This window comes from Haliotis cracherodii, unplaced genomic scaffold, assembly GCF_022045235.1.
Source record: "Haliotis cracherodii isolate W230 unplaced genomic scaffold, xgHalCrac1.p SCAF_16, whole genome shotgun sequence".
Classification (NCBI taxonomy): domain Eukaryota; kingdom Metazoa; phylum Mollusca; class Gastropoda; order Lepetellida; family Haliotidae; genus Haliotis; species Haliotis cracherodii.
In genome coordinates this window covers 8,746,259-8,882,500 of record NW_027266271.1, presented here as the reverse complement: position 1 = coordinate 8,882,500, position 136,242 = coordinate 8,746,259, and the positions used below count along the sequence as shown (strand labels likewise).

The 136,242-nt window shown below is 39.2% G+C and overlaps 2 protein-coding genes across 8 annotated transcripts in view; both read left to right on the top strand.

Annotated features, from left to right (window-relative positions):
• Positions 1-30,667: 30,667 nt before the first annotated feature.
• LOC139463793 (trafficking kinesin-binding protein 1-like) lies at positions 30,668-122,670 on the top strand. Of its 7 annotated transcripts, none has more exons than XM_071245102.1 (17): positions 30,668-30,847; positions 51,301-51,499; positions 53,856-54,059; positions 106,512-106,588; positions 110,763-110,879; positions 111,665-111,765; positions 112,392-112,488; positions 112,903-112,981; positions 114,008-114,138; positions 114,682-114,756; positions 115,429-115,649; positions 116,149-116,361; positions 116,821-116,967; positions 117,520-117,650; positions 118,055-118,201; positions 118,692-118,806; positions 119,478-122,670. In XM_071245102.1, exons 1-17 carry the CDS (start codon positions 30,764-30,766, stop codon positions 120,094-120,096), a joined length of 2,757 nt encoding a protein of 918 aa, XP_071101203.1. In that variant the 5' UTR covers positions 30,668-30,763; the 3' UTR covers positions 120,097-122,670. The 7 variants fall into 7 exon arrangements, with proteins under 7 accessions (XP_071101203.1, XP_071101204.1, XP_071101205.1 ...); XM_071245103.1 differs by lacking the exon at positions 30,668-30,847 and adding an exon at positions 42,011-42,251; XM_071245104.1 differs by lacking the exon at positions 30,668-30,847 and adding an exon at positions 44,121-44,508.
• A 7,725-nt stretch (positions 122,671-130,395) lies between these two features.
• Positions 130,396-136,242, top strand: part of LOC139463792 (probable Bax inhibitor 1) — a 15,049-nt gene continuing 9,202 nt past the window's right edge. Inside the window, exon 1 of the mRNA XM_071245101.1 lies at positions 130,396-130,481. Coding sequence (XP_071101202.1) covers positions 130,429-130,481 — 53 coding nt within the window. The 5' untranslated portion in view covers positions 130,396-130,428. The remainder of the gene's footprint in view (positions 130,482-136,242) is intronic.

Below are 136,242 nucleotides of genomic sequence, written 5' to 3'. Positions count from 1 at the left end.
TATGAGCGTTTAGCCCCACATTGCGTACGTGAGCTCGACAATTTTGATGGCGGTGGTGTCATGGTGTGGGGGCCATATCCTACATCACGAGATCTGACTTGGTTGTGGTTCGGGGAAATTTGACACCAAATCGCTACATGAATCAAATTCTTCAACCTCACCTTATTCAAATCATTGACCGCCAGAGGGAGCTGTTTCAACAGGACAACGCCTAACCGCACATAGCTCGTGTCACGGTAGACTACCTTACAGAATGCCAACATCAACGACTTCCCATGGCCGTCGAGATCTCAATCGAACACCTCTGGGATGAACTCGATCGACGTGTAACGTCAACGTCAGAACACGCCGCAGACACTCCCACAACTGGTCAACGCGTTACAAGCAGAATGGTGCAGAAATACGCAGGACAGAATTCGTACACTTATCGAGTCAGTGCCGAGGAGATGCAGAGCCGTGATTGCAGTTCAGGGCAACCTTGTGGCCTCGTGTGACATGACAACGAACAGTTGTCAACGCCTTTGTACAACGACAACATGTGACTATCGAGCTCCAAAATTTCATATTTGTATCTATGATATTAAATTAAATATATCGACATTATTAGGTACAATAAATTTTCTCAAAGTCTACCTGTGCGTTTATTTTGTTTGAAGAGTGACGTTTATTCAATTAGTGTCTTAAATTCACGATAATACTGGGGACACGGGTGACCCGGTCGTCTAAGGAGCCGCGATTCGCTGTGCAGAGTTGCGTCCCATGGACACGCAAGAAACCTATGATTGTGGGTTCGAATCCCGGTTCGCCCCAATTATGTTTCTAGGTTTGTCAGCACCATACCCGTGCTCGTGGGTTTCACAAAAGTGGTTAACGTCTGAGACCTGCATCACTTCGGGCTTTTCTCCCACATTAAGCTGACACGCAATGATATAACTGGAATACTGTTATAAGCGGCGTTAATCCCAACTCACTCACTCACTCACGATGATACAAACCTGGCGTATTTTCTAATCAGCTAATAGGCATGTAAACAGCAGAAGAAAAACAAGGGAATAGGGTTGGGGTTATAAGATCGAAAACAGACTAGTCACAAATAACCTATCAAGGTAAAACAGAAGAAAACCCTTGTCGATCAAACTGTTTGCAGATCCAGTAATAAGCTAATAAGCTAATACCTCAATGGACCACTTACAGCCACAATCCACAGAACATGGCATAACGTGATTATGTTGAAAGGGTATACTGGAAGAGTAGGTCTATATTGAGATAGGTTTCTATTTCCATTGGGAATATACTTCTTTGGTGCCTGCTAGAAGTCTTTTAATGACAGCACCATCCAAACAACACGTGTGTGTTGTCTTCACAATCCTCAGACGCTTCAAGATGTGCTTTCGGGTCTTTCGGGTTTTCTACATTGTCTCTACATGCTTACGCTTAATCGACGCCATCAATGTATGTGTGGACGTGAACAAAATTCCGCACCTTGCAGTGAATAGTAACCTTTTGGTGGCACACACGTTATACAAACAGGTGACAGCCTCTACTCTTTTAAAATGTGTACGACGTTGTCACGGATGGACACTGTGTAAATCTTTTGATTTTAACTTCGGAAATTCGGAATGTTCTCTCAATACAGTCAACAGTTCTGATCTGTTCTTAGGGGCCCTCGTGCTGCATGAAGGAATGGTTCACAGGTAACGACTTCTTTCATCTTTTATGTTATATTGAGTTTTCATCCACCAATTGTCTCAGCGTTAATGACGGGGTAGATTAGTTGTTTAATCGTAAACTAGTCACCCCAGTCACCCCAGCTCACTCGACGCACTCGCTCAAGTTTCGTTCTGACTACGATCCTTCTTTTATCAAGCACAATACCAGGTTTTTTATGTAAACGTCTACGAATTACGTCAGTTTGGACCTCCTTTCCAAATAAAGCTTACATACCTCGACGAATCACTGGCATTGTTGACGACCCTAAGAGGCAGGTTGTTCTACGAGAACCTTCAGCAATGGAGTGAGTGAGATGGGTTTTACGCTGCTTTTTGTAAAATTTCAGTTGTAGCACAGGGGTCGTTGGAAATTGGCTTCACACATTGTACCCATGTAGGGAATCGAACCGGGATTTAACCACTAGACTACCCCAGCAGTGGAGTACTGATATTGCATGATCTGATTGTCAACCATGTACCGACTGATTCCGTCGCATATAGTTCTTACAATACGACGGCTGGCACAAAAAGTGGCAAGGTTGATAAAAATTACGTACACAATTTGAAATCGAGCAGCAATAATATATGGGACATGACTTCTGTCAGTATCATATTGTGTCATATTATCCAATAATTCCTGTCGGTACTGGCAGAGATGACCTGGGACAACATATACCTCACGGGTACACACATCGTCTCAGTTCATCGCAGGTGATGTTTGGGACTAATTTAAGACTTGAAGACCAGCCTGGTCAAGGAAACACACTGACATTGTTAGGTGTAAGGAAGTCGACCCAACTTGTGTTTGTCTGTTTGTTTGTTGTTTAACCCCAGACCAGATAATCCAGTGATGGCATCATGAGCATCGATTTAAGCAACTGGGATACGATGGCATGCATCAACCAATACAGAGAGCCTGACCACCCGATCCCATTAGTTGCCTTATTCCCAGCTCACTCACTCACTCACTTTTACTGGACTTTCCTCAAGACTTAAGTTTTTATGTTAGATATGTGTCTGCTGTTAAAAACCTGGAGTAACTTTAATCGAGTGAGCGAGTGAGTGAGTTTGGGTTGACGTCAATTTGATCAGTATTCCAGCACAATTTGTATAAAAGATCGGGTCGAACCGGGATTCGAACCTTTGAACATAAATTTCTTGCGTGTCCAAGGGACGCAACTCTACACAGCTAATTGCAGTGCCTTATGTATTTATATACAACTGTTTAGTTAACAGTGTTGTCTTGATTTTTTTATACATACATTTCGGTGTGGTTGTTTTTCAGTTCAATTACACCATGGCCTCCGAGTTTTGCTGGCCTGTGTCAAGACCACACGTGCCCTGATGACCACTACTGTGACGTTGATGGCGGCGTTGCAGCCTGTCTTCCCTTCGTGTGACTGAGTACATTTCATTCCTCCATCCATTTATTTGTCCAGATGACGATACCATGACGTAAGAGTGAGTGGGTGTGTGTCTTGGGTTTAACGCCCCCTCCTGTTATATCACGGCGTGACAGCTTAATATGGGCGAAAAGTCCGAAGTCTTTACCACTTTGGCGAAACCCACGCCCACGGGTATTGTGCTGGCAAACCTTTAGGAGAAAAACCTACTGTGTTTTGAAATTGTATTTAGTTCCGTTGTATACAGACTGGTTTACAATGACACTTCTTCGTTAGGTAGAACCTCGTTATTCCGAACACCCCGTAATCAAAACGAATGTGGTTGGAGACGTTTCTTAATACAATGTAATAAAGGGTGTTCTCTGACCTTTATTTGGAGTATTTCGGACATAGGACTTTTTTTAATCTTAATGATTTAATCCAATTTCCAATTGAATAAAGGAGGTTAATGTGCCTACTGACCTATTATTAACTACGGGGCAAATTCCTCTTTTGATGGTCTTACAGTTTTCCACAAAAGTACACCTTACATTAGTTCAATCACTTATAGATAAAACTTTCATCAATACGTCATAGTGTTAGTGTGCAAATTCGTTTATGTTTAATATATATAACCCCCTGTCTTTTACGATTTAAAAATTGGGTCTTTATTTCTCGCCTGCATGCTTTATTTGGCGACAGATTGTCTTAAAATATGTCTGTAAAGGGCTCCCGATACACCACAGTTCGAATTGCGCGGCGAGCACAAATAAATACCCACACACATCTAACGGTACCTAAATGGTTTCCCTTCATGTTCTGAGTTAATAAAAAATATAGTAATCATAATTGCTGTGTTTCATTAAAGTTGGTAACCACGGATAGCTCAGTCGAATAAGGCACTGCAATTAGCTGTGTAGAGTTGCGTCCTTTGGACACGCAAGAAATCTATGTTCGAAGGTTCGAATCCCTGTTCGCCCCGATTACGTTTCTAGGTTTGTCAGCACCATGCACAGGTTCGTGGATTTCACCATAGTGGTAAACGTGGAAAATTCTTTTATACAAATTTTGCTGGAATACTGTTCAAAGTGACGTCAACCCAAACTCACTCACTCGATTAAAGTTACTCCAGGTTTTTAACAGCAGACACATATCTAACATAAAAACTTAAGTCTTGAGGAAAGTCCAGTAAAAGTGAGTGAGTGAGTGAGCTGGGAATAAGGCAACTAGCGGGATCGGGTGGTCAGGCTCTCTGTATTGGTTGATGCATGCCATCGTATCCCAGTTGCTTAAATCGATGCTCATGATGCCATCACTGGATTATCTAGTCTGGGGTTAAACAACAAACAAACAGACAAACACAAGTTGGGTCGACTTCCTTACACCTAACAATGTCAGTGTGTTTCCTTGACCAGGCTGGTCTTCAAGTCTTAAATTAGTCCCAAACATCACCTGCGATGAACTGAGACGATGTGTGTACCCGTGAGGTATATGTTGTCCCAGGTCATCTCTGCCAGTACCGACAGGGATTATTGGATAATATGACACAATATGATACTGACAGAAGTCATGTCCCATATATTATTGCTGCTCGATTTCAAATTGCGTGCGTAATTTTTATCAACCTTGCCACTTTTTGTGCCAGCCGTCGTATTGTAAGAACTATATGCGACGGAATCAGTCGGTACATGGTTGACAATCAGATCATGCAATATCAGTACTCCATTGCTGGGGTAGTCCGGTGGTTAAAGCGTTCGCTCGTCACGCTGAAAATCACGGTTCGACTCCCCACATGGGTACAATGTGTGAAGCCAATTTCCAACGACCCCTGTGCTACAACTGAAATTTTACAAAAAGCAGCGTAAAACCCATCTCACTCACTCCATTGCTGAAGGTTCTCGTAAAACAACCTGCCTCTTAGGGTTGTCAACAATGCCAGTGATTCGTCGAGGTATGTAAGCTTTATTTGGAAAGGAGGTCCAAACTGACGTAATTCGTAGACGTTTACATACAAACCCTGATATTGTGCTTGATAAAAGAAGGATCGTAGTCAGAACGAAACTTGAGCGAGTGCGCGAGTGAGCTGGGGTGACTGGGGTGACTAGTTTACGATTAAACAACTAATCTACCCCGTCATTAACGCTGTCACGAAGTATTAATTCGCGGGTGTATGTTCCAGCCAAGTTCCCAAATTACGTCCTGGAGTTCTGTGACCTATTTGCAAGCTCTGTCCCTGCACAAGATGACGTCGTTTCTTTCACTAGTGGACGATGAACATGTTTTCAGTGAGGCAACATGCAATTTGAGTTTGAGTTCGTTTGAAATTCAATCAGAAAATTTATTTCCAGTCAGACTACTATTCGCGAATTCAATGTTTGACCAATTAAAATCTGTTTAGGAACATGAACTTCCTGTAATCATGTAACCATACATACCGCGTGACCGGAAACCAAAGTTTTTCAGTTCGATATTGGTCCTATTTACATATGTATATGCGGGTTACCTGAAGAGCTCACTTCAGTGTGGCGGGAGGGGCGGTCGGGTAGCCTAGTGGTTAAAGCGTTCGCTCGTCACGCCGAAGACCCGGGTTCGATTCCCGACATGGGTACAATGTGTGAAGCCCATTTCTGGTGTCCCCCGCCGTGATATTGCTGGAATATTGCTAAAAACGGCGTAAAACAATACTCACTCACTCAGTGTGGCGGGGAGTCGCTGTTTATGGCTGAGATATGTAGGGCTATGGGTAAATGGCAGACACAATAAGGTTTATGTCCATATCTTGGGTGGTCGGTTTATCTCTGTGCTATGTGGTGAATTAGGAGAAACACAATCACTAATATCCATTCATTTAAGACAGCAATTATTGTCTTCTGCTCACAAACCACTAACTGGTATTGTACGATGTTCTCATATATGTTGTACTCTCTTCATAAAGACACACTTGTACACAGTGTCCAGGCGAGTGGGCATCACATACAAGCGACAGAACACTTTCCATATTCAGTAGTTATCTCTGCTAAAAGCAGAGTTCAATGTAAGATTCCGACTGTATCATGAGCATGTGAATCACTAACAAAATAGACATGATACAAGGTGTTCGCGAAAAGGTTAGCGTATCCTGTGCCACAGGTGGCACTCGCCACAAACACATGCAAAGTCAAGTCAAATGTTCAGCTGAAACAACATGGAACATATGGGAATTGCATCGGACATCATTTTTGTCACTGATGCGTCAAATTTGGAAATGTCCTCCACATGTCTACCATACAACTCTCTTTACTGGGGACTCGAATGTTGTAATCTGTATCAAACAACTTCTGAGCAAGAGTCGCTCTTTGAAATCTTGGTAGAAAGAGCATGCACGATTGTATGTCAAAAGTTGTGAAATGTAGACACCGAGGGCTGGAATATTGCTCGACATGAAGTGAAAGGTGACTATTGGAAAGTTGAGGTCATCCCTCATGTCATACACTCTTGTGGAGAGTGTTTTGTCATTCTGAAGTTTTATATATATAAATCTAATTATGAAACAGATGAGGCGGTCTCACTGGTCTCATTTATTTCCTGTTCGTGTGAGTAAATCAGTGGAAGGGAATTGGCTAGTATTTGTTTGTTACTGAACGATATCAGATCATGGATATACCTGAAGCTTAAGTTTTGACATTGCCAATCCGAACAGAAATTCCGATTCATGTGTATAAAGAAACAGATCCAAAAGAAGGCAAGCAACATTGGTGTCCATGGGGATGCCTACTTCTTGCCTAAATGTTATATAACGGCGGTCTGTAAACAGACAGTACAGTGATTGATATCATGAGCATCGATCCACCCAATTGGGATAAGATGACATCCATCAACCAAGGCTGCGAGCCTGACCACCCGATCTCACCAGTCGCATCTTACGACAGGCAGAGTTGCCTTTTACGACAAGCAATGGTTGTTGAAGACTAATTCTAGCCCGGATCTTCAAGGGTGACCGATCCATGTTGTCGGTTCTCACAACAAGCATAGGGTTCTGGTGATCTATTCTTACCCGCGGAATGATCCCGACGAGGATAAGACATACAATTTCTTACTGAATCAATAAGTATTTAAACTGACGCAGAACACTGAGAGTCCCACGTGATTGAGGACGTGCACTGTGTGACGGATAACTGCACCATCGCGTATTCCCTTTGAACATTAAGCATAACCTTACTTTATTACGTCAACTTAATAACTCGATTTTGTAAAAGAAATCCGGTTGTCATAACAATGACTTGTCTTAAAATGACACAGTCGACTGGCCGGCTTGTATGGGCATGAAGACGTAACATATTTCATGTTGTGTACAAGTAACTGTGCTTCATATAGAGAGGTCTAAATGTTTCTGGGAAATAACAACATAATGATTGGTTGGACAAAATCCATAGCCGGTAACAGGAGAGAAGTGAGACATGCCCTAAAGAGCAGTGGTGTAACAACATCAATTGACAATGTCAATATCGGCTGTGGCCACCATTTGCGTTGATGCAGGGAGCACCGGGGGTGCATCGAAGACGCCAGATGTTTGAAAACATCATGGGCGATGTTGTAAATGTCAACCAAATAATGAGCAAGCGTTACCGACTGTTTCTGGTCCTGTCGTTGGCGTCGATCCATCTCATCCCAGACATGTTTCTACCTATGGCAGCACAGCAATCTTATGCTACCTCAAAAAGTAGGTTACAACTAGTGCAACCTGTACAGGTTTAACCGACTGAAGTGAGACGTGCATTCTCAGCTCCCTGGGGAGAATATGTCAGACATCCCTTAAGCTGTAGCTCATTGGCATAAACAGGACGTGTGTAGGTACACCTAGGTTGCTGTAGGTAGTCTCCAGAATACTTTCACAAGATGTGTATTCATCGGCTCCTGTTTTTCTTCATAGTAAGCTCGTGTTCACATAGAGCCAAGACGATCAGTGTGTGCACTGAAATCCGAAAGATACCAGAGTTGAAGATAGACCATAACCTGTATCTACCTCAAAGCCAATTCAAAATGCTAAGGTCTTTATCACTTCTTAGGTATGCACGACGATGTCAAGGATGGACACAGTGCAAGTCGATTGATTATTTCATAGACACTTCCACTTGCCAACTTAACAAGGTCAACAGTTCTGGGGTAAAGACATCGAGACTCAGAGCCAGGCGGGGTTCAGTTCACAGGTAACACCTGTTTCATCTTTTGTTATATATTTTGTTCCATTTGAACGCATTGGCAAACGGATCGGACAAACGTATCAGTAACATGGCCACTTTCGTCTCTTTCGAAACCTTATCCATTATCAGTGTCCATCACGTAAATTCTGCAGTTAAGTGTTTTCTTGCTTGAATGGTTATTCCATATTCTTCTCGTATTAGTAAAATCTTTATTTACCAAAATAGACAAGTGTTCATCATTGATTTCATCTTTCCTGTCAAAGACTTCTTGATGTTAACTGAAATGGCTTGCTGTTTGAATGTCCTAGGTGACAAGAACTATCTACGAGTGTAAAGAATCAAAACATAGTCTCAGAAAATGGTAAAATGTTGATTTTTCTTTCCCTAATGTGAATGCAATACTCTACCATGAAGCCTTACGTTGAAGATACGTCGCTATATAACCTCAATAATCTGGAACGAGACGTTGAACCCCAATTCACCTCACCTGACGTCTTAACCTGTAACTAGTGATCACATTGGTTGGCATGTTGCATGACAGCTTACTCTCAATAGCATACCACGATTGAGGAAGAAAATTCATTAATTTTACAAATAGTGAATGAGTGAGTTGGGCTTAACGCCACATTTAACAGTATTCCAGTTATATCACAGCGTGTCAGCTTCATGTGGGATGCAGGTGAAACCCACGAGCACGGGTATGGTGCTGACAAACCTAGAAACATAATTGGGGCGAACCGGGATTCGAACCCTAGATCATAGGTGTCTTGCGTGCCCATGGGACGCAATTCTACACAGCGAATCGCGGCTCCTTAGACGACTGGGTCACTCGAGCCCCCATTTTACAAATAAGTGTGCAACAATCGATATATGGTATCAGCAAGTATTGGTGAACTTATGTTACTATTAGAAAGACCAGCTGTTCCCTCGATCCCGATACTGAACAGAATGACGGAAGTCAAAGTCTAGACACGGGATCGTCCGGCCGAATCGCTGAGTGCATGTTTCTGATGATTTAAATAACACTCCTCAAAATATATGTAAATACATTAGTAATTGGATTATCAACACAAACAACATGGTTAACAGCATGTATAGAATTGTTATTGTGCCTGATGTCATGTGGCAGTGCATTTTATTGTTAAACGATGACTGTAACTGTATTACGTTGTTTCTGTTGAGATTCGGAAGAAGCTCATTGCAATGTATTTGGACAATGACTAGTTGTCAGGAATGTACTACTATGTAATGTAACTAGTGGTAAGGAAGTTACTATATTTAGATGCTAGTGCGATGTGTAAACATCCGGAACATCGTGGACTGCTGTGGAGCATGGAGCAAGGAGCATTGGTCACCACTCGCCCCTTTCCGTAACCTGCAGGAGGACTCGTCCCCCTAACGATGAATGTTATGTGCGAAAATACTCCAAACCAATCAGACTGCGCGTATGATTTCAAGTTCCTCGTCAAAGAATCCCTCAGAAATAATTTTTGATTTTATATATGTCTTGCATCTAAAAACATATCCAAGACACAGTTAAATGTGTTCAATCATACTGTATAATTCCGCATTTCCCGATATGCTTTAACTTGCATCTGATATATATGTAATATATGGGGAAATGTCAACCATTACGCAAAGAGTTGACAATTGTTTTAGGTATGCCCGTTTGCGCTAAGACGGAACCCGGTCGCAAAAATGGCCATGAGGGGACACGAGTCGCTATTTGGCTTGTCCAGGAATAACACCAGTTGGTCACGAATGTTCTGTGGAGCGCTAGGGAATATTCGGGAAGGTTTGTGGGGCTATATAAGAGGACGAAGGCGCGACTTCATCATCTCTCTCACATTTTATCTGACATTTTCAAGACCATTATCACTCCGAATTCCCAGCCTAGGTCTATCTTTGAAGTTTGACCACTGTCGCTACTGGATGAATATATTATTATCACTGACTTTTTTGTACTACAATTATAATTCTTTTGCAGTAATATGTATTGATTTGTGAACCTAATGGAGGGAGAAAAGAAATGAAGCTATCTCCTTACTCACTCAAGAACCATTACGTCCTTCCTTAAATTTTGGTCAATTTGCTTAGTGTTCACCAAGTGTTTGTATCCGAGGAGTGAGTGAGTGTCAAAATTAGTTTATTTGAGTGTAGACCTTTGGCCCATATACAAGAAATGTAATGCCAATAATAAAATGTGAAGCACATTACATTGATTTTACGACTTTATGTATTTATTTGTCTGCATAATATACATAATATTGCAGACGTTTCAATAACTCATCCTGAGTTGTGCGCAATAAACTTTTAAATTTATATATAGTTGGAAATTACATATCTGGTACTACTGTTGAGTGTTGACATCCAGTTTTGACGAAATTCATCTATAAGACACGTTTTGAATACCCCAGTGAAAGCAATATTGTCCCCAACAGACTGGTTTAACCATACAAATCCCAAACCGTGCAAAAATAAAATGTTACGAACAGATGACACCCAAGTATCATGACCAATGTTGTCGAAATACATCAACAAGTTATATACTTTTCTTGGGATACACTCTTCATGCATTCTGCTTAATTCTAACCAACTTTATATTGCGGGCCTGCGCATTGACATAAAGCGAGTAGCGACAACATTCACCATAGACAATTGCATTTGGCGAGTGAGTTGGGTTTCAGGCCACTTTTAACAGTATTACAGTTATATCGCGGGGTGTCAGCTGAGGAAAGCCCAAAGTGATGCAGGTCTCAGGCGTTTACCTCTTCGGTGAAACCCACGAGCAAGGGTATGGTGCTGACAAACCTTGTTGGGGCGAACCGGGATTCAAACCCACAATCATAGGTTTCAGGCGTGCCCAAGGGACGTAACTCTGCACAGTGAATCACGGCGCCTTAGACGACTGGGCCAACCGTGCCCCATATCCGAGGAAAAAATGTGATTGATGTTAATGAGGTTGGCGTGATATTGGGTTAAGTTCAATTGTTTCGTTTCAGTTCCATATCAGCGTGGCCTAAGAGTTTCGCTGGTGCATGTCAAGATCACAGTTGTTCTGGAGACCAATACTGTGAAGACGTTGACGGTGCACAGACCTGTGTCCTCATCTGATTGGAATAGCATGACATTGTGTCCACTTGTGTTGATGCCCGATGTCTCTTGGTTGAAAACCCTTGGACAAGGACACCAGGTGAACAGTTCGAAAAGATGGCAAGGACTTCACCCACAATCGCCATGTAATGCACAGGTCCCAAATACACCAAGAAGCCTTTCAACAGTTTTCATATTTGCAGGGCAGACATGGTTTTCTTGGATAGAAATTGTCAACATTTATAGTTATTTACAATAACGGTGTAAGGGTTGATCATTTAATAGCCTTCGAATGGGCTGATTAGTTTTAGTTTTTTAGGACATCAAGCGTTTTTGTTTTGAAAACTTTGAACTAACCTATTTTTGTTTCCGTACTTTTATGGATAGCTTTCTAAACAAATCCCACAATTTCAAATGATCGGTACCTTAAAAGAGTATGAAAACACCGCTTTAACAATTAAAATTCAATCGCAAGATCTTAACGTTTGCAGTTGTTACGTTAATTCTTTATGTGGCTGTAATGTGTTACAATGATCTTTTCCATACGCTTTCACGTTGTTTTTATATTATATCTTTATTGATTCTTAAGTCCAGCTATTCATGTTTCATTACAAATATTTGATGGACGTTTCTAAATTACTCTTACATATAGATGCGCTGTAGTTTGTAGATTATAAGAAATGTTATATTTATCCTATGTGTACACAACAGATAACTTGCTGATGTGATTATACAAACCCTAATATAGTAACAATGGCCCCCGATGAAGAAGATGATTTGTGTGGACGGTATAGACAGCACAACTGTTCATGTTTTCTGTCACTTCAAATTCAAGACAACCTCGCTGTTTATCCAGAATATGGGAAACATTACACGTATACACAATGACATTAATCATTTAACTGATAAATTCGGAAATGTGTTAATCTGAACGATTTCTCTTTGAACGCCATTGTCTGGATTAATGGGATTAAAGTGCATGGTCACATTTAATCGTTAATATACATCATTTTTTTAATCACAACATTGATTGTTATAACTGAAAAAATACTTGTTTCAGAAAGGGGGTAGTGGTAATAAAATGAAATCTATCTCGATTCCCAAAATGGCACAACGTGTGATACCGCTTTTGATATGGCTTCATTGCATCTGTATTGTGTTGTGTTGGATGGTCCTGTGGTGTTAAATTGTTGTGCGAAAGGGCTGGAATCACCCCATGGTTACTGCAGATAGACCTCTGTCCGCTGGTAGGTTCATCCGGCGTTTTCGATATGCTCCCTTTACTGGCAGTATTTGAATTTGATCCGACTTCTGAAGAACGTTTTCTTCATTCCATGATATTATAGAATCGATACATTATACCAGCACTGAAGGTCTAGTAGTTTCAGAAATATCGAACATAATAAGGTATCTGTTGTAAACTGCCAGGGTAGTGGGGTAGTCTAGTGGTTAAAGTCCCTGGTTCGATTCCCTACAAAGGTACAAGGTGTTAATAGCTGGAATCTTGTTAAAACAATCATTGACAACTGCAAATGTCAAACCAGTATCCAGTAAAACAGTCATAAACAAGAATACAACAATTCACACGTGACTTACGTATTAAGTACCAAATCAATCTCATCAAAATCAGATCTGAGTTCTCGCTGCCGCTGAACAAAGATCTGAGGACATCCCATTACGGGTCACGTCAGACCGACCTTTCGCGAACTCTGACCGACCAGTTGAGTTACTGACAAGAGGTCGACATTAGCCAATCAGAAGGCAGCTTTCTCGTGCTTAACAGCACTAATTTCAAATTGGCGACTACGCTTCGAAACATATTTTGACAAATTCTCGCTTAAAAATTTGAAAACTGAACAAAAGAACATTCTCGAATGGCTAATATATGGTCTAGATTGTATAGATTCAGTCGTTAGGCCCGTAACTATCGTTCGGAATACTCCGCTTTAAAGTTTTCGAGGCTGCATGATTAGAAATCACATTCCGACTGTCACTTTCATGATCTTGTAAGCGACGCTCTGATTGGTCGGATGAAAGGTCGTTCTGACGTGACCCCTAATGGGATCAATACAAATCAATACATCATCATTTCTTTCTTAACTGCCAATGTCAAAATCCAACAAGAATTCTGTAATCACTAGCTTGCATTTTTGTAAGGAACTGATTAACTGTTGAGAGTACTCGATTGAGGCTACAGTTATGTCATCACGCATAAAAACAGAGATATCTCATCAAAATACATTGTGGCAAATTAATAACATTCCTCTGTTACCATCAATAGATCATTTCACACGCGTAGATGCTGAAATACGAACGAATGTAAGTTATGAGTATACCAATCCGTTTGTGTATTGTATTTTATCTGTGTTTCATTACATATTCAGTGTGAAAGAATTGTGTTTTCTAACCGGTGAAGGTCTGGGTTAGAATTGGTCTTCATCAACCCATGCTTGTCGTAAGAGGCGACTAATGGGATCGGGTGGTCAGGCTCGCTGACTTGGTTGATGCATGTCATCGTATCTCAACAGCGTGGATCGCTGCTCATGATGTCAATCACTGGATTGTCTGGTCCAGACTCGGTTGTTTACAGACCGGCGTCATATAGCTGGAATATTGCTGAGTGCGGCGTTAAACAGTTAACAAACAAACAATGGAGTTTTCTGAAATTGTTAAAAGTGACATTTTCATTGCATTGAGCACACTAGATATTTCACAGCAGTGAACATAACTCTTTGACCTTATTATTGTCATACACGAGTAACATCGCCCATATTGTCGTAAGTAAATGCCCCGTACACAAACTGTTGACTTCCTTTTTACGTTACTTGCACATTGAGGAGGCAAATTAATGACAAATGGTCATTTATGGGGCTAAGTCGTTTCTTGCCTTTTGCTATTCCGTTGACAAATGTTTCGTTATAAACCGTAAATTTCTCATTTAACTCGTCAAGGGAGACTTTTCATTTCGCAAAGCACCATGTTTGTTACTTGAGCAGCATGTTTCCCTTCGCTTCCAACAACGGTCTCGAAGCTTACAAAAATATTTTTGATATATGCAGAATAATGAATAAAATATCAACTAAAAAACGTTTATAAAAACAGATTATTCCATGTGTCTCGTGAGACATCATGTTTCACTGATCTCTTGACGGGGGAGGGGATAATAATTATATTTTCAGTCGTGTCTAATGTCTCCCCCGCGACACATGAACTATCCTCTATATTTTACCATAGATGTCCCAAGTGCTATTGTCTTTTTTTACGCTTGATACACAAATACATGTTTCAATAAAACACCCAACTTTTAATTCTTACAGACGTATACACAACATGTCCATGTCACATAGCAGACAGCTTTGTCAGGTTGTGAAACCGAACTGTCATTGTTCTTATTTTAATCTGTATTTAATATTTATTGTTGTGAGGCATTGTGACACTCAGAATTTACATACATATTTTATCTTGAAATAACATGTACATACCTTTTTGCATTAATACTTATTTGAATAAAATGAGAGTAACTCTTCCGTTGTGATTTCCTGCAGCTGTTCCACCGAGACCTTATTTCTTCTGAGCAACAAGTGTGTTTCTAAAACCTCCGCCTTGTATTGATTTGATTGTTACAACAATTGTATGATTATTTAAAAGGTTGATTGTAACAATTTGCATGAATAATGGCGGTAATTCGTAATTTCAAATAAGGATAAAATTCTGACTTCGCTTATCACGTGTCATCGACCTTGATCGTTGCTCATGCCTTCAGTCACTAATTTGCCTAGTCTAATCTCAATTTTTAAATACCACACACGGGAAGCTATAATATTCCTGTCTGTGGTGTCAGACAACAAGAGCGGATCAAGCATTGTTGAAAAGGAGGGTCCAAAATATCAGAATCATCTCCTAGATAATTTTACTGCCTACAGCATACTACATTTGGTTTCCAAAGGGGTGTGAGGTATTCTAACCCGCCATTCCCGCAGGGTGAAGTAAAAAACATGAATTCACAAGATGATGCTACGTCATGTGCTGATTAAGGATTGTCGTCTTTTCGTTATTCTCTTGCATGTAAGTCTGACATTAAGAGTCAAAGAGTCGGTTCATTTAGAGACACTTACTCTTGAATCATTGACTGAATGTAAGCTGTGTGGCATAACGTGTACCTGGTGGTTGTGCAATGACTGGGAACACCGAGGAGTTCGCACCATCGATATTCTTGTCAGTCTGTATTGAATTAATTCGTACTTTGACTAATTGTTTGTTGTCTTCTTTATATTGGACTTTGATGTTGGTCTGGTCTCAGTGTTTCCGTGTACGGTCCTGAAAGAGAATGTCAAAGCAACATTCAAACGACAGATGTGTTGCCGTGAATGTTTCATGCAGGACACTAACGTCTTCATCTTCAAATAACTCGTACGATGCATGAGAGATAACAAGCACGCGGAAACAAACAAGCAATAGTGTATTACGAAGGAATATTCTTTGAAACAAACTAATTGAAATTCAACTCAGAATTCAAATATGAATTTGTATGTTTTAATCATTCAATAAATGATCTCAAACAGGAAGCATTAAACTTATTTTTTTGACCGAACTAAAGACATTAAGACATTTGAAATACGTTCGCGATATATAACGTTCGGTGAGTCTTCTTTAACAGTGGTACCCCAGTGAAAAAGTGAGTTTGGCTTTACGCCGCTTTAGGAATATCCATGGCTTAGGGACACCAGAAATGTTCATCACACATTGTACCTGTGTTGATATCGAACTCGGGCCTTCGTCGTGACGAGCAAACGCTTTAATCACTAGGCTACCTAGCCCCATCCTTAGTTCCCCTAATGGAATAAACGATCCGATTTTAAATTATATATAATATTGGACCATGCGGCAGTTTAAGATGAATACCTCACGCAGACATATTATATTGACACCCAACCGACCATTCATTGTTTTATCCCCTTAATGCCGAACACAAGGCATGGTAACAACAAGTACCGTGTGTTTACGTATTTTGGTAAGATGCGGACAGGGGATCGAACCACCAACCTTCCCCTTCTTCGGACACTTTTGTAACGGGTTAAGCACGACTTAAACCGATTATTTGATATATTGTTTGTTTGTTGTTTAACGCCGCAATATTCCAGCTATATGATCTGACGCCGGTCTGTAAATAAACCCGGCATTCCAGTGATTGGCATCATCAGCATAGATCCACACAATTAGTCTGCCGGAGAGCGGAATCCGGGGTTCGATATCCGGCCGCGTCATTCCAAAAGACGTTAAAAGATGGTATTTGTTTTTACCCAGCCTGGCGCCCGACATGAAGAGGCTTAAACAAGCACTGTTTGGCTCGGAATCAGTATTCAAGGGTATTCATGTTAAACAGCGGCATGGTATAGTCGGCTAGCACTATAAAATCAGCATCAGTCCGGACTAGAACAAGCAGCCACACACACGTGCATGCACGTCGCTAGCACGTCGCAATATATGTGCAATAAACTTAAACGTGACGTTCAATCCAATTTCACACACAACCTCAGCTCTTTATGCTACAAAGTGTGTTGGCTGTTGTTCTGCTCCAGCTCTAGAAGTTAGAACTCTTTAACTTTACCATCTATTTCATACATCATATACTGACTTTCCTGCTTCACATCATTGAACAGGAACGAGATGAGTTTGTGTTGTTGAGAGAAATCGAGCGCAGAATTATTGAACACACCCCGAGTGTCATTACGGGTGTTTACCGTTTTTTTTCTTTTTCCTTGCACTGTCTGAATGTTGAAGCATAACTTGTGATCAATACGTCTTCACTTGCTTCACCGCAAACCAAACATATTACGAGTGGTTTGACGCAGCCAGGCGTATCAAGGCAGTTGTTGTGGAAAAAGACTTGAAAGGGGGCACCGGAAATTCAGGGAAACCTCAAGATTTTTCATCGCGAAAGTGGTTGACGCGTAAGAGAAAATAACTTGTGAGAGTGCGGGATTGTTGACAACTATTTTGTTTCGGTTTTGAAGTAAGGATGTATTATAACGCATCCGTTTGACACACTAGAAATGACAAATTTAATTGTTTTAAAACGGTAATAATTATGTTCATCTGAATGACAATATTAGTGTTGTTTTAAACAATGGTACACTTCTACATCGTGTACAAAATGGGAGAAAAGGGTCCCAATAACTACGTGTATTAGCGTGAGTGAGCGAATTCGATTTTACACCGCTTTTAGCAATATCACGGCGGCGGGGGGACCAGAATCATGTATTAGCATGGCCTTGTTTAGGAAACACGTATACCGTATATCATATCATATCATATCATATCATATCATATCTATATAGAGGGAGAATGATCAAAGATGTGACACATTATAGCCATTACGGCGTGGATCGTTGCTCACAATATCAATCACTGGATTAACAAGATTATGTAAAGGCCGCTATCATACATTTAATATCGTGGCACAGCACTTTTTTGGAAACCTTACATTGTAACACTTCGTCATACTAAACTGGGCGGCAAAAGAAAGTATAGGTCGAGTCCCATGATCGATAAAAAAAAATAACAATAGGAGATTTTGTTGTGAATTATAATATAATTTAGGGAGGGGTAACAAATGATTGATCAACCACAGTTTGAATGAAATTGTGCAATCATAGGTAATGTAAGCTCAAGGTAAACAATGGTGGGTTAAGAAATTTCATTTTCAAAAGTTGTCTGAAATATCACCAAAAAAGTGTCAGACACACTAGAGGTTCATTGTGGACACAGTTGCCTTCGATAGCGTGTATGACCTCCAGCTGCCTCAATGCATGCTGCGATACGCCGCCTCATCGATGTCGTCAGTCTTCTGATGACGTGAACTGGAATCCGTTGCCACTCGTCTTTAGGGCCTGCTGCAATTCTTGTCTGCTGACGGGAGGCTGATGGCGTGCTCTAATCTGTCTGTCAAGATGGTCCCACAGATGTCCAATAGGATTCATAGCGGGTGAGTGGGCAGGCCAGGGCAATACGTCAACGTACTGCTGGTTTAGAAAGTTCCGAATCAGTCTTGCCGTATGGGGCCTGGCATTGTCGTGTTGAGACAATGTCCCCTGCTGTTGGTTTTGTAAGAACAGAAGCACAACTTGCTGCAATAGTTGGTCTCACAGCGTTCAGGTTTCCCTGTATAATCACCAAATCAGTCTTTCCACAAATACCGCCCCACCCCATGACACCTCCCCCGCCGAATGTATGGACCTCTCGAATACACGTTGGAGCCAAACGTTCCCCTCTGCATCGATAAACTCGTTCTCTGCCGTCATTTCGCGAACCTGCCTCGCCCATCGCAGTCTCAGGCGTCGATGTTGAGCAGTCAGTACCATTCCTCGGAAAGGACGATACGCTCGGATTCCAGCAGCACGAAGTCGTCGTAGTACTGTACGTTGGCTAATGGGATGTCCCAACGCTGTTGCTGCCGTCGCCGTTACGAATCTGTTTCGCAGGTGAATGAGCCGTATCAGACCGTCTTCCAGTGGTGTTATCACTCGGGGTCGTCCTGTGTCCTCCAAGTCTGCCTGTACTGTTGAATCAGCCTGGCTACTGTCAATGGTGTACAACCAAACCTTCTGGCAATTAGGGCCTGTGTTGCCCCCAGTTCGGCCATACCGATGTCTCTCTCTCTCTCTGCTCCTGTGACAGTCGTGGCATTTCTTTTGTGGGCTTTTATCACGTGTGGTTATACCCAGCAGACGAACGCATTTATACAGCTAACATGCACGTGCAGTTTATGAAATAGGCGGGAAACCTGTTTCACCATTTTTTTGTCACCGCACGAGCGCCGTCAAAGGTAGCGCGTTCGGGTGAGGTGTTTATGGTACCTGTTCCTGGGCAGTCATATTCCCAGTACTCACTTCCAACTAGTTATCGCTGTTTTTAGGAAAATTACAAATTGCCAACCTATACTTTCTTTTGCCGCTTAGTTTAGTTAGTAAAACTCAACTTTAGATGACATTTTTCTTCGACTTTTGATAAAGAAATGACCAGACAGGACAATAAAAAGTGCAGCAAACACGTACTTTGATTTCAGAAGAGTGTGTTTGATATGTGTGGTCTCAACTGTTCCATAGATGTGTTACATTAATGGAAACGGTTTAACCTTATACGATACATAACAATAGTTGTGTTTCACATAGTTTCCATGTCACCGATGTTTTCTACAACACTGGGATTGGGAAAAAAACATGCATGCAACCGTTGGCAACATATAGACCAAGCAGTTGTCAGAGATGAGTTAAGAACGTTGCATTAACAGTCAGCAGCGGTTTGGTTGGACACAGAGACATTAATAGTCTTCCAAAAATACAACAGGTTAGATGTCTGGACACATTCGTGTTTTCTACTCCGGATGAGTGACCATGAAGAATTATATGTACCCATCATTGTATCTGTAATTCTAGATAGATATTGCACGTTTAGTAATTGCTCAACATTGTAGTGAGTGAGTTGGATTTAACGCCGCTTTTAACAGTATTCCAGTTACATAACAGCGTGTCAGCTTAATGTGGGAGGAAAGCCCGAAGTGATGCAGGTCTCAGACGTTTACCACTTCGGTGAAACCCACGAGCGCGGGTATGGTGCTGACAAACCTAAAAAGATAATCGGGGCGAACCGGGATTTGAACCCTCAATCATAGGTTTCTGGTGTGCCCATGGGACGCAACCCTGCACAGCGAATCACGGCGCCTTAGACGACTGGGCTCGAAATTGTAAGAAACACGAGAGGAAAGTGCACTCAAGTAATCCTTTCCCGTAGAATACCCACGACATTGAAATAAGTCCGACATGTTTGAAGTTTTTGATGGGCAGTTGGCGGGATAGAGGTCGGGGATGACGAACTTCGTTTCGTTGTTGGGAATAATGATTTTCATTCACCTGATGAAGGAGTAAGCTTATACTCCGAAACGTAGTGTTCCTCGTAATAAGGAAGTTGACATCCATAAATTCTCTTCCTTAATATTGATTTTAGATGACGATGTATTATGCGAACTAATCCGTGAGAAGGATACGACACAACCTGATGTTTCGGTTGAGACTGAAAAGATCTCGGCTTTCCTAAACAGATCCATGTTACCGGAGGATTTAATCTCTGCTTTATGCAGAGATTTCATTTGGATGTGGAAAAGGTTTGGTCGCTTTATTTACCGAGATCAGATACCGACAAATAACGATCGGATATATCAGAATACGTCCAGGACTCGGATTACTCGAATGCTCGGTCCCTGCAAAATATTTTTACCACTTACCCCGGATGAGTCGAACTGAATATGTCCAATTCCTGTTTGTCTCGAACTCAAATTATAGCTCATAAGTTAAAACTAAGTTAAAAAGTACATAGATAAATCAAAAACTGAAAAGCACAACTGAATAAAAGTTAAAATTTGCATTGAATGTATGGTCTAAACACGATACGATACTGCAATATGAGAAATGCTTCCGTTTTATTTATATTTTTATGTAGTACGTTTGCTGTCTGTTGGCCAGATCAGACGGTAACAAGGTCAAATCGGATATGCCAAACTATCTTTTTTTTCATCGGGTGTTCGTGACAACAGGGTTTGACTGTATATGAAATATCGAGTAAAAGCTAATAATGGAGTTACGTTTTCCCCAAAACAGAGGCGGACTCGCGACCCTTAAGCTTGTTCTTTATCATAGTTATAAATAGCCATAAAATGTGTTGTTAGTTTGTATTCAGCAAATGTTGGTCTTATATTTGTAAGCTGTCACCAAACTCATGGTCGAAACTGAATAAAGTGTCGGTATTATTTCAGTTGGCATGTGCGTTTTCACTACCAGCGGAAAACGGTTAGCAATATCTGTTCCGACATATTTTTTGTCTGTTTTGTATTAATTGTATTGCTGCCTCATGTGCTGTCGTACCAAGGTCGGTAAGCCGTACGGTGCAGACAGAGCTCCCTTAGGGACCGTTATCTGACACATCACAGCTGTGTTTCTTCACCTTATCTGAAGACGTAGGTGCAAAAACGTTTAATAAATAATTCAACAGACAGGGTTAGCATTCGGCTGTGACGACATGTAATGGGTAGGGTTAGAGAGGTGTGTGTGTGTATGTAGGGGGCAGTTGGCGGGATAGAGGTCAGGGATGACAAATTTGGTAAAATGACCTCATTCGCTTGGTGACATGACGCCACCAAACTATTCGACTGTTGTTTGCCACTGTAGACAAATGAGCGATACTTTACATGTGTATCACGTGCTAAAAGATGAATTATTATGGATTTATTAAAATACGATTACTTATCAAACAATTAATGTCTTCACTGGTAATCTGTTTGTTGGTTTGCAGTGCCACGCCGCACACAGTAATATTCCGGCGGCATGACGGCGGCCTGTAAGTAGTCCAGTGAGCTAGCACTATAAATCGGCACCAGTCCAGACTAGTACAAGCAGCCACACAAACACACACACACACGTACATGAACGTCGCTATAGAAGTGCAATAACCTTGGCCGCGACCTTAAACCGCATTTCACCTCACCTCACCTGTGTATGGGTTGATTGATATGTAACATGGACCAAAATCTATGAAAAGAAATTAATTGATATAAAGTTTATTTAAGTAAACGGTATTTCGCTATTAATCATCACATAACGTTCAACCCAAATCCTTCCTTTCCAATTCTGTCGCAAGAAAAATTCTCAAATTTCCTTAACTGTGCAAAATGCAGCTAAAATTTAAAATATTGTTTAAAAAAACATAAAACAGATATGTTTCAAAAAGAATTTGTGCATTCGGGACACACCAGCGAAGAGAAACACCAACACATCCCCGCAAAAGAAAGCATGTTTAAAAAAATTGGATCTGACCAATACATTCCAAGCGTTATCAAGACGTTACTAGGCTGAAAACAGTCGCCGAAATAACGCAACTGTAAGGTACAATACACAGCTGTGATACCCGTATCAAACTCATGACTATCGAATGACCATTTCTTGTTTGTGTCATTTATAACCACCATTAAACATGGATGTAAGCTTTCTTTTGTCCCGCAGCTTACATTATAGGATCATATTGTTTTTCATAATCATCTTTCATATGATATAATATTCATTTAATATTCAGATAGCTCCTAGTCTGTACTAACTATCGCCTCCTCTTTATAAGGATCCCGTAGGGACCCTGTTTAGAATGAGTTCCCATCTCGCTTGCTTGTCGTAGGGGCGACTGACATGGAAAGGGCTGGCTGGGCTCGCGTGTCATCGTACCCAGACAGCGCAGAGTGTTGGTCATGATATCAATCACTTACAGCTGGTATAGCTGGATGATAACTGACTGCGGGGATATACCAGCAACAAATGCACAACCTGTATGAATGTTTCTAGAAGTCGGTGTTCATACTAGAAGTACGTTCACTGTTTCATCTTCGGTCGCATAAGATTTTAGCATTCGTCATAGATTTTAGTCCAAATAGTCCGTTTTACTCGTTTTTCTGTGATATTTCTTCCTTCCATAATTGTCCTTTATATGCACCTGATGGAATTTTCGTTGACTTATTCTCGCAGCTGATGCGGCGTAAAACAATATTTATTCATTCATTCATTCCTTGGTCGCAACCGGACAGCAATCAATCAACTCTAATGTCTTCCTTAATCCATGGGTGACTCCTACGACATCGTGACCCGTGAAGATCCGAGGTAGAATAGGTCCTCAGCAACCCATGCTTGCCATAAAAGGCGACTATGCTTGTCGTAAGAGGCGACTAACGGGATCGGGTGGTCAGGCTCGCTGACTTGGTTGATGCGTGTGCGTGGATCGATGCTCATGGTGTAAATCACTGGTTTGTCTGGTCCAGATTATTTACAAACGGTCGTCATAGGGCTGGAATATTACTGAGTGCGGCGTTAAACAACAAACAAACAAACAAACAAACAAAGCTACGACATCGTGGAGTGCAGGTGCAGCCACCTGCTCTGTGTATGGCGCATGACACGCACTCCTGTTACATCTATTAGCTAATGCCAGTCTATCATATATATTTTCTAATTCCCTGGTGAGCGTGCAGACCTTTGTAATTATTTCTTAAATGCTTTGAAAGGTTAAACGATTTGGATTGTTAATACTGGCAGATCTTCATAACCAATCAACTGATGGAAAACTAAATATATAATATTATTGTGTAAGATTGTATTGGTTGTATTTATTTTATTGGACCTTAGGTCAGCACATTTGGTCTTACTCGTGTCTGGTTATTATCAGTAACAAAGTGGACAAAGATGTTCTTTAGTATACTGCAATTGCGACGTTTCGGTAAAGATTTTTAGACTTCCTTAATTATAAAAAAAGTCAATATCATAACATTATTAAGAAGTACAAAAATAATATATAGTCTGAGAAGGTGTTTTTTTCTAGCAAACCTTAAATTACACATCAGTAGAAAGGATGCGTTGTCATCGGTTCTCAAGCGACCACAGTTCCCGGTGGAACGCCGAACTAACAGATCATGACCACAGTCAACACATGTGCTCGTGATTGATCATGTATAGAAATGCTGAGTGCGTACATCCTTTTAGAGACCGTCGCTGCTTCAGTATTCAACAAGCGCATCAGTAGACTGTCTTAGGTATATTGAGGATTCTAAAGTCCTTTAAAGTAGAAACAGGTGATGCTGTATCGACCTCATGGTGGTGTAGGGCGGAGTGCATACGCTGGAACTAGTTAGATCAGCTAGATCAGGGCTAGTCAACTCCTACAGACTAGTTAGATCAGCTGACCAGGGCTAGTCAACTCCTAAAGACTAGTTAGATCAGCTGACCAGGGCTAGTCAACTCCTACGGACTAGTTAGATCAGCTGAGCCAGGGCTAGTCAACTCCTACAGACTAGTTAGATCAGCTGACCAGGGCTAGTCAACTCCGACAGACTAGTTAGATCAGCTGAACCAGGGCTAGTCAACTCCAACAGACTAGATAGATCAGCTGACCAGGGCCAGTTAACTCCTACAGACTAGTTAGATCAGCTGAACCAGGACAAGTCGACTCCTACAGACTAGTTAGATCAGCTGACCAGGGCTAGTCAACACCGACAGACTAGTTAGATCAGCTGACCAGGGCTAGTCGACTACTACAGGCTAGTTAGATCAGTTGGACCAGGGCTAGTCAACTCCCACAGACTAGTTAGATCAGCTGAACCAGGGCTAGTCAACTCCGACAGACTAGTTAGATCAGCTGACCAGGGCTTGTCAACTCCTACAGAGTAGTTAGATCAGCTGAACCAGGGCTAGTCGACTCCTACAGGCTAGTTAGATCAGTTGGACAAGGGCTAGTCAACTCCCACAGACTAGTTAGATCAGCTGACCAGGCCCAGTTGACTCCCAAAGACTAGTTAGATCAGCTGGCCAGGGCTAGTCACCTCCTACAGACAAGTTAGATCAGCTGACCAGAGCTAGTCAACTCCCACAGACTAGTTAGATCAGTTGGACCAGGGCTAGTCAACGCCGACAGACTAGTTAGATCAGTTGGACCAGGGCCAGTTGACTCCTACAGACTAGTTAGATCAGCTAACCAGGGCTAGTCGACTCCTACAGACTAGTTACATCAGCTGAACCAGAGCTAGTCAGCTCCTACAGACTAGTTAGATCAGTTGGACCAGGGCCAGTTGACTCATACATACAAGTTAGATCAGCTAGACCAGGGCTAGTCAGCTCCTTAAGGCTAGATAGATCAGCTGAACCAGGGCCAGTCGACTCCCACAGACTAGTTACATCAGCTAGACCAGGGCTAGTCAGCTCCTACAGGCTAGATAGATCAGCTGAACCAGGGCCAGTTGACTCCCACAGACTAGTTACATCAGCTAGACCAGGGCTAGTCACCTCCTACAGGCTAGATAGATCAGTTGGACAAGGGTCAGTCGACTCCCACAGACTAGTTACATCAGCTAGACCAGGGCTAGTCACCTCCTACAGGCTAGATAGATCAGCTGAACCAGGGCCAGTCGACTCCCACAGACTAGTTACATCAGCTAGACCAGGGCTAGTCACCTCCTACAGGCTAGATAGATCAGTTGGACAAGGGCCAGTCGACTCCCACAGACTAGTTACATCAGCTAGACCAGGGCTAGTCAGCTCCTACAGGCTAGATAGATCAGCTGAACCAGGGCCAGTCGACTCCCACAGACTAGTTACATCAGCTAGACCAGGGCTAGTCAGCTCCTACAGGCTAGATAGATCAGCTGAACCAGGGCCAGTCGACTCCCAGAGACTAGTTACATCAGCTGGGCCAGGGCTAGTCAACACCGACAGACTAGTTAGATCAGCTGACCAGGGCTAGTCGACTACTACAGGCTAGTTAGATCAGTTGGACCAGGGCTAGTCAACTCCCACAGACTAGTTAGATCAGCTGAACCAGGGCTAGTCAACTCCGACAGACTAGTTAGATCAGCTGACCAGGGCTTGTCAACTCCTACAGAGTAGTTAGATCAGCTGAACCAGGGCTAGTCGACTCCTACAGGCTAGTTAGATCAGTTGGACAAGGGCTAGTCAACTCCCACAGACTAGTTAGATCAGCTGACCAGGCCCAGTTGACTCCCACAGACTAGTTAGATCAGCTGGCCAGGGCTAGTCACCTCCTACAGACAAGTTAGATCAGCTGACCAGAGCTAGTCAACTCCCACAGACTAGTTAGATCAGTTGGACCAGGGCTAGTCAACGCCGACAGACTAGTTAGATCAGTTGGACCAGGGCCAGTTGACTACTACAGACTAGTTAGATCAGCTAACCAGGGCTAGTCGACTCCTACAGACTAGTTACATCAGCTGAACCAGAGCTAGTCAGCTCCTACAGACTAGTTAGATCAGTTGGACCAGGGCCAGATGACTCATACATACAAGTTAGATCAGCTGACCAGGGCTAGTCAGCTTCTACAGAGTAGTTAAACAAGCTGAACCAGGGCCAGTCGACTCCCACAGACTAGTTACATCAGCTAGACCAGGGCTAGTCAGCTCCTACAGGCTAGATAGATCAGCTGAACCAGGGCCAGTCGACTCCCACAGACTAGTTACATCAGCTAGACCAGGGCTAGTCACCTCCTACAGGCTAGATAGATCAGTTGGACAAGGGTCAGTCGACTCCCACAGACTAGTTAGATCAGCTAGACCAGGGCTAGTCACCTCCTACAGGCTACATAGATCAGCTGAACCAGGGCCAGTCGACTCCCACAGACTAGTTACATCAGCTAGACCAGGGCTAGTCACCTCCTACAGGCTAGATAGATCAGTTGGACAAGGGCCAGTCGACTCCCACAGACTAGTTACATCAGCTAGACCAGGGCTAGTCAGCTCCCTAAGGCTAGATAGATCAGCTGAACCAGGGCCAGTCGACTCCCACAGACTAGTTACATCAGCTGGACCAGGGCTAGTCACCTCCTACAGGCTAGATAGATCAGCTGAACCAGGGCCAGTCGACTCCCACAGACTAGTTACATCAGCTGGACCAGGGCTAGTCATCTCCTACAGGCTACATAGATCAGCTGAACCAGGGCCAGTCGACTCCCAGAGACTAGTTACATCAGCTGACCAGGGCTAGTCAGCTCCTACAGGCTAGTTAGATCAGCTGAACCAGGGCCAGTTGACTCCTACAGGCTGGGCTGGGCTAATAGTATTCGGCTTTTTATCGACTAGTGGTGAGTGAGTATGGTTTTACGCCGCTTTTAGCAATATTCCAGCAATATCACGGCGGGGGCACAAGAAAATGGGTTTCTCACATTGTACCCATGTAGGGAATCGAACCCGGGTCCTCGGCGTGACGGGCCAACGCTAGGCTACCCCGCAGTCCCTTATCGACTAGAAACAATAGTTGAGACAATACTATCAATTTCAAAACGGGTCGATGTCTACAGAAAAAGATATAATCCAGCCGAATATAGATGAGAGTGCATGCTGGTTTACGTCATATGAAACCATATTCAAGTTATATCACAGCGGTCGGCAAAGCAGTGGTTGGTAGCACGAGAAGCGATCATCAGATATCGACGCATGCGCAGATGGCCACATTTCATTTGTTGAAAAACACGTCATTCAAGGTTAGAGAAAAATCAACAGCCAAAAATGGTTCAAATGTCACACGATAAAGGAAGATGAAAAGTAGACAGTCTTGCGTGACTACGGTAGATAAATGGTGTCCACTTTGTCCGTGCTGCTTCACAACGATGTAAGGATCAATACCGAAACGTTGGTATAATCATAATGTTAAAGACGATTTTATCCATAATGTGTCTACTTTGTCATCCATCAACTTCTAAGAAATGCATATCAAACAATTTAAGGCATGTGAAGTCTAAGGCTCATGTTCACATGTGCTCGGGCCGTTCTAGACAGCTTTTAATGAAAGCACGACATTTCGTCAGGTTAACATATAGGTAAAAGTCATTTCTTGCCCCGAGAGGGCAGATTTTCATCAAATTGCAGTAAATATTTATCAGTACGGAATCCATGTTTGGTTGTGGTTATTTTTTAAACAAATATCGAGCTAAAAATCATTCTTTTGTTTTAAACACATTTAAGGTTAGTTGGTTTTCATGTCTTTTAGAATTGATGGCGTCTTTAGATCTTTCAACAAATGACAAACACATATTGCGAGTTATTGAGTAAAGAAAAAACATCAAACACAAGTTTTAATGTTCCATAGGAAATATGACCTCGTTAATTATTCCATTACACGTTTCGTGGGTAACGCTGTCAAAAATAATATAGCACTGAATTCAGGTTGATGATATCCTCAATTACGTAATGTATTGTATCTCCATTTTAAGAAATAGACGACGAGAAGGGGTTGTATACAGTACAATAAAACTGCAGGGAGAATAAACCATGAGGGACGCAGCTTTAAAAATATTTACCAATACATTCGCACCGAGGTTTTGAACTTATCCTATGCGAATTACTTACAGGAAAGAAATATTGTGAAGCCTATAAAAATGCATGTCTTAAATACGAGGGTTGGTAAAAGAAATCAAAGCCTGGCTAACTTTCAACTATGGGCCATAACAAAGTGAACCTGTCAATGTAGAACACGTATTTTAATAATGAAGACTCCCTGAACTGAATCCGACCTCGGCAATGTCAGACACTTCCCTCTAAAAAATAACGTCGTCCAACTTACGACGTCTTCAAGTTGCGAGCGCATGTACGAATCTCCAGAAATGACTTTATGATAGAACAATGAGTTATCATGAAATAAATCAAGCTTCGTTCTTCATTTTTCTTTGAGATTTATTGCGTACTATCTTATATATCGTAATAGAATGGAATTAAATTACACTGGATAACCGAGGGTGGTTAGTACAGTAACAGTCAAGGTTCTTAAGTTACTCGGCTGCTCATCATCTGAAGAATATTTTACGTGTGCTTTCACTATAATTGTATTGTGAGCTGATAATTGATATGCGTCATTCATAGATACGCTTGATGACGCTGACAGTCATCTGTGTTATTCTTGTTGCTGTCGTTATTACTCGATAAACACATACACGGTAATAAATATGCGAGCTAGCAAAGCTTTAGAGGTGGCCCAGCACAAAGCATATATTTACTATCTACAACTGTTACTGAAGATATACGCCAGCACAGAGTCGGATCACATCGAAAATTGAACACAACCCTAATGTTTTTTTTATGACATTAATTATGCTGCGAAATTTAAAAAAAACTTGAGGATCTTAATACATTCTACTTAGGGACAGGTCATTTAATGAGGCGGGGGTGGGGTGGGGTGTGGGGGGGAGTCACGGTCACGGGGAATCTGGGGAGGCTCACCAAAAATATTATAGTCACTGTAGGCGATGGTAGTAAACCAAGGAAAAACAGTAATACATCATTCTTGTAGCTGTGAAGGGTAATGTGTTCACATACGTGTTTTCTGAAAAATATCAACCTAATATATTGCTTGAATTGAAACCAACGATAAGTATCCGTATAATCCAATATCCCCAAATCTTATCTGCACGCTCGCTTTTAGGAGCTCATAGATGCAACCGTAAAATCTCTGAAACCACTCCACGATCGAAGAGGGTCCGGTGACTCCTCTTTTTGATAGAACAATGTGAAATTAACAAATTTCGTGCTGTTGTTTTAAAGGAAAAGAATGGTAAATGGTTTGCTGTCTTTTGCCATATTAATCCGATTTTGTTATATTTATTCTAAGTTAAGTGTAATTTCATGAGAAATCCGTGACAGTTGAGGCATGTCAGAAATGTTTAATCGTAGATTCGAATCCCGGTTCGCTAGGTTCGCAACACCATACCCGTGTTTTCTGAGTTCACCAGACTTCTAAGACATGCATCACTTAAGATCCGGGGTGGAATAGGTCTTGAGCAACCCATGCTTGCCCTAAAAGGCGACTATGCTTGTCGTAGGAGGTTGTCAGAATGGCTGACTTGGTTGATGCATGTCAACACAGGTAAACATTTTGATATATAACCTGGGTAAGAAACCATCCTCGTTTATGAAGTTGCACCAGTGTATCATGTCTGCAGACTGCATGTATTATGCATCCATGAAGATCCGGGATAGAATAGGCCTTCAGCAATCAATGCTTGCCTCTCAGCATATCCCAAATACGTGGATCTGTGCTCATGATATCAGTCACTCGATTGTCTGGTCCAGACTCGATTATTTACAGACCGCCGTCATATAGCTGGAATATTGCTGAGTGCGGCGTTAAACAACAAACAAACATCACTTAAATATGGGATTTCTCCCCACATCAAGCTGACATGCCGTGATACAATTGAAATACGGTTCAACGCGGCGTTCAAACAAATGCACTCCCTCGTGATGACTCTTAGGTGACGAGACGCAATTTAAAAGAAATTATTTGAAACTTTACGAATACACTTTTTTTTATTGGAATTCATTGTATCCGTTCGATCATTTTTGATGTTTATGCAGTCTAACTATAAGGTGAAATGAGGTATAAAACAAAATGCGAAAAATAACTTTTCATTAAATCTGATTCTTGGGTTGGAACCAAAATAAAATCACGTTAAATATGTTTTGGTCACAGGTTTCATATTATACGTTGCCTCTTTTTATTGTGTATCATGTATATACCCACACAACACAATCACGGAATTATTCATTGAGCTCAATGAGGCAGAGATTACATAACATATCAATTTGTACAATCCGACTGCAGACGGAATAATACGAGAAGCAGCAAGTGCGTGAATGTACCATTGTCTTTCATTGGATACTATTTATAGCCTATCCAATCAAAATATTTGTCTTATGCATGCTCTGTCCCGTGGGAGATAACTCAACGGAAGGTCAATATCTGACTCAGGCCAGTCTATTGACCGATTTGAGGATATTTACGTGTTTTGTAAAAAATTGGAAGTTAGTTATCAGTAAATGGTAATTGTATCTATTGGCAATACAAAGAAGAAGTGGTCCTCGTGTGTGGATGGGAGTCATACAGGACAATTCGCCAGGTGTGTAAGTAAGACCACTAACAGACTAAGCAGTATGGCAGTGTGGTCCTCTCAGCTGAGATAATAATATTAGCTATGTTTGACACGTTGTGTTTGCATGATTTAATCGAGAGTGTTGGGAAATAAAGCTGTATCCAAGTTACAGTTAAAGACATTAAATACTGCTGTAGTTATTTCCCACCTATTATTTTAGTGACCATTGCATATTGTGCCTAATGTTATGTTGTAAGATTTGTCAGAAACAACTCAGCTCGTAGAAAAATCAATGACAGTGAGTCAGAAGAAGAGTGACTTGTATTAAAAAAGTTTTCTGAATGTGTTCGAATATGGCTACACGTGGAGCATACATTTGTACTATTTAATTACACATTTAAATCAGTATTACCAATCAATTCCTTGACAGGGAGAACCAGCTGTTCCTTCTGTTCTTCACTCCATCCTAGTCTGACTTTGTCCAGATGGGGTCTCAGAGCTTGTGTTTGAGTTGCACACTGATGGTCAAATGGTCCATCACCTTTGAAACCCATAAACATACCTCACATGACATCTTGTGATCATTGTTGTGAACTTACATCTAACTACCATGTCTACAGACACACAGGGCAGTCGGGTAGCCTAGTGGTTGATGTGTTTGTTCGTCACGTCGAAGACCCAGGTTCGATTACTCACATGGTTACAATGTGTGAAGCCCATTTCTGGTGTCCTCCGCTGTGATGTTGCTGGAATATTGCTAAAAGCTGGGTAAAACCATACTCACTCACTCACTCACTCACTCCATACAGACACACAACACACTTGATGTAAACACTGTTTAGGATAGATGTGGACACATTTTTCATAATTAAAGGCGAGTTATGATATATATTACATCAAAGAACATATGAGGCTTAGATTTTATTCATCATTCAAAATCATTCTTCCAACTCTTTCAGTTTTTTAACTGTAGTAAACATGACAACAAGTGTCTTGAGAGTAAAATGTGCAGCTTGCCAGCTTCAATGGCAAATATATTAGTGATGGCATTTGATCGTAACGTTATTGTAACCGATGACATCACTATGGTCTGCAAAGCATTGTGATGCAATTCATTGATCTCACCCCAGTTATATCTCCTGTGGAAGCCAGTTGGAGATGGTAAATCCCTGATGAGGATGGGGAACATGTGTAATACTTCATAAGTATGCATAACCATACCTCGTTTGTGTCATTGAGTCCAAATAAGCCTTGGTTGTAATCACTGGTCACTTTTCATTTATGTCATAAGTCACAGCGTGATCCTTCACTGTAGATGATTCTACGGATTGTCACAGAAAATTCTATCCTCAAGTGTACAGAGCTCCAGATAAGCTTTTGGTGTTGTGGGTATTTTACCCATGCATTTTAAAATCTTTGGGTATCAGTAATTCTATCTGCATATTCAAATTTATTCAAACTTCACAATATTTTGATGATACGCACAAGTTTTATTTTTGTAGCGTATCTGTAATGTTCGTTGCGTATTTGATACGCTTGGATTTTATTTTACTGGGTATTTCTGCATTTCTGATGCGGATTTCACGCAGATATGCAGCTTATCTGGAGCTCTGAGTGTATATTGGTGATGCATCAGTGAATCATGACATTCCTACGGGGAAGTATGTGTAGAGCTTCATCAGCCATTCATGGGTGTGATGTCCAGATATATCTGATCATGACCGCCAGTCTGTCAGCACTACACCCACTGAGACCACTTGTGGGGTTCACTGTCCAATGCTGAGCTGGTCAAGGTATTCCCCATTGACTGTATGGGAGGGAGCGTGTGATGTCTATTACATTTACACATGGAATATATTTCCTGTCACAATGGTCACTGCTTAAAGAAGTTTGTCTATGAAACTCAGCAGCCAGAAAGAATGACCCACAAAACGCTTGTCAGTAAAACCTGAGGCTAGATTGTGTTTTTCAAGTATTAACTGTAACAATCTTCTATAATCATCAGGGGCACGGGTAGCCCAGTCGTCTTAGGCACCACAATTCGCTGTGCAGAGTTGTGTCCCTTAGGGACGCCAGAAATCTATGATTGTGGGTTCGAATCCCGGTTCGCCTCGATTATGTTTCTAGGTTTGTCAGCACCATACCAGTGCTTGTGGGTTTCACCGAATGGGCTAATGTCTGAGACCTGCATCACTTCGGGCTTTCCTCCCACATTAAGCTGACATGCTGTGATATAACTGTAATACTGTTAAACCCAACTCACTCACTATAATCATCATGATCATGGTAACTTGTCCGATGTCAAGTAATTACTTTTGTCATGTTTATCCTGATTTGTTGGCCTGTATTGATTTGCCGATACCCACAGTATTATCTATACTTAGGTACACACGAGACTTGAATCATCAGTTGGTGAGATCGTGATACGCTTTAATTGGAATAGAAACTCATAGAGTTACCTCCCATAATAGCAGAACTAGCATAGTGCCACCTGTAACTGTGTAAGCATGGCAGAACACAAAGACGTGAAAGCTGATCTGTTCAAACTGTTTTGTTGATGTGGTTTACTATCTTAAGGTTTTTGAGAAAACAATAAATAAATGTATGAAGAAAAAGGTTTCAGAGCCCTACTTCAGGGATTTCATCATTTCTTCCTATTTGATGTGTTTTTTTTGTGATACTAGCCGTATCGTCCGGCCATATCGTGATACGAATCATATTGCATGATACCAGGAGATACTCAGCCCTAGTGATTTGAGATTTTTTTATTTATCATGTTTATAGCAATAGTCAATATGTAAAGCAAAATACCTGTTAACTTGGTTGAACATGATAGTTTTAAGTGTCTTTGTGTTTAAATTGTATTGACCTATTTTTAGATATTATTGTTAACTGTTAGTTGAACACATAGCAAGTATAACTGTCTATTTCAAAACGTTTGATTATTTGACATCTGTCATGCTTGTAATTGATCAACGGTTGTCTGTGGCATGAATTGTGTACCTATCAGTCGAGTGATAATCAATCACTGGAGCCTGGCCATGATGGCATTTCAAAGTGTATTTTTGTGTCACTTGTGTTTATTCAAAACATTACATAACTGATTACGACAATGTATTACAATTTACATATACTATATATAGACATCTGCTATTTAGATAGTCTTACTGTTATATTCAGATTCAGCAATTTAGAGAAAACAAACTCAGGGACAATCACTGATAATTATTTCAATTGACAGCATCATTGACATTACCTCTGAAAGTATAACTAGATTGACAGTTTTAACTTTGTGACACTATGTATGCACACCTGCATACTCCTTGTTTAAACATACATAAAACAACTCATCAGTATGTCATTATTGCCTAGTTAGTAAATATTGATCAGTGTTGTAACAGAGTTTAGATACACATAACAAGATAGTCACACAAATAACCATCATATGTAACACCAGTTTTCAGTTTATTTACCTGGAAGTCAAATAGCTGCTAAAATACACACATTTCAAAATTTATAAGGCTAATTTTTAGTCTGTCATGCAGACCCTGAAACAAATATCCAATACAGCCCGTGGAAGTGTATAATAGTTTGTAAGTCTAGAGTGCTGTAGTATCAGGACAGTGTTGTGAGTTGCTAGGCTCCTTTTTTCATATTTTATTAGATAATTTAACAGCTGTCTTTTGTGTAAAAAATTTTCATTTCAGGGACTAGCTAATTTTGTGTGGACATGTTAATAATGATAAAGAAAATTATTTAAATGAACAGTAAAATAATAAACATTTTTAACAACCTGACGATGGTAAGGGAATGGTTACACTACAATTCTGACATTTTCTCAAAGAAAAGGAGGATCACAGATACGCCTTTCACTCAAGGCTGTGACTTGTCCACACTCTACTGGTAATCATTAGTCATACACATGAGAGAGATGGCCAAGCATCTGATGCATAGTCACTGTCGCATGCTGTCTGTTTCTGCTGACTCAGAAAGAAATCACTTAAACTGATTTACTCGTATAGATCCATACATACAAGTTATAATTGTTCTGGAATGTAGACAGAAAGGAATGTTAAGCTGAAATCAGGTACTCGAGAACCATCACATTTAGTAATTTTGTAGCGTTGAAATATTTGGCCTATTAATAATGTTAGGTAAATATGGTAAACAGAGGTAAACATTTTGATATATAACCATCCTCATTTATCATGTTGCACCAGTGTATAATGTCTGCAGAGTGCATGTATTATGCATCCATGAAGATCCGGGGTAGAATAGGTCTTCAGCAATCAATGCTTGCCTGTCAGCATATCCAAGTTGCGTGGATCAATGCTCGTGATGACAATCACTTGATTGTCGGGTCTAGACACGGTAATCTTCAGACTGCCATCATATAGCTGGAATATTGCTGAGTGTGGTGTTAAACAACAAACAAACACACAAACAAAACATGTATATCTTGGACCCATATGCACCCACATAAATGTATCAAGGGCTTGTTCATATGTTGAAGGAAGATCTGATACGTTCAGGAGTGAGAGAAATTCTGTATTGATAAGAGAAATTGAGTTGATGATATCATTTCCAAATGTAGCCAAGGTGGCAGATGGATTCAGGGTATTTATCAAAATGGAATGAAGATATAGATTAATACACTGGATAACATGGATGATACGAAGGGTATTGAAGTGGGTATGGTATAATGAGTTAAAGTCTCACTAAGACATGATAAACTAGCAGAGTTAGTATGGCTAGTGATGTTTGAATGAGGGGTCTGTAGTCTGTTTACCTGGGCTAAAGCCTTTACACATGGGCTAGATCTCAAGTAATACATTACATGAGACTCGTTGCGCAAATGGCATGCAATATTTTTTCTCACCAATAGAAACAATGTAATTCGTGGGCTGTTTTCACATATCATCAAATCATTACTGATGATCCGTCAGATTCTGTGAGTTTTTGTAGCCTACATATTAGCAAGTCTGCCTAAACACTGAATGTTAAAATGTTTAGAATTGTTTTTAATTGTGTGTTGACATGGTTACCATGGCTACTGTCAATCTAAATAATTATATTGCAAGATATTGCGGTTGACAAATGGTTAATCAGGAAATTTGTATTTATAATGAAAGCGCTATTCTAAGTCTCATACATTAAACATATTTAAGAATGCGTTTTTCATACGCTTCACAATATTTCTTTCCTGTATTCGCATAGGATCAGTCCAACATCTATAGTATTGTCTTATGTTGTCTAATATCGTCTAATATTGTCTATGGGTCCTATGTTTAAATCTCATTTGTTTATGAAATTGTCACTCTATCGCTAGTTTGTTTTTGTTGTCAGTCCTGCTCTTGTTTGTTTATGCTTGGTTCCTCCATTAACTGTGAATACATATATATGACACTTTTGCCGTGAAGTCACTATTTTTTACCAATGAACATGATGCATCAATCAGCTCTGACCATTGAGACTCAGATTACCTCGACAGTATTTTGCAAGTTAACATGTGCCATAGCCTTTTGGACTCAACTCTACACTTTACTTCACCAGCATCAGGCAACAGTATTATAGTATTTTCATTAATAGTATAGGGTGTGCAGAAAGCAGAAAGGACATAGGCATCGTAGGGTTCATTTGACTTCCGTGTGTGATACTCGGCCTCATTTTATTACCTGACTAAAAATAGACACTATTACGCTGTAAAGCGACCGCATACTTTCATGGGTCATGAAGGGCCATTCTCTATATTAACCTGTGGACTATAAACTTGTCTGTCTATTGCGAGGGTTTTTATTGCAAGATATTGCATCAGTATTGTGATATGTGTTGCAATGTTGCCATGAACATACTGCTGTTTTCTTCAACTTTCAAATGCCATTAATTGTTATGAAACCAAAATAGCCCCAAATATCCGCTTTTTCCCTCTTGATCGGAACATCTCGTAGTCAAGAGGCTCGGCCGCGATTACCGTTTGGCTTCAAATGAGAACTTTGAATTGCAGAGGTGCGAGATAATACTGGTATACCGGTTTACCACAATATGAAATACCAATAAATGCCTACCAATGAATATACCAGTATATTGCGTTTTTCAAAATCACTTATGTCAACTCAAATGGAAATTAAGAAATTAGCAACTTTTTCCTGTGGTTCAAACAGTAAAACTATTTGTGAGAGTTTCTTGTATATGATGTTGCTATTATGCAAGCTTTGTGACCATAGCAACATCCAACAAAATACAAAGTTGTCAAAAAAATGCAGGGGGAGTTTTTGGGTTCAGGTTCATAACAAATTACTGATGAAAGCATGCAATATATTGTGGTACGTATCACAATACATGAATTATTATTGCAATTAATTGCAATATAAAATTCAGGCCAATACCCATCACTATTGAATTGCAAAATAACTCAAAATCAGGAATAGTCTATACTGTTGTGCCCCTTCATTCAAGATGTCAACTTGTACACATAACAACATGTTTCTTTAATAACTTTTTTCCAGTGATGGGAATAAATATAACAAACAGTAGACATTGTTGGGTACAGGATATTCATTGCCAAGTACCATATTGACATTTAATAGAAAAATTCCCGATTTTTAGTTATTTTGCAATGTATGATCCATGTCATTTGGAGCCAAACCGACTGTTGCAATTTCTTACTCAAGGGAGGTAACAATGTCAAATAGCAGTGTGTACTGGATGTTCATCACAGATTAGATGTTTGAGAAAGATTTCAAATTATTTCATGATATTGACAAAATTCAATTATTCCATGTTTATGTATTTCCTTTTATATCAACCCAGTTAGATCATTGCACAAGGCCTATTGTTGAAGGTGTATTTTGTAATTCAGTTACACCATGCAGTCAGTCCTGCTACCGACAATGGTTTGTATTGTGAATATGTAGAATGCATATTGTATGAGCTGAAACCACTCCCCTATCTTGTCACAGTGATATTCTCCCAGCATAGTGTGCCTGTGAGTCATCAGTGAAGCAGAAGCTCTGATATTTTTGCTCTTTATGAGATTACAATCACAATTCTGTTCCTATCATGACTATAGTTGAATGTCTCGGTGACCCTTAAATGTTACATATCCGACATGGTGTCGGTAAGATTTGTTACATTATGCCATGACATACTTCAAATAGCTACTGATCATGTCATACCAGATACACTTCCCACTATACAGTCATCACCATGAAGCTGTTAATATGAGCAGTATCATTCTATTCAAAAATAGGTCAGACAAAAATTAATACATCCACCAATCTCATTTTCATATGCAAATGTAATACTAACGTGACTGGGCCATAATTAGTTACCATATGATAACTGTATATTACCAAACATTCATGTGTAATGTGAATCACTTCCATCAATTTTTATTGCGTGGGTCAATGCTCATGATATCAATCACTCGATTGTCTGGTCCAGACTTGATCATTTGCAGACTGCCGTCATATAGCTGGAACATTGCTGAGTGCGGCGTTAAACAACCAGCCATCAATTTTTAGTGTTACCCATGCTTTAACCCATACTTGCCGTAAAAGGCGACTTTGCTTATTGTAAGAGACGACTAACGGGATCGGGTCGTCAGGCTCGCTGACTTGGTTGATGCATGTCATCGTATCCCAATTGCGTGGATCGATGCTCATAATGTCAATCACTGGATTGTCTGGTCCAGAGTCGATTATTTACAGACTGCCGTCATATAGCTGGAATATTGCTGAGTGCGGCATAAAACAACCAACCAACCAATCATGCTTAAACATTTTTAAACAGTATATATTTTAGAATAAAATACATCATGTACATATATATCATTAGATGCCTCAGGCCCGACACTTTTGAAAATGTGCATGAAAATGTAATAATTTCTTTATCATGGTCTAATGGAAACAGCTACATGTATTATTTCAGCCAACTGGCTCAGCATGGAAACAATATTGGGGGTATGTTCCATATTACAAAAATGCAGAATTTGGCCTTGGGCTTGAACATGAATAAAGTGCACTCCCATACTATTGTTGCATCTGGTTGGTGTAAGGCGAACTAAATACAACCTGTTTCTAACATTTCTGACTTACTATATCGGATGGCTGTAAGTAAAGAACATGAGGTGCAAGCTGTCACCGTACGTATGTTTAATTATCCTCCAGGCTGTGGTGAATCATTGAAGTAGGGCTTCAGTGTTTCAGATGTGCACTCTTGATACATCAGCTTAATGAGAGTTATTTTGGAAATAAGGTATGACTACTCAGCGTATATTGTGTGCAGGGTTTTACGCGATTCTCATATATACCTCCAGTACACACAAATGTTGAGACTGGATATAGAAAAGGAATATACATAGACATAGAATGGACTTATAACTCGTAATAGTAATCGTAATGGGAACTGGACTTTTAGCATCAGTTAACGCTCTTGCCTCAGGATGCAGTTGTTATTCAGTCGATCTATGGATGATATATTAGTTAAGTGCTATCCATCATCAACCACAGCATATGGGATTATATTTTACACATACATATATTACCTAAATACCTGTAAAAATCATAGGGCAGGATTAGGAATTTGTACAGCCCTATTCCGCAGACTTGGTCAGGTATGTTATACTCGGGATATGGGACGTGACCCAGTCTCCATGGCAACCTGAAGCACTAATATACTGTTTAATAAAGTTTAATTGAAAATATTGGCACCGGTGTCCCAGTCATCAAAGGAACTGCAATTAGTAATTCAGAGTTGCATCCCTTAGGCGTTCCAGGAACCTTTGATTACTGATTACGTTTGGCATTAAACCACTCACTCACTGTTGTAGTTTGACCTTTTTATGATACAGATGACAGCACGACCCATCATAAACTGGACCATATGTTGATTTTAAGCTGTATACGGAACAATAGATATTGCAGTCTTACATTTAAAAATGAATAAGGTCAAGAAATATGTATAACCATGTTCCTCAGAAATGGCGGATGGACATTTATGTTTATATTTCGTTTTGTGTTTTATGGTGGTTGGGGGAGAGGGGAGTGTCATTGACCCAAACCTCTGACATACCTGAGTCTAAAGCACTTACCAGGTGGCATGGTTGATCATTATGTACTTGACAAAAACTTCCAAAACCAAAACACTGCTAAACCAAATATTCCCCACAGTTTAACCTGTAACCCACTCCATCCATTATACCTATGAATACTTCCATCCTCCTTGACCAGCCAGCTTAAACAGTGTGACACAATACTGGACAATGGGCACCTGAGCGACCGAGTTAATGAAAGACTAGGTCAACCGTCCTGCTCTGCTTGTTTCCATGTCTACACTGAACATACATTATACCACCATCGTGCTTCACATTCCTGTCAGAGGTCAGGGGGTCAGACAACACAACCAGTCAGCCAAAATCTTGATTTTATGTAAGTTTTGAAATTCTTTGTCCGAAATCTTGCCAAACACTTGATCATGTTTCTGTGGCTTATGAACATTCATGGCAAAATGTCAGATTTCTCAAAGGAAGGTATTTGCAGCAAGTAGGTGGTGGAAGGAAGGAATGTGTTTTCGATTCAAGATGAGCCTTCTATTTTTTCATCAACATGTTCAAACAATAAATGAACAAAGAATATGTGGGATAACATGGCTGAGGTGCATTGGAAGTATGGCCAAATAATTCAGACATGTTGAAATACTGTGTATTGACTTATTTTAAGAAATCAATACACATGATTTAATATGTCAATGTGTCGCAAATATTGAGCATTGTGTATACATGATATATGTAAGTCATGATCATATGATAGTTGATATAATAAATAGAAAATATTTATGTATTTATATTACATTATGTAAACTTTAATTAGTGTAGTTTGTGACCTACATGACCATGATAGAAAATCATTTTTGTCAAACATGTCAATGCATACCTAGTATAAAAAAGAAAAAGAAACAGAATACACACCCACACAAACCAAACTTGTCCCAACCTAAGGTAACTTTTTATTTTCGGCTTCATCACTGTTTTTACAAAGCCAGTATGTCAAGACAATTTCCTGCAAACAAGTCAATTACGCTTGATAAGGTTTCTGTGATAATGACATAATATCCAGTCACTTTTACTGCTATAATCTGCATGAACTTATAATTAGAAAAGTACTCAGCTTACGTGATTTATACCAGCCTGATAAAGCATCCGGTGTGATTTGTGCAAATTTTTTAGCAAACATTGTATTTTGTATAAGGAAATAAGATTGTGTGATAACATTTTAACAAGTCAAAGGACATGTAATAAAAGCTTTAGAGATCCCAGCCTTGTACGTGCTGGAGTGCACATGCAGCCCACATTCCAGACACTTCCTTGCAACATGTGGGCACTCTGTCATTGAATAAGAAAGTTTATCGATCTTTGTCAGCTGGCAAATTCTATTGATAGACCCAACCAACGCGGGGGTGGTGGACAAGAGTTATTCCCCTTTAACTGCAGTGTGTCTATGCCTAGATCTTGGTAAGAAACCTGATAGGTGGATGTACTTATATGGGTTACAGGCCGGCAAAGCCACATTTCGAAAATAGATAGCCCAAATTGATGTGGCTCTCGCGGCAATGGTTATGGTTGCGTGATTGTATAATGTGGCTCTCGCGGCTATGCTGTCAAAACATGCTTTGTGATTCTAACAGGTTACCGTATATAACAAAACAAGCCTTGTTTTCTCATTTTTTATTCAACAAGGATAACATATTCATCAAAACTTTACATGATGGATATGAATAGCATATGAATATCAAAATGGATTTAATGTCCTTACTGCAGAAGGCCCCTCCTTGAACCCAACTGGTTCTCACGTAGTCAATGAACGCAGTCACTTTAGGGCCAGCAGGAGAGTCAGCAATGGCATCAAGCCACACATCATCCACTTTGTCACGAGGTACTAGAGGGAGGGCAGCAGCTCTTCTCACCAGCTTCTTCTCCTCCTCATCTTCCTTTTAGTCCATCTCCAGACCTTCTGTCTGCACCCTCCTCCAGATACATTGGGTGAAGTGAAAGAAACACCCTCTAACTAATGTCCCAGGAAATACATAAGTCACTCATTGTGAGCTGCAAGTTCAAAGTCCAACTGAATTGTAAGCGGGGCAAACTCTAGACCTCCTCTACTAGCACGCTTAGTGATTTAAATGTGGGACACTCTTATAAAGGTATCGGTAATCGGATTAATTAATTACCCGCTAGAATAGGTGAAATGCACTCAGCTAAAAATGTGGCTCTACCGGCAATAGCCATTTCTGAAATGTGGCTCTCCCGGCTAGACACCCTTATATGCATGGTGAGGATGGAGGTGACAGGATCGGACATGGTGACTTGGTGGATTTGTTGACTTGACAGAGGCGTAATGGTAGTTGAAAAAACATCTCATCTTTGTAAGATAAACAAGGTTGGTATGAAACAGTTGGTTTAATTGTAGCAGGGTGTGTGAAGGTTATGGTGTTTTTCACATTTGTTATTGTCATTATTTTGTCACCTTGTGAGGAGAATTTAAAGATGTTTGTATGGATTGAATTTATTGTTACAAATAATTTTGGTGTTTTTCAAGTTCAGGTCTATACTGGGAAGAGGTATGATATGTAGATTTGTTTTTATAGGATCTGAGTATGATCTGTTTATGCTGACATTCTGATGGTTCTAACCATGCTTCCATATAAGCAGGCACTTTAATACTGTTAGAGTATTTACAGAGGTTTAACATATTCTCTTTCACATATTCATTTCATTTTTTCCAATTGTTCAGATTGAAACTTGTTTTGTTTGTATCTTATTCAGTATTCTAGTGTTGGGTATTATGATTTTTAAAACATGTCAAATCAGCCGTATTCTGTTTTATATATAGTAATATATATGTTACATGGTTATTATTATAAGATTATGTCTGTATGTGGTGATGATATTTAAAGTGTAAAATAATACTCAGTAAATAACCCTGGTTAATTACCAATATGGTAGGATATAGTAGCTTGAGTAAATCATATATAAATAATTATATTCACCTGTTGAGAAACCTTGTTTTCTTGTGTAACTGGAATGTATTGATTCTGACTTATCATACTTGTGGCAGGATAATTTTTGTAACACCAAATTTGAAAATGTCTAATTCTGATATTAAAGGTTTTTACCAAACCATGACATTACAGATAATGACAAAGCTGAGTGATATGTCCATAACAGGATACAATTGTATTTTGTCACTTGTCACCATGGTCACTGGTGGTTAAAGCATTTGCTCATCAGGTCAAGGACCCAGGTTTAATACACATGTGTACAATGTGTGAAGCCCATTTCTGGTGTCTCTCCCCCCACCCCAACCCAAGATATTGCGAGAATATTGCTAAAAGCGGCATAAAACTATACTCACTCATCTATTTGGGATCTTGAATTATTCACATAAATATTAAGAGATGTGTTATTAACTTCCATACATTTCACAATCTGAGAGTTGATATTGATGCAAGAGTTTTCTCACGTTCAGTGTTTCCCTGTGTTGATTGTTATGTAACATCCATGTGTTATTGAGCCATGAAGTACATTGCAACCACTGTGTTTGGTTTGGCATGCCTAGTAAAACAGGTGGTATCTCCCTGGCTCTCGTTGACATTTATGTAATACCTTCTGCCGTAGCGTACTTCCACTCGTTTTATCCAATCATGTCTATGTAGGTTGGTAGTTCCAGATACATGTTAATTTCATAATGTTCCTGCTAATTCTGCTAATAGCATTACAGATATCGGATGAAATTGGTATACCTTGAGATGTGTTTCTGTTGCTTTGGTCCTTGTTGATAGATGCTTTATCACACTAAAGATGATATTGACAACCCAGGGGCATTGTTAATGTCCTACTGTCAGACACCTGTCAATCACATCACCAGGTCATCTGGAAATGTACATTTGGGATCTTCATGACCATATAGTTAAGTTCACATTCTACAAAAGTGTTCCAGTTATCATGTTAATTTATAAGACATTTATGCACATACAATAATTCACACGTAAGATATTAGTCAGCAAATGTTTGGCAAAATCACCAAATTTTGAAATTGATGCCTGAAGGGCAGTGTGGACAAGTAGAGTATGACATTCTCCTATCTACTACATTATCGCTGCTGAATAATCTCAGATGTCAGGTCTTCTCTTCTGCTGGACCAATAAATTGTTGCTGTATTTGACCTGAAGTGGCTCCTGTTGTTTTGAGTTCACAGCCCTAGATCAACAAGAAGACGGAAACACAATCTTAACATGTGCAATGTAAATATAGCTGTGCCAGATCCTGCCTGCATGAGGAGATGAAAGTGACAACATGTTGTGTTGTCGTTGTTGTGTTTTGAGATTCATGTGCACAGTACCATATGAAGATGGTGATGCTACTGAGAAACATGATTGAAGATGTGTGGCTCTGTGTCTGAGGATGTTGGTGGATCTGTACCGTGGTGTTACTCTGATGGAAATGATGTTTTACTTGATCACAGGACATGGAGCTGTTTTAGCATCTGTGTCAGTGTATGGTAATTTATCAACACGAGATCAAGAAGTTGTGATATGATGGAATATGTGATTGGAAAAGAAGACATATTAAGTTTTTTGGGTGACTTGTGATATTTTGACCTCCCATCAATATACAACACCATGACATTTTTTAAGGTAGGAACAGCCTTTGGTCTATTTGTTAGTAGACAAATATGTACATTTGATATTGATAGGGAGTCTGCATAGATTTAATATGCCGAGACTACACCTTTTTGTTTTATCCTGTGTGCAGATGTTTTGATTATCTCGAAATTTTGGTAGATCAAGCTAAGAGTAAATTTGCCTTGCTCATGTCTTTTGTATGTCTTTTGCATGTCTTAAGTCTGTTTTGTGCTGACAAGGTACATGCTATAATTATGTTTATCGGTTCATGATGCTTGACTTCTCATGTAGCATGGAGCATGATCTGATAAAGTGCATTTAATTCCCTTCTGGGAGAAAAAGCTTTGTTTTCTTTATTCATAGTTAAAGGATTGCTGACAATCAAAATGTTTAAAGTAAAGTTGCATATTTTTAGTTTTGTGATCCATCAGCACGGCAAGGATGGAGCTATGAAGCAAATAATAAGTAAATTTATATTATCTTAAACTTTTTTCATGTTTATGATTGTGTTTTTTCGGGCTCCACTTGACCAAATTTGTAAACTAAATGTTTACTGAAGTGTTGCCTGAATAATATCTGTGGATTGGTCACCTGTTGCTTATAAGGTATTGACCTTATGCAACATCAAGACCGTGGTCTAGTGGTAGAGCATCCACTGGAGAGCAGTAGATCAGGGGTTCAATTCCCGGCCACTTCATACCAAAAGATGTCAAAAGATGGTACTTGTTGTTATCCTGCCTGGTGGTCGGTATTAAGGGGCTAAAACAAGGACTGGGCAGCTCAGAGTCAGAATACAGTGTCTGATTGGGGTATTCATGTTAAACTGTAGGATGGTATGGGCTAGCACTAGCTTTAGTCGGATTGAGTACAAGCAGCCATACACACACACACATGCATGCAAGTGGCTACATAAGTGCAATAATCTATGAAGCGACATTAAACCACATGACACCTCACCGCACCTCATGTAACATCATGACTAAATGTACATCTTGAACATGCTGTAGTTGTTCTTTGTATTCAAACCCACGAAGATCCAGGATAGAACAGGTCTCCAGCAACCCATGCTTGCTGTAAAAGGAGACGATGTTAAAGGAGACTAACAGGACCAGGTGGTCAGGCTCGCTGACTTGGTTGATGCATGTCATCATATATTCCATTTGCATGGATTGATGCTCATGATGTCAATCACTGGATTGTCTGGTCCTGACTCTATTATTTACAAACCACCGGTATATAGCTGGAATATTGCTGAATGCCAGAGTTAAACAACAAACAATGTAATGTCCCCAACAAGGTTATGTAGGTGTTTTGCAATGTATTGATGTTTCTTTACACAAACACTTCAAATCATTTGGCACTCTATGATAATGGTATGATAATTGTGGCAGTTCACTCAAGCATTGTATTCATAAATGGCTTCTATTGTTACATAAGTGAGTGAAATGAAACCATCAAAATTGATTATTTTAAGAATGACATTAGATTATTACCGTCTTATGTTTCTACGTCCTAAATAAATATTTGAAATAAAAAATTATACGTATATTGCTTGCCAGTCTTCACATTATCATAATACAATTTTTATATTTGTTATATATGACAGTTACAATACAGAAATACACTCAGCTTATAATCCTTATTTATGAGAACAAGTTGACATAATCTTGATAATCAGCAGCAGCAGTGTTAGCCAAGGTTCTGTGATGTGAATGCTTGACCTCATGTTTGTCAATGTGACATGCATGGCATTGTGCTAGACTGACATTTTGTCCCAGAAATAAAGTAATCTTATTTGAAATATATATCTACAATATAATAAAGTAATCTTATTTGAAATATATATCTACAATATAGGTAGTAGTGGTTTATTTCAGTAAATCAGGCCACAGGCCCATTTTACAATATATATTCAAGCATTCAAACATGTTGCGCCACAAGTGCATGTAGTAATATCAAACTAATCAGTACAAGTGTATCTGAGACCATATACATTTGGTGGTTGAATTAATAGTTTATATAATGGACAACTGCTTGCTCCTCATTTTAAGAGCAAAGAATGTAAACTTGGCAAGATTATTGATTGTGAAAGCATTACTGATGGAGATGTATAATAATAACTTGGCAGAAAGTTTCTTCTAAAATCGTCATAAAACGGACAAACTAAACAAACATGGTATTCAGTTTCTACATTTGAAATGATACAAAATGGACAAAGTCTTTCACATTTTGGAATACCTAACTTTCTTCCCTGTGATACCATAAGATCACTGCTCGACGAGGCGAAACTGTGAGAGAGTAATCCTAAATGCAGCAATATTCACAACACTTAAATAATTTTCATATTCATTTGATAGCTTAATTGTTTTATACAAATATAATGAAGATAATTTGTCAAAAGATTCAAAGAGACACTGGTTATCAATATCAATACATCTTGTTCTAAAAGCGGATATAAATGAATGAATACACGAAACTGATTGTCTATTCCAAATTTCACCATATCCAAAGGAAAATAACAGCTTTTTAACTTTCAGTGCCCAGCAATCTAGACCCTTTTCTGCAGCCAGTACTTAATGATTTTCAGATGTTGGTTTACTTTTAACGAGTATCTCCCAAGTTCAGCTCTTGCTACAATATTAGGAACAGTTCTTCTCAGTTTCAAAATAAGTTTGCAGAATTTATCATGCACATTTAAAATATCTTTAGAGGGATGAAATCCATTTATCTCTGAGCCATATAATAATATGGGCAGTACTTTAACATCAAAAATACGAAGTAACATTTTCAGGGGAAGTTTGTGAAAATTGTACATATGTGATTGTAACAATAATATTAACTTCCAAGCTTGTTTGGATAATATCTTTTGAGTTTTATACCAGGAACCCGAGCTAGAAAAATGTACTCCCAAATATCTACAATATAATAAAAATAAAATCCAAATGGAGCCCAGAACAATCCTTAATTTCAGGCCTAGAGCTGAGGCAATATAGACTTGGACTCCTTTTTTAATATTAATATTTTTCTCCAGAGTCTGGGAGACAGACTAGGCATTGTGCCAGTGAGCCCAACACAGTGGACGCTCAACACGTTAATCATGTTAATGTTGTCATATTCTAATTAGCTACAAGCATTCACATCTGTTCAACATGTTCACAATGTTCACAATGTGTAGGAATCTCAGATGTCCTTCATTCACTCAGCATAATTGTTGGAGTGCTTCACGGTGCTTGACAGGATGTAACGGATCACCTGCGGATCATGCTGATAGGTCGTATTAGATGAATTCAGAATATGACATGCAGGTTGGCTGAATGTCCTACGAGTGACACTGATTATGTTGTTTAATGTTCAGAAGCCATCACAGCTAGCAGAGCCTTAAACAAAATTCCGTAACTGTCACTCTTCAAAAATAATTTTGAGGTGATTTTAACATGTTTAAGGTTGAAAATTAGCATGATTATAAACAAGTGTGTCATAAATTATACTTAGTGTTGCTATTTGTTAATTATGATTACAGGTTCGCTTGTTAATATTCTTATAATGATAATATGATGATGAAAACAAATGGCATTGTGAAACATTTTCTCCATGTTCTTGTGTCTTTTATTATCTATTATAATTCAGGGATTTACAGTATCAGACAAGGTCATTTAGATTAGCAACAGTATGAGTGTTATGTTATTCCAAACACTCTTTGAATTTCCCTTTCTAATTTAACTTTACAAAGAAGTGTTGTACGTGTTTCCTTGTCAGAGTCAGGTCATGTCTGACAGTGTACTTGTCTCAGCTGAAATTGACACTCGACCTAGAGAAAGGTACATGCTCTGTGTATGGGAGGTCAGCTTGATTCAGCGGTCTCAGCCCACCTGTCAAGGTGAAGACACAGCATAACAGATGGGGATTGTTTTGTGTTTCACCAAGTCCACCAGGCATGCCTGGTGATACAGGGCAGTCAGGAAGATAATGATGTTGGCAGGATAATGTTTTTGTCTCCAGATGAGGGCGATGCGAAGGTAAAGATGGGATTTCATCATGTTGATGGTTTGAAGGTTGTCCTGATATTCATGGCATGTTTGATGGGGTTCTTGTCTTCTTTAGGGCCATTCAAATTACTGTGTGTTTAGTATGGTTAATGTAGCGAGAAACATCTGACATCTAGAATGTCTTGGATCATGCAGTTGTCTGTTATATGGCTATGTGTCTACAGATATTTCTCTCAGTAGTCATGGTAACATTGAAATGTAATGAGTGTTTATTATGAATATTATGAATATGATGAAGATTATGACTATTTATTTGTTTCTTGTTTCTTGTTTACACTGCAATCAGCATGCTCAGCAATTTTTTTGTGGCAACCTGTAAAAAATCCAGTCTGGACCGGCCAATCCAGTGGTTGATATTATGAGCATCCAACACTGTTGGAGTACAAGGATGCACAATCAAGCAAGTCACTGGAGTCTGACCACCCAACAGATTTAGTTCTAGAGACCGGTATTCTTACCCAGAATCCCCCTGATTATAAATATAATTAGCCTCATGATTTGTCAAAATGAGTAAATATGTGATGTTAATCATGGAAGAATAATTATCATGATCCTTAAGAGAGATCATTATAATAATCATGTTTATTGTCCCTCGGAACAATATTGATGATGTTCGGACTTGTATAAACATGTTAAAAATCTATACCAATGTGCATGTTTTAGGTGCTAAGGTGCATTGAATGTTGGCCACGGTTAAATTGGTTAGGCAACAGTGATCTAATGTTTGTTCATTGAAGTGTTCGGTTAAACCCTGAGTTGTGGAACTGACTGTTTCAACAAGTATACATCAAATCTTTGTGGTCTACCTTATACATGTTATACATTTTTGATTTTGTTGTCAGAATCATGATTTTTTGGTGAATACTCTTGTAATGATATTAAATCCGCTAATTTATCATGAAAGAGTCGGTTATGGATGTGATAAACCAATCAGATAAACTTCATTTCACAATTCATTGTTTTTGGTTGTCTCGCAGGAACTACTTTCGTAAAGCGCTCCAATTCGACACAGTACCTACTTGCTCAATAACCTGTTTGCCTAACGTGTCCAGTAGAATAGACAGGGTCTGCAGATGTGTGGGGGACTCTGTATACCAATATTTACTCTAGCATTTTATACATGGTTTCTCAAGTTATTTCATGGAGTGAAAGTATGTCTTAAAAATTTGAGTACTTTGAACATGACACTATTATGTGATCAAGAGATTATGACTATTTGTTTCCATGTAAAACAATATCACAGGTAGGTACAAATAAATGTAATACAGTTTACATTTTATGATATTTTAGAAATAAAAACACACCTCCCTTGTCTGTGTATCAGTGCATGGAAATTAGTTCTACATGTATTAACAGCTGACTGATAGATTGTAAGTACTTATCAACACACAACTTGGCAAATGTTCCACAAATCAAGTATTTTTGAGGCTGATAGACATCAAGTTCAAGGACTCCTCATAGTTTTCAAGCAAATGTAATTCTCAGAGTTTCAAAAGATAACTTGGAGATTACTATGGTTACCATGGTAAATAACAAATGAGTGAAATGTATGTTGATGAGTCATCAATCTCATTAAAATCCGATCCAAGTTCTCGCTGCTGCTAAACAACGATCTGAGGACGTCCCATTACGGGTCATGTCAGAACGACCTTTCGCGACCTTTAACCGACCACTGAAACAACTAACAAGAAGTCGACATCAGCCAATTAGAAAGCAGATTTCGCCAGCTCTACGGCACTCGTTTCAACCTAGCGACTTCCATTTCAGACTATGCTTGAAAAATATGTTGACACAGTTTTTGATTAAAATTTTGAGAATTGAACAAACGAAATATTCCAGAATGTCTAATATATGGTTACGATTGGATGGCAGTGCTTCGCACATATTCTACAACATCTCCTCCGTCCAAATGTTTATCCCACGGAAGCAAGAGATAGATGATAATTTTGATGGAATCAATTTACGGGCCTCTTGTTCGGAATACACCATGTTAATGTTTTCGAGGTTGCATGATTAGAAAACACATTCCGTCTGTCACTTTCATCATCTGGTAAGCGACGCTTTGATTGGTTGGAAGAACTGACGTGACCTGTAATGGGATGTCCTCTGATCTTTGTTTAGCCATAGTGAGAACTAAGATCTGATTTTAATGAGGATGATGAATCATGAACATGCTGGTTTTCCTTATCATGCTTATGAAGCCAAAACTACAAAGGTTTGATGACGTAAATGTACTTCTATATTTTTATGTGACAACAGAAATGTAAGTGTATTTATTTTCAAGATCTTGTGTCCGTAAAAATAACCATAGATTACCCTTGTCATGATTTGGTGAAAACACAATCACAAACCTGACTTGATGAATGCTTGCATTCTGTCAGTGAATTATTTTATGGGTTCTTTAAGCATTTTTTGTATAAAGAGGGATTTTGTTATTGTGTAACATTTTCTTTAACAAAACCTCTTATTTTTCTTATGATGAATCTAATTTTGATATACATGGACTAACATGAATATGAGCTTTGATTTTGGTGGTTTTATGACCTTCACCTATCAATAGTGTCCAAAATTGTGCATGATCATGATTATTGTTTTCAATTCTTTTTCGATTGTATTTGCTTTGACTGACTGAATCTGTCTTACAAGTTTTTTTGTTGCTTTTGATTTCTTACAAAATAAGCAAAAAATCACTGATTCACTTATCATTGACCAACATTATTTCTAGTGATGCCTGTTAAATAATGGATGCTTGTTTCAGGTGTCTGATGAGAGTTATCTCCCCACCCCCCTGGACATAGCTTCGGCAGCTCCATTTGGGACATGGTCTAACATCTCCGACAAGCTGGCATCCCATGACCCCATAGCTCGCCCTGCAGATAGAGAGGACCCTGGCCCCGCCACCCCACCCGATGACGGGGCGTCCGTGAGCACCACGCGCGAGATTGGCGTGTGTACAGGTCAGTGTTTTCAAAAGAACTACACACCAATGAGGATGAAATGGCACTTGCATTTGATAGAATAGTGAATGTGAAATTATGCTGCAAGGATTGTGCCCTGTGTTTATCTATCCAGGACCCTTGGGAATGCTGGGGTAGAATTGTGTATGCAGAGATTCTTTCAATGAGGATAGTGTGCCTTACCTGTGTGAAGTGTTTCTCATGGTATCAACAACTTGTTTGTAGTCCAGACTTGATTAATTATTTCACTCACTCACTCACTCCTACACACTCTCACTCCGTAACAATCAAACCAGTTTCTTAGATCCAAATTGGTTATGTTGATCATTGATCATGTTCAGTTTGTATTGCTGTGATAACTTTATGCTCACACGATCAACCCCCGGTTCTGACCAGCGTTACGCTCCCTGACCAGTCTTACACTACCCAACCAGCGTGACACTACCGCGACCAGCGTGACACTACCCGACCAGTGTTGCACTACCCAACCTGAATGACACTACCCAACCAGTGTTGCACTACCCAACCAGTGTTGCACTACCTGACCAGTGTTGCACTACCCAACCAGTGTTGCACTACCCAACCAGTGTTGCACTACCCAACCAGTGTTGCACTACCTGACCAGTGTTGCACTACCCAACCAGTGTTGCACTACCCGACCAGTGTTACACTACCCAACCAGTGTTGCACTACCCGACCAGTGTTACACTACCCAACCAGTGTTGCACTACCCGACCAGTGTTACACTACCCGACAAGCATGACACTACCCAACCAGAATTACACTATCCCACCATTGTTGCACTACCTGACCAGTTTTACACTACCCGACCAGCGTGACACTACCAGACCAGAATTACATTATCCGACCAGTGTTACACTACCTGACCAGTTTTACACGACCCGACTAGCATGACACTACCCAACCTGAATTACACTACCTGACCACATTACACGACCTGACTAGCGTGACACTACCAGACCAGTGTTGCACTACCTGACCAGCGTTACACTACCCGACCAGTGTTGCACTACCTGACCAGCGTGACACTACCCAACCAGTGTTGCACTACCCGACCAGTGTTACACTACCCGACCAGTGTTACACTACCCAACCAGTGTTACACTACCCAACCAGCATTACACTACCCAACCTGCGTTACACTACCCGACCAGCGTGACACTACCCAACCAGTGTTACACTACCCAACCAGCATTACACTACCCAACCTGCGTTACACTACCCGACCAGCGTGACACTACCCGACCAGTGTTACACTACCCAACCAGTGTTACTCTACCCAACCAGCATTACACTCCCCGACCAGCATTACACTACCCAACCAGTGTTGCACTACCCAACCAGCGTGACACTACCCGACCAGCTTGACACTACCCGACCAGTATTACACTACTGGACCAGCATTACACTCCCCGACCAACATTACACTACCCAACCAGCGTTACACTACCCAACCAGCGTTACACTACCCAACCAGTGTTACACTATCCGACCAGCATTACACTTTCTGTCCAACGTGATACTACCTGACCAACATGACACTACCCGATCAACGTTACACTACCCGTCCATGGCATAAACTCACTCCACCTGATCACTCAGTGTAGCTTAGATGATGTCTTATTAAACAATATTACATAACATCAGTTCAGTGGAAGTAGTACTAGGATTAATACCTATCAATGAAAAACAGAAAACCAAAGTCAATAAGCCATTTACCATGTTGAAGCCGTTAAGGCCTATACTAGGCATGATTACAGGTCACACAGGCAGATTACTGGGGGCAGTGTTACCATTAGGGCAGTTCAAGTTGGTACATCGGGTATATGTCCTGGTCAGTTTCTACTGGTCATCCGTCATCTTGTGTTAACATCTGTGAAGCAAGCCGCCTGGGAACTGGACGTTGACATGGAACTACCCATGAGTGAGGACAACTGAATGTGTTCCTGTTTCTGTCTAATGTCGGGTGTGACCAAAGTGATCATATTACAACTCACATTCGCAAAGTGCATCAAAAATCATGTCAGCACCTTGATTAAAAACATGAAAAGATTTGGAAAATACCTGTGGACACCGAGTTGGCAAAACACATGTTTTACAATTCCTGCAATCGTCCGAAATCGGCATGGGAGTTTACGAAGCGAATGTCGATTTTGTTGTGAGGTTTTGGTTGGGCCAAATTATATCTCCATAATTCCAGCCTATTTTGGCAGGGATGGAAACAGGACATTTACAGTCAGTTAACTCCCTTGCCTTAGGAAGATGTGTATGCTCATGGTAGGACCAAATCCTCCCAAAAGACTACTTTTTCCAAAATCGTTATTGTGTATTTCAGAATTGTGCAACAGTGCAGAACCAGATGAGGTCGAGATTCTAAGCCTGATTAATGAGCAGATCCCCAAATACCGTCTCCGTGCTGACACCATCACTGAGTTCGGTGGCTACAACAACGAGGACTGGATACAAACTCCCGTCATCCCGCTAGACACAGATCTAGCACTCACAGACGAACAGATCAAGGAAACGCTGAAGTATTTCAGTAAGTAGTGTTTGTGTTTTTCATGCTTCTCAGGTTGCATTGAGGTAGTTGGCTGTTTAGTCAGACGTTCACACTTCATTGGCAGAAATACTCCAAGACTCATCATGGACACACTCTTGGTCTACATGCAAGTTATATCAGAAGTAATATTTATTTACAACTGGGTGAAAAGAATTACTTTGAACTGGTAAATCTATCATGGGTTGACATGAACAAATTTTATATAATTCTATATAATTATAGGTTCATAATCGGATAACAAATGTTCTTTGAACTGGTAAACCATGGGTTGAATTTTAGGAAGCTACAAACCTGACAATAACATTGTAGTGGGGAGGGGAGTATCTGTAGTCCTCTTACCTCCAAGTTGTTTTGGTGGAAGTTGATACAAGACTTTCATAGAAAAAAATAGTATTTAAAATAATATTTAAAAAACACCAACATGCATTGATATATTAACAATGTTTGAGATGTGTAACATCTATGAACTAACACGCAGAAATATGTGGGATCTCTTGAATAAGTCTCTTATAGCAACTATGCTTGTAAGATATCATAGTTAACATAATGGTATGTTTAGACAGTAAGGTAGTGTGAAGACATGGGAATAATTTCAAGCAACTTTAACTTTTTAAAAGCCATGATGAAGTTTAAGTAGTTTGGACTATCATTTCAAATTAACCAAACATGGTTGCAGAGTTATGTCCCTTTGAATATGTACACATTCAGTTTGTCAACATTTGACATTCTGCAATTGACTTACCATTCAGTGTAACAACATTTTTACAGTTCTATTTGTGAAAAGAAAATTCACAATTTTTTAAATGAGGAGATTCATCTAAGAGCTGTTCAAATATCATCCACTGTCAAAAATGTTTGGCACATTTTATTTGATTACAACAATTGACTGGTAGTGAGACAGAAAATAGCTGCTTCCATTAACATTTGTACGTTATCATATGTGTGATGCCAGCCGTAACCTTGAACTTGTGACCCTGTTTGGTTTCATTTTGTGAAAAGTCCTCCCCACATACACCCCAATTATTAATTCTGCCAGGGTAGAAGGGGTGATTCTGTGATTTAAGCTAAAAATCTCCGGGGCGGTTTGGTAGCCTAGTGGTTACAGCATTCGCTCGCCAGGACCCGGGTTCGATTCCCGACATGGTTACAATGTGTGAAGCCCATTTCAGGTGTCCCCTGCCGTGATATTGCTGGAATATTGCTAAAAGCGGCGTAAAACCATACTCACTAACTCACTCACTAAAACATCTCCAAAATAACAAATGTGATCATACAATATGCATTAGCTTGAGCATTTTAAATTGTGATAACATGGAAGTTAAGAAGAAGAGTAGCGACCAGCATTACTAAATGAGAATGTACAACATAGGAACAGGTTTAGCTCATGAAACTTTGCATATTGTCCATCAACCCATGTTAGGATGGTGATATATACATGTGATTGAGGGTCAATTTTAGACCATCAGTAGAATATGGTTTCTTTTACTTATGCTCTTCATATTTATGATTATTTCCACAGGTTTAAAGTCATATTTGACCGTCTCATATTGTTCTGTGGCCATTCTGACATCCTTCTCACATCGTTCTCATCATGTCTCATATTCACAGTCATGTATGTGGTGTGAGTGTTTCCTTGTCACCTGTCAGAACTGATTCATCTTGTGCCTCTGAAAATGTCCGACTTTATTCCTTGTTGAGAGACATGTATGTAGCACCTCTCTACCTTAGGCTAAACCAGTGTATGTTGTTTTACATATTGTTTTTTTAAATGTCAAAGGGTTGTCATATTGAATGGCAGTTATTGATTTCTTTTTTAAAGAAAAAGAACAAAAATTAGGCTAAACATAATAATATGCTTGGTTCTCAGGCACAGCCCGCATCATCATAAAGTCTGTCACATGTTTCATTTTTATTTCCATTTTCAAAAAACTAAAATACTCCTAATACTTAAAAACAATGTGATCCAACATAGCACGCAGTTACTTCCCTTTACATGCACACTGCTTTACTGCTCTCGTTTGTTATGGTCATGGTGGCAATAGGAGTTTGTATGCTTGTTTATGTAGGGAGGCCCTTTCCCAGGTTGATGGTACACAACTGTTTATATGGTTACATACTAGTTTGAAAAAGCAAACAAACAAAAAAACACTGCCTGCCCGCACTATATTTTCAAAAGTCATTTCCAGAGAACCAATTCTTTTATTTTGTTAACCTTATTGTAAACATGTTAAACAACTCTGTTTAGAAAGTTATGCCTTATTGAGCATGTTAAGACCACATACAAATGTGTAAAACAAGAATAACTTGGTTTGGTCCTGGGTTAAATGTTGTGTGTTACAATGATACACCACCCAACAGTGGTGTGCGTGTCAGCATACTGTGGCATAGCATAACTTTCGTTGTTGATGACTGGTTTTGAAAATACTATGTACTTGATCATGTTGACAGGTAACTTGGTTGAACAACTGATTAATGTTGTGTTCCCAGTATGTGGAATGTGTTGCTAAATAACTTCTTGACCACAGTAATGTTTCAAATTAGGACAAAATAGAACATATGTTCAACATGTGTAATTTGTGTTCACCGCAACATATCATATTGTGGTCAGGAGGTTGAGCTCTTAAACCAAACCAATTCAATCATACACTTCTCATGGTATATTTCATGTCTGTGATCTGCAGATGTTATGGGTTATAGATGTTCAGTATGTTCAGTATGTTTAGTATGTTTATTGTGTTTATTGTGTTTATTATATTCATGTGTTTGTGGCGTACATGATATACCAATGTCATTCGATCATAACCATCATCATCATCATTGATTTAGTTTTTGAGAAATGTCATTTCATTTGCCTTTCTCCTTCTGACTGCTGTGGGCTTCCCTCTATCAGTTCATTTTCCTTCAGAATTATCTTATTGCTTTCTGTCAAATTTTCTATAATTCTGTAAATGAATCCACAGCTAAGTGAATATGTGCAGATGTACAGATGTTGAAGCAGTAACCTTTAACCACAGACTATTATTTGTCTTTCAAATACTGGATGATATCCTCCTAAGTTCAATCATCCCTAACATGGTGGTAAAGGCTTGGCCTTATTGCCCCATTGAAATATGGTTTGGCAACTATGTTTAAGCCAGTTGTCTGTCGTCATATTTTAGCATATTTAAATGCTTGGACCAAACAGTTAAACTGCAGTCCCTAGCCTAAATCTTGTTTTTTCTTGTGACGCTGTCGCTCTTTATGACCACGCTTCTTGCAATAATTACACTTGATAAGAAACACAGACTAATCATTGTCCTCACACAGAGAGCCTGCAAGATGTCTAGCTATGTCTACTAGAGCATCAAATTTTGGAGATTTAGATTGCTGACAAATAGCAATGTACAGTTCTCTTAATTTCTTATTAGACAAGCCATCAAAAAATCTTTGAGCACAAAGTTCACTTTTGTTTGATTTTGCGAATGAGGGGTGCGCTTCATCAACCTTGATCTGAAGACGGTGGGCAAAATCATCAATAGATTCATGGGTTTTTTGACACATGTCTTTGACCTCTCTAGCAGCAGTTCGAGTACACTCTTGGGTTCTATCAAGTTCTTTAATCAAAGCAGCTTTCACAGTTGCATAAGCAGCTTTGTTACCGTCAGGAATATCGTTAAATACCAGTGAGCAAAACCCTACATGATCGAAGTACTAAGGCTAAGCCACGTAACTTTTTCTCAGAGTTCAAATTAAGGCCCCAAGCTTTCACTTCATACACATTATCAATAAAGTTTGCAAAAATTGACTGTTTTGGATCAAACAAAGGAATTCGGAAGTCCTTGATATCACCAGAATGTTCTATATTTGTACCCCCTTCTGCCATGATGAATGGAATAGTATTCTTGTTCAAATGTTCAACATCAATCACAAAGTAGACGAAAAAGTTCAAACACAAGGTCAAAATGGCAAAATCGAACAAACTCACGGTACAGTTCGATGAGAAGCACTTTCCTTGAATTTCTCCTTAAAGTCACACTTTCTTCAAAGTTCTTCCATGAGTTCACACTTATACACCGCTGCCACCATTGTAATGTCTTCGGGCCCACATAACATGCAACACATAGGTACGAACACAAGACGTCTACTTGACAAGGACAGTAATGAGACTGATTACAATCGAAATCGGATCACCCGTCACAGTCTGTGATTCCACGTACAGGCACACACTACAGTTGGGGACCGTTGCGTTTGGGCGAAGCTGTCCAACACCGGGAACAACCTCACATTGTCATTGTTGAGAAATTATTTTATGACATTCATAAGGTTTGCTAAATAGACAGATCTAGGTATGTTACAAGAGTGTATGAATTGAAGCAGGCCATTTTACCTGAATGTGATCCTGTTACGGGGAGATAACTCTGCCTGCCTTGCTGTCTGTCCTCTCAGATGCCATGTGCAATGTGTGTGTTCACTGACAGTAGTGATTAAAGTAATAAGCTCATATTTCCCTATTTGGAAGCAAGAATTATGCAGTTATGGTTGGGATTTAATCAGATCAATGTTAATCTATCTGAAATCAAGAAGATTTATCTATCATTGACAATTCCTGTAATTATGAAGCATTCAGCTGGATTGATTGAATTTTGGAAAAGTGTAACATGTAACAGTTACATTCAATATTGGTAGTTATTTCAGCATCTTGTTTCATTATGGGACTTCTGAAAAATTTCATTTTGTGGGCAGTCGGGTAGCCTAGTGGTTAAAGCGTTCGCTCGTCACGCCGAAGACCTGGGTTCGACTCCCGTCATCGGTACAATGTGTGAAGCCCATTTCTGGTGTCCCCTGCCGTGATACTGCTGGAATATTGCCAAAAGCGGCGTAAAAACATACTCACTCACTCACTCATATTTCATTTTAATTCATTTTATTTAAGGTAAAGACATCCCAGCCAACAGAAATAGCTAATCTGCATATAACATGTTCTCAAGAAAGAGTCCATAAAACAACAGGAATATTGAACAGAGGCTTATGACCTATATTGTACTTCACTACATTCATTGTTACAAACTGATCACTTGTACAAAATAAAAAAGTAGAAGTTTCATGAATCAGCATTTATGATTACACGAGACAGATAAATACACATACATGTTGGTATACATCAATAATTCAATATACTCAATATCTTGAATAATGGTATATGATATTGCACAAATTACCCGGTAAAGAAAAGAAAAATCAAAATCTATTTGTTGGTTGTTTAACACCCCACTCAGTAATATCACAGCAAGATGACACCTCTGTAAATAATCTGGACCAGACAATCTGGTGATTGACATCATAAGCATCAATCCATGCATGCAATTGGGATGCAGTGGAATGCAGTCAACCAAGTTAGCAAGCCTTACTGACAGATCCATTCAGTCACCTCTTTCAACATGCATAGGTTGCTGGGGACCTATATTCTTACCCGGATTCCCCCAAACCAAAATATGAATCGGTGATAAAGAATATTAGTGGTTATTTATTAAGCTCATAAGTGAAGAGTGTGAACTCGACTGAAGCAAAGACAGATGCAGGTACTGGACCCGTGAAGATCCGGGGTAGAATAGGTCCTCAGCAACCCATGCTTGCCGTAAAAGGTGACTTTGCTTGTCGTAAGAGGCGACTAACAGGATCGGGTGGTCAGGCCAGTGGACTTGGTTGATGCAATTCCAATTGCGATTCCAATTGGGTAGATCGATGCTTATGATGTCAATCACTGGATTGTCTGGTCCAGACTCGAATAATTACACACCGCCGTCATATAGCTGGAATATTACTAAGTGCGGCGTTAAACAACAAACAAAGATGCAGGTACTGACATCTATTTGTCAGCTAGGACCTGGAATACTTTTGGAGGCCAAGGTCGACCACTGTGACCTACTTGATGGCTACTGTTTGTACAGGCTTGGGACATGTGGCACACTTAACTTTAATTACATCATCATGATCATAACATTGCACCTTCTTTGAAGTTCTGAGCTAATTATTGAACAAAACTCAGTCATCGAGAGAAGAAACTTAGAAATTGACTGATCAGTCTGAAATTTGATTGAATGTCTTATAAGAAAAAAAATATCAGTGACATATGACATGCTGACCTCAGATAGTTGTAACGATTTAACTAGAACTAATTTTGCATCTGTTGAGACTCGCAATACAATTATTTTGATCCTTTCTCTATAATACCAATAGTACACAATATTTCATTTTCAGTAACACCCTGTATATCTTTTAGAGTTAAACTAAGTGCTGATTGTTGTGTTAACTTTGTAATCAATATCCATAATTAATATGTTTTCATGTAAACTTTCCACTGGCTGTGCACTGTGTGCGTGTTTGACTTTCGACCCAGGAGTGGTATTTGAGCTGTTTGTCAGACTGTGGCACCAAGGACTTTGTTCCTGAGATTAGAACCCATATGTGTTGCTTCTCAGTATTTGTTTAGTACCAAACATGAGTTACACTGCAATCTATGCCCTCTTTTGCAACCTTTGCCCTCAGCCTTCGCCTTGTCTGTTTCATAAAGATTGTTATTGATTTTTAATATTTAGATTTATGCTTTTGCAAAGTTGTTTGCGATGATGGAGTTCTACTCCTCTAAACTGTTGCTAGGAATATATGGAAATTTTTTTTTACCATTTTGGATATCTGCAGGTACTGCACCACAAAATGCTGTTGCTGTTTTGGTAGTTACTTGTTTTGAGAAATTGTTTGAATAACCCTTCAACAGTGAAAGTCTGTTTGTTTGTTGTTTAATGCTACACTCAGCAATATTCCAGCTATATGACAGAGGTCTGTAAAATAATCGAGTCTGGATCAGATAATCCAGTGATTGACATCATGAGCATCGATCCACGCAATTGGGACCGATGACATGCATCAACCAAGTCAGCGAGCATGACCATCCGATCCCGTTAGTCGCCTCTTATGACAAGCATAGTCGCCTTTTAGGGCAAGTAATTGGGTTGCTGAACATCTATTCTACCCCGGATCTTCACGGATCTTCACGGATCTCAACAGTCTCAACTTCACCCTGCTTTATTCTTCCAACCACCTGCAGATGAACGAAAAATACCCATGTAGCTGTGTACTTCTCCCTAATTTTTTTCAATTAAACCATATAACTAGTGCTTCAATCATGTGAATAACAGCCACTGATAGTTAGTGTACACAGATGAATTGATCAGTTACTATTTGCCTCTCTTTTTTTCAAATATTTGGCTGAAAATCTATTTTTATCCCCCGCCCAACAAAGTTGGCGGGTGATATAGAAACGGGCTCCGTCCATCCGTCCGTCCGTCTGTCCGTCACGTTTCGTTTCCGGAGCATAATTCATACACTGTTTTAATATTTTTTCATCAAAATTTGCAGGTCTGTCAGGTACATGCTGAACTGGTGCCTTTTGCTATTTAGAAATTTTAGACATTTTTATTTGTTATGTTTCCATGCCAACAAGATGGACTTAGGTTCCAAACTCTTCTTTTTTTTACAATTTCCATGACAAGTTCCACCTCGGTTAAAAAAGGTTAGGGTTTGTTTAAGTGTAATTATGTCATAAATTCTGCAACAGAGATGGGGGTTATAGCCACGTTAGTTGCAAACTCTTGTTTACCATTGTATTTTTGCATTTTGTGTGATATGTTGACATTGTTTTCTAAGGAAAATGTTTTTTGGAAAATGATAATCAGACACATAAACAACCTCGGAGTGGCTCAGTGTTCTAAAGAACTGCAGTTTGTTGTGCATCAGTTGTGTTCATTAGGCCAAGATTTATTCCAGCTTTTCCACAGGTCACAATAAATACCTATTTCAGTCATTTATCTATTTGTTTATATGAAAGTTATTCTGTCGGGAGTTAAAACTGCAGCTGGCTTCATGAATCGCTGACAGTTATGTAGACATGGAATTTATGCATAACATATTTTATTATATAAGAGGGTCTATATTACTAGCAGGAGACATACTAACAATAAATGTTTTTATGTTTAATAATAAAATTTATTTCTTGGACCGGCTGCTTTTCATTTGCGGGCCTGAAACAAAATATATAAAATGTGTGGCCTTCAAGTAACCTTTGATCATGGGTTTGAATCTCAAGTTTGCCCTGTTTGTTTTTAGGTTTGTCAGCACCATACCAGTGCTCATTGGTTCAATCAAAGTGGAAAACTTCCCAAGATCTGCATCCAAATAAATAATAGTGTCTTCAATCCTGTAGATGTTCAGAAATGCCCTCAGTTACTGTTTGTCTAAAGCAGAACCACTGACACACAAACATCGTGTCAGTGTACACGTGCAGACTTCTGTAGTATCTTATCTCGATCCTTGATGACACGACATTACAAGGCTTCATGGTAACGAGAGGAGAGATCAGCGACGCTGACAACAACGACCACAGTGGTGGGTGTCGAAGTAGGAGAGAGGTTACATTCCAACATTTGGTCGCATTCCCCATAGTTTGTTTAATGTCATCAACATGTGAATGACTCCCCTTCTGCCCGTGTGGCCAAAGAAATTGACGCTTGCGTGTCAATCACGTGTGGTTTTGTATCACACAGAACAACAGCTGTCATTACATCAGTCAACATCTTTTGGTGGGGTTAAGGGTAAATTGTAACTGTCTAAGAAAGATTATTGCTTTTATGGTTTTTAGACTCAGTTTAAGAACGATTATTTTGAAAACTTGTGATTTTCCAAAACAAAATAAATGTAGAAATATTTATTTGATGTTCTTTGCTGCTGTGGTGATATGCCAGTCTTATGATGACTTTGACAAGCATGTCCAACTTGTTTTTGTTGCGCTACAGAAGTCAAGGTGTGATATGAGCTTACATAACAGACAGATAACAATAGCAGCTGATAAATACAGAATCACTTGCTTTGTTTGATGTCATGTGATTTTGAGTTATTGGTTAAGCTAATTTTAGAATTCAGAAAACTGATGGTATTTTGCGGTTAGGTTATTGACCTCTACATCTCTGATGGAACATATATAAAGGGAAATTCTTCATGCTGCATCCGGAGTAGTGGTACATCGAGGAGTGTTATGTCAAGGAATCACTATATAATATATATAATATATATAATATATATGATATATATATCATGTGGTAATAATGTTGTGAGATCATTTATTTGTTTTATTTGAGACATAATTACCATATCCAACGTCATAAGCGCCCCACTCTAATAACCGCTCACGGCAATATTTGCTAATGTATTGGAAAGTGAACAATCTCAATTAGCACCCCTACCGATTGATCAATGTACACAAGACATATTTATTCTTGTATGATACGCACTCCTGTGTTATATGCACCCTTAATTATGGGCAATTGAATTCTGGAAAAATATATCTGTCGTATATAAACATTTCAGGCTGTCAGCATAAACCATGAAATTTACGATCTTTCAACTCTGTTGTTTTTTTTCACCAAAATAATATTCTAATAAGAGCCCCCATTGCTAATTTTGAGAGCAACCTAGTATATAGCGCCGGGCGCTTATTACATCGAATACGGTCTTATGAATTTTTACATAAATAGTTTGGTGGATTTGGTTTGGTTTGTGATGGGACACATCATATCCTCATGCAGCCTGAAACAATATTATGTAATTATAATGGACATTTATAATGCCCCAATAGGGCTGGAACGGGTAACTCAGGTTACTTGTGTCGGTTGGGTCTTGAGTAGGACTCGGGTACTATCAGGACTACCCGGACCCGTGGTTAGTCCTGCAAAAATTCCCTGTAACTCCATGGTTACAGTGAACTACCCTTCTGACTTTTATATAGTTAAATTAGGTAAAGCTTCACCCAAGTTCAGTGTATGCATGACATGTATCTAAGTGCATTTTGCCAGGGCTACAGTAAAGCAATTCCCAATCGGTCAATTTGTACCCAACTCTTGAGACCAACATCAGGTACCCGGGTAAATGGGGTAATAGGAACTCGGGTACCCGGGTAAATGGGGTAATAGGGCCCCGGGTACATCGGGTAATAGGGCCTCGGGTACCCGGGTAAATGGGGTAATAGGGCCCCGGGTACATCGGGTAATAGGGCCTCGGGTACCCGGGTAAATGGGGTAATAGGGCCCCGGGTACAGCGGGTGATAGGGACTCTGGTACCCGGGTAAATGGGGTAATAGGGCCCCGGGTACATCGGGTGATAGGGACTCGGGTACCCGGGTAAATGGGGTAATAGGGCCCCGGGTACATCGGGTGATAGGGACTCGGGTACCCGGGTAAATGGGGTAATAGGGCCCCGAGTACATCGGGTGATAGGGACTTGGGTACCCGGATAAATGGGGTAATAGTGACTCGGGTATATCGGGTGATAGGGACTTGGGTACCCGGATAAATGGGGTAATAGGGCCCCGGGTACATCGGGTGATAGGGACTCGGGTACCCGGATAAATGGGGTAATAGGGCCCCGGGTACATCGGGTGATAGGGACTTGGGTACATCGGGTAATAGGGACTCGGGTACCCGGGTAAATGGGGTAATAGGGCCCCGGGTACATCGGGTAATAGGAACTCGGGTACATCGGGTAATAGGGACTCAGGTACCCGGGTAAATGGGGTAATAGGGCCCCGAGTACATCGGGTGATAGGGACTTGGGTACCCGGATAAATGGGGTAATAGTGACTCGGGTATATCGGGTGATAGGGACTTGGGTACCCGGATAAATGGGGTAATAGGGCCCCGGGTACATCGGGTGATAGGGACTCGGGTACCCGGATAAATGGGGTAATAGGGCCCCGGGTACATCGGGTGATAGGGACTTGGGTACATCGGGTAATAGGGACTCGGGTACCCGGGTAAATGGGGTAATAGGGCCCCGGGTACATCGGGTGATAGGGACTTGGGTACCCGGATAAATGGGGTAATAGTGACTCGGGTACATCGGGTGATAGGGACTTGGGTACCCGGATAAATGGGGTAATAGGGCCCCGGGTACATAGGGTGATAGGGACTCGGGTACCCGGATAAATGGGGTAATAGGGCCCCGGGTACATCGGGTGATAGGGACTTGGGTACATCGGGTAATAGGGACTCGGGTACCCGGGTGAATGGGGTGATAGGGCCCCGGGTACATCGGGTGATAGGGACTTGGGTACATCGGGTGATAGGGACTCGGGTACCCGGGTAAATGGGGTGATAGGGACTCAGGTACATCGGGTGATAGGGACTCGGGTACCCGGGTACATCGGGTAATAGGGACTCGGGTACATTGGGTAATAGGGCCTCGGGTACCCGGATACATCGGGTAATAGGGACTCTGTTACCCGGGTACATTGGGTAATAGGGCCTCGGGTACCCGGGTACATCGGGTAATAGGGACCTGGGTAGCCGGGTAGTAAATATGGACTGGTCCCAGTTTACTACGGCTGATGCATGCTCACAGCATGTTATTCACTCATTACATGTTCTTTTGTCAGATCATGAACATTCTTCTAAAATTTTAATAATTAACATAAAACGTAACCCTTTTATTATTATGATTACGAATTCACACTTTTTATTGCACATGTGTGAAAACAATGGCATTCGTCCCTGTAGCCATGTACATTGCAGGGAGCTATTAGCGCATGTACATTGCAGGGAGCTATTAGCGCATGTACATTGCAGTCAGTCATGCGATAGGTAACAAATGCCTGTTACCTTCATTTTCTCACCACAGCATATATGAATATGTGTACCTGGCAATTGACAAGGATTTATTGACCTTGATCGCAGCCAGTATGCTGCCTGTCTCGCAGAGATCGTAGCAGGAGACAGCTAAGGGTCAAGTCAGTCAGGCGTATATTTCATTCCCCCCCTAACGTCACGGGCTACGGATTATGACAGACTGTGATAGTTTAACAGATTTCTTCATGGATTAACTTCCCAGCCTACAGTTTACTTATGAATTTTGTGGCTTTGGGTTCAAGTTTGAATAAGTTCTAACCAACATTTCCTGGAATGTTTGTTTTGACATGCATGTCTTGGAGTTAGTTGACCTTTGCAAGCTTGCAATATTCCAGATGACAGTTCTTCTGTAGTGTAGTTGTGTGTTTTTTGTCTGTGGCAATGTATCAATGATTCTGCCGATATTAAGATATATTTGGACTGCTGTGTGTCGTGAATGATTTCAACATGGACAGTGCAGTTGTACACCAGTGGAAGTAACAAGTTAATGAAGTCGAATCATGGATTCTTGCTGTATGCTATAATTTCCAACAATCATCCTCAGCCTCGATGAACTGGACCTGGAATGGGGTGATGTTGGTTTTCTTGAAACTGGGTTCCACGGATTATTTAGAAATTTGATTTCAATATTTGAGGAGGGCTCTGTCAAATATATAATCTGACAAGATAGTGTCAGTCAGGACACAACAGTGAAGCGCATCTGAGAACATGTGGCAAGCACAGTGAGAAATCAACACTCTTAAGTGCTACATCAAAACTTTAGACTCATCAAAGGCTAGTAGGTCGGTCCAGGAATGACCATTGACTCATGGAGGTCAGCAGTAACCCTGAAGAGGTCATTTCAGGTAAGAATCCGTACCCCGGGCACATTTATGTGTTGGCTTACAAAGGTGACTGATTGCATGAACTGCTGGTCAGTCATAAGTATCCCTGAGGTCATCCTGCTTTCAATAGTCTTGACAAGAGCCAGAGGCAATGCTGTGTATAATGTACACAAAGAAATCCTTCATAACGTTGATGTTAGGATTTACGGAGTTGGTGAATTCCAGATGTGTTGTTTTCTGTGACAACATTATTAATTTGTAAGTGGAAATAACATCATCAACAGTTTTGCAGTGATTGAAGTTCCATGTTTTTTTTTTATGATACTAACTCCCTATGTTTCTCATTGGTCCTGTGCCATGTCTGTGGAATATATATATATAGATACTTACTAAAAGTCTAGGAAAGTCAAGTTTCCTTGATTCCACACGGAAACAGCGGGAGAGGGAAAGTTCTTTTGGAAAAAAAGTTACAATTATTTAAAGTGTTCATAGACTAAGTGTTCGTCTAGTTTGTCATGTAATATTTTATGACTGAACACATTTCGTAATATTTCAAGAATTCATTTTTCAATACAATTATACACAAGAGGACACAGAGCAATCTTGGATCTATGACTATCATGGGAATACGCACGGTTTCCCCGGTGAAACAGGACTCCAGTATTAATGTTGTTTGTTTTGTTTTGTTTGCTGGCCTTTCAGTGTTGTTTTTTTTGTCAATTTCTGCATTAATGATGTCAATGTTATATGTTCGCGCTGTAGGGTTCCAGGATAGAATTGGCCCTCAGCAGCCTATGCTAGTTGTAAGAAGCATCTTCATAGATTGGATGGTCAGACTCCATTTCATGTTTGTTTACAATAGGTTTTGATGATTTAGAGCCCGCCATCATATAATGTGAATAAGGGGCTGTCGGGTATCCTAGTTGTTAAAGCTTTCGCTCGTCATGCCGAAGACACGGGTTCGATTCCTGACATGGGCACAATGTGTGAAGCCCATTTCTGGTGTCCCCTGCCATGATATTGCTGGAATATTGCTAAAAGCGGCGTAAAACCATACTCACTCACTCACCCACAACAATGTAAATATTGCTGAGTGTGATGTTAAACAAGAAACAAATTGTAATGTATTAGGTCTGAAAAACTTCAGTCATTAACCCTAGGGGCGCATTTGGGAAAGCAATCTTAGTGCTGGGACTATTGTAAGTGTATGTTAAAGCATGGGAGTTATTGCCCCCTTTGAGAACAGATCCTGGCATTGAGATAGTTTAAGATTTGGACACCCTTGATCCCAACACTGCCACACATTGAATGGGCATTTATAGAAGAGACTAACAAGGTCCTTGAGGTGAGAACAGGGTAACTAGAGCAAGGAGATCGCTTGCAAGTGTTATTGTGTAGAGGTATCACAGCCTCACAAGGTCTGTCCTGTAGATAGCCATCATATTAACCTGGATCAAGTTATGGGTCAAAGGATGGAGGGTCATCACAGCCTCACAAGGTCTGTCCTGTAGATAGCCATCATATTAACCTGGATCAAGTTATGGGTCAAAGGATGGAGGGTCATCACAGCCTCACAAGGTCTGTCCTGTAGATAGCCATCATATTAACCTGGATCAAGTTATGGGTCAAAGGATGGAGGGTCATCACAGCCTCACAAGGTGGGTCCTGTAGATAGCCATCATATTAACCTGGATCAAGTTATGGGTCAAAGGATGGAGGGTCATCACAGCCTCACAAGGTCTGTCCTGTAGATAGCCATCATATTAACCTGGATCAAGTTATGGGTCAAAGGATGGAGGGTCATCACAGCCTCACAAGGTCTGTCCTGTAGATAGCCATCATATTAACCTGGATCAAGTTATGGGTCAAAGGATGGAGGGTCATCACAGCCTCACAAGGTGGGTCCTGTAGATAGCCATCATATTAACCTGGATCAAGTTATGGGTCAAAGGATGGAGGGTCATCACAGCCTCACAAGGTGGGTCCTGTAGATAGCCATCATATTAACCTGGATCAAGTTATGGGTCAAAGGATGGAGGGTCATGTCAATTTTTGGGCTTAAGATATTTTTAATATGATTACAGGATGAATTAAATTGGTATTTGTTTATTTCATGTTTGTGTACAGAGAATTGATCAGTTTCTATCATCATCATTATGATTAGTTTAATTGTGTTGAGTGTGTGGTACTTCTCGGACCATAAATTGTAAGGAGTGAGTGAGTAAGGTTTTACACCGCTTTTAGCAATATTCCAGCAATATCACAGCGGGTAACACCAGAAATGGGCTTCACACATTGTACCCATGTCGGGAATCGAACCCAGATCTCGGCATAACGAGCGAACACTTAAACCACTAGGCTACCCGACCGCCCCATAAATTGTAAGGAACAATTCTAATAGTTTGCTGATGGTGTTGTAAAACTTTTGTTATGAATGTTTTTTTATCATGTTCTCATAACTATTTATGTACAATTTATTTGTTGCCTTTCTTGCTTGGTCTCATGTTGGGTTAAGGCTATTACCAATGAAACCATCATTGTCTGTAAAAGATGAAGGAATATGTCATTTCAACATGGGATAATGGTATCATAATTATTATAAGAATATCCATGCCATGAATAATATGCATTTTGATACATTGCATGGTTCAAAGGGTTCACAGACAATAGCATATAAAGGTGGAAAGTTATGAGGAACTCTGTAGTACCATATCAGCACATCACGCCAGTTGTGGTGCCCTAGACCTGTGCCATGACTATGGAATTTATATATACCATATTTGTCATAATAAGTGCTCAAGGCGTTCTCAAAATTAGAAATAGGGGGCTCTTATTAGATTATATTTTTGGTGAGAAAAAAAGAGTTGAAAGATTGTAAATGATATAAAGGAAGAATCTGTGCGTATTATACACGATAGATATATTCGAGAATTTAATTGCCCATAATTAAGGGTGCATATAACAAACGAGTGCGTATTTTATACGAATAAATAAGTCTTGTGTACATTGATCAATTGGAATGGGTGCTATTTGGGATTGTTCACTATCCAATATTTTAGCAAATATCGCCGTAGGCGCTTATTATAGAACAGGGCGCTTATTACGTTGAATACCGTAGATCAAACTAAACCAAGTCTGATGAAGTTGATATGATGAAAACAGCAGAAGAGGAAAGGTTCTTTTGAAAAAGTGTATTATTATTATTTTAAAGGAATGTTTTCATAGGCTAAGTGTCAGTCAACTGGTGCTCCAGAGCACCTTGTAAACAGGTTAAGCCAAGGGGGAGACTGATGTCTGTCTCTGGATCCCTGGCACAGTACAATGATCAAGCCATAAAAACCCAAAACAAAACCGACAGACACGTTTACCTGCTTGGGTTGAACCCTGGTGGGGATTCTGGGCCAGGGTAGGGTCCCCAGTGTCTCCTGCTTGTGGTTATGGCCGACTCAGACTTAGGGAACGGGTTGTCTGGCTCTGTGACTTGGCTTATTGTGTGTCTTAATTGTACCTTGACGTGGCTCAGGTGATCCGTCTTATTGATGACTCAGTTATTTACAGATCGCCATGATATAGCTTAAATATTGCTGACTGTAGTGTTTAACAATATTTGCTCACTCTTTGCATATTTAGGAAATAGAAAATAGGCTTGGCGTAGCAGGCTAATCTGGAACTTAACTTCCAGATACACTTTGGGTCTTTTAGACTAACATTTACAGCCAGAAATAAACTTATCTTATTTAACAACAAATCTAAAAAAAATAAAAAATAGAAACCAAATGGAGCCCAGAACTAAAAAATGCTTAATTGCTGGAGCTTAGGCAATCTAGACTTGCCGAGTCATTCTAGACTTGAGTTGGATTCCTTTGTTCTCTGGGGTCTGGGACACACTTGGGGATTACAGCCATTACAAGATATGTCAACAAATGTTACAATGTATGACATTTGTCTCTATTAGATTACCACGGCAACAGTGTACGTGGATAGTGTTCAGTTATTCTATACCTGTTTATGAAATTATACCTAAAAATCAACAGATGGCAATACTGGTTGTGAATTCACAACTTATTTTATGAAATCTTGTCAAGGTTGTTGAAGGACATTCCAACTGTTACCACCCTTTTGTGTGTGAAATGTTTTATGCATGTGGGTGACAGGCTAATGTTGGGAGGGCATCAACTCTTGATTGTCAGCTTTTCTGTGTGGATTTTGTGGAACATTGCCATAAGCTGTGTGTATGGGACTGTTATTCCTCCACAACACTCTCAGCCCTATTATAGCAGCGTATTGACGTGGCTGCATGGACACGGTCCGTTGCACATCATGGATTGAAACACGAGCCAATTTTTTAAAACCTGTTATTGCATTCTCAAACGTAGAAAATATATTTTTGTTTATCGAACAGTGATTGTTTTGTCATGTCATTCTTTCATAATGGTGATATTCTTATGTATTTTATGATTATATTATAGCACATTGAATGTGTAATGACTAGTTTTGAAATTTGATATGATATCAAAAGATAGTTATATAAAAGAAATTAATATTAATTTTTGTGTTGAAATATTTTCTGGAAGAGTATGAAGGTTTTTTCAAGGGAATGCACATATATTAATATTATATTATGTAGAGCAGAAAAGGTTCAACTGAATTGTTTTTGCAAAATATTGAGTTGGGTAGTGCATGCAAACATTTTTGCTAATATCTATGCCTATTTTCACCGGGGGGGTTGGGTAGCCTAGTTGTTAAAGCGTTTGCTCGGCACGCCAGAGACCTGGGTTCGATTCCCAACATCGGTACAATGTGTGAAGCCCTGTGATATTGCTGAAATGCTGCTAAAAGCAGCATAAAACTATACTCACTCACACTATTTTCACAAACTAAGTAGTCTTTCGGATTGTTTGAGGTGATTGTGTTTACATAGTAGCGGGTATTATACCTTCAGAAGACTACCGCTAGAATGGCCTCATTGAGAACATTACATTAGTAGTGCAGGCATTCAGGCTATTTTAGGTCACCCTGAGTCATTATAGCCATTGCAATTCATTGTTCAGAGTTGTGTCCCTTAGGCATGCCAGGATTCTCTGATCTTGGTTTGATTCCCAGATTTTGCCTGATTCTTTGTTATTTAGTACTATAACTGTGACTGTGGGGTTTCACCAAAATGATTAACATCCAAGGCTTGCCTCACTTTGTACTTTCTTCAGACACTAAGCTGACAGGTTGCTGATAACCCAGACTTAAACCCAACTCTCTCACTCTCAGCCCCTCAGATTTAGATTATATCATGAATCATCCCTAGACTTACATCTAATCTCTGAAATGAACATATCGTTCAGAAAAAAACAGTTGTTCAATTATCTTAATAAAAATATTAATCAAAGGAGCCCAGAGAATCTCTTCATTTTCAGAAACTGATACTGCAGTAATCTAGACTTGCCAAACATTATAGACTTGCATGGGCTGTTTTTGATATATTTGTATCATGGTCTGTAAGACAGACTACATCAGCCCCTATGTCTCTGGAACAAAGCTTCATGTTTCCCAGATAATATTCATATGTACCGTATTCGACGTAATAAGCGCCCAGGGCGCTCTCAAAATTAGAAATAGGGGGCTCTTATTAGAACATTATTTTAGTGAAAAAAACAGAGTTGAAAGTTAAATGTCATGGTCTTTGCTGACAGCCTGAAATGTTTATGTACGGCAGATATATGTTTCCAGAATTTAATTGCCAATAATAAAGGGTGCATATAACACACGAGTGTGTATTATACGCGAATAGGGGAAGGAAGCAGTGCTTTTTTATGCGAATAGGGGTCAGAAGGGGTGCTAACTGGGATTGTTAACTAGCCAATATATCAGCAAATCTCGCCAGGGGCCCTTATTAGAGCGGGGCGCTTATTACGTTGAATATGGTATACTCAAATAAAGCCCTGATAAACATGACTGAGGAGATTTTGTTCAACAGCATTCAAAACTTTTAAGCATAAAATACCATTTACCTTATGTTGTACAAGTTATGCCAAAGATATGACAAGGAAAACCTGATAGATTTAATTCCTGTTGAAATAATTGATTTGAGATACAATTATAAACAACAAAGTGATATTTGTATAAAATTGCATAGTATGCGTTAAGCTTTGTATGTATTGACCATGTTACAGGCAGATGTCTAAATGTTTCATAATCATGGTAATGCAGTGTCGACACTCTCACAGTGGTCAACATGGGTTTATACACAGCAGATATGTCTGTTAGTCCTTCATCTCACAGTCCCTGAACCATATTGTTTTCCCTTCCTCGCAACCCTAACTGACATGATAAAGCACTAAATGAAGCATGTCTAGATTTTCCATGGGATATGAATGTTCCATCTCACTGGGCTCCTTTTCAATTTAATTATAGTTGCTTTTTCTATCAGAATTATGTATTACCAGACCCTTATCGTCTGTTTGCTACATTCAGCAGTCCACACCAGCCTACAGCACTGTTGTGGATAATTTTAGCAGCATATTATTGACACCTGTGGTAACAATGAAATGTGGGCTTAGTTTTTGTACGTTTTATACCCTTGTTGTCTAAGATGTCAGGTGGGGGTTGTCAGATGTGGGGTATGTTGAGTGACAAACTTTTGCAGTTGATGTATTTGTTGAGATTAATGCAAACATACTTATATCATAACAGCCACTTGTGATATTTATGTGGCATTGCTCTCCACCCATACTCCTCACCCTGCAATCCACTCTCTGCCCCACATTCCTTTTACACTCCACAGGGCGGTCGGGTAGCCTAGTGGTTAAAGCGTTCGCTCATCACGCCGAAGACCCGGGTTCGATTCCTGACATGGGTACAATATGTGAAGTCCATTTCTGGTGTCCCCACTGTGATATTGCTGGAATATTGCTAAAAGCGGCGTTTAACCATACTCACTCACTCACCATTTCATGCTCCACATTCCACTCCTGATTCAGTTCCCCATTCCACTCCACACTCTACTCTACTCCTCTCTCAACTCCATTCCCCATTCCACTCCATTCCACTCCATTCCTTTCTCCATTCCACTCCATTGCTCTCTCCATTCTCCATTCCACTCCATTGCTCTCTCCATTCTCCATTCCTCTCCATTGCTTTCTCCATTCTCCATTCCACTCCATTGCTCTCTCCATTCTCCATTCCACTCCATTGCTCTCTCCATTCCGCTCCATTGCTCTCTCCATTCCCCATTCCACTCCACACTCCGCTCTAGTGACCTCTCTCAACTCCATTGCTCTCTCCATTCTCCTCTCCATTCCACTCCATTCCACTCCACTGCTCTCTCCATTCTCTTCTCCATTCCACTCCATTCCACTCCACTGCTCTCTCCATTCCCCACTCCATGCTTCACTCCACTCCACCCTCCAGGGAGCATTATTGAAGACCTAAACCAATTACCCAAATCAACAGGTCAGTGTACATTCAAATTGCATTCTCTTGTTGGTATAGGTATCATCAACATGGATTTACCTGGATCAGTGAAGCAGATAAAGATGATATACTCGTTGTGTAAACATAAGTACTGTATATTTATACATATGATTTAGGAATGCAACATACAGAAATGCAGATCAACACTAGTGCTTTATCAACACAAGGGACTGCAGTCCGAACTACTTTCCGTGGATTTCCTCCTTGGAAACTTTCTCTATGACGTTGGTAGACTAACATCTAGTCTCTTAAAAGGAAATATTTTACAGAAAAATGAGTAGTTAAATTTCTTAATGAAGAATAATACAAAGGAGCCCAGAGACTCTTCATTTTTAGAAACTGTGATGTAGACTTGCCAACAGTTATATAGACTTTCATGGGCTATATTGGGTACATTTGTTTCAAGGTCTGTGGGGCAGACAATTATGTTGTTAGACTTAATATCAGGATGGTTGTCCAATCGCACTGTAAGTTTGCATGGGCAACAAAAAGTTATTCTGTGTCAATGGCTGAAGTAAACATTATTACTGATAATGTAGATATTTTTTAGTACTGAACATTCAGTGGAGATGTGTCTCTGCTCACAGATGAAATGTAATCAGAATGGGGATTAGTCAGTTCCTTGTTCGAAGGTCACAGTGGCCTGGGGCATACAGTACACATTTACCTTACTGACACTACTGCTGGATCGCGGCTAGACTCGCACAAGCCTCCGAGGCAATAACTATTAGTTGAAATCTTTTCTAGATTATATAAATAATAAGAACAAGTTGTCCCTATAACAGACTGGCATCTTGTCCGCTTAACTAGACTTGCTATTATAAGATAGAATAACGACACATCCATGGACAGCCTTGGAGAAGGGCTAGGTTGCAATCTGAACAGGTCTTAAAATTGTAATAAAACTCTCCAGAATATTTAACAATAATATCTTAATGCAGTCTGTAGAATAAATATGCATTAGTGAGTACTGTGATAAAACAGATCAGCATGGCTCTTAAGATTAATCTTTAGCGCATATCTGCTCCTCCCCTCTCCTCGCCCCCCTCCCCTCCTTTTACATCCTCCCCTCCTTTTACATCCTCCATCCTCTGATACTGTGTGGTATGGCGAGAGCCTGGCACTGCGGAAGAAGCTATTTTGAGTCATCAGAGGCAGATATAGTACTCTTTTCAACATGGCGGAGGGCTAAGTCGAAGACGAGAATGTCGTAGATTTCGGCAGTTTTTTTGGTATCACCGAAGAACATTTCGAAATGGCAACCTGTCAGATGGAGCAGATGGGTAAGGGATTGTGTGTATTTCATGTTGTGGAGGATGGTTCAAATTGAAGTCCAGTGTTTCTTGACCTGTTGGAAGATGGTGCAATGTAATGTCATGACCTTGGTGATGCAATTGATTTGTAATTTGCAGTCATTAGCAATTTTTATTACTTAGCATTAATTAGTAAAATGCTGTAAAATCTGGTATTTTTCAAGTTTCAAATGTTGCCAAACTTTTCAAAATTAGTGTGTTGCACAAGGAACTTGTTACACTGGTACAGATATGGGTATACAGGAAATATTTTGTCTCATGTGAAGAAGCACGTTGTACATCTACTGAAATATTTCTCATGTATGTAACAAAAGATGGATTCATTATATTTTATTTTTTGAATTTAAGATTAATATCCATGGTTCATGCCCTGACCTGGCAGTTGGCGAAGGGAAATAAAATAGGCAGTTGATTATGAGAAGTTTTATTATTGATGTTTGTGGCAAATCACATTCTGAATGGTTACATAATTCAACAATGAACTGCTTCATGTTCAGGGCATAACTTGTTTGTGTTGTCATGTCAAATAATTTCAACCAGAAGTAAACAAAACATTTTTAATTAAAATAACATGAGACATGTATGCATAATATCATATTTCAATCATTGAGTTTTTAATACTCATTATGATTATATAATACTGGGGATCTTAAGGCAAAAAACACTGTTCAACTGGAGTAAAAAATATGTGACAAAACATTCCAATCACTGTCTTAACAGTGTAAAGTACAGTACGACTCAATGCTAGACTAATGATGACAAGGTACTATCCACTATGCCAAATGTCAATATGACAACTGTTCCTATCACTATCTGTACAGTACATTTCAATGCTAGACGATTGAACAAGGCACTATCCAACTAAACTCCTTGTTGATATTATAAGTCATAATATGACAACACAATAGAGAAACTGAAACCAAGGGTACTATCCTTTAGATACAGGATTTCTTATTCATTCAAATTTTGAGTGTGGGTATGGGGTCTTTAAAAAAGGCAGTCAAAATCAAAAGCCTGTCAAGGTTTGGTCGATGATTACCAACAGTATATATGACAACCAATCCTTACAACTGTATAATCTGTTTTATCTGTGTACAATTCATTTACTGCTAGGACTTCAGGGAATTATTTCAGGGCTGAACATATTGTGTCAGCATCAATTGTTAAATACATGTCTCTTTGTCAGGCTTTGTTCCTATGCAATAACATGCATTGCTAGGGTGTGGCAATGTTGTTACATGATGATGATCGATAAACAGTTGGCTCGATGGTATTGTATAGATATGGTGTCCTAGTTACTACCCTGTTTACGAGCACAGCATGCAACCAGCTTTCCCATGAGTAACACTGTGATATTGCCATGATTGTGATCTGTAGATCTAGGTAACATTTGACATCCTGACAAGGCCATGTCAGGGTACATGTCACAATACCATAGTCAACCAAATAATCACCAAATGAAATCCATGAAGGGAAATCGTAAAAATGTTTGATGTCTGATCAAATATTGATTCCTTGAGTTAGGAAAAGGTCTGCAAGTTTTGAGTCCGACAATTTCAGAACTTTCAGGTTTTTCACAGTTCAATAGGTCAATTAATAAAGAATAAGTGTAATATTTGTACTCTGACAATAAACAGCATCACATTGGAGGTATGACGAGATTGAAAACACAAAGTATAGTGCCAGTTTAAGAATTTTGTTTTGTGTAAATTCAGTGGTACTGGGAATTCCTTTGAAAAAAACCTTTGAGGATGTCAACATTTCCACAACCAAGTTTTACGGCGTGTGTTTTTTTTTTCTCCAAACTTAAGGAATTACGTTTTGTAAAAGATATTAAACTGTTGAAGTGTTCTCTAAGGCCCACAGGCACTTTCATGATGATGGAGAACTCGATCAGTGTTGCTTTCCTTGCAGTCTAAGTGGCCTTACATTTTATGATTTTGCAAGTATTTTCTTTTTAACTTCATTTTTTGTTTTACGAGAAGCAATTGTCTTATCATACTTATTGTTACCATGGTTACAACTATGTTGACATGGTATGTAAATGGGAATCTGTTTATAGTGAGATGCTTGTCAGGTAGAGTACGGTAATATTGTCCTCAAAATACACTCTATGCATCGTTAGTAGTCCATTGTTTTATTTCAGAAAATTGTATAAGGAAGCTGAAGGTTATGACTGTAATAGGATGTAACTTGATAATGAATGTGTGATTGTTTTCTATGAGTATTCACCTGAGATTTTATGACAATGACAGTGATAAAATATACCAAAATGGTGGACAAGCAATCTTTCTGCTTGATATGAACATATATTCCAAATTTCTTGGCAGAGTACAAAGATACTGATACTGATAAAGAAAAGAACATTCCCTTTACAGGTATCAGCTAAAAAAGATTTGTCTGAAGAAATGCTGAAATAATTAGATGCATGTGTGGGGTATATGTACAGAGAACTGGGGATGAGTATTTGATAATGGCTTTGGGGCAGTGTGTGACGCATTAATGATTTGCTGGCATTCCGTTGGGAATGAGATATCAGCTCTGCATGTCATAAACACAGGGTGGGTGTGGAGAATTTGTATTTGTAAAATATGTGTAGGATTTGAGTGGGTAGGGAAACTATATCTTCATCAAGAAGCTAAAAAAAGCATAGGACACAGTCCAATATGCACAGTAATGCCATTGTGACCACTTTTCGAGACAACAATGCAAAATGGTATTAATTTTTGTATAAAACAGGGAAAACTTCACAATTTATTACCCTTAGTGCAGAGGTATAGAAATGGGAAGAATCCAATGTCAATTGGTATCTGTCAATTTTACAAGCTACTTCTAGAAAAGATCCTGGGCTGAACACTGAAAGTGAAACAAGCACGTGTTTTGGATGGCATGCCAGTGACATTCCTATGTTTCACCATGCCAATTGTTGACAAGAGAAGTCTTTGAATCAAGCATAAATCAACTATTCTTTCATTAATGTCTGCAAAATTGTCTGTAGAATTCTAATGCAGAGTAGCCTCCCTTGGCTGTGACAGGGTCCCTGGTTGGGGTTTGTTCCGGCCAGCAGTGTTGATACAGTTAAGTAAAACTGCCTGTGATTGGTTAAACTATGAATTACAACCAATCAGAACATGTTTGTAACTGTCGCTCAAACAACATAAAGGGGGGTAACTTTGAGTAACAATCGACTTGTTGCAGATATTAATTGTATTGTTTTATTTGTATGGATGCATTGAGTATGGTATATGGTGCTTTTAGCAATATATCAGCAATATCACAGTGGGGGACACCAGAAATGGGCTTCAAACCCATGTGGGGAATGAAACCAAGACCTTTGGTGTGATGAGCAAACACTTAAGGTTTAACCACTCGGCTACTCCACCGCCCCTGATGGTTGTTTTGACCTACAGAAACAGGAGATTCTTTTTTGATTAACAAAGAAGTATGCATAAAAACCTCATCTTTATCATTTCAGTGCCCAGTCAGGCTTAGGGACATTTCAGAATCGTTAGCCCACCGACGTTTTATCAGCCATGGCAGTTATTTTGCACACTGGTTTCCAATACCTGATTCATACAAGGTGTGAGCCTTTATCTGCCAGCAACCCTACTTGTGGCTATTGAAAAATTGTATTGATTTTTACCTGCTTAAGGGTTTGTTTCCTCACAATCTGACAAGTCATGGCGTACCTGTCGACCACAATAAGTAGTTGTACATACGCCTCGTATCACACATGATGTCAATGATTTTCAAAAAACATATTCGTACAGCTAAATATTCCTGTGTGTTCACATTATGCTCTGTGAGTTGCCCAAAGATATCGATTTTTCTCTTGAGGTGAAATATGGTACCAGATGAATTCTGTCAAGACAATACAGCAGCCTTATGCAGCCCAACTCATTTGAAAACAGGATGTAGAGGTTACAGGTTAAGTCAGTATTCAGCATGATCGTCACTATGTCTAAAGTAAGGTTTAGAGTGAATAAAACATGCTCTTCTCGGGGAATAAGCCTATACATTGTATTATCTGAGAAGGGTGCAGTTTCCCTGAACTACCTGTGGTAAATTGACGAACGTGTGTTTGACCATGTAGATCAGGTGGGCGTATTGTTTATTTCATATGTTCCATATCAGTAAGGTCAGAGGATTGGAATTTTTGTAACTAGCAAATGAAAAGTTTGATATATGGAAGCTGAGATTTGCGATTTAATCCACAGATCCTTTTTTTGATTGTGTATTAAAGTCACATTATTGTAACCAGTACTTAGTGAGGAACCCGCCTTCTGGTTTTGGGTTAATCAACTTTATTCCCTAAATGAAATAGAATATAATTCCCATAAACTGAAATAAATTCCTGTCATGAATTCCGGGAACAGCTTAAATGAAACGCTGCTTTTTCATGTCTGAGAATGTGGTTAGTGAGTGAGTGAGTGAGTTAGGTTAACGCCGCTTTTAACACCATTCCAGTTATATCGCAGAGTGTCAGCTTAATGTGGGAGGTAAGCCCGAAGTGATGCATGTCTCAGACGTTTACCACTTCGGTGAAAACCACAAGCACTTGAGTCGTTACATACGGACACGTTGATTGTTAACTAGTAAGGGCCAACAGGCCAGTGGATCATTATAGCTCACAAGACATTAGACTCACTGATTGTACACACCGTCTTCACTCAACATAACTTACAATGAAAACAACTTATTCAAAAGGACTCATTGATATGTTTCTATTCTTTGTGTTGTAATTTCAGGCCTGGTTGTGTATTTTGCTCATATAAAATTAAGTGCAGTAAGTGATTAAAAAAAGAGTTGGAAACACCTTGTCAGATAAGTTTGTTTGTATGTTGTTTAATGCTGCACAAAGTGATGTTCCAGCTTAATGACAGCTGTCTGTAAATTAACAAGTCTAGTAAGACAATCCAGTGATTGATATCATGAACGTCGATATACACATGAACCAAGTCAGTGAATCTGAACATCCAATCTTATTATCATGATTATATTGGCAGCTTCATCAATCATGGGTTGCTGATGACTAATCTTATCCCGGATATTCACCAGTATTGTCAGATAAGTGGCACATTAAGAGTAGCTACTTTCAGTTAAGTTCCTGGACTTGCTACTTAACCAGAGACCCAAGAAGATCCGGGGTAGAAAAGGTCTTCAGCAACCCATGCTTGCTGTAAAAGGTGACTATGATTGTCTTACGGGCAACTAACGGGATCGTGTGGTCAAGTTCGCTGACTCGGTTGATGTATACCCCCGGTAGTCATTGATTTCATGATGTGAATCATTGGATTGTCTGGTCCAGACTCGATTATTTACAGAACCCCGTTATATAGCTGTAATATTGCTGAGTGCGGCATTAAACAAACAAACTTAACCAGAGTCTACTATATTTGGAATATTATGAAAGATTACAACGGTCCTACAGCTTTAAACATCTGCTGGTGATGTCATATTCTTGTTGGAACAGCTACTGGTTTCACTATGGTTGTCCACTCCTCAGTGCAATTGACATGTGTCACATTGAAATGGACACCCCTACTTAGTCTGCAGTGTGGTGAATCACCACTAAGAACAGGATGTCAACTTGATATGTAGACTGTGTAGTTGGTATGTACATAGCTGAGTTTAGCATTTATTTGACAGCTGTTATGCTGCACGTAATAGAAGTTACTGTAACAGTCAGTATTATGTAAGGCTGAAAGACTTGTTGGGGCAGTAGGCTGTTAGATATTGGTTAAATGTCCTCATGGCTGTTGAGATTGTAAAAGGCTTAGACATATTTAATCATGCTTCCTAAGACACAGGTCAAAGCGGGTACTTGACAGTTTGTATCTGAGAGTCACATAGACTGTATTATTTTATTTCAATTGTCCAGTTACTGTGGTAACACCAGACAACATGCTTTGTTTACTGTTTTTCCAAGGCAACATATCAAGATTTGAATTAACATTAGCCATGTGGGAAAGCTCATAACTGATGTATTGCTAGACTAACTCTGTATAATTTTGATAGAAACAAAGAACTCCATTTAAATTAAAAAGGAGCCCAATAAGACGGGAGATTCATAACCTGTGGAAAATCTTGACTAGCTTCACCTAGAGTTATTGCATTAAAGTAAGGATGGGTGGAAGTAGACTAACATCTACTCTCTGAAATGAACATATCGTACAGAAAAAAACAGTTGTTCAGTTTTCTTAATAACAATAAAATAAAAAGGAGCCCAGTGACTCTCTTCATTTTCAGATACCTGATAGCGCAGTGATCTAGACTTGCCAAACATTATAGACTTGCATGGGCTGTATTTGATATATATTTGTATCAGGGTCTGTAAGACAGACTAGGGTGGAAGGGAAATACTACGATTCAGGAACTGTGAGACAGACTGAATGTATTGCATATGATTTTAGGTCAGTTTATGTTAATTACTTTGAAAATGTCTGTTGATTTATATTCCTCACCCCTTCGGGCTTCACATCTAGAAATGACTCCAGTAACCTATACTTGTGATATGACGTGACTTGATGGATGAGGTGGTTGGTTAGGTTCGGGACTTGGGTTATCAGTAGCATGGGCCAACATACGCAGCATTGAACAGCACCCAAACAAATGTTATTTTCCTCAAAAAGGTTTTGATTTATATATTAGGTCACTGACTTTAGTAGATATATGACTGTAGGAGATGTAGATGAATTGCCAGGCAAGTAATACAGTTTGATATAGAGAGAACAATCAGTATATATATCTAGTCACAATTGGTGTCAAGGCTTAGCCCCGTATATTATGAGGTGAAAGTTTTATGGTAATTGATAGTATCACTGCTGTATGCATGGAGTTTCAGTGATATTACTGCACTTTCAACAAGAACACTCAACTAAGCTGTACATATTTTAAGTTCAATGACATCTTACTGAGTAGTCTGTACTTATGATTCAACTCATAGCTGTATTTTGAGTAGGTCCAGGGTTCACTTATAAGGGAAGGCCTCTAAAGTGTTCCCTCTTATGCATACTACAACCCATGCCCCTCCCGCCCTGACCTGCCCCTTATTTTCAAATATACAAAACATTCATGCATTGGGGAGATATGAAAAAGCAGTTAGGTATACTCTATGTAAACATTACACAAATATATCTGCACACATATATATCCTTCTCAATGGGGTCCTGGATTAGCAACCTATGCTGGTTGTAATGAGTGAGTGAGTTTGGTTTAACGCCACTTTTAACAGTATTCCAGTTATATCACAGTGTGTCAGCTAAATGTTGGAGAAAAGCCCGAAGTGATGCAGGTCTCAGACCACTTCGGTGAAACCCACTAGCATGGGTATGGTGCTAAAAAACCTAGAAACATAATTGGGGTGAACCAGGATTCGAACCCATAATCATAGGTTTCTGGCGTGCCCAAGGGATGCAACTCTGCATAGCAAATCACGACGACTGGGCCACCCGTGCCCCCGGCTTGTTGTAAGAGGTGATCTAATGGATCAGGTGGTCAGGCTCGGTGACTTGGTTGATGCATGTCATCGATCCCAATTGCGTTGATCGATGCTCATGATATCAATCACTGGATTATCTGGTCCAGACTCAATTATTTTGCAGACTGCCGGCATATAGCTGGAATATTGCTGAAAGCAGCGTAAAACAACAAACAAACAAACAAACTCACTCACTCAACAAAAGTTACACAACTACCAAACCTAAATTGCTGCCCAGATTATTTGCATTCATCTAACCCTTGAATGTTGTGTTATCTCAACACGCACCCTCCTTGCAATAGTTCATCCTGTATCTGTGCCTAGTGTAAACCTTGGCAAAGAATCCACCTAAACACGACAGATGTATGTGACCATACAGAAATACATTCCAGTGTTGTGTCCAGGTTCCACATGACATCTCACCCTGATGACAACAGTGTGAAGCAACAGGGTATTAATTATATCTGTAAGCAACTGCCTTGAGAATTTAGTCCCTGTTGGCTTGCTTCGACCTTAGATGAGTCATTAGAGCAGAGTAGATAAGTGACAGACAGGCAGAGTAAGAAGACGAGTAAGTGTTACCCTATGAACCTGTGTAGCATCAGTGATACGGACTGGTTGTACAAGTGTCTCAAGGTAACACTGGCTAAACTCTGCTTCCAGTCTGTCGGGAGGCTGGAGGGATTTCAAATAACCGATGATAATGAGTAAGGTGTGTGAGAAACTTGCCTTTATAGATCAGGGTTGACACTGTCACTGGTTAGTCCAACACTGCTGAGGGACGAGCTGTTTTCTCCCTATATCTGGTTGTTACATAAACCTCAAGTTTGTATTGATCTCTGACAAGTTGGATGTTCTTCATGGTATTTATCCTTGACAACTCATCAGATACTCTGTATTTGGTGTAATTCAATGTTTCAAAGTTTTAAAATGCAACATGATGGAATGTATCAAGATCTGCCCAAAGACTGATATTCAGCCCCTAGTGGGAATTTTAACTTCCCAATCCATGTTGAATCTAATGTGATGGCTTAGTCCATGTGATTTCTAATTAAGTCACTGGTAACATGAGTACGAAGAAGAGGCTACAATGCTTTATTTTATGTTAGGAGTATTGCTTTGAATACTAACTCAAAATACCTCTGAAGTTTAATAATACCAACTTTCAAAAAGTACCAATTATGACCGAAATTACATTTTTCCCCAGTTTGCCTCATTCCAACATGGCCAAGTTTGGATCCAGTTTTTTCCGAGATAAATCACATAAATCAGAACACATAATACTCAGAACTGAGTCCTTTTACTACATCATGTATTTGTAATGTCTGCTTTGTTTAATTAAACAGCTGCTGATGTTGTAGTGCTGAATTATTGATCAGTTTCCTTGTGCATGAGTTGCTAATGTTAGTATTTGGAGGAGTTTGAAATATTGATATAATATCAATAATACACTGCTATGCAATACATTTTTGATTTGTAATTAAATTGTGTGATAACATTTATTTTGGTTTCATTTGATGTCATGAAGATTTTTATGTTTACCAATCTGTCAACTCCCTATATTTTCCTATATTTTTCCCCAAGACATACTCTGTACATATTAGGTTTTGTATAATACAGTTGCAGTGAATTACCAAGGTTTTTGTATAAAAGTGTCCATTGTTCACAGACTGTATTTTATGGGCTGGAACAAATATTCATAACTTTGGGAAGACAACCCTAATTTGCATATGTAAATAATAAAAGAGTACTCACAATGTGTGTTTTTATTAAAAAGTACTCTTTTTACAATATTTTAATTTGTATTGTTGAAACTTTATTTCAAGGGTATATTTTAGAAAATTAACAACTATCAACACATTTTTATTTCATAATTGTCACAAAATAATTTGATCTGCTCTAAACTTGAGATAAGTAAGATTTGATATAATTGAATAGGCCTCTGCAAATAGTGACAATAAATTTAACATCTAGTGCTGGCCTGAAACAATGTGTCCCACTCGGCTGAATCCAACAGTACAGGTACTTTTCACATCAAAGGCAATGTAGTTAATTTCCTTGTTGTCCCTGTAATCAACACATGACATTTATGTCGTCATTGATTGTTTATTCATAGTCGAATAGAGGAAGTATGTTTTTATATGTCGTCTCCAAGGCTACCAAAGTGAGGCTGTTAGCACAGGCTTCTCAGCATCCCACTGGTTAGAAATGTACGTCCATTGATTTCACACTAGCTGTTGTACCGATGTGTTACCTGGGTGTCGGCTTGTCATACTTACCTGTCGAGAGTGTCGCCTATTTCATTTGCAAGGGAGTTGCTGCCCATGTGATTGTGAAACTTGGATGTTAATTGTCAGAGTCTGATATTAATTACAAGGTAAGACTGCCGAAATAGACATGATCTGAAATGTGCCTTGTCTGATTACAGGTGTAGGGTTCTGTCGGGTCTCCTATGTCTTAACATTGTGTATGGGTGGATGTATTCCACTTGTAAACAAGCAGGTTGAAATTGTGGAAATATGCATTGTAGTGTTGTCATGACACCAGTGTTGAGGTTGTCCTTGGAAGATACATATCTTATGAATTATTGATTTACAGTCCCGGGTAGCTCTGTTCAAGTAGAGCATCTACCGTGATCAATGCTGTGTCCCGTTCTGTAGGCCACGGTGTATTTATGTCAGCATGGTGTGGATTCTGTGATTCTGTGATCAGGGAGAAATTTGCAGAATTCATCTTTAATCGAGAGAATAATCTTTTGAAGATTTATGGCTATGGTTTTAGTTAACTGTTGAATTTTGTTGAAAAATGAATTGATTGGATAATCCAAAGAAGAGTTGCACAACACAGTCTACCATGTTTGAAATGGATTGTTCGATGAACAGTTGATGACTATATGGCTTGTTATAGCAGAGATTTCTAATGATTGTGGAAAGTGTTTTGTTTTTGTAGGTTAAATACGGCTTAAACCCAAGATGCAGGTGCAATTGTTAGGACAAATATTTGTTTGTTGTTTAAAGCCACACTCAGCAGTATTCCAGCTACACAATGGCGTTCTGGATCAGACAATCCAGTCTTTGACATCATGAGCATCAATCTACACAATTGGGATAAGATAACATGCATTAACCAAGTGAGGAGCTTGTCGACCCAATCCTGTTAGTCGCCTCTAAAGCCTGGGTTGCTGAAGATCGATTCTCTTCACAGTGGCTTTTGGGACCAAAGAATTCTAATTGTTTTAAAAAGATCCGGGTTGCATATTGACAAAAGAAAAAAGCAGGATGTAAGAACAGGGGGATGATTGGTTAGTTAGCAATCCACTTGTGTTACAAATTTAATGTTTATGAGTCAGTGATAGAAATAAAAATAGTGAAAAAATTTATTAAAAAATGCTATCATGATGGTATAGCTGAGAAACTAGGCACTGTTGTATCCCGATTTGGCTGTATGAAAGATGTGAAGGGCAGTTGGGATTATACAGAGAGGCCCAAACTGATACACACAAATACTGAAAGAAGCCGAAGGATGTATGTACATGATAATAGATATATCAGCTGCAAAGGAAATGGTATGAATTAACACAGAGATGCAGGATGAGTGTTATTAATGAAAGATGATGTGGATGTCATAATTCAGAGGTGGGTGCAAACTGATATGCATTAACATGGAGAGGTGCAGAATGATTGATGCCAATGATTAGAGAAATCAGGTGCAAACTGATATGCATTAACATGGAGAGGTGCAGAATCATTGATGCCAATGACTAGAGAAATCAGGTGCAAACGGATATGCATTAACATGGAGAGGTGCAGAATGATTGATGCCAATGATTAGAGAAATCAGGTGCAAACTGATATGCATTAACATGGAGAGGTGCAGAATGATTGATGCCAATGATTAGAGAAATCAGGTGCAAACGGATATGCATTAACATGGAGAGGTGCAGAATGATTGATGCCAATGATTAGAGAAATCAGGTGCAAACTGATATGCATTAACCTGGAGGTGCAGAATGATTGACGCCAATGATTAGAGAAATCAGGTGCAAACTGACATGCATTAACATGGAGAGGTGCAGAATGATTGATGTCAATGATTAGAGAAATCAGGTGCAAACGGATATGCATTAACCTGGAGGTGCAGAATGATTGATGCCAATGATTAGAGAAATCAGGTGCAAACGGATATGCATTAACATGGAGAGGTGCAGATTCGAATGATTGATGTCAATGATTAGAGAAATCAGGTGCAAACTGATAAACATTAACATGGAGAGGTGCAGGAGGACTGATGTCAATGGTTATCAGGTGCAGTGTAGTATGCATAATTTCCGAGAGAGGTGCACAAGGAAAGAATTACCTTGATGGGTCAATTTGAACCCATGCTCATAAGAGGGGACTAACAGGATCAGATGATCAGGCTTGCTGACTTGGTTCATGTATGTCATTGCATCCCAATTGTGTAGGTCGATGCTCATGATATCAATCACTGGGTTGTCTGGTCCAGATTATTTACAGACTGCCGTCATATACCTGGAATATTCCTGAATGCAGCGTTAAACAACAAACACACAAGAACACAGGTGCTGTTGACACTGAACAAGGACTAAAGCTGAGCCCTGCACACTGTACAACATTGCATACCAATACCAAATTCTGAAATAACAAAAGCATCCAACTATTCCCCCCTGTTCACCTTTCATCAGCTCCATGACTCAGTGGACATCCATGTTATAAATTTCAAGGTATGGGGATGGCAAACAATGTCAAGTTTCATTTTAGAAACCATTCAGACCATTAAATAATAATGACGATGCCATGTGTTGCCATACCTGTATGACTACTTATGTAGTAGATGTATGTGAATGATACTATTTTGTGCAGTGTGACTTTGACAAATGAAATATACACTGTATTGTATCAAGCTGTTTCATGTTCAGAATAAGGGAAACATTCAGAATATTGATATTTCCATGTTTCAAACTTGATAAATGAGAGTCTATTACTCACAGTGATGGAAGCAGGAATGTCTGGATGCATGTGGTAGGAGTTTCATATGGAATGTTATTTGTACATTGTACAATCTAAATTTGGATTAAGGAAAAAGACTAAAAGTGAAAATTGCATTGTAACAGTGTAGCCAAACTGAAATGTTGCATAAAACAACATTCACATATTTTTACTTTAAAGTCACCCCAAAATTTGAATTATTTTTTTTATTTTTTTTATTCATAATTTTAGAAAGAAAATGAGGAAACTTCAGACAGATTTACGTATTCCAGATTTATGTATTTTATGTCAATAAAATTCAAGAAAATACAGAACTGAAAAGTCTCTTAACCATACAACTGTTCCAACTAATCAGTCATCAATTATGATTAGTTTGTAATATTTTCTAGAAGTTATATTTCAAGAAAACTTTTTGTTTCACATTTTAACTTTTAAAATTGGTTTTCTTTAGCATGTTTAACAAAGATGGCTAAAACATGAATTCTACTGCAGTCAATAATACACAAATTGTCACATGAAACAGCATTGTAAGCAGGTCTATTTTCAAAATTGATTATTATTGACAAAGAAGACACAATTTATGGATAACAACTTCTGTAATTACTGTAAATGTGATGTTTCGGTATATATTCTTATACCGTTGTCAAGCAAGGGTTTCCACCCATGCTTATCAACGGTATAAAAATCTATACCGAAATGTTCCATTTACAGAAATTAAAGAAGTTGTTATCGATAAATTGTGTCTTCTTTGTCACCCGTCAACTGTGAAGTAATGCCTATCAAACAATTGATTGATATTGGTTTATTATTGACCAAACAAAACTATCAATATGCAGTAAATACTTTGAGTGAATACTGAAGGCCTCAAAACACTGACAGTGATGGGGTGTATGTTTATGAATTTGGTTAGAGCAGTCTATGAGCAGGTTTAATATGTATTCAAAATTTCATCTACAGAGCCTGGAGTTCCATCATAATTTTTATATGTTATTTGTGACATTATCATGCCTGAATGGTTATTGATTGTGTTTTTGTTTAATTATGAAGAATTAAATAATGAGACGTCGCTATATAAGTACAATAATCTTGAACGCGACGTGAAACCTCATTTCACCTCACCTTAACTAATGGGTGAATGTTGAAAAGTAATAAAAACATTTCTGTAGTTAGAAAAAGTGAGAGGAAATCAGTGCTTTAGAACAAGATAACTTTCTATCAGTTCTTGTGACACAACTCTGGCCAGGACAACGGGTGATTAATGCTTTTAAGTGTGTCTGTATATATACGTCGATGTACTGTAGTAGGGTGAAGCTGACTTGGGAGTTGGCAGTGAGTATTTTTCAGTTGTAATTTTCAGCATTGTTTTGGCACCCTCTACATAACATGAATTTATTGTGATTCATGCTGTCTGATTTGTTTGTGGAGTGGCAGTCAGGAAGGTAATAGTGAAAAGAGGATTGACTTACAGATTTCAACTTGTTTATTCTCTCCTTGCAATGTGTTGGTACAGGGGCTGATACAGTAAACTGAGGTTATAACGAACCCAAAGGGACCAGTAATTTTAGTTTGTTATGACCGTAGTTCGTTATAAGCATATATATAGCAAACTGAGATTATAACGAACCCAAAGGGACCAGTAATTTTAGTTTGTTATGACCGTAGTTCGTTATAAGCATATACATAGCAAACTTAGATTATAACGAACCCAAAGGGACCAGTAATTTTAGTTTGTTATGACCGTAGTTCATTATAATCATATATACAGCAAACTGAGGTTATAAGAAACCCAAAGGGACCAGTAATTTTAGTTTGTTATGACCGTAGTTCATTATAAGCATATATACAGCAATTGGACTGGACAAAAAAATAGTTCAGCAATGCTATAGTTTCTAAAATGCAACTGACACATCAAAATAAGAATGAAGGTTGAAAATTGAAAACAATGCAAGAAACATTTCGAATAATTTATAACTGGAAATCTATATCTATATGTCACCTCTGTCTGATAAGTTTGTCAATCATTGCCTGTGTCTTGTATTTCCTTTCTGTTATTTTGTAATCCTTTCTTTCTTCTCTCCTTTTATGCTTTTTATATCTCTTTCATCTCACTTCATTCATTCATTCATTCATGCCATACATCATGTGAAGTCATCTGTATGTTTCATGCCAAATTCACTCAAACAACTTGTGTTTCATATAAAAACAAGTGAAGCAGTTTCTCTTCTTAAGGATTAAACCTTTACAGATATTTTTTTTTCAGCTTTGTCATCATTTATAAGGATGACGTCCCGTCTCAACTATTAATAGAAACTCATTCATTCAATGATTGTATAGTTAGCTCACAGGTTAACAAAACATCACACAAGGTACATGTACTTGAAGACATGTCGTCAATGGCTGGCGGCAATTGACGCCCTAGAAATGTACAATGTCTGTAGTGTTTTCCTATATTTAGAGGTAATAGACAACGTTACATGTATGTTTCATGTACAAATACTTCAGAGCTGAGATGATGTTTTCACGTGTTTCTCTTTTTGCCTTATTTATGCAGAAATAAATCAAGGTGAGTGATATTTATTGACAGCACCGTTTGTCCCAACTTTAGCCTGCTTGTTGAGAACATAGGTTATGTCTGTAACAATACCATTCATTTGGGCTGCATGAAATTACAATGATTATTAACACATATGGATAACTACTTATTCCTATGTAAAGTAGTGTTGGGTACTTCATACGTATTATCCTACTGTCCATACCGGAGTCGCTCTACATAGTGAATATGTTGCTATCTGGTCTTTAAAAAACAAAACCTTTTTACATACATCAGACTGTTTTGAAAGACTGCTGAAACAGAAGTATAGTTTCAAGCGTCTTATGTTTTCAAAAAACAGATATCAAAACTCATTTGTTTTCCTTTTTATAAATCGACAAACATTCAGACATCACTTCTTATTTAGTGTTCTCTGAAGCCAGTTGATACCAAGATGTTTGTTTTGAATATATGAGTGTCAAACAGGAATGGAAAAAATATTATTTACTTTTTATAAGTAGAAATTTGACCATCACTTCTCAGTTATTGCTTCGCAGAAACAAGCAATACAAGGACATTTGTTTTTATTATGGTTCACGTATGAATATCTGAACAAGCAGGTTCGACACACACCACCCTGTTTGTGAAGTGCTGTATATTATATAGTCTTGTACCTTACATCTATACTGTATTTGCTGCTGCTGTTCCATGGTGTACCTGTATTTCCTCAGACAGCTGTAGACATGTTTTGCACTGGCTGTTGTGTATTTCTTATCAAGTGTGCATGTTGTAGTTATTTAGATTCATGTATATAGAAATGGATGACTTCGAAGTAAATTCACCATGTATATAAATACATTGTCATTATTTGGTATAAGCCAAGGGGGGAGGGAAGTCTTAGAGTTAATATATTATGGGCTTAAAAGGCATTACAGATATACTGTCTCATGGAAAATGGGCTACTTTATAAGAAAGAATATTTAAGGAAAAAGGAAAAAAAATGTTTTCGTGACAATAATCTTGGAAATTAACTTCCTTGGTGGCCCAGTCGTCTAAGGTGCCGCAATTCACTGTGCAGAGTTGCGCCCCTTGGGCATGCCAGAAACCTATGATTGTGGGTTTGAATCCCATTTCGCCCCGATTATGTTTCTGGGTTTGTCAGCACCATACCCGTGCTCTTGGGTTTCACCGAAGTGGTAAACGTCTGAGACCAGCATCACTTTGGGCTTTCCTCCCACATTAAGCTGACATGCCGTGATATGACTGGAACACTGTTAAAAGCGGCGTTAAACCCAACTCACTCACTCACTCTTTGCTAGCTGGGTCCCTGCATCTTTGTTTTCTGTCAAAAGAAAGCAGAAATTGCATTAAGGAGTAATGCAGGATAAGTAAAAAATGTTATTTTTTACCTTTATGCCAATGTAAGATTGAGTAAATCTTTATTTTTTGCACTGATTTACTTAGATCACAGTCAAGATGAGAAACATCAGTGACACAATCGTCCTACACACCACAGTTCAATATGAATTATGATCCTTAGTCTATCTGCTGTATGATGATCCAGTCACCTAAAGCACTGGAACTAACTACGCAGAGTTATGTCCCTTATCCATACCAGGATCTGCTGAATAGGGGTTTTACTTACAGATTCATGTTCATGATCCGGGGTCTGTCAACACTATGCTCTTGTGCGCTGGTTCAGCAAGTGGCAGGCATCACTGTGGGCGTTTTCCAACTCATTAAACTGACAGATAGGACAGATACTTTTCAAAGCCTCATAAAATTTATGCACATATCTGAACAGGTTTATTACATTTGTATCAGGAAGTCACTTCACTACTTAAGGGACGCTGACTACTTGGGGATTCTGGATTAGAATAGGTCCCCAGCATGCTTTGCTGGTGGTAAGAGGCAGCTAAATGGATCAGTGGTCAGATTCAGTGATCTAGCAGGCCATCATACCCTGATAGTGTGGATTGTTGCTCCCAATACCAATCACTTGATTGTCTGGTGCAGACTCCATTATTTAGGGCTGGAAAATTGCTTATTGTGGCATTAAACAATAAACAAAACTTTCAGGAATGTAGGGTAGCCCAGCGGGTAAAGGTTTGACTCAGCAGACCCAAGACCCGACCAGCCAGTTTCAATTCCCCTCGGGATAATATTTGTGTGTGGTTTTGAGTGAATATTGCAAAAGCTGCATAAAATCATACTCACAGACACATTTTTTTAAGAAAGGAGCTTTTTTTTCATATTTATGCATTTAATTAATTTGCATGTGCGAGTATTTCGGATCCTTACATCTAGAGAATGAATGTAATGAGTGTGCATGCTTAAAATAACTCCTGAAGTATGTGGAGACACTGCAGATCAAGGTTCAAGCTCCAAGATAAAACTAAGAAGTCTGTTCCCAAATAAGCTAGTTTCTAAAACACCTTAGTGTACATTCAAGTATCTAAGTTTCGTCATCTCACACGTAGGAATTTGACATGAAGCAATGATCTGAAAGAGAAACAAACACACTGATTTTTTTTTCTTTCAAAATAGTAACCTACCTGATGTGAGGTTGTTTGTCTTCATTTGTACATGAAGCTGACCCATATTTGGTGCTATATCCTAGACATGCAAAGTTATTAATAAGGGGAACTTTGAGCTATACTGGATTTTGTTTAAAAAGGTAACACTTTTGCTTGTTCTTGATAAAGTGTCTCTGGACGTATTTTCGAGAGCAATTTCTCAGGCACATGTTGACTGAAAGGACAAGGTAACTATTAAAACTGTTTCTATTATTCATTGAAGCAAGAACAGACTTGTTAAAATATATTTGTATTTCCAACCCCTATTTGTATAATTTTAAGCATTGTTAAAAAACAGTGTTTTCTAATCAAGTTTCATTTTTTGCATCAGTTTCCGACTTTTGGCGCAAACCATAATGGGTTAGATCTTAGGGGAAAGCTTGACATGGTCACCTGAATCACGGAGACTTCGCTTCTTACTTTAAGCCTTGGAGATATAGCTGAAAGATGTCAGATGGTATTTTAGAATCATGTTTACTTTTCAAGATTTGTAACCTACTAAATAAATAATATATACAATCAATTCATCCATCCCCACCTACAAAAAAGTCATGAGAAACGTATATTTTTTACAGTGGCCTTTGTTATGCTCATAAACTGTAAAAATATTAGAACTTTTACTCAAGAATGTTTTTCAGTGTGAAGGATTAAGTAAAGCTTGATTGGAGGGTACTTCATTACATTATGCTGAAGGGCGGTCGGTTAGCCTAGTGATTAACGCGTTCACTTGTCACGCTCTAGATCCGGGTTCGATTCCCGACATGGGTACAATGTGTGAAGCCTATTTCTGGTGTCCCCTGCCGTGATATTGCTGGAATATTGATGAAAGCGGCTTAAATCCATACTCACTCACTCACTCACATTATGCTGAGAAAATCATCCAACTTATCTAAATAGTGGTCATATGTTTGGTAAAAGTAGTTGTTTGCATTTTAATCATTGAATAATGTTATCCAAGATAACTCTATCCAACTTGGTTAAATTTGATAGTTTAATGTTGATGTAGGGTGGCATATAATTGTATAAAAGTCTTTTTTTTCCCCGTGCATATTGAGATCTGGAACGTGCGAAGTAGCATGTGTGCATTCTGAACTCAGGTTACAGTGACATACACGTTGTTCACAGCATTGTAAACGACAACAGTGTGAGTCTCCAATCACTGGCTACATCTAGAGAAATGGCAGGAGAGTCTACAATCAATATTATTATAACCATTCTGAGAGGAGTTCATGCCCTGCTGTATGACGAGGATCAAAGTACAAAGAAAATGGAATGGATACTTTTTATGAAAGCAACCTCACAAATCATTGCAGTATAACAGTGTTGACACTAAGTGATTGCATAGCAAGTGAAAACATTCTGTTCCACAGCTAAGACACACCTCACACCAGTAACAAGGCGTCTCACGACTCTCATTGGATGACAGTCCTAAAATGTTGAATATATTGACAGTCATTACAATATGACCTTTTATGCTATTACTTCACAAGTGTAAGACACCCTGGGAACATGGGTTTCAATTGGACCCCAGCAGCCTCTTCTGGCTGTAAGATTGTTTGTTTGTTAGTTGTTTAATGAAGTACTCAGCAATATTCCAGCTCTATGACATCGGTCTGTAAATAATCGAGTCTGGACCAGACAATCCAGTGATTGACATCATGAGCATCGATCCATGCAATTGGGACCGATGAAATACATCAACCAAGTCAGCAAGCCTGACCACCCGATCCCATTAGTTGCCTCTTACGACAAGCATAGTCACCTTTTACGGCAAGCATGGGTTGCTGAAGACCTACCTATTCTACCCCAGATCTTCACGGGCTGTAAGAAGCAGCTTAATGGATTTGCTTGTTTGAGGCACAGCAACTTGGTTGATTGATTGTTATGTGCTTGGAATGTGCTCATCATATTAATCACTGGATTATTACCGGCTGCTGTCATATAGCTGATACATGTATAAACCAAGCTGACTTTTAACTTTAAATGAATCAGCATTCAATCTGCAAAACTAATAAGCCAAACAAGAAAAAAGTCTTGTTCCTTTACAAAGGACATATTCAAACTGACAACAAAGACAGTATTCAAATGTCATGCAGTAAACATGAATATAATATTTAGTTTGGTAAATTTTGACAGTTTTATTAATGGTTACGTGCACAGTTGCCAGCTATTTTCGGAAATATCAACTGGGAGAGGGAACCTTATTCACAGGGTCGCAGAGGTTTAATCATGATCAGGCTACACCACATGATTAAGGAGATTAGCAAGGTGGCTATGCCCATCATAACCTGTGCACAGTGCACTGGGCCTATGTAAATATTGCAGTAACTTGAGGTGAATCTGTTACCAAAATAAAAGCAAAGAAGCAAAAGTTTTTTTAGAATTCTTTTTATTTTGAATTTATTTAGTGCTAAAATAATATTGTGTTATTATCTGGGATTTCAAGCATTAAATGTGTATCAACATGTCTGTTTCTAGTTTACAGCTGTGTAAATTTATTTTGGAATTGAATGGTGATAACCTCTTACTATATTTAGGCATAAATTCATTTGTCACTGGGGCGGTCGGGTATCCTAGTGGTTGAAGCATTCGCTTGTTACGCCGAAGACACGGGTTCAATTCCCAACATGGGTACAATGTGTGAAGCCCATTTCTGGTGTCCCCCACCATGATATTGCTGGAATATTGCTAAAAGTGACACTTGATATATTTACCAGAAACAATTTATAAAACAAATTCTTGAAGTCATCTCTTTAAAAACGTATGCTTGCGTGAAAAGTATTAAATGATTTGCAAGAAATGTGCTACTTGGATGTCATATAGCAGTTAAAAGACCTTCTTCCCTTGTATTTAGTTAGTTCAGATTGTTCACTTCTGAAATGTTTTAACAGACTCCATTATATTGTGATCTTTTTGACAAATGAAATCTTTTTCTAAGATGATTCTGTTAACTTATCAATGAAAAATAAAAGGCTTTGTCTCATAACGTACATTAAATTACTGAAATGTACTGAGGTTGTTTGACAGTGGGTAACACTCAATTTTTCCACTGATGTCGTCCATTACAGAATGTGTAGTGTCCTACTTGTTTAGTTGGAGTTTAGTGACCCCTCATTCGTTTGTTGCGTAGTTAATAAGCAGTTCTACATATACATATATGGGTGGCCCAGTTGTCTAAGGCACTGCAGTTTGTGGGGCCATGGGTGGCCCAGTCATCTAATTCACTGCAATTCACTGTGCAGAGTTGCATCCCTTGGGCACGCCAGAAACCTATAATTGTGGGTTCCAATCCCGGTTCGCCCGGAATATGTTTCTAGGTTTGTCAGCACCATACCCGTGCTCATGGGTTTCACCTAAGTGGTAAACATCTAAGACCAGCATCACTTCGAGCTTTCTTCCCATATCATCACCACTTTGGGTTATGGCGGGACCATTGTATGTTGTTGGATTTACAACATATTACTACATCTCAAGTTGGCCCCAAGTCATTAAATAGTTTCAAAACCTTTGTCTATCTCTTTCTTAAGCACTTAAATAAAAATGTGTATGTTCTGCTTCGCGGAAGAAAGTATATGATTCCAGATAAAAATCGAAAAACTGGTAGCTGCATGCATCATAGGGTTTTCTATCTTGCTTTCCAAAACCAATGAAAAAACATTACTTTTCAGTGCTCTGCCTACTATTTTAACACCTCTATCTCACTGCAGGATGTAGCAGCTGGATATATTTATTTCAAAGAAGTGTTACTGTAAATCCATGTTTGTAGGTTTACATTATCCTACGTTAATGTAAATGTGAGGAAGCCTGCATGCATTTCCACTGTAATGAAGGAAGACTAGGGGAGTGGTTGTGGCTCCCTGCATGACACCGTTCTGAAATGTAAATGTGCATGTGGCTTCAATTTGGAAATCTTTGCCTGTACTTTTGTATTCCCTGGCTGGGAATCACTGAATAAAATACAAGACAATATGGAAGAAAGAATATATGAAGAATATATTTAATGTTAAATGATAATGAAAAAGTACAGGTATACTATTACTTGAATATCTTGTAATTTGTAAGTATGTATGTTGAAAGAATGGTATTTTATAAAAAATAACATATTAAAAATATAGTGAAAAAAAGAATTAATATTTATTTGGAAAGTAATTTTGTAATGATTATAATTTATTAATATCAAATATGAATGAATTGACATTTATTGACATATTGTTTTAAATCTTATTGTCTAATGAATGAAAATGAAATACAGATATAGTTTTACATGCACAAGAATTGTACGTAAAACTCAATGCATAACATACATGGTGGAGTGTGTACATGACATTAATCAGGTAGGCTGTAGGTGTAGACAATCCTTGTATCAGATGTGTGTGACAAACATCAGCAGCAACCATATCAGCTGATGCTTAGACTTGTGTATTTCACGATATTGTCAACACCAAGTGGTAAGCATACTTGACTGTCAAAACATATGATCCGGGTTAGAATAGGTCTCCAGCAACCCATGCTTGCCATAAAAGGCGGCTGTGCATGTCGTAAGAGGCGACTAATCGGATTGGGTGGTCAGGCTCGCTGACTTGGTTGATGCATGTCATCGATCCCAATTGCGTGGATCGATGCGCATGATATCAATCACTGGATTGTCTGGTCCAGACTCGATTATTTACAGACCGCCGTCATATAGCTGGAATATTGCTGAGTGCGGCGTAAAGCAATAAACCAACAAAATCAAAACAATGTCAATACTGAAAAATGACTCTCCAGTCAAGGTAACTTTCATTTTGTGACAATATTTGATTTAATTATCAGACAGACATTGTTTGAAAGTTTGATATTTGATCAAATATTTATTTGATTTATCAAAGTGTTGACATGTAGTTTGTAAGAAATTGTATGCATGAAATATATGTGTGTAGAAATTTGTGCTCATTGTCATTAACTGCACAGTTCACACGTCTTTTCAAACTGTTGACTAGGTCCTGGCTTATCACTAATATCATTGATATGTACTGTTTACAGGGCTATTGGTGGTAAACAGTGCGACAATACACATAAGCCTTTGTCAGTGTTTATCTTGCACAATCTGTTGAAACTTGACATGGGTGGGTTACATTGACGCTGTGGTCAGTTTGACCTAAATATGCTAATTGATACTGACCTTTCTTTCAGTCAGTAACAAGTCATGTCTGGAAAAGTCACATTTCTTCTGTTTTTGACTGTTGCTAACTTTCCTTACTATGGTAAATTCTGCAATAAATTTCTGTTCATATTGCATGGATTAGTCACTTTTCTATGGCATTCACCTTTTCTGAATTACAATTATTGCATATATTAGAGGCCCGTGAAGATCCGGGGTAGAATACGTCTTCAGCAACCCATGCTTGCCGTAAAAGGCGACTATGCTTGTCGTAAGAGGCGACTAACAGGTTCGGGTGGTCAGACTCGCTTACTTGGTTTGTGCATGTCATCGCATCGCAATTGCGTGTTTTCAATCACTGGATTGTCTGGTCCAGACTCAATTACTTACAGACCGCCGTCATATAGCTGGAATATTGCTGAGTGTGGCGTTAAACAACAAACAAAAGCATATATTAGATGTTGTTATGTAGAAATAAAAGTTACTTTCATAGTTGTTTTTTAAAAAATGTTAAATGGTTGGTTTTAATTGTAAACTAGAGACTCTCATACATAAGCTATTGATCATTCTGGGAAATGTGTACAACAGTTTATCAAGGTAATCTGAAAAGTGAATTATTTGCATTTGAAATTTTGAATATCTTGTGTTATATCTTTCTATGATAGAGAATATATATTTGACTTGTAATTTGAAAAATGCAGTTCTTTTCAGAAACATTTTGTTTGTAGGTTTTAGTCATGAAATCATTTGAAGCATTTCAAACAGGCCCCATGAAAACTACATCATACAACAATCTGGTATCTAAATTAACCCAAGCCAGTAGCATTAATGATAGGCGTTGAAATTAAGTCTGCTCAAATTCAGGAAGGCCACATGACACTTCCTTAGGTAAATAGCAAATTTGTAGAAGGTAGTTTTGCAAAGTAGTGAAAAAGAATTTCTAACCAATCTCATTAAAATCTGACCTAAGTTCTTGCTGCCACTAAACAAAGATCTGAGGACATTCTATTACGGGTCATGTCATAACGACCTTTCATGACCTTTGTCCGACTGCTGAAATGACTAACAAGAAGTCAACATCAGCCAATTAGAAAGCAGCTTTCTCGAGCTTAAAAATATGGCACTCGTTTCAACATGGCTACTTCCGTTTCAGGCTATGCCTGAAAAATAAATTTGCATATTTCTTGATTAAAATTTTGGAAACTGAACAAACGAGCATTCTGGAATGTCTAATAAATGGTTGAGATTGTATGGCAGCGCTTCCCACGTACTGTGCCTCCTCTGTTCAAATGTTTATCCCACTGAAGCAAGAGATAGACGATAATCAGTCGTACGGGCCGTAACTGTCGTTCAGAATACCCTCTGTTAATGCTTTCAGGGTTGCATGATTGGAAAACACTTTCCGACTGTCACTTTCATGATCTGGTAAGCGACACTTTGATTGGTCGGATGAAAGATCGTTCTGACGTGACCCATAATGGGATGTGTTCACATCTTTGGCAATAGTGAGAACTAAGATCTGATTTTGATAAGAGTTGAATTTCTAACCTGGTTAATATTTCTATATGTTCTATAGTTTACTCCATGGGATTATTAATCTCTTACTGGTCAATTGGGCCATCTTGACACATACAAACAGTGAAACATTAACAAACATTAAATCATAATAAATAATATCAATGTAGTATGGAGAACATGGGTAGCCAAGTGAGGTCACATCCCTGTGTAGAACCCAGGCACAATGTATGCCTGGGCCAATACTAGCATACTTGGGCCAATACCGACGTACAAATGGTTTTTAGTAGCCATATTATGCAATGTAGGTAGCAAATGTCTACCACAAATGTCTTTTTGTTTGTTTCCTTCATTACACTCACAGGCCATGATATAATGTAAATACCATTAAATTTCTGATGTCCCACTCATCTGCCACACTTAAGAAAATAATAACATAAACAACAACAAATATCATTTTATCTTAGTCTACCAAATAATCAGCATTTTGTGTGTGGCAAATGTGCTTTATGATTATGAAGTCATTAACGTCTGAGGTTCCCCCATCTAGGGTGTAAACACAAGTTGTAAACATGGAGAACATTTCCCGTATATTTTCTCAAATCCTGTCCAAGGTCTGTAAGCCTATCATATACGCTGCACGTAGGCCCCCTTGAACACCTGTTGATTAAACATTCACCTCAGGAGGAAGGCAGTTGTTAAAAGGATGGTGTGTTTTAGTTACACAATGGGGTGACAGTACGGTGGATATATCAGTTCACCATTAATCAGCCGTGTCTGTCAGGCAGTGGGCATGCTCAAAGTCACGTTGTCCCATGTAGACACATCCGCGATGATGTCGACGAGATAGTCACAGTTGGTGTCTTCTGGAGGAAGACTATTTTCTCCTTTGTAATTGTTGTCACAAGTACTGCAGTACTTAACAATTCTCTTTTGAAGAGTTGAAACACAGAGGAACTAGACTTTGTCCACTGTTAGCAGTCCTAGCAAGCTTGGGACAAGCAATTCAAAATCCCCATATCTGCCAACTAAAGTTTCATGGTGTGTGTGTGTGTGTGTGTGTGTGTGTGTGTGTGTGTGTGTGTGTGTGTGTGTGTGTGTGTGTGTGTGTGTGTGTGTGTGTGTGTGTGTGTGTGTGTGTGTGTGTGTGTGTGTGTGTGTGTGTGTGTGTGTGTGAGAGAGAGAGAGAGAGAGACAGATATTGTATTGTAACTTGTTTTGTATATGCTGGTGTGTATTTCAGTCAAAAAGTGTATTTGTGGTACTAGACTGTTTCAATACCTACCTCCTGAGGATTAAGACAAGGTAGCAAATCCTTTTTTATGAACTTATTAGGGCTTGGAAAGTTAAATCAGGAAAGGTGGGTTGTATTAATAAACTGTTGAAACCTGTCGCACATCACCAATCACTGTCAAAGCTCAGTTCACATGCAAGATATCATTGTGGCCCTGTGTTGGTTGGAGATAATCACACACAAAAATTGTAAACACCATCAGGTGTCGGTGGCCTTGATTGTCGGTAGGTGGAGCTATACCCCACGTGACAGCCTCCACAGTCGAGTAAATAGATCACGACGGCTCTAAGGCTTCAGATAAGGTCCAGTCTATAACAGACACACACAGAAATATCTGACAGGGATTAAGCTTGGTAGTGTCCAGTTAAGCATTGACAAATTGGAGATCTTTTTAGGCTCAGCAAACTTTCTATTTGAACTTTTCATCATCTACTTTTAGTTCAGTGAAGGAAAATTGCAATCATGTAGACTTAGAAGTTGTGTACTTTTCGAGACAAGTTTGTCTCAATTTGGACTTGTGGGCCTGTTTCTAAAGCCAAATATTTCAACTTAGCGGAGCTTGATAGTTGGTTGAAATGGAGACCATTGATAATGTTAACAACAACAGCAGCAACAGTCACCCCTGGAGGTCTGACATCCGCTATGATCCACTGGTTAACTGGAATGTAATATACGAGGAAACCTCGGACACCGACATGGAACAGAGTGACGACGCATCATTGTCTGATGACGTGACACCTCGCTGCAGGAGTCCGTCATCATCATCTGAAACAGAGACTGAACAGGATGGAGTTGAGAAACGAAGAGTTCGGAGAAAACGCAGAGCTTCCTTCGATGAAAAACTGTTTCGGAACAGACAGATGTCCAATCTTTCTGATGACAATCTGAATCGTCGCATGGCCAAAACATCTCCCGGGACACCAATAGAACATAACAGTCTCAAGAACTTCCATTCTGAAAACTTGTCCTCTGCACTGTTTCTTGGAAGCAGTAAGTTACTGCACGCCCTTATACTTAGATTTTAAGAACACCAGTCTTGTCTCACTGTTTTTCAGTGATAATGAGCTAGAACAATTTATCAAATCCATTTTCAAATTTCAATCAAAATTGAGATGTGTTTCCTTTTGGACATTTATTGAAAATTACTTATGGTTATGTTAGTTTTCATGAACATGCTTAATAAACTAGGTTTGAATTTGTTATCCATAATCATTTCATGGTCTTCCAACTAAGTGTCAATCAAGAACCAATCAAAAACTGCACTAGGTATGCAGTTCGTTTAATTTAATATGTAAAAGCACATGGTCACGATTGTTATAATTATGTGGATGGCTTAAATGTCTTGGATTGAGGAACAAAAGTAATAATAATCAGGTATTGTATGTTTAGACGCCTGACTTGAATGTTTGTCAGTTCACAGAATTCAAGCACCTTTCTGTTATTTCAGTGCAGCCAAATATTTCATGGCGGCAACTCCTTGAATCATATCTTAATTGATACAGATTAATGATACATACATCATGAGATACTTATTGTTCTTAGTTTCAGTAATTTGTTTCGAGCAAACATTTTTTTGAAGAAGGGGATGTAAATAAATATTGTTGTGCATCTTATTTGCTGAATCTCATGCCAGTCACAGTAACCATACAACTATTTGTACAAAATGTGGGACTCAAATAAATTTCAAGAAAGTATTTTGCAGCACAGATGATAGCTTGTCTGGGAGTATGTAATGCTATTTTAAAGAATTACAAGAGATGAAAAGACTTCCAGAAGAACCTTAACGGTAGGCATCTTTTCAAGATGGAGTGTGGTTTCAAGCCCTTGAGCCTATTGGCGTTGCTTCAGAGGGGGTGTACACTATACTCAAGAAAATATAGTACATAATTTCATCAGTTTCTAAAAATCAGCATAAAATTTGTTATCAGTTATTTATTTATTTTTTTTTAGTAATCTAAATTAATTAGTAGGGGACAAACAAATTTGTTATAATATGTTTTAAAATGAAGCAAGGTTTCAAGACCTTTGCATGTGATCTGTTTGTGCCGCTGCTTAAGGTAAAGTATCTTTCTGGAGTTTTGATGTGTGTATTTTGGTTGTTTACATGAAGGGTAGAGAGAAAGAATACTTTAGTTGTGAGACTTGCCTTCATTGATGGTTGATCATTAATCTATCATTGATTGCTTTTACAAACCAATGATCAATCTTGAAAGTTTACTCGTGCTCAAGTCAAAGATAATGTGACATAATAAATGAGAATACATATGCAGGAATGTAATATAAACATGTCAAAAGTCTCTTTAAAAAATATACAGTAGTATTTGTCAAAGGACCATTCTTGATTGATTTACTGTCACATTTAGATTCATATCTGGCATAAATAATGTTGAATGCCATTTCATATGTTCAAGAGATTGTGGGATATGCCCAATAAAAATACCTTTGTACATGAAACAAATTAAGAAAAATAATCCATTTGGACAAGAGTGTTATGCTGTAGGTGAATTTTAATTCATTTAAATGAACAAAAAGACTAACATGCATTTATAGGAGATGAATGTTATTATTATTTTGAAAATAATTGGTGATAGTTGCCATGGTGAAGATAGAACATGCAGGTTATCAGGGTGCATTCTTCTTTATTTAATGATGATATTACCCAATGTGGACACACTTTGTAATTAAAATGTTTAGTGATTTGAACTATTGTAAAAATTGCTCAAAATGTGTCTCTACCACTTTATTTAGAACAAATCCTGGAACTTCCAAATGGAACCAGACTGTCTGACCAAGTTATTAATGTCGGATAATGTTTTAACTGAAATGTCATCGGTTATCATTGTTTAAACTGACATAAGTATGAGTTGATACTTGATCAGTGATAACAATGTGCTTCATCACTGCGGAATCATGGTATCACGAGGGTTGATATGGCATCAAACTTCAGCATGATTAGATAAGTAAAAAGCTGACGCACTGGGTGGGTCCTGCATATGTGTGTTACCCACCAGGGTAGGAGAATAAAGTAGATATACTGCTGACATAAAATAAGGGAACTCATTCACAACATCGTGGCGTTACATCTTAACAACATCAAATCACAATGAAATGTCACTTCATTCAAGAACAGCATGTGATGCACATGCACAGAGAAGCCAAAGTGTGTGCACCTCTAGGGGAACTTGCAATCACATGCTTAAAATGCCTCCCAGACAGTATCTCAATGAACAGACAAAATGGCGAATTGTGGGATTGATAGAGGGGGGAACGTCAATATCCCAAGGTCCTCGAATGTTTGGCAAATCAGAGAGTGCAATTTCTCGACTGTGGAGTTGCAACGAGACCTAGGAATGGCAGCCTAAAAAAACGACACTTTAAATTAATTGCACTGGGCAATAGATTCAATCGCTTCTGTTATCAATAGAGAAATCCATACTATAACAGGAAGGCAAATTTCAACATCTACCTTTAAAAAACGTCTCTATGCAGCCAGCCTGAAAGCAAGGCTTCTTGTGAAGGTTGTGGCCCTAACGGATTACCATAGGCGTAAAAAATTAGGGTGGGCTTATAAGGTAACACCAGGGACGGGCTGTGCGCCAATGGTGTTACACCACGTTTACAGACAATTAAGGTTTTGTCTCTGATTCACAGATGGTAGAAAATGTTTTAGTGATGTAATGGCGAGTGGTATGCCTGGGCAACAATGGTGTCATGTTTTGAATGGACATTTGATTGGCCAGTGATATGTTGACGAAATTTTGCTTCCTGTCATTCCATTCACTCAAATTATCAGCAGAAATTTTGAACTACAGTATGACAAAGGCAGTCCACATCATGCTCAGATCGTCACTGATTATCTCCGAAGAGAAGGCATTCTGACATTGAACTGCCCACTGAGTCCCCTGACATATCCCTAATGTTTATCCCCACTCTCAGGCAGATGTGTACAGTGGAGACCAGCACCAGGGGCCAGTTGGGGGTAGTTCTTTAGGCGGAATGGTGGGCAATACCAAAGGCAACCATGTGCAAGTTAATCAACAGTATGCCATCAAGCTGTTGTATCATCCAACAAGGAGGACACACCAGATATTGACCTACACTCCCGAAAATAATTTTACAGACATTTATCATCATTACACCTTCACTGTCATTTTATGAGTTCCCTTGCATTTTGTTGTAGCGAACTTTGTCATGTAACTAGCTCATTTAAAAATCAGCATGCTGGGTAGCCAAGTGGTTTAGGTATTCCCTTGTCATGACGAAGGCGTCATTATTTATCATTACGAATACCATGTATGTAGCCCATTTCTGGTGTCTCTCACTGTGATGTTTGCTGGATTGTTAAACTTAAACCCGATTAAAATTATCCATTTTATGGAAATGACTTTGACAAATGTGACTTGAATTCGATCCTGTCAGTGTTTTGCAACAGATGTTCACTCTAGATCAGACAGCATGTCTGTCTGTGGTGTTTATTTCATTGAGAGATGTGAAATCTACATCTCATACTGAAATGTCCGTCTTACTGCTTAGCCACAGTTATTTTTGTCCCCATGTTTTGTAAACTTGTTTACTTACAATGTTGTTGATTTTATGAGTGCTTCTAGTAGAGCTGAAATTACACTCAGTAGCATTTCTGAAAATATGTTGCCTATACCTGTTCTGACGCAGTTTAAGGGTTGTTGTCAACTTTATCAGACATTTTTCCCCCCATTTACAACATATAGGAGTACTGGTCCTTGTCATGTATGGCCACCTGCCAACAGAAACAATATATGCTGGTTCATTGTGTTTGGGCAAAGTGTATATATTATTAACTAAGCTGATCCTAAGCTTTAGCTGTTGTATGTGTTGTATTGTGTTTATGTGTTGTTCTGGGTCCATGTTGACTTATTGATATGGTTCTTTGTGCAGTGTTGTATGAAGAGCAGAGTAAATGTATGGCATGGTACTTCTGTCTGATATGATACATCAGATAACACCCGTTTTTGATTTCATGTTTTGATTCTATTTTTTTTCTATAATTTTATTTCGATTTTCAAAAATTAATTTGACAACAAAATTCAAACCTGATCACTACTTGGGCTTGCAATACCTTAATGCCTTTCAGAAACATAGAAACATATGCTAAATCAGATTGCATAATACTATTAAATTATGAATAGATTGAACCTAAATTAATGCATCATGCAATTTAAACAAACCTTTTGACCATAACAACCCATTGTCAGCTGGGCTATGTGGAACTTAGAGATCTGCTTGCTGAAACAGCGAAAATGAAGTATTGATATATGTATCGTATCATGACTCAAACATCGTAGTATGTGTTGATGCATGAGGTAGGCTTTTTGTGACTTCTCTAAATGGAAAACACATTGAAAGTGTGCAGTCCATTTGACTAATAATAATAAGTTGATGATGATGGCTGATCACTTTGATCATACCTGGAGGATCAGGAGGAAGAGAGTTAATATTTTTGATTCAGTCGTTTCAGGGCCGCCTGATGTCATTAGATGAACGTTGTAGCGACATGACATGTGATTGATGTATATTAACGCCCTGTGTTGTTTGTTTCAGTCCTATGTGCGGACCGGGTAACCCAGATGACCCGCACATACAATGACATTGGGGCTCTTACTCGTATGCTTGAAGAGGTAACGTTTTCTGCCTTTTTAAAACTATTTTTTGAGTTAATCCAAATCTTTTTAAAATCAGCATATACAGTTATTTTTGTGTTCACATTTTGTTTTGTTTGTTGTTTAATGCCGCACTCAGCAATACTCCAGTTATTTTATTGCGTTATGTAAATAGTAATCTGGGCCATGGGCGTTGATCCATACAACTGGGATCCGATGACATGCAGCAACCACGTCATCAAGCCTCACCAGACGATCCTTTAGTATAGCTCTTGCAACCACCATGGTTTGCTGAAGACCAATTCTAACACGGATGCATTTACAATGGACATGACCACACTTACAATGTGGCATTTACAGCCTTAAGTAAGTGAGTGAGTATGGTTTTACGCCGCTTTTAGCAATATTCCAGCAATATCACGGCGGGGGACACCAGAAATGGGCTTCACACATTGTACCCATGTCGGGAATCAAACCCGGGTCTTCGGCGTGACGAGCGCATGCTTTAACCACTAGGCTAACCGACAGCCCCTCAGCCTTAAGTAATTAATGGCAATAAAGATCAAAATATCTATGAATTATGATCTGATTCATACATGAAGATAGGTGCAATGTTCCCTAAGTCACTTGCCCAGGTTGGCACCATTTATACTTTTGTCCCATTTCAAATCTCATCAGATTACATGATCATGCTTTCAGTCTCTAGTTTTTGTTGTCTGTAGTCAATTATATCAATATTGTTGTGATATACTTGGAATATTGATGACTGACACAGAAACCACTCACTCACTCACTCACTCACTCACTCACTCACTCACTCACTCGACCACACAATGGCAATTCACACTTTCCCAACTTCAGCTATGATCCAAATGTAATTCACAAGTAACCTCATCTGAAATATAATGTGACAAGAAGACAGACTTTTGACCGATGAGTGACGGTTATTTCAAAAAGGTTATTATATTTATAAGAAACAGACAACATTTTGTCCTGAAGTGAGTTGAGCAACTTAACAGGTTGAATAACCATGCCTCCACTGAAGTTATCACAGAGTTACCTCATGACCCATTCAGATGCCGAGTGCAAGCTTGGAGATTAACCCACAATTGAAGGACACACTGATAGCCAAAGTTGGAATGGCCACACTGGATGACCTTTGTACTTCATATGGTTTATATTTATAGCTTATTACCATGGTGTGATTCTGGAGCAAAATGACCAACACCCTCATGCTTGTTTTAAGACTTGACTCAAGTGTGAATGGGATGGTCATGAAGATGGGGAGTGTTAGGGATATCCTCTATGCTCATGCTATTGACCTCTAGTGTATCTGAACCAGGGCTAATTACTCGTGTCATGCCACCAGGATGTTATGCTGTGGACTGTATTGATGCTGTCTTCACGTCACTTTCTTTACAGTCTAATCTGCCCCTCAGCCCCACCATCCTCTGTAGGCACCCCAATTGGCACCTCAAATAGGCAGTCATAATAGGCATCCTGATAGTAACCCCAATTGGCACCTCAAATAGGCAGTCATAATAGGCATCCTGATAGTAACCCTAATTGGCACATCAGATAGGCAGTCATAATAGGCACCCTGATAGTAACCCTAATTGGCACATCAGATAGGCAGTCATAATAGGCATCCTGATAGTAACCCTAATTGGCACATCAGATAGGCAGTCATAATAGGCACCCTGATAGTAACCCTAATTGGCACATCAGATAGGCAGTCATAATAGGCATCCTGATAGTAACCCTAATTGGCACATCAGATAGGCAGTCATAATAGGCACCCTGATAGTAACCCTAATTGGCACATCAGATAGGCAGTCATAATAGGCACCCTGATAGTAACCCTAATTGGCACATCAGATAGGCAGTCATAATAGGCCCCCTGATAGGAGCCCTGATAAGAGCCCTAATTGGCACCTCAGATAGACAGTCATAATAGGCCCCCTGATAGGAGCCCTGATAAGAGCCCTACTTGGCACCTCAGATAGACAGTCATAATAGGCACCCTCATAGGAACCCTAAACAATGCCTTACAATAGGAAAGGCAACAGGTACCAACCATAGGCATCCACAGGTTGCAACAATAGGTACCAGCAATGGGCACCCAGTAGGCACAGACTGTGATCTGCCCCCATATACATGACATGCCGGCAGGAGTTGCACATGTGTGCAGTAAACGCCAGCTGCCTCTCATCTCTGAAATGTAGGACAGATAATTGTGGTAGTCAATCTTCAGGAGATGGAATAGACAATCATGCAGTAATTCATATCAATAGTTCTTACAACATTACACGAAACATGCCCTATATTCTGTTATCAGTACTATTTTTTGTATCTGAGCTTTGGCCCAATCTTAAAATAGGTACCATTTGTGGAAACCCACTCATTTCACACAAGATAAGAAAGTATGTCAAGCCCTTACACTGGATATTAATTAGATGTTTTACTGATAGATTTTTTTCCAAAGTTAGGATAATTTTGGTTAGTTGTTTTTGGTTAGAATTTGTTTTGTAGATATATTATACCCCCAACCTTAAAGCGTAAATTGGTGTTCTACAGGTGCTTTACAGGTGCTTTACAGGTGCTTTACAGGTGCTTTTTAACAAAGCTGAATTCTATTTTGGCCCAAACAGCTTTTGCAATCTAATTTTTGTTAGTTCTATGAAATAGCTACATCTGTGTTTATATAAGGACATTGCTGACAAAAGGTCCACAACCTGGTTTACTCCAGGTTTTTATCCCACATTGAGCAGACACTTTGAATGAAGTACTGTTCAAAGCATCATAAAGTCGTTCTCCCTCTGACAACCAAATATTCATTTTGCTCTTGCCTTATCTATAACTTTTGTGTTCAAAAGTAAGTGTTCCAGACACAATAAATCTAAAAAAATGATTATACTCCAGCCTTGAATAGTAATTTATCCCTGTGTTATCTTGTTTTGCAACAAAATAAAAAAATAAAAAAAGATTTACAGATTAAGGTGTTTTCATTCTTCAGATAGCAAGAGACCTTTTTTCTGTTCCCTGATAACATCACTAACAGGAAGAACGTTCTATAAGAGCTTTTCAGCTCTCCAGAGATATTGATTATGGATTAAGATTTATCATACTTTAAAGGGGGACTTTTCTCCACAGTCTGGGGCCATGTCCCATCTAGGTGTAGACCTTGAAACCATATGTGAAACTAACACATCACTCTATATATTCACAGTAATGATTTGGTGATAGATTGATGACATCATAATTCTTAACTTTATTGGTTTTGAAAGGCTAGAATCAAAATTGCTATGAGTGCCAATTTGCCCAAGCATTGTACCCCTTTAATTCCAATGACCTTTAGTCTCCACTAAATCAGTCATGTATTTCTTCACTGCTGTCTTGATGTTGAAAAGGAAAAAAACCCAACCTGTCATGACTCGCCTGTTTAGTACTAAATGCCATATTTTATGCTACAAGAACAATCTACATGCTGTTCCCAAAAGTCAACATGTCCTGAATGTAGAGCTGCTTCAAAGCTGTTGCATGTGTTTGACCTTGGGACCATTGACTGTGTTCACTTTAAAGGTGTTCTGCCCACTAAGTAATGAACATGTTGAATATCTAGACTGAAGTCTGGATCCTGGTGTCCCATCTATTAAACTAACAGGCAACTGTCCATTGATTTTCGATGAGAACTATACTTTGCAAAGGTTTAATTTTATATGGGTGGGCCCCATGATCAATCTTGTTCCTGCAGGGAAATATGTCCAGTTAAGAATAACAAATTGATATGAGTTGTTAAGATACATAAATGATAATATTTATGTCTAAGTTGGGTGGTCGGGTAGCCTAGTGGTTGAAGTGTTCGCTCCTCATGCCGAAGACCCGGGTTTGATTCCTGACATGGGTACAATGTGTGAAGCACATTTCTGGTGTCCCCGCCATGATATTGCTGGAATATTGCTAACAGTTGCGTAAACCATACTCACTCACTCACTCACTCACTCACTCACTCACTCACTCACTCACTCACTCACTCACTCACTCACTCACTCACTCACTCACTCACTCACTCAAGGGAACATCTGTCAAATGATTGATTGAGGTAAACCTGATTGAGTTATATGCACGACATGTACTTACTAGTGTGGAGAAGTCATGTGGGTATTATCATACATTTTGTTGTTTTCAACAGAAAGAGCGTGACTTAGAACTTGCAGCCAAAATTGGACAGACCCTTCTTGAAAAGAATAAAGATTTGACAGAGCGTAGTGATTTTCTTGAAGAGCAGCTATCTTCAACTAATGACAAGGTAATGTATACTGTGTCTGTCCTGCTAGAGATGTTGTGGTGGGTGGATGTTGTAAACTCATGCCTTCACTTCCTTTTCACATTTGGGGGCCCAGTTGCTAAGGCACCACAATTCACTATGCAAAGTTGTGTCCCTTAGGCACGCTAGAAACCTATGATCTTGGGTTCAAATCCCAATTCGCCCCTGCTATGATTGTAGGTTTGTCAGCACCCTACCTGTGCTTGTGGGTTTCACCAAAGTGGTAAATGTCTGAGACCTGCATCACTTCGGACTTTCCTCCCACATTAAGCCGTGATATAACTGAATACTGTTCAAAGCAGCATAAGACACAACTCTCTCTCTCTCTGTCTAATAAATGATGGCCATGTCATAAATAGGCACTGCAGTTCCTTGTGAAGTTTTGTCCTTTAGCTGTGCCAGGATCTGCTGATCATAGATTCAAATCACAGATTTGTACAGATCCTTGTTTTGTCAGCACCTTGCTTGTCCTTGCTTGTGGGTTTTACTGAAGCAATGAACATGTATGACCTGGGTCACTTTGGGGAGAGATACTTTTTCAAGTTGTGTTAAACCAACTCTCTCACTAACTTCTAACCAAAGTCATTTATTGTAATTCCTTGGCTGATAGGTCCTGTGTATCTCCTGTCTTTCAGAAGTGTGGATTGGTTGGTCACATTGTCCTCACACCATCCACCATATTGTTGTTGGGTTCCAGCAGGATCATCCATCAGTTATCTTATAGATATGAAATAAGATATTTTATTAAACAGCTGTTCTCCCTTTAGGTCAGCCAGCTCCGCCATGATGTGTCTATGAAAGATGAACTCCTCAAGTTTTACTGTCAAGATTACGACAATGAAGCAGAGTCCGATGCAAGCACACCTGGGTATGTTCCATACATCCACCATGGGGATGCCCTCAGTACCCCTTGTTTGTCCCCCCATGGGGATCCAAGAGTAGAATAGTCCCCAGTACCCCATGCTTGTCTCCTTGAGGGGATCCAGAATAGAATAGGTCCCCAGTACCCCATGCTTGTCTCCTTGAGGGGATCCAGAATAGAATAGGTCCCCAGTACCCCATGCTTGTCTCCTTGAGGGGATCAAGAACAGAATAGGTCCCCAGTACCCCATGCTTGTCTACTTGAGGGGATCCAGAATAGAATAGGTCCCCAATACCCCATGCTTGTCTCCTTGAGGGGATCAAGAACAGAATAGGTCCCCAGTACCCCATGCTTGTCTACTTGAGGGGATCCAGAATAGAATAGGTCCCCAGTACCCCATGCTTGTCTCCTTGTGGGGATCTGGGGTAGACAAGGTCTCCAGTACCCATAATTTTAGGATCCTGGTTCAGAAAAGATTACATTGTGCCAAGATGACATGGATCATTGTTCCCTTAATTATCGATTTCCCAGGTCCAATTTCAATCACATACAGGCTGTGGTTTTATGACTTATATGGACTTCCTCACTAACACAGTTGATAGAATGATTTTAATTTATAAACTTTCTTTCAGTGAAGGCAAAGGCTTCAACCTCAAGCTGGTTAACATTGATTCACTGCAGAAGAAGGTGTCCTCCTTAGAGGAAGAAAATGTACACCTCAAGGTTGAGGTGAGGCCTAAGTGTTGCAGTCACATTTATCTAATGATAAAATCTGAAATTATGCACTTGGAAAGTAGCCATAAGATGTGTCTGACAGCATAAAACCATAAAGATATTTCTGTAATTCTGTTGCTAGTTTACATTTCATTCATGACTGTAGCATACTTTAACAAGTATTAATTTGTCTGCATATCTGGGGAAAGAGTACATCAGCTGACACGTTTGGAGATTGAAATACATGTCTTAGGACTAGTATTGACCCAAGTTGTCTCTGTGTCATAACCCAGATGTCATGCTCACACTATCGAGCACTGGTTTGTCTTGACTTGATGTCTCACAAGATGTGGGTATATTGCTTTAATGCTGTGATGACAGCTGTGACTGCATCTCTAACGTTCTATCTCACTTGCTGTGTTCCTACAGAGCAGCCAGCTGAGATCGGAGACCGCCAACTATGAGGAGAAGGAGAAGAAGCTGGTGGAGGACTGTCTCTCCCAGCTCGGTCAGTAATTGCAGGAATTTACCGGTGATCAGGGGTTCCAATCCTAAATTTACCCTGTGTATGATCCTTGGTTTGATAGCACTATACACCATTGCCCATGGGTTTCAACGTAGTACCATGCACCATACACCAACTATTTCACCGTAGGGTCATCGTATAGTGCCATGCACCATACACCAACTATTTCACCGTAGGGTCAACGTATAGTACCATGCACCATACACCAACCATTTCACCGTAGGGTCATCGTATAGTACCATGCACTATACACCAACCATTTCACTGTAGGGTCATCGTATAGTACCATGCATCATACACCAACCATTTCACCGTAGGGTCATCGTATAGTACCATGCATCATACACCAACCATTTCACCGTAGGGTCAACGTATAGTACCATGCATCATACACCAACCATTTCACCGTAGGGTCATCGTATAGTACCATGCACCATACACCAACCATTTCACCGTAGGGTCAACGTATAGTACCATGCACTATACACCAACCATTTCACTGCAGGTTAAACCTGCAAGATCAGCATCGGTTCGGGCTTTCCTGCAACGGAACTGGCACGCCATGATATAACTGAAATACTGTTCCAAGTGGCTGTAAGCCCAAGTTGCTCACTTGTGATCGGATCCAGGCAGTGACTCTTACATTGGGTCATTAAGGACTGCCCGTTTGATATTCTGGAAGTTAAGTTGAGATGGAGATGGGTGTCACAGTCCATGAGGCTCCGTGGACAGAACAATTCACCAGCACTCGCTGCTTGTCACAAGATGTAGTTAGAATAAGGAATGGGTGATCGGAGCCCATGGGGAATATATGGCAGAATAGCTAGGAGTACTTCATGCTTGGTGTAAGAGTTCGGTGATATGACATTGCCGTACAGGCCACAAGGATGAAAAGGTCTTACTTACAGATACTGAAGAATATCTCATTAGGAGGTAGGTAATTTGGACCATGTAATGCCCCATGTTTATAGAACTGTTTTATTCTTGTTTGTCCATTGATCATTACAGCGGAGGTCAACATGCAAGTGGAGACCTTTGCAGAGGAATGTGCACGGAAGTCCGAGGAGTCAGCCCGGCAGAAGGAGGAGATCACAGCGCTGTTGGCGCAGGTTGTCGACCTGCAGAAGAGAGTCCGATGTGTAAGTTGGTTAAACACTGTTGTATGTATTCACAACGGCACACCCTGGGTAAATATTGCACTTATCTCAGTTGGCTGTTTAAGGTGTAGTAACATCAGTGTAGAAAATGTTTGGACATTAGTGTAGATTATCTATGAATTTAAGACATAACATTATCAATTGTGGTGCATCTGATCTATTTAGTTTTATGAAATTTGGAAATATATATAAGATTTTGAAAAAAGAATTGTCAGGAAAAATGTGGTAATTCAGTGCAAGTAGATCCACTAGAATAAGAATCCCTGTGTACACATCATAAAGATGATGCAGCGCAAGTATAGACAGAACCAAGACTCTTTTGCAGTGCATGGTGCAGTACAGAGTAGCTATTGCTCCTTGTGACCTTTCAACTTGACTGTCGTTTTGAGTTATGGGCAATTAAAGGGGAGACAATCTCAGATTCAGCTCTGAGTTTTACAAGTTTAGTGATGTATTGATCATGTGTTCAGTCACGTCCAAGTTACCAGCAAGTCCTGTATTAGCCTGTGTGTTATGTGTCTGCAGTTGACCATAGAGAACATGGAGCTGTCCAAACACCTGCAGGCTTCACAGGAGTCCCAGCGCAAGCTCACTAAAGAGGTAACCACCTTACATGTCATGTCATACACAAGTTTCTTCATATAAGGACCCCTTCTGAAATTATTGTGGTCTTTTGGCTTGGCCTAAAATGACACAATGACACTGCTTTTGGGGGACTGTTTTGCGTACAAATTCAAATGCATGCCATTAACAATCTTTGTATTCTGGTGAAAAGTCATAGTCGTCCTCAGTTTTAAATTGCCCTTTTTGCTGCTATTCAGTCGTGTGATGTTTAAACTGCACTCAAAGGCCTTAAATATTTCCCCACACACTCAACCTGGTCCGACACGAGAGGCATTGATCGTGAGTCATGTGCAGTTTGTACATGTTTTGTTTTTTTTAGGAAGCAAGTTAGAGTTACCTGCTCTTTGTTTAAAAATCCAGAAAATAATAACATGGCTGAAGCTGGGTTTGAAATGATATGGGTGGAAACCAGAAATGTAATACTTTTCTGACTTTTTTAACCAACTTTGTTTTTCTTGGATCTTTTTAGTGTGCAGCTGAATACAGAAATGCAAAATTTTTGCTTTGAAAGGAAATTGTCTGCCACATTTTCTTCTAGTATTGTTTACAGAATAATATGATATCATAAACTGGAAAAGACGGCTTTGTGTTTGCCATGTAACCATAGTAACAAGCCACCACCATCAACTGGTCCCTTGTTTCCCGCAGCTCGGTTACCGCCAGGACAAGTACGATGAGCTGCTGGAGGTCCTGGCCGACGCCCAGGAGGAGCTGAAGACCCTGCGAGGGAAGCAGCGCCCCGGGGTCAGCCGCCAGTACCTGTCCAGCTCCCTGCTCAACGTCCCCTCCGACTCCCTGGCCTCCGAGCTGGAGCTGTCTCTCAGGAGTGACCTGGACTACCCCAAGGGATTCTCCCCATCAGAGAGGAAGTATGTAACATCCTCCAGTGACGAAACCCTCTCATTATTGGCCAACTTTTCTGTAATAAGTGACAGATGCTGGCTTGTATTCCATCTCATCCTAGAATCAGTGGTAGTTTGAATAAGTATGTTATTAATCTGGCTCAAAAACCTTTGATAAGTAATTTCAGCATCATGCGCCAATATCTGTTAGAGCAAAAAAATTGTGTATAATTTATAAAATGAATTGATAGTTAAGTAAGGATAAGATATGTGGATGAAGAACTTCTTTATCATAATTAGGAGCAACATTTTGGTGTAGGTTACATGTTATCAAGCAGGTGGAACAGTGTTAGAACCTACCCAGAAACTGCACTCCTAATTGTAATCAAGAAGATGTTCATCCATATATCTTATCCATACTTATTTCTCCAACTTCTAAATGCCTCTCAAAGAAGAATCTGTAGTTGCCATTGCTGATATAATTGTCAGTCACACATGCTGAATAACACATTACCCACCCTACCAGGGCCCACAACTGGAAGATATTCGAGACGGCCAAGGCAGCCAAGAAAGCCAGCAAGAAGAGCCCCAACAGCATGTCCCCTGGCTCCAACTCCCTCAGCCCTAGTGGAGCCGAGAGTGACTCCGCATCAGCTCCCAACTCCAAGCGAGCCTCCTTCTACATGTCAGAAACCGAGTCCGCTGATGGCTACAGTGCTGATCTGGACAGCCTGCATGGGTTAGTTGAATATTTGGAGTACATTGTGATAGAAGGAATGTTTGAATAGGCCCCTACTATCCTGTACTTATCTTCTGAGGCGACTAAGTGGATCTGGTGGTCAGACTTGGGAACTTGTTCCATTGTGTGGCATCGTACCCTGGGACATTCCTTAGAATATCAATCACTGGTTTGTCTGGTCCATATTTGATTGTTTATGGTAGCCATAATATAGCCGAACTATTGCTGAATGTGGGGTTAAATAACAAGCTCACACTTTATTTCGCAAATATATTGGTGCATGTTGTGTCCCTTTTCATAATTTGAGATATCTCAAAATTGTGTTTATCAAGAAAAGAACCCAAAAGAATGGTTTGTGTTGAAAGTCAAATCACCATAGCCATAGGCTTGCTATTGTTAGCAAACTTAATGATAAGTCATGTTAGAACGACATGGTCACTTCAACCTACCTTCTTTCAGGTCCAACCCTGACCTGGGTCGACCTGGCATCCCAGGCTCTAATGACCTGGAGACATCCCTGAAACGTCTGGCCATGAGACGAGCTAATGAGCTGAATGAGAGGGACTACCGGGACGATGAACACAGGAGGAAACACAGCCAGTCGAGGTGAGGATGGGGCAGGGACACATGGGGGAGGACAGGAGGGGGACACTTGAGGGAGGACAGGCTGGAGATACATGTTGGCATAGTAGACGGGATGGGGGGCGCACAAATTAGGGAGGACATGGTTGAGATACATGATGGTATAGTAGACGGGGTGGGGGCGCACAAATTAGGGAGGACATGGTGGAGATACATGATGGTAGACGGTTCGGGGACACGTGGGGGGGGGGGGGGGGGGGGTTCACAGATGGTAGACGGGGCGGGGACACATGGGGTGGGGGGTCACAAGATGGTAGACAGGGCGGGGACACATGGGGTAGGATGGGGTTGGGGGGCACAAGATGGTAGACGGGTCAGGGACACATGGGAGGGGTTGGGGGGGGGGCGCAAGATGGTAGATGGGGCGGGGACACATTGGTGAGGAGGGAGAGGGAGAGAGACACATGCCACTGCAATCACCTAATGTTGAGAATAAAATCATTTCTGACAAATCATACACATGTCAAAATAGTAAACTTTGTACACCTGAAACATCCCGTGTTTGTTGTGTTCCAGTGCCACGCCTCGCACCCCCGAGAGTGTGCCATCCCCTGGCAGTGGTCTGTCCTATCTCTCCTTCCCAGGTAGCACCTCCACCAACTACTTCAAGATCCCTGACAAACTGCAGATTGTCAAGCCCCTGGAAGGTAAGATGCAGTTTTCATTATTCTTACTTTAGGCCAAACTCTCTTTCTTATTGGTTGCAGATTGTTATATGAAACATTTTCATCAGCAGGTTGTTTAATGTCCTTCAAGATATCAAGGTAAATTATTTCCGTTTTAAAAAAAACGTGACATTCTGACCCAAAGTCATGGAAGGAAACATGTATTTCTTGCCTCCCCCATTATGACAAAAGTTGTATGAGAATCATTGAGGATTATGATAAGGATTTTTGTGTGTTAATCAATGGGTTTTTATTTCATGAATACTTTTTTGGTTGCCAATAAACAATATGCTATCTTTGCCGAATAACTAAATACTTTATTTGGGTCCAAGACAAAACTTAGCATAAAACAACATTCACTCAACTCATGCTAATGTATGTTCCAGGTTCTGCGACTCTGCGGCAGTGGCAGCAGCTGGCGACACCCAACCTTGGGGGCATCTTCGAGGAGCGCCCCGGGGTGCAGATCAAGGGGGAGCGGAACTTGGACCTGCAGGAAGAAGTGTACACCCTCAGCGACTTTGAGGAAGATGGTACGTTTGCAGATTACAACTATTGTTATACTCGCATAATAGTAGAAGATTTATCAGTTAGCTGTAGCTCTTCAGCCTCATCAAATACCCTTTTGATAGACCCCAATTTAAGCCCATTTAAGCTTTTTATATGAAAAATGCTGAAGAGAAATTGTTCTGATCTTTCCATAGTCAATTAAAATAATTCAAATTATATAAACAGAAATGTGATTGTGTTATATATATAGGAACAAGAATGACTAGAATTCCCATTCCTCAAAGCAATCAAAAACTCCCATACACTAACATAGAGTAAAAGTCATTGTAGGACAGGCCTGTTCTGTATAACCAGACCCTTTCCACATAGTGATCTTAGTGCTACACATGGCATAAGTTTGTATTGAAGAAGGGGAATGTCGTAGCTCTACAATCTATTTAGGGAAAGCTGCAAAGTACTGTAAAGCATCATTCATGTCTGCACAGCTAAGTTTGAGCTTATCGTTAATTTCAGATGATATCTCTGAATGTCCGAGCAGACGCTTTGAGGAGAGCTCCACCATCTTCACACTGACCGACTCCATGGTGAAGAATCCCAACGATTACTTCATGCTGGCCCCAACATCCAGGTGAGCATTTCACCACAGAACAGGCTGCTGGAGACTCTTGGGATCATAGAAAAAATCCTTTATGAAATCGGAGGCACGGTTGGCCCAGTCATCTTTGGCGCTACGATTTGCTGTGCAGAGTTGCATCCCTTGGACGTGATAGAAATCTATGATCATGGGTTTGAATCCCGGTTCGCCCTGTTTATGTTTCTAGGTTTGTCAACACCATACTGGTGCTTGCGGGTTTCACAAAGGTGGTAAACGTCCAAGACCTGCATCACTTAAGGGGTTCCTCCAACATTAAACTAAACATGCTGTGATATAACTGGAGGAATACTGTTCAAGCCAGCATTAAACCAAACTCACTCACTCACTTTGTGAAATCAGGTTTAATTTTTTTATTTTCAGTGATCAAATTGTTGCCAACCTTTTATCTCTCCACTCAAAAAAAAATCACAACAATGTACGGGCGCGAATCTTTTCTTGCCTTGAAATATGATTTTCAATATTACTTGACCCACCTTGAAATATAATCTTAAATATCACTTGACTCGCCTTGAAATATGATCTTTAATATTACATGACTCGCCTTGAGATATGATCTTTAATATTACTTGACTCGCCTTGAAATATGATCTTTAATATTACATAACTCACCTTGAAATATGATCTTTAATATTACTTGATTCTAGCACTGAGAGCACCAACAGCCAAGCCAGCATGAGGCCATCAACGAGTACTCCAGTGATGTCGGCATCCAAAGGAAGATTGGCTTCAATGGGAAGCAACACTTCTACCTATAGCATGTCCCTAGGGCTGGCAGCCATCTTGAACGAGCGTGATCTCGCCAAGCCAGTTGAGCGCAAGCCAGGCATGACCTACAACCATTCCTTCCCATCCCGTGTGCAGTCTATTGTTACCGAGACACCATACTCACCTGCAAAATCAGCTTTGGAAGTGGCAACAACTTCGGCACCATCAACCCAGCATGAAGGAACCACGACATCCTCGAGTCTGGCGTCAACCCCAACCGACGGTGGATTCTTGGACAAACTGAAACACACAGGGTTTTCTATCTATGGCTTGCTTGGTGGTGGGAAGAGCGAGGATTCGGATTCCTCATCATCCGACACGGCAACTGTATCCTCACCAACCAGCAGTGGGGGCATCACCACAACAACAACAGAAGGAGCAACAGCAGCAACGTCACCTAACAGTGACAAACATCTTACCAGGAAACTGCTTACCCAGGGTGCATCGGCAGGGGTCCTCGGAGCCATAACTTCCTTTAGACGAAGTGGAATTCTGTAAACTGTTCTAGCCATTAGTCTCAAGACCACAGACAAATATATATGAGGAAGTGGACTCAAATTATTCCAGATTGAAATAATCAACGTAGACTTGTGTGTTGCCCTTGTCTTTCATGTGTGATTCTGCAGATGACAGTTTTCCGAAGTTGATTAGCATAATTACAGGATCTCCAAGTTTAATTTCATTTAATTATCTTCCATCTTACCTCAGTCTTGTCTCAGTCACTGATTGTGGGGAAAAGGGATAATTTGAAAATTTGATTGAAGATTGATATTCTGAACTTACTGACACATCAAATACAATAAGTGGAACGTCCTACAAGAATGGTCTAATCATGTTCCATGACAAGACAGACGATTTAGGATTTCTTCGACATGAAGGAAATGTTCATTGTGCACCAAGTGTAACTGTATGCCTGTTCACACTACTTGTCACAACTTCCATGTGCCAAAATACCGATGTGGCATTTATGTTTGAATAATTACTAAATTCATTTAATTTAGACTTTGTGTTGATTTTGATGCCTTTCAAATTTTGGGTTAACTGAATTTTTTTGTTTTTCAATGGGAACAGGTTATATTGCTGAAAAACAGCTTCAGGGAAACAACATATTGACATTATGGTGATATGTCAGGGATGATTATTATTATGTTTACCTTTGATATGAAAGCTTCATGTTTATGTTCTTTAGTGCTTTAGACTTGTGATTCTTGTCTTTGAAAAGATTAGGAAAAATAAGGTCACAGAAATGCCATCACTCAATATTTATTCTATGTGATCATCAGCATACCTTTTCTGGAAGAATTCTCTTCTTTTTTTAGTCATTCACCTGGTCACCCACTGGGAATTAATCATCTTGGCTGTTACTGTTTTTGTGCATTGTAAATTTGTGACCATAAAATCAAAATTATATCGTTTTTTTTATGGTGTCAATTTCAAAGGCTATCTGAAGTGCTATGAGTTATGAGAAGGTCGTTGTTTGGTGCTATTAAGTTATTTTAGATTTTGTTATCAGGTCATTTTAACCTCAGTGGATTAGTCTGCACTTCCCCAATCTGTTCCTCTGCAACTGTCATTTTCAATTTTGATTTTGTAGCAAATGATTTTTGTCAGAGGTTGAGAAATAAGGGTTTGTATCTGCACAATGAGAACCAAAGATTTCAGGCATTTCTTTCACCAGATGATGCAGTGATTACGAAAATAGATGCACATGCAGTTCACAGTAGCTGTTGCATTAAACCAAGGTGCATTGCAGTTTCAAATGTGATGCTTATTAAAGAGAATCATTTGTTTTACATTCTAACAACATCAGTACAATTGCAAAATGATAAACACAACAGTGAATAGAAATTTCTATATCACTTCATAATAAGAATCTTTTCTTTTCAAAAAGGGTTGCTTTTTATAGTGGAGTGCTTAATATATTCAGTACGGTAAGTGAAATATTATCACATCTCTACCTTGTCTAATTTAAGTCACTGACCCTTCGGTTATTACAAATCATTCAAAAAATGTTCTGTTTTAGGTTTTAGAGAAATTTTATATCCTATTCAACAGTATTTATTGTTATCGTTATGACATGGGTCTTCTTATTTTAATGACAATTGGTCTTGTCAGTTTGTGAAGATGTGTAGCATACAAAATAATTGGAAGGGTTGGTATCCTTCCTTATAACATGAAATTACCGTTTCTTTGACTTCCTTTCACTGAGAATAATTTTATTATTTTATTTTATGTTATGAGTTTTCACGAATTGATTCAAGCAGATTCTGGTGTCTGAAAATATTGGCATGTTGTGAACATGAAGTATGTGTTGCATGACTTTATGTTCAGTGAAATATGGAATTGTATATAAGAATTGTACATAGAAACGAATTGCTATGAAATGATTAGGAATATTTTAAATTATTTGTACATAAAGTAGTTTTTATGCAGTTTGGCGGGATTCCAAGTGTCTGTCTGTCTCTTGTGTTGTGTTATTCAGTTTATGTAAACATTTATCTCTGTTGGTTAGAGTTGAAACATATACTCCAGACGTCTGTGTCATACTTCAGTTGTAAGATCACATGTCCAGGGAGAATATTTATTCATTTTCATAAAGAAATTCTCTATAAGATTTCTTTTCTCAAAATTATAAATGAACCTTTTGAAAAAGAATTACATTAACAATGTGATATTTTTAATGTTATGTAATTTTGCATCTTTTTTTAATTGTTTTGAATTGAAATATTCTGTTTGATTACATTTACATTATTCTCTTAAAATTAATTGCTAAATTATGTACTCTAAGGTGATTTGGCATAATTTCTTGTTTGTTAAAATATGTGATCTCAAATGATGTTGCCACACTGTTATTTACAATAATGATTGACTTGATATTTATGTTTTGATGCAATGGTGTACCGGTAAGTGTTAATTAAAACTATGGAGATAACTAATTATATGACCTATACATTCTGACATTTGAGATTGTAGACATTAGGTATTTTTACAGACCGCCGATCTGCACTATGCAATTTTATATCAAGAAAATAAAACCTAATAGATGTGAATGAATAAAGTCACTTGAATTTTGATTTTAGTTTTTTGTTGATGGGATTGTTCATTGAATCAAGACTGCCTCCGTGGTCTAGAGGAAGAGCGTCCGCCCAGAGAGCGGAAGGTCCGGAGTTCGATCCCCGGCCGCGTCATACCAAAAGAAGTTAAAAGATGGTACTTGTTGTTACCCTGTCTGACGCTCGGCATTAAGGGGCTAAAACGAGGACTGGTCGGCTCGGAATCAGTATACTGTGTCTGAGTGGGGTATTCATGTTAAACTGCGGCATGGTATCTCAGTGAGCTAGCACTATAAATCGGCATCAGTCCGGACTAGTACAAGCAGCCACACACACACACACACGCAATATAAGTGCAATAATCTTGGAAGCGGCGTTAAACCCGATTTCACCTCACCTCACCTCATAACTCAGAAACCGTTAAATATTTCTCTAGGAAACTTTGCATGTCTATCAGACTCATGCTGTTGGACTCAAGTTGGACTTAGGTTCTATAGGGTAGAGTTTGTTTCCGGAGCATAACTCAAAACCCATTCAATACTTTCCAACAAAAACTGTGCATGTTTTCCAGACACATACTGGACTGGTGCCTCTTGCTATTTAGGAATTTTAGAAATTTTTATTTTTCACGTTTCCATGGCAATAAGTTGGACTTAGGTTCTACAGGGGTTAGTGTTCGTTTCCAGAGCATAACTCAAAAACCGTTAAATACTTTCTTACAAAACTTTGCATGTCTACCAGGCACATACTGAACTGGTGCCTTTTGATATATAGCACTTTTAGAATTTTTTATTGTTTATGTTTCCATGACAACAAGTTGGATTTAAGTTTTAATATAGGATTGGTTTACTTAAGTAGTATAACAAATAAACTGTTAAATATTTCCTTGCCAAACATTGCATGTCTATATATAAAGCGCATACTGAACTAGTGCCATTTGATATTAAGGAGTTTTAGAATTTCCATTGAAGTTATTTTGACATGGGCTAAGAGATATGTTGGGTCAGTTACCAGGTTTGGGACCATAACATGTTAAAATGGGCGGGGGATATAGATGACTTTGTCAACTATACGCTTGTTTTCTTCATTTCAGGGGGCCTAATCCCCCTACTGAAAAAACATCCGGAAATGAAATAAATTAAACATAAAAATATTTATTTTTATTATGTGTCTCCAGCTTGTAATATAGACCCTCTTTTACAACAAAGCAGAAAAGCTGGAATAAATCAGTGAAACATAAAATTTAAAAAGTATGGCCTAAGAGGTGACCAAATGGATCGAATGGTCGGACTGGTGACATGATGGATTGTAGGTGCCTCAACAGAATGGATAATTGCTCACAATATCAATCATTGGATTGTCTGGTTCAGACCCAATTATTTACAGGCAGCTGGGATATTGCTGGGATGTTGCTGAGAGCAAGCTAAACAACAAACATACATACATTACCTTATATTGATGGCTAGTGGCATTGCTACAGGATAGATTTGAATGTGAGATAATGGTTTGTCTGTCCACTTAGTAATTATGTGATGTATTTTCATCAAAGATCATCAGTCAGTCACTGTGTAAATAATAAGAATGTTGTAAGTATTAATATCTTTAGGAGAAAGAAGAAAGAACATAATTCTCCCTAGAGTGTATAACATTCCTCATTCTAAGGTAGACCCATTTTATGGATAACAAGTTCTTCAATGTACTAATATGGCATGTTTCAGTACAGGGCCTTACACCATTGTTGTGTATTAAAGAACTTGTTATCCATAAATTGTGTGAACTTTGTCATCCCTCCAGAGCGTCCGCCCGGAGAGCGGAAGGTCAGAGGTTCGATCCCTGGATGTGTCATACCAACATTCATTAAAAGATGGTACTTGTTGTTACCCTGTCTGGCACTCAGCCAATATCAATTGTTGATATTGTTGACTTTAAAAAAAAAACACGATATAATTCATCTTATCAAGTATTCTTTCATTACATCAATATAACAAAATCAATATCACCAACATCTTATAGAAACCATACACTGAATAATCATAGGCAAATAATATAACATTCTCACATGGATACCCAATTGAACATTAAATAACAACACCTACCATATTTACTATCATTCAGTCTTAAATGTGTTCTCCATTATCCAATATAACTGTCTATATATACACCGAGTTGCATCCAGTGCGTTACCATGGTCCCTGGTGAAAGATTCGGATCTTTAGAGGGTGATAACAGTTAAATTGGTTAGCCTCTCAACGTGAGCTACTTTGAGTTGTCTCCCAGCATTAAGATGACCTGTGGTAATATACATGTCACCGTTACACTTGTGAGGTCATTAAATCCAAGTGAGTAACTATGGACATAGAGGGGTTGAACAGTTTTCATAGAAAGAGGCAGCAACTCGGCAACACTCTCGATTTCAGGCAGTAGCCGTTATGTTCCAGGGGCAGAGGCGTATCCTTGTGGTTGAAGCGTCCCCAAGGACCACTTGTGGTATTCTGAGAACTCCATGGTGATATTGCTGGAATGAAGTTCAAATTGTATCCTCTCTAAATCATTCTCACCCAACAGTTACTGATACAATACCAGATGGTTTATACCCGGCTGGTTTTCATACAAACACAAAGTATGTAATTCGGCCATTACGTTTTGCAGGTTTGACACAGACGTCTAGGAAAACCATTTTTCAATGAAGCTAAACTTCTTTCTATTGTAGGGTCTAGGGAATGCACCAGTGGGTCTCATTTACGTAATGGCGGTATTAATTAAATTCATATACACCGACAACTCTTGCTGGCGGTCTGGTATGTTATATATGATATCTTATTAAACACCAGGCTCGGTGTGGTCATTCGTTTCAAACAGCAAATGGTCACCTTTTGATCGAAATGGGTTACGAACACACAAAACGTTATGAAAAGTGGAAAAAATGAAATCTGAAAGCACTGCTAATTTATACATCCGATTGCAAACTTACATATTCGTAACTGCAAATCATGTGCTTGCACGGACGTTAAAGGGAGACTGAGCCCGGCTAATTAAATGAGTAGGTGTTCGAGATATCTTTATTCGACATCACAAATGATGGAGAAACCAACGTGTTTCAGATGACAGTAAACACGATGGAAGCGCTTCCAAAGACTTAAAAGAATCAAGCCAGGGCATTGAACAACTTGGGTGAAAACCTGTTAAAGACCCAACCTGAGTATTCAAGATACTGCATATTCAGAGCAAAGACTTTCAAAATGTCTAAAGATCTCCATCATAAATGAGTAGGGGTTGTACTGCTTTGAGATATCTTTATTCGACATCACAAATGATGGCGATCTGTAACACAGAACAGGAAACATAACTTAATGCAACACATGATTGTATAACGTAAATGTACATAATCCTCTACCTATCGGCAGTACTAACGGCTTTGATTAAAATCAATCAAAACCAACGTTGTGTGTCTGTGAATCTATGGATGAAAACGGTATAATGCATTACGCCAGTCTAGATGTTAATGATTGCTCCAATGCTAGTTTGTCACAAGGCTACAAGTGTTATAACAACGTCTAAGCCTGTATAAAGCTCCCTTTAACTGCAAAATCGACGAGACAAGCTTCTTGAACACTATACCCAATTGCAATATAACTTCTTTAAAACACAAAATACATATGATTTCACATTTTTCAACAAAAACAAGATTTTTCACCAATATAATGGGTAAACATTACTCAATTTCCACTACACAAAAGTATCCAAAAAATATTCATGATCTCTAACCTTTTTTCAGTATATATAAACATTTTCAACTGTAAAACATATCCCCTGTGAAACTTATAACACAACGTACGTTATACAGAGGCCGTAGATCGACACGATAAAGGTCGCAGGGTGAGAACGCCATATGTTTACTCATGTGTTGACTGTCCTATATTACCACGTGCTATCCGTATGCGATATATCCTGCTATAAACATATTGACGACCAGTTTACCTACAATGTTTACCCAGCTGCAATGTGTTTATCCCTATACATGTAAAGATTAGATAGCGAAATATGAAATCATGTGTGTTTCGGTATGTCTTTGCATCACACTTCTACTGAAACCGTGTTTCAAATTTACACTGGTGTTTATATATATATTACCTTCAATATTAATGCAGGTATAAAGATTAACATTCAGTCCCTTAAATGAACGTTAAAAAGCTATTAAATTATATTTAAAGAATATAATGAAAAGCAGCCAAGAGACTTTCTGACTGAATCTGCAGTATACTAGACTTGCCTGACCATCTGATCCATTTAGCCGCCTCTTACGGTAAGCATAGGTTGCTGGGGACTTATATTATAAGTGCTAGAGAACCAGAATTCCCACATGGGTGGTGACACCTACGATCACAGGTATGGCGCTGACAAACCTAGACACAAAATCGGGGCCAAACGGGATTCTACTATGACATGTTAAAATCCTGCATTCTGATTGGTTCGCCAGCTGTATCGACTTAGAGATAAACCTAGCGTGTTTTCAATGTTGAGGTTTCGAACGTCGATTCGATACCTGTAAATATGATTCGAGACCAAACCTAAGTTCGAATTTTCTACATTGGTTTATCTCCTATTTCGAACTCACGGTAATAGGTTTCTGGCACTTCTAAGGGAGACAATTCTGCAAGCCATTTCCAGCACCATAGACAACTGGACCACCCCACACAGAGAGTGGTGTTTGATAGTGAAAAGCATACAATTTCATTACATGTAATCAAGTATTTCTGTGGTTTTCGCACATCAAGTGATTGAGTGAAATTGTTGGGTTTAACGCCGCTTTTAACAGTATTACAGTTATATCGCGGCGTGTCAGCTTAATGTGGGAGGAAAGCCCAAAGTGATGCGGGTCTTAGATGCACGAGTACGGGTATGGTGCTGACAAACCTAGAAACATAATCGGGGCGAACCGGGATTCGAACCAACAATCATAGGATTCTGGCGCGCCCATGGGACGCAACTCTGCACAGCGATTCGCGGCGCCTTAGACGACCGGGCCACCCGTGCCCCCACGCACATCAAGACCTTATATAATCTTTAATTATGACCACATGTTATGATTTATTATGTATCGTTACATATACATCATTTGGGATTACATAAGGCATAGTTGGTATGCAATTAACACCTGTGTAAGTTTCGTGAGATTATAATAGACATTGGTCCAACATTGATCTATGATTGTTTTTATGGCAAATTGAGGGGCGGTCTGGTATTAGAATAGGTCCCAAGCAGACTATATATGCTTGTCGTAAGCGGCGATTAAAGGGATCGTGTGGTCAGGCTCGGCTGCGATACCTCTGCCGGGGAAAAGACCTGTTTAAATGAGATTCAATATAACAAACTACAACTAGTAGCCACTGTCAACAGATGCCACATGTTCTTCCTGACCCTGCGGCGTATGACACCATATGACAGCATGTGTGATGAACATGTTCAACGGTAATATAGGTTGTCCATGATAAGACGTTCGTCCAATGGAAGACCGCCATTTGGTCACGTGGTTTACATTATATCCCATTAAATGTTCTGTGAACAATAAATCATGTTCCGACTCAATTATTTACAGCCGCAATCATATCGCGTGAATATTGCTGAGTGTGGTACCAAACAACATCCAAACAAACAGAAACATCATGATATCATAAGAGTGTCTTCTGCACGTGCATTTTGTGGGTTTTAAGAAATAAAGAACCCTCATTGTAGTACATCAGCACAATAATCTAATACGTGCTAGGCTTAACGTCGCATTATTTCAGAGACAGTACCCATTAATGTGTGGGAGATGATGTTACATTTACGCTGCAGCCAGCAATATTCCAGCTGTAACACAGCGACCTGTCGCCACCAAGCAAATCAGTGGACGATAGCACTACCGACCTGCTGAAAACTTAAATCAATATATATTTTATCAAATACTACTGCATACCAATGTGTACTTTAAAGTCCCCAACTTATATATGCCCCATTTTTTCATGTGAATATTAGATGATTACAAATAACCAAATTCTACAATGAACTGAATCACGGAGGAGGGGTGAAGTTCCAAGAAGTCGGTAAGCAAGGAAAGCGATACAATACACGTGTGGAAATAACGATTGGAATTAGTTTTGTTTCTGTTTAGTTTACGTCAGACACGACCAATTTAACACATAAAATTACATTAATCATGTTTATATTGTTCTCAGTTATGTCAAACATGTATTTGTATTTTTAAATCACTTCTAAAGGTGCCAAGTTAAATATTTATCAAAATAAATATAAACACGAATACTAAGATTTTACGTGAGCATCGTTCAGTAATGCATCTTATCCTCGTACGCAGGGGAGATCCGGGTGGCAGCAACTCATTCATGTCATAGGAGGCGTCTAACGGGATCGGGTGGTCTGGCTTGGTTGATGCATGTCATCGCATCCCAAATTGTGTAGATAGATGCTCACGAATTCAATCATTGGATTGTCTGGTTCAGTTTCGCATATTTACAGACCGCCGTCATATAAATGGAATATTGCTGAATGCAGCGTTAAAAGAAACATATTACAAACAAAACATCATCGCTATGATGACCTCTCATTGGACAGGAACCTTTACCTGCACTTTAGTTGAAAGTAAATTGAGCTCACCAGTCATTCTGTTGATGTTCAACATGATTATAATGTCTGTGATGACTTATTTTTAACATATCCGTTTTGTGTCAAACTTCATTTTTTTGGTTCTGCAAATATATACAGAAATCATGTGTATATGGTTTTAGTTACGGTCACATTTTATTTGTGTGTTAAATGACAATATTAAAAATAGACACACCTATGGATTTTGAAACACAAAAATACTGATGGCATTTTGTCGGTATATGTGTGTTATCGTTCGCAATTTAACCCGATTTGAAGTTTTGTCTTCTTCGCATTTATACTTAAATAAACGACACAGTATGACTAAAACAATGACCCTGTCGCTGACTGGTGTTGGATATACCAACAGTTGGTTAATTATTATCTTTATGAGTGAGTGAGTGTGATTTATGCCGCTTTTCGCAATATTGTAACCACAGTGGGGAGATAAAAACTAGGCTTCACACATTGAATCGATGTTAGAATCGAACCCGGGATTTCAGCGTGATTAGTCCACACCACGCTGGCTGTTATTAAAAGGTATGTCATAAAAGAAATGCGTTTTCTTGAATTGAAACACTTGTTTCCATATAATGCCAATCACATTAGATGTGGCGGTAGTGAACACTAAGATCTGATTATAATCAGATTTGTGTAAAACCGACACATTGTTTTTCAAATAAAAGTGCTGAACGAAGATGTTGTTTACTTCTTCAATACATAGGAACTTGGGGAAAAACATCCTTAAAGATATATTACTGAAGTTTCTTGTTTCTTGTAAAGTTACAGCAGGGACTATTTGATATTATATGTAGGATATACTGTCTCCTTGGTGATAGCAAGACACTTAAAATCTCTTCCTTCCTTACAGTAATGTTGGTGAGCCTGAAACTGACCTTAGTCGAAACAACATATTCATTATATATTGCGGATTTATTTTAAATCCAGATTGTTCGCTATTACATACGACAGGACTCTGTCATACGTATCACCTGTTCTGACGCAAGAAGTAAATACGTCAACGTCAATTATTTATCAAATGGCCTCCTGACACGTTAGACCTGTGACACACCCTCAGGGGGAAATAACTCTCTCTTATACGAAGCCCCGCTAGAGGGAGTTGATCAAACAAGCAAAAATGGCGACTAGGAACGAATTTCTTCCATCTCATCTCTTCAAATTTGACCATTTGTAAGTATTATAATACATTTTGACTTTTGGAATGGTTCGCTGATTAGATAAAACATCATAGCTTGCAGTGGACATCTTATCATAGCACGTCATTAACAAATTGAACTATTAATGTGGAACAATCGGACGAGGTCAGACAAATTCACACTTGGTTTCCTGAACAGTCTGGAAGGAAAAGTAGGTAGATATTGGTGAACTTGTACGAGAAGGCAACTTGAACGATCTTGTTTCCTTTTGAACGATTTTTGGTACCAATAATGGAATAGCTACAATATTATGGTAACCAGCTGGTAATTACGTATTAGCACCCGGCGATGTCAGATTATTTCACACTGCACTGGCAAGACGTTGAGGAACGAAAGTAGAGATGTCCGTTTCATCATACCTGTTGCTATATTTAATCCAATGTTTTTTTAGAACATGAACAATCATTGGTACAGATTTCGGGTTTTGTTAAGGTTATTCCCTCAGGCAAGTCAAAATATTATCTAGGTAATCAGTGTAGATAAGTTTAGCCAGACAGCTGGACTGGCTAATCTAAAAAATATTGACAGTCCAGGCAAGCCTTTAGCATGTTTAGGAATAGGCTATTTCCCTCGGTCTCCATCCAAAATATTTCAGAGCCCAGTTATTATCTGTGTAAACCAGTAAACAACAGTAACAATTATTACCATGTTGATTGTTTGTTATTTCTGATCAATTTAGTACTTGATTACCATGATTACTATCTAAAATTATGAATAAAATCAACAGACGAAGAACTACATGCATTGCCTTGTTCTTTCACAAGATGAGGTAACACCATACATGTACATGATGTACTCAAATCAAACATTTATACTTTATTTTTGATTTTGTTGTTTTTTCAATGTCAAGAGTCACTAACAGAGTTAGTTCACATGTTTTTCCGTTATCAATTTCCTGTGATTGACATAGATTACCGGGGCATAGATTTTATTGGTCATAATTGACCTTTCTTGGAAACGATGAACAATTCCTAACTTTAGAAAGATTACAGAAGCAGGTCATATGTCACAAATTGCACTTCTAGTGAAATATGCTCTTTACCTACAACTGATTTTGTCCTGTTATGGGTTTTCGAGCCCATAAGAAGTATTTCTCATTCCGTGTCTAACAATCTCAATACACTAAAATTTAGCATTGTTAAGTCATACCTTAGAGAACATTTATATCTGGTGACACTTGGATGGTCAAATGACTATTTCTTGATAATTTTATTTAATACAGCCTTGTCGGGGGGGGGGGGGGGGGAGACGAGTCGATCAGGCGTCATCATGTTACCGTTAATAATGAACCCGTCCACTACTGTCAAGTTAACAATAGATGCACAACTGTCAACATGATCAGTCACATGACATTACAGACAGGAAGTATGTTTCATTAAATGTAGCACAAGCATGACAAGTGAAAAAGTAAGTTTTGAGGTACGTTTTCTTTACATATTGAATATATCTTTCCTCATGTAGCTTAAATCCTAATACAACTTCAGCAGCAAGTTGTGTACACTTTGGTGTCTTCAGCATGTTCATTGGGCCTGAGGCATCCATCTTGATTTCGTCATTAAGAGTGTGGTCACGTATTCTTTAGGGGCTTGAAAACATGTCACTAGGGGATATGAGTTTTCTAAGGTCTGTCACAAATTTATCAAAATGTATTCATTTCTTACATTCTTAGTGTTCGATAGATGGCTGCATTGTTACCATGTCATTTTTTAGAAACATTTTCATCATGAACAAAGCAAGAGACATCCATATTGCCAGCTAGCAAGTAATGACCAATCACCACAACACACAAAACACTGGTCTCATATTGACAGCTTATTTCTAAAGAAACAAGAAAACTTTTACAAAGTGTCTACTCCAGTCTTATTAGGCTTACGAGACACTGACGGTAAACTACATTATTTCCAAATGCATGTATAGACATGCTGAAAATAAAAATAAAATAAAATATTGATAAGTATTAGATACAATGTTAAAATAAAATAATTTGTTCAAAGTACAGCCAAGCCTCGTTAATCCGACACTCGTTTATCCGACCCATTCAGCTTTATTCGACACTAATCAGTGCCGATTAAATCAGTGCGACTCCGACACCCCTAATTTACATCACATTACCGAAATGACTTATTAATCTGACACAGTGATCACCGTACTCCATGGTCATCTGTCCGTGAGTACACAGCCCATGTTTTGATGCGGACGAGTCGGCTGGTAGCTGCATATTACCATGGCTGCAGAAATAAACATGCTTAACAATAAACAATGCTTTAACTAAAGAAAACAAGGTTAATCACATGCTTAGATTACCTCATTCTCATTAAAATCAGATACAAGTTCACACTATCACCAAGGACACCCCATTACAGGTCATGTCAGAGCAATCTTTTGCGAACTATGGCTGACCAATGAAATGATTAACAGGAAGTCAAAGTTAGCCTCTAAGAAAGCAGCTTTCTTAAGCTTTGCGGGTACCAGTTTAAGCTGGCAATTTCCATTCCAGACTATGCTTTTTAAAGTATTTTGAATAAATCATACAGTCCGTAACAGTTGTTTTGTGTTAAGTTTTAGAGCTTGCATGATTGGAAAACATATTCCGCTAACAATGTAATATAACAATATGAATTATTTCTATTTTTATTACATGTTTGTATCGTTACATAACATGTAGTTGTCTGATTTTCGATCATGAATGTTGATACTACTTAATTTCGTTTATCATATAATGGGTAGGTTTCTCGACAGGATAAAGCCAACGGATAAAAACGATATCCGTTTGGGTCATATGCGGATAGAGATGCAAATATCAAAGGTCAAGTAGAACTACTTTCACTGTTTATAAACAAACATGGCTTCGCCCTCGTCATTCGGCGTTCGAGTCAGAATTAACCATCGGGAATCAGGATAAACTACAGGGATAATTGCTATCATTATAAAAAAAACAGTCTAACATACTGAAAATCAGTGTCTAACTGTGACGTAGCTAAGGCATTTTATAAGTTTTGGCAACTTTGGAGACATAAATTTCGAAACAATTTTGCGAGGGCACGAGGCCGAGCCAAGCGGGATCAGTAGCCATATCTGTGCTTGTAGACCTCTGCGGCTTGAAACCTTCTCCCCAAATTAAAATAGTTGTATTTGGCCGAAATATGTTTGAATTGTTACCTTGTTTCGTTTTGTCGCTGTGTGTACATCTGACTACACTTCTTAACGTTATGACAGAACAGAGCGACTGTCAACAATATCTGACTGTGGCCGTCACGTCTCATAGACTAGGTTTAGAGTAGTTTCCCTTTGACAAAGGGCAGTTACTCTAGCGAATAGACCGATGGATTGCCGCGAAAGGCAATTCAAAACAACTGTTGTTTTGCGTATATGTTGCTTTACCACTGTATAAGAAACAGATTTTAGTTGGAACTATACTGGCTACTGTCACTGTCCGACTGACACATCACTTACCCTGTGACGTAATAAATATTAATGCGCGCATTCCAGGAAAACTCGCAATGTTTCGGTAATGTTTGTGAGAGAGGGAAAGCGATTTTGAAACACAGAATTAAAGAATGACATTATATGATAAAGAGGTTATCACGCTTGTGTGTTTGGGGATGGTAAATATCCTGCATTAGGAATAAACACTATGTATTTAGCTCGCCAAGGCTTGCTAAATACAATGTTTATTCCTAATGCAGGATATTTACCATCCCCAAACACACTCGCATGATAACCTCTATTTATCAGACATGCTCGTTAATCCGACATAATCATATGCAACCATGTCAGATTAACGGGGTTTGATTGTGCTGGCACCTGCTAAACATTTCATGTGCAGTGCAAGCAAGTAAATTAGCATTGTTAGATTCTGATGACATGAATTTAGTAAATATAAGGCTTTCCTCTGATTTAATAACTAATTTAGATAAAAGAGCAAATGTCCTTGTACATGTTCTAAAGTATTCACTTTAAGGAGAAATGGGAAGTGCTGTCTAGATAGTTACAGAAAGGACACAGTGTCTCAGACATGACCAATAAACAATGTGTATTTGATGACAACTGTTACTGGTGTGACCGCCTCTGTGGTTTAGTGGATAGAACATCTGCCCGGAAAGCAAAAGGTCTGGGTTTGATTCTCGTCCACGTGTCGTACCAAAAGACGTTAAAAGATGGTACTAATCAGTGATAGAAACTAACAGTTTTAGCCAACTAGACCTTATAATGATAATATATAGCAAAACCCTTAAAAAGGGCGTACTTCTTATCGTTCTTATGATACCTTAACTATTGGGCTTTTTAGCTAGGACTATAGGACTAGTGCCAATTTCAAACACTTTACTTCTTTTTACCCTGCCTGGCGCTAAGCACTTGGCATTCAGGGCAAGGACTGAGTTGGGTATTCATGTCAAATTGCGGCATGGTATCTCAGTGGGCTAGCAGTAGATAGAATCGATGTGCAGTGATCTTGAACATGACGTTACTGGTGCTCTCGTCTGCTGTCCCTGCTGATACGGGTGAACAGTGCTTATTGATCGTGACAATGTCTTTTGCAAATGTTGGGTGACTACAACATCCTGCAATACAAAATCTACAACATAATACTCGACCATATCATTGGATGTGCATGTTTTAGTAGTTGGCCAGTCTGTCATTCAGACTCTGAATCAAATATATCCAAAACAGCCCATGTAAGTCTACATGCAGTATGAAAATGAAGAGAGTATCTGGGCTCGTTTTTATTATATTTTATTAAGACAGTTTTTACAACCTTTTTCCTATAAGAAAACACCAAAGTATTAAATGTGGAAGATTGAATCTAATCAAAGGGGAATTTCTGAAGAGTGATGGCAAAAAACTGCCTGATTATTAAAAAGTGTTAGAATGTACTTGTTAATGAAATCCGTATTTAGAAAATCTGAGAGTATGCCAGTCTGTGCCTAAAACAACACGATCTGTCTTTAAAATATAGACTTGTGAAGATCCGGGGTAAAATAGGTCTTCAGCAACCCATGCTTGTCGTAAGAGACGACTATCGGGATCGGGTGGTGAGGCTCGCTGACTTTGGTTGATGCATGCATGTCATCAATCCCAATTGCGTGGATTGATGCTCATGATATCAATCATTGGTTTGGCTGGTCCCGACTCGATTATTTACAGGCTGTCGTCATAAAGCTGGATTATTGCTGAGTGCAGTTTTAAACAACAAACAACAAAACATACATATATTTATTCATAACAACAATTAGAAGTTATATTTTCTGCCATGTCTACTGCTTCAAGCATGACAAGCCCGAACAAAAATGTACTGGCTAGGTAGGATCACATGGTTAGAGATTCTCATAGTCAAAATCCAGTATAGTAATAGCAGTTGTGGGGAATACATAACACTTCTCATATAGCTCAAATGATTTCTCTAACTCATGTAACAATTCTTGGAACCTGTACAATCATGGCATTCTAAGTCTTCAGTCTTGTGTTATCATTTGCTGATTAGAATTTTAAGTTCAAAGGTAGGGCTACTCATATCAATGTCATGAAACAGTTTAAACTAGGGATCGACATTTCTAGTCATGCAATGGAGTGAATAGTTCACCTAATTAACATGTATTTATCAACAGGATTGTGTTTATGAATATGATTAACTTGAAAATACGGTATCTACAAAAATGGCCAAACTTGTGGAGAAATCTTTATACATTGTGAGTATGATTGGTTGATAATATACAGGTATGACTCCATCCCCCTAA

Excerpts from the sequence above, each read along its gene's own strand:
- LOC139463793 (XM_071245102.1), top strand. The coding sequence starts at position 30,764 with ATGGTAATTGTATCTATTGGCAATACAAAGAAGAAGTGGTCCTCGTGT. Across the intron at positions 30,848-51,300 it reads CAGGACAATTCGCCAGGTGT|GTGTCTGATGAGAGTTATCT; the intron begins GTAAGTAAGACC and ends TGCTTGTTTCAG. Across the intron at positions 112,982-114,007 it reads GGACTGTCTCTCCCAGCTCG|CGGAGGTCAACATGCAAGTG; the intron begins GTCAGTAATTGC and ends TGATCATTACAG.